Source organism: Ictidomys tridecemlineatus, chromosome 8 (assembly GCF_052094955.1).
Source record: "Ictidomys tridecemlineatus isolate mIctTri1 chromosome 8, mIctTri1.hap1, whole genome shotgun sequence".
NCBI classification, from domain to species: domain Eukaryota; kingdom Metazoa; phylum Chordata; class Mammalia; order Rodentia; family Sciuridae; genus Ictidomys; species Ictidomys tridecemlineatus.
In genome coordinates this window covers 36,003,120-36,147,298 of record NC_135484.1, presented here as the reverse complement: position 1 = coordinate 36,147,298, position 144,179 = coordinate 36,003,120, and the positions used below count along the sequence as shown (strand labels likewise).

The 144,179-nt window shown below is 35.4% G+C and overlaps 1 protein-coding gene and 1 long non-coding RNA gene across 2 annotated transcripts; one reads left to right on the top strand and one right to left on the bottom strand.

Moving 5' to 3' along the window:
• The first annotated feature begins 45,922 nt into the window (after nt 1-45,922).
• Rspo3 (R-spondin 3) lies at nt 45,923-123,103 on the top strand. Its single transcript, XM_005335372.3, has 5 exons — nt 45,923-46,538; nt 76,353-76,544; nt 78,276-78,422; nt 83,003-83,200; nt 121,862-123,103. The coding sequence occupies exons 1-5, from the start codon at nt 46,442-46,444 to the stop codon at nt 122,053-122,055; spliced, it is 828 nt and encodes a 275-aa protein (XP_005335429.1). The 5' UTR covers nt 45,923-46,441; the 3' UTR covers nt 122,056-123,103.
• Nucleotides 79,955-127,564, bottom strand: LOC144366048 (uncharacterized). Its single transcript, XR_013424897.1, has 2 exons — nt 127,470-127,564; nt 79,955-80,598 (listed from the first exon to the last, which is right to left on the bottom strand). It is a non-coding gene; the product is annotated as an uncharacterized LOC144366048 (long non-coding RNA).
• Nucleotides 127,565-144,179: the final 16,615 nt, after the last annotated feature.

Below are 144,179 nucleotides of genomic sequence, written 5' to 3'. Positions count from 1 at the left end.
CCTGGATCTTTCTTTTTGTCCCTGAACTCCTTAACACACTTGTCATTGAATATTTACCAATGTAAGTATTTATTTAATGAGCATTTACCCACATACTGAGATGCATGGGAACCATGATGCTCTACCTTGTACACACTTGTGAATCTCTAGTTTCTAGGTCCATTTAATAGAAGCTCAATAAATAACTGAATGAAAGAACAAATTCATTAGCAGATGAATTAAAATGGCTTTTAACTACTTATTGATTTTTCTTGTTATTTAAATATATGTATGTGTGTGTGTGTATATATATATATAATTATTTAAAATTATAGGATACATTTTAAATTATGTAGGCTGGACCAACTACAAAATTTGTGGACAATGAAAATGAAGTTCCTTGTTCATTGAGCAGGAAAAAACTGCCATTAAAATTGCTAAAGTGGAAAGCTTTTTCCTTTATCTGTAGTTTCCTTCTAAAATGTTCTTGGAGTTTTATTTACTATTTATGTGACCCTGAATAAATAAAAACTAAAATTTTGAATTATCAGCATAAATATTACTTTTCATTTTTATTTTGTACCATGCTAGTTTTAGATGCAAATATAAAAGCGTCTAACTTGTTTGCAGAAACATTGAAATAACACCACTTTTATTTTGCAACTCACACATATATGTAGGTGTTTTTTTCTTCTTAGAACCATGTAAACTGCCCAAACTAATTAACAAATTGTTATTATTATATTTCTTAATACACACATTGTAGCAACACACTCTACCTTCAGCTTACCAGATCAGGAAGGAAAAGGAAAAGAAACTATGGGTTGCCCTCTCCCTCCCTTTCCTTGCACAATCTCTGTCTTGTTGAACCCCTCACATGTCATGAGTCCAGTGCAATTCTGTATTAATAGGGTATCAAAAAAGCAATGTCCAAGTGGAATGACAAGGACTATGGACACTCATTCTGCTCGTACCTTCTCTGTTCAAGTGCACATACATGTTTGTGTTTCACCTACAAGACACAAATCTAAGATAAAATTATTGGGAATTTCAAGACATTCACATCAGAGCATAAAGCCAAGCATCGTGACTGAGAACATCTGTGACCTGCACAGGTCATATGCCCATGAAACCAGCCCTGTAAAGGCTCCCAGTTGCCTGTCACACAACAACTCTATCAATGTAAATAAACCAAGAGATCAAACACAATTGTCTTATAAATGTCACAAGCATCAGAGGGCAAGTGAGTTTTGCCTCAAGTTGGAACTTGATGACTTTGTTTTTATTTTTTATAAGACTTAATTAGTTTGTGTCCAAAAATAATGCTCTCTGGAAGACTGTGGATTCTTCAGCATTTTCCAAAAAATCTTGTAAATATGAAGCTTATATATTATTTTTGTCTTAACAATCATAAAATAGGTTCTGTTACATATACATTAAAACCTGAAGTAGAGAAAGTTTTTTCTAGATTTAAGATGGCTTCTTTAGTGGATTTATTCATTCATTAGTAGATCTGAATATCCAATTATAAGGTTTTACCCAGTATTTTTAAAAATAAACAGACTAAACAATAGTAGAAAAGATCAGAATATTTTGCATATAGAAAATATGTATGATTTTGTAAAATTTCTGTTACATGTATACATATGCATATAATACATACATGTGTACACACATATATGTACACATGCATGAATGAACATACTTGGTTGCAAATTAAAATGTTTTTTATATTGTGTCATCATTAAAAAACATACTGTCATAAAAATCTATATTCTCGACTAATGTCTATGGTTTTTAAACTGAGCAAACATCTTTCCACAAGATACACGAATTAATTTCAGAAAAGGAAGAACATATTTACATAAGTCATCCTAACATTTTTAACTAAATATTGCCTTTACAAACTTAGCTTTCTGCAGATGGTTCTATACTCCATGATTTTTTGATAATCTACCCAGCATTTCTTAACAATTTCAACATCCACCAAAGACTGAACATTTATAAGCAAAAAAAAGGAAATCATTTATTTATTCATTTCTATTATGTGATTCAATTGTCAAAAGAGGTTCTTAAATTATCATAATCAGCCCTCTTCTATAGGTGAGGAAGCTGAAACTCAAAGAATTGAAGCAATTTTCAGAAAGTCACAGATCATATTAGTGGCAAAATAGGGATTGGAACCTATGTTGTTGCTATCAAAGCCCAGCATGTAAATCTCCTGAGGTGTTATAATCTTATAAAAAATGCTGAAAAGATTAAAATTAAAAAGGGAAATAACATAACTGGTGCACAAAAATCAAGGTTTGATTGTGTTACAGTCTAGTGAAATATAATTTAATTTTAGACTCTATTTTCCCACTGAACCATACCGTAACTAATAGGCAATATTCTTTTGTGAATCAGAGCCTCAGCATTTGCGTTTTCTTGTGGTTACATTATAAGAAATAATGTGCAATGTTTTGATTTCTCTGTACCCACAATCTAAGCCATTCAAAAACAACAAAATTCCACAAAAGAGGAGGCAAAAATAAATCTTGGAGAATTTTGGAAAGAACAGTATCAACTTTTTATAGCAATCATAAGAAAATCATCTACATTCGTATCAAATATCAGGTTTCCAGCACAGGAAAAGAAAACTGCAGTACCTGCCATTTTAAATTACTCCCTGTCATGTTTTTATTCCTCCTCCTCCCCTGGGATGTTAACGTCTTGAAGAAATATGTGTGCACTCTGAAAATATTTCCTGAAGTCAGTGGATTCCATATGTTCCTAGGGAAACAAATTATTCACTCCGTGGGTCATTCCTGGCGACATTTAGTTCTAATCAGTACATTTAGGCCCTATGCACTTTGGATTTTCAGAGCTCTCTTATGTAGTCCTAGACAGAACTCAGACATTTCATTGATTCAAACCCTCCTTTAACCTAAAAGAACACAAAGGAACCTACACTTGCATACACTCCCCATCATACACATATGCACATACAAAACATAGACACGCAATATACATCTTTTGTATTTTATATTTTAAGTACATTGGACATTGGTATAAGAAAGATAAAACAACTATTTCAAATTATGTAAATGACTGTTTTAAATTCAAAGGAAACATTTTAAATGTAAAAGAAAATTCACTGCATAGCCTTAATTATAGTCAGAGATGATGAAAAAGGGGAGGGATTGTTTTTGTGTTTGTTTGTTTGTCCTACAAAAATAAAAATGAAGAATTGGAGAATTTTGCTTTCCTTGAACAACAACAACCAAAAAATACAATAAGAAAAAACAAAAGTGGTTCTTATTCTACTCCCTTTCTTAGATTGCACTATTCTCTTTCTGTTATCTGAAATATCTTTTAACAATTCTATTTTCTTACTTGATGTTAGAATGTTCTCAGATTGTTTCATTGATATTCTTCTGTGTTATATTTAGAAATTTCACTGTTATCCTCAACTTTAATTGCTAACACTATGCTGTAAACTCCTAAATATAGATCTCATTCACTTATACAAATTTGTTGATCAGTAACTATGTGCCAGGAACTTATGTTATTTAGGACAAAATAGTCATGGTCATCACTATTTAACTCACACAGGCTTCCCAGAGCTATGTACTAAATATGCAAATACAACAAACAAGTTAAATAACCAAATGAATAAGAATTAAATATCAATAGAAATGGAAAGAAACAAGATAGGATAAAAAGTAAGAGAATAAGGTAGAAAAGTCCCTGAGGAAGTGACAAATATTTAAGTTGTGATCAAAAGTAAAAGAAAGACCCAGTGTAGCAAGCATTTAGGAGAACACTGTTCCAGTGTTTCTGGCATGGACCCCCTCACACCTTAATCTCTCCATGAGCTCTGAACACACTCCAACAGTTGACCACTACACAATCCTTTTGCGTAGGCTCTAAATTTCTATAATCTTAAGAGGTATACAACAGAACTCTAATTTCTCACAAAAACACAATTGCTCTGCTTCTCCTCACTGTTGTTTGTCTTGGTCAAAGAACACCACCATTCACCAAAGCTAAATATGTCAAAAGTCCTTGCAAGAATCTTCCTTCTTCTTCACATCTTACATTATCCCTTACCAAAACTTGCACATCTCACTCTACACTGCAAGTGCTTACTAAATATTTTTAATTTGAGAATCAACAAACCAATGAGTGGAAATATTTTTGGGTTTCTGACAATTGAGAAAAATTTCTGGGTGTCACCAGCAAACCTCCCTTAATAATACACATTTTCCTCTTTGAGAATGTTAACTTTGACTTTTAAAGGAAATTGACTACTTTTGTTGAATTCATCACAATATTGAAGAACTGTGAATAGAAACAAATTCGTACTTTGTCACCCAATCTTACTCAGTCTGAAATCGGGTCTTGCTAAAGGGAATTTGGTTCATTTTTAGTGTAAGAAATAGTGTTTCTGGGAAAGAACATTTGAGAGGGAGAGAGAAAGCAAAAATGTTCTTGCCTTATCTTTTACTATCTAAACATAGACAACTCACAGTTTTATATTCCTGCTCATCACTCTTCCCTGAAATACCTAATTATAGACATATATGTTCAACTACCTGCTCAACATTTCCACATAGATGTCTAACTTCTTAAAAAAAATATCCAGAATGAATTCCAAGCCCATCTCCTCTGAAAGTCTACATCTACACTGACAACTATTTTTACCATTATGGTTTCTCAGGACAAAAAATTTGGAGTCTCCTTTCTGGAGGCATCCACCCCTCCCCTCCCTCCTCTCCCCTCCCCTCCCTTCCACCATTCCACCCTTCTCTCCACCATCCCCTCCCCTCTTCTCCCCTCCCCTGGACCATTCCCACTCTTCCCTCCCCCATTCCCTCCCCTCCTCTTCCCTCCCCTCCCTCCCCCCCCTCCCCCCTTCCCCTCCCCCCCCCTCCCCCCTTCCCCTCCCCCTTCCTCTCCCTTCCTCCTTTCCCCTTCCTTCCCCTTCCCTTCCATTCTATCTCTTCCCCTCTCCTCCCTCCCCTCCCCTCTCCCCCTCTCCTTCTCTCTCTCTCTCTCTCTCTCTCTCTCTCTCTCTCTCTCTCTCTCTCTCATCCTTTAAATATAACTTTTGGCTACTGAAAAAAAAATTAAAACACATTGGAGTCACACTTAACTGTTCTCTTTTCCTTATATCCTACATCCAATCCTGTGGAAAATATTTCTAGAATCTGACCAATTATAACAATTCCATCCACCATCCCTTGATCTATCAATATTGTCTCACTTTATAATTATTGCAAAATCTTCCTAAATGTTCTCATTTCCACTTTTTCATCCTTATATTTCCTTGTCCATGCAGAGAAATATTTTTTTCTACCACTTTCCAATAGTTCCACCTCAACTGAAGTAATATCTTAAATCCATACAATGGCCTAATGATCCCTCTCTGACCTACCCAGTTACTGCCTGGTTACTGACTATGCATCAACTGGATTTGTACCCCACTTTGAATCTGTACCTCTCCTGATCTAACTCAAGCCTCCATGCTTTGTCGACACTCTCAACTTTTTCACTACACTATCTGGAACTCACAACTTATTATCTCAATAAATACAATATTCACCACCTCTTCTCTACTGGTTCCTTCACCATCAAATCCAGTATACTTTGTTTACCCTTCGGTTGATGGCCTTTTCTTCCACTAACAGAGAGGAGGTAGATATTCTCTCTGCCCTTTATTGCCTCTTCTAAATTCCTCCTTCACACCCATATCACATAGCTACTTTTAAGTACATGTAAACAGACTCTGCTATGTGATAACCTCACCTCCTCACAGATGTTGTTATCATTATGATTATAGTAAGGTCTTAAATGGCAAAGTTGCTTCTTACTCATGGCCACATGACTTGATGAATCTAAAATAGTTTTTTTTTCCCTTAAGTAGATGCTCAATAATTCTTGTTGGATTGAAGAATTGTAACTTCTTAGTATTTATAATTTTTGTTGAATAAATGAATTCTGTTTTTGTAAGTCAAGAGTTTTCTATATCTAACACATTCAAAGCAAGACATGCCTAAGCAAGAGACAAACAATGCACAAAAATCTTTCAATTTTGAAATAAATGTATTTATACACACATACATGCATACACACACACACTTGACAGAGAGACATACCTATGCCCCACCCAAGAAACACTACTTAGAATTTCTGGAAGACAATTTTGAAAACCGTTCTTGTAGGAGTTGTGGCTGAGAATTCTCTCCACTTCTTACCAGTAGACACAATTTTTATACTCCATTCATAGAGAGATATATGTAGATTATATTTGTAATCTTCTCCTTGAATTAATATTTAGGAAATATAATTCAAGAAGTAGAATTGGAAAAGCCTGCAGATCAGTGACAATTATAGAAAAAAATGTTTAGTAAAATGTTTTAAAATAAAATAATTTAATATGGATCTACTTTATTTAAAATTGGTTTATATCCTACATTTAATGTGATTTGGATATATGAAAAAGAATTTCCAATCTAGTATTTTTCCTAAGATTGCTGAATACAAAAAGACCAGGAAATATTAGTATGCATTTGATATTGTTAGTTCTTGGCCCATCACGTGTATTGTGTCATATGAGTAAGTGCTAGCCAAATAAAGATAACTTAACAATGTAAAAGTAATATGACAGCTCTAGAAAGATTATTTAAGGTCACAAAAGAGGTTCAAAATGAATTTTTGTTTGTCAATCTTGGTGTTAATCACAGCAGAATAGCACTAGTTTTTACTTAGCTAATCCATGTCTCTTCCATTTTCAGAGAAAACTAAGAAACCACACCTTGTTCTCAGAAAAGATTTAATAACCAAGAACTGAAAAGAGATTGAAATGTCAAGTAATATTTTTCATATTAAAATGAAAAGCACTGGACAAGAGGCAAAAATACTGAGCACTGCTGAATCAACTTATTTAAGTTCTTGTATTAATTTTACCACTAAATTGCTACAGGGAAAATAAAAACTGTCTTTGTAAAATAAGCCTGTTCTGAATTTTGACAGAATTGTCCAGCCAAATAATAATTAATAATAATAATTAAAGATGAGTGAATCCTTGCTTTGAATGTGTTATACATAAGAACTCTGGCCTACAAAGAAAAAAAATAATTCACTCATTCAGCAAAAATAATTTTAATATCAAAACACTGTAATAGGTATTCAAGACTACTACCTAACCCCCCACACCAAAAAAATTATGTAACTCTAGTCCATTGGATTTATGGTCTAATAGAGAAGACATGAACATTCAGAAATCAAAGTGAATATATTTATTAAACATCTTTTGAGTAAATCTCCAAAATCTCTTTTGGAGATTTCTCTGTGGTTTTTTTTTTTTTTTTGTAACTATAAGAAACTTTAAGGAAGAGAGAGAATCTAGCTGGGCTTGAACAATAAATAGAAAAATAATGAAGCACAAGAATCATTCTTAGAAGTGTTCTGAAGTGGACAAGATAGTTTTTTTTTATCTTAACCACAAGATTTCATATTCATTGCATGTCATGTGATCCATGCAATTTTTAATATATGTTTACCTCAAGCTTTCTGAGTGAGAAATGGGGAAAGTATGATCTTATCTATCTGTTATAATTATAGATATGATCATATAAAATAATAAAAAGTAATGCCTACAGAAGTACTCTGAAAACTTCAAAGAACCATGAATATTCTCCAGGCACTTTTAGTGTGGAAAAATGATGTAAGTTAAGGTCCAGAGGCACCCATGAGGAAGGGGTAGTGCTGACAGTAAAAACTTGAATTTAATTGTTATTAGAGTAACGTGAATTCAAGTTAGATAGATCTAACTGGAGTCAAATGATTTTGTTTTCCATCTTAGAAAAACAGTTGGAGTTATTTTAATAAGTAATATAAAAGTATGCTAAGCAGTTGCCGTTGAGAAAAAAGAGACAAGTCAAAGAACAATGTTTTTTCTGCTAAGAAATATGCAGCTTAATGAAGGCAAGAAGAGGTTGAATAGTAAATACTGTAAGATTTCAAAAATGATTTGCTAAAGATCTGTGCTGAAACACGGTCTACAGTAATGGGAAGGAAGTAAGTTTGAGAGGTTTGTGATAACAAGATTAACTTGGCTGAATGGCTGCACTAATAAGGTCATATATTCCAAGAGGATATCCAAAACATCATACTGTTTTCATGCATGTGAGAACAAAAAAATTACTTGAAACTTTTAAGGGAGTTTTATTAGTACATCTTCCACTGCTCTAATAAAATACCTGAAACTGGGTGTTTCAGTATTTGGAAAACGAGAGTCCAAAATTAGGCAACCCCATTGATTTGTCCTCTGGTGAGGGGCCTGCTTGCCCCATCACAACATGGTATCCTGGCAAGGGTACCTGCAAAAGGGAGCAACCCCATGCTGAAGCAGAAAGAAACAGGAGACCAGAAGGAGCAGGTTTGTTATTTTTCTGAAAGTACACTTTCACAGGAACTAACTCACTCCTCAAGACCAGCCTCAATTCTTTCCTAGGGCAGCCTCCCCAGTGACATAATAGCCTGCCTTCCACTCGGCCTCACTTCTTAAAGGTTTCACCACTTCCTTGCATTTCTGAACTAAGGAAAAAGTTTCCAACACCTGAGTCCTCAAGGGAAAAAATACATCCAAAGGACATTAAGAGTAGAAAGCCTAAGGAGATAGAAAATGAGAAGAGGTCTCAAAATGACAAAATCTGTTTCGTCGCATTGATATGCTTAGAAAAATGAAGATAAAGTTTGAGTAAAATAAGAATATTGAAGGAATGAACATAGGATTACAATGGAAATGTTAAGACACTGTGAATTATTTGTGTGAGAAACAGAGGGAAAGGTTATTCCTACATATTAGAGAGTTATTCAGAATAACAATGTTTAAGAAATAAGTGAAGAATGAGAAAAGGGACAGTAAGCAAAGCTACTGCTTCTCCTTTTTCAGTTATTTTAGTAATTTTAAACTTAAAAAGACTGTTGAAATAGCAATGATTAATATAAGGAAACTTTTGAATGAATCTTCAAAAGTATTCAGATAACAAATGATAGTACCAATGTCCAGTGAAATGGTAAGCAAAAGAAAAAGAATCAAGGAAGAATTTTTTAAAGAAAGAGGGACTAATTGAGATCAAGGCATTTTTTTTGTATTTTTTGGAATACAAAACTTCCTCTTTCTCTCTTTTGTACTATATGATACACATTTTTTGTTTTTCAATGTGGCACATTGAGGCTCAAGGAGGTATTTGAGCACAAATGAATAAATAAATAAATAAATACAGGAATTGCAATTCTTCTTAGAGAATAGACCAAACCTCCAACAGGCACAGGCACCATTGCTGACTGGGGATGTCAGAGGACCTCAGGGAACTTGGTGAGATGGAATTGGACACTTTCAGGAAGGATCGGATATGTAAGTGGGAGGAGAATTAATATTTATTAAATGCTCATTAGACTCCCTCTAGTTACTTTGTGTCTATCTTACTGAGATAGATAGTGTAAAAAGCGAATCCAAAAATCTGACTTCGAAAATGTTCCAAAATATAAAATCTTTTCAGGGTCTACATGATGCCACCAGTGGAAAATTCCACACCTGACCTCATGTGCTGGATCACAATCAAAATGCACAAAAATATTAAAAATATTTTCATTAGAATTTCGTTAAGGCTATGTGTATAAGGAATAAGTGAATCTTTTCTTTAGACTATATCCCATCTCCCAAGATATCTCATTATGTGTATGTAAATATTCTAAAATCTAAAAATTCTGAAATCTGAAACAGTTCTGGTCCCAAGCATTTCAGATAAGAAATATTCAACTTATACAACTCTCACTTTTTTAAAGAGTCCCAAACAAATAATTTTCTAAAAAAAAATGCTAATGGAGCAATGTAGGTATTTATATTTGGATATGAGAAACTCCAAAGCCTATGATCTTTCCAATTACATTTTTAAAAATCCTTTTCTCTAAAATAGAGCTATGGGAATAGATGTTCTCTAAATTTTCTTCTAACTCTAACATTCTTCATTGAGTGAGTACTGTATTGGTGAACTAACTTACTCTTTCATTGCTGGTGAAGTAGTGTTTTTAAATAAGCCTTTAGACCAGTACTAGCAATACCTGCTATTCTCCAAGTTTCTCTGCTTTCTCAACTCCCAAATACCCTATCCTTGTATCACTGTAAAGGAGTATTCTTAATTTCATATATTTGTCATATTTCATTTTGGAAATAAACATCTTCCTTGTCTGAATATTTATTCATTCTCTGAACAGTAGTAGCAGAATTTAGGCCTTCAATAAGTAATGATCCAGAAAACAATAAATATGCATTGGAAAATTCAGGCAATATGATTCCACTACAGAGGTAAAGAACACCCAAACTGCAGCTTCATGGGTTCTATATTATACAAAAATTTTAAAAAGAAAGAAAGAAAGAAAGAGAAAGAATCAAACTACAAAATGATAGGGTTTGAAAAGCCCTTTTTAAAATATTATTTATATATTCTAAATTGTTATATATGACAGCAGCATGCAATTCAATACATATACAATTCAATACACATATAGAGCACAATTTTTCAAGTCTCTGGTTGTACACAAAGTAGAGTCACGCCATTTGTGTTTTCATACAGGTACCTAGGGTAATGATGTCCATCTCATTCCACCATTTTTCCTGCCCCCACACCCTCTCCCTTTGCCTCCCTCCCCTTTGCCCTATCTAAAATTCCTCCATTCCTCCCATGTTCCCCTCATTCCCATTTTGCATCAGCATCTGCATATCAAAGAAAATATTTGGCCTTTGGTTTTTTGGGGATTGGCTAACTTCATTTAGCATAATATTCTCCATCTACATCCATTTGCCTGCAAATGCCATGTTTTATTCTCTTTTAATGCTGAGGAATATTCCATTGTGTAAATATACCACAGTTTCCCTAATCATTCATCTATAGAAGGGCATCTGAGTTGGTTTTACAATTTAGCTATTGTGAATTGTTCTGCTATAAACATTGATGTGGCTGTGTCCCTGTAGTATGTTGGTTTTAAGTCCTTTGGGTATAAACCAAGGAGAGGGATAGCTGGGTCAAATGGTGGTTTCATTCCAAGTTTTCCAAGGATTCTCTATAGTGCTTTCCAGATTGATTGCACCAATTTGCAGTCCCACCAAAAATGTATGAGTGTGCCTTTCTCCCCACATCCTTGCCAACACTTATTGTTGTTTGTATTCTTAATAAATAGCTGTGTCATTCTGACTAAAATGAGGTGAAATCTTAGAGTATTTTGATTTACATTTCTCTAATTACTAGAGATGTTGAACATTTTTATATCCTCTTCTCAGAAGTATCTGTTCAGTTCCTTGGCCCATTTATTGATTGGGTTATTTGGATTGTTTTTGTTTGTTTGTTTGATGTTAAGATTTTTTGATTGTTGAAAATCCCTTTTTGAGAATACTCACCAACCCTTGGACTGAAGTAGCCAAGGTAGAGGAACATTAGTCAGAGGATTGAGTAAATGCATGAGTTTGGAAATGAGACTATCAGGACAAAACCTTGGCTCTTAATATCAATAATTTCAGGTCTTATTCTGAGTCATCTCATCTGTAAAATGGGGATAATTATAGCACAGTTATTGAAAGGACTTAATAATTTAATGCATATAAAGCACTTACCATACTGTCTGGCCCAGAGTAATTACTCAATAACATCTTGTTGCTACTGCTGTTATCTTCACCATTGTCAGCATTTTCCACACCATCATTATTATCCTTCTTGTTATTCAGGGTTAGTCAGCAGGAACACTGGAACCTGGGACTCATGAGTCCCAATTCAATATTCTTTCACTTTCATATCAGGCACTCTACAGAACTTCAAGTTACTGTCAGTGAACCGGAATGCAACTCAAAAAGTGTCATTTCATGGGGATATCCTTCAACAATGGAAATTCTCTTTCAGTAAAAACCATCATGTATGCACTTACACATCATATATGTACATATATGTACTGACATATATGTACCATCATATATGTACTTACACAGCCCTTAGGACAGTATTAGGATGAATGCTCTACAGATAGCAGTGTCACAGTGTTGAGATAGTCAGATACACAATCTCTTGGAAGCAAATTGAAATTGATATCTTTTAATCAGTCCAGTTGCTTGTGGCACCAACTCTTCTTCAATTCTCCCACATTCTTCAGATGGTAATAATGAAAGCCTCCATTTCTATAGACTATATGGTTTACAGAAAAATCTTCATGTACATTCTTCCATTTGACTCTCACAGATTACTATTCAGCAGGCAGAGTATTATTGCACTTACTTTACAAGTGGGGGATGTTGAACCTAAGAAGTGTCTTAAGAGCAGCTGAACCTATATTCAGACTCCAAATTCTGATTACAAAATTCTGGTTCTAAGTACATATGTGCTCTTCCTACTGTAGAAAGCTCCCCTGAGCTTGATTTCTTACATACATAGACAATCCATTATGAAAAAGTCAAAATGATTTTTATTTTCAGATTGGGTCCAAGTGTGAAAGATTTGCTAAGTGAAGTCTTAGAGTGACTGACACATATTTCACATCCTGTGAAATAAGTTAATAGACCTACAGAGATAATCAGTCTGGTCTTCCCGAGGTCATTAGTTGCATTCCTGCCAGACAGAACTAAACACCTGGGAAGATAGAGCTAGGACTCTTTCCTCAAGTCCTGGCAGTATAGATAGTAAACTTTCTAGTAAAAAAGAAACCTGACAGAGCAAGCAAGCAGTGATCATCTTTCTAACTTGTTATCGGGACTTCTGTGCAACATCTGATTCTGCAATCTGTCATTACCCAAAGCCAAGAAAGGAAGAGACAGTGGGAGTCAAATCCCTTGTAGAAAGCAGTGGAGTTGTTGGGGGCTTTGTTCCCTTCTTTGTGCCAAATGGGATGGGACTCTGGCAGCAACACTTTGAATAAATCGTGAAAACAGTTCTAAGGGCCAAGAAATTACTTCATACGGGAGAGGGAGGAAGAGAAGGAGGCGCTGGATCCCTGGGGCAATCAATTTATGTGCTGTGGTATGAGATTTGATTATCTTTATCTGATTTGTATAACTTCAAATGCTATTGGTCACAAAACACCCTGAATTTTTAAGATCTGTGACTCACTTTTTAACCTGGTGACCTGTCTCTACATACTGGTTATGAGTTCAATTTCCTCAAGCAATTCAGCATGAATTAGCTCCATATTCCCTGAGAACATTATCTTGTCTTTTCCTAAGTATCATTGGTTTTCATTCCTGAGTTTTGCAACATTAACTCATTTTCAAACAAGCCAAAATAATAACAGCAGGTTATAGTATAAAAAAATGTTGAATTTGATATAGTGGGATGTAAGTTGAGGTCCTGGTTTTGTCATTAACCAATTGTATGGCATTGATCATGTTATTTTCATCTCCCTGGTGCTCAGTGTTTTTTTTTCTTTGTTCAAAAATGTTTAATTTCTGTCTTTAATACATTTTGAGATTCTACAAATTTCTGACTGCCAAACAATCCACAGGATTTCTCCTAGTGTCAAACTCTGAGGTACTATTTCTAAGTACAGCACGTCTCTTTGCATTCTGATAAAAGAGTGAAAGAATCCAGAATCTCTGAGAAATATAGTTAAGGCCATATTCTCTTCCAATGTGTTTCATCTCTGGTGAATTGAATAATTAGAAAATCAGTGAAGATTTTATGTTTTTGTACCAAACTTACTTTAATTCATAACTTACAAGAATAAACAAAATCACATGGTAAAATTGAAATATCAAAAAATCAAAATAAGAAAAGTATTAATAAAATAGAATATTAAGACCATACATGGAAATAGAACAAAGACATGTATAGATTGAAAATTCTTATGCAATCACTCACATTGGACTTATGTCAGTCCTCAGACTATGCTTTCTCCAGGCTTAAATATCACAAATTGTTATAAGAGAGTATTTTTATGGGTTTTGTTGTTGTTGTTGTTGTTGTTGTTGTTATTTTTATGGTTTTCAAGGTCATGTATTTTCAAATATTGGTGGTCTTTTATTATCAAATATCTATATAACTCAAGAAAAGCTTTTCAAAAACTTTCCTATTTCTAAGAACCCAAGTAATAGTTGAAGCACTTACGATTGGGCAATTTGCATGTCTTATGAAAATAATAAATGTTTCATACCTTTTAATGCATCTCGTCCATTAGAAAAGTTTCAAATCCATGGCCTGGGTCTTGGTCAAAATCATTTTCAAAATACACTTCCCAAGTGCATATTACAATTCAATATTTGTCACTATACTGTCAAACCAGAAGATACAACTCAAGTAAAAGCTCAATGGCCATCTGTTGGGAATCTTTATAGAGGATGTTCATGCTTTGGGAAAAGTTTTACTTCTTTTCATAAAAGCTAGTGAAAACAGTGTGAACTTCAACCCTGTGGAGCAGTTTTCAGGCCTGAGATAGAATCCAGGAGCCTGGCTCATTCAGATTTGTTTTGCAGAGCACTGAACAACAGATACAAGCCAAGCAGCAAAAACACATATAATCCTGGGATTATCAGTCACTATCTGAGGAATATTATTGGGCAGAAGATGCAAGAAACAAAAGTGAAGACATAGACAGGAAATGATACGAGAGGTCAGAAGCTGAAGAGATCACGAAGAGGTCAGAAACTGGAGTAATGAGTAGTGTGTCATGAAATGTTTATGATAGTGCTATATTGTCTGTGAATGGATGAAGCAAGGCTGCTAGAACCATTTGGGGGGTTTTGAAGGGTAGGTAGATTGGTCATGTTAGAAGAATATTAGGCTGGATATTATTACCACAGCTATTCAATAGGGACAGGTAGAATCACTTACCAAGAGAAAAAATATCAAACCCTCTTATGTCCTACGGCCTTAAGAGGCCACCATAGTACCACTGTCCTGTCAGACTATGTAATAAGCTTCTCAGACCACTCGATGACTTAAGTGTAGGGTATCTAGAGGAGAGGCATTTTTAAGTGTATGGTATCTACAGGAGAAGCTTTTTTTTTAGACTATTGTTTTAATTTTTATTTCTTGTATTATATTCATGTACTCTGAGATATGCTGGAGAAAGGTCACACTGACTCATAAAAATCCATGATGTACATCCCTTCCCAACTTTGTGTCCAATGACATCACATTGGTAGCTGGATATCCACTTTGTTAGGCAGGGGATTTATATTATTACAAAAAATTGGCAAATGCCAAAAATCAGGGCTTCTCATTTTTTAAATCAGAGTTTTTTTATGTTTTACTTTTTGGAGAAACAGTTATTAAACTTCTGTCAGCATACCACTCACTAATGAAGAGTTAAATAATTTTTTATGCTCTTTAACCCACAAATAACAGTCTAAAAGTGAAAACCATGTAGCTTCCAGTTATGTATGATGGATAGAAGATATGTGTTTATCTTTTCTCCTGTATAAAATCATACTCACACATACACACACACACACACACACACACACACACACACACACACACACACACACACCATGGTAAAGGAATAAAAAGGACAAAAGAAAGGGAATAATTAAAGCCAGAAGGAAGATCTCAAAAAACTTCCAAAAATACAAAACAGATGGACGGTAGTAACCTTCCTAGCTGAGTGGAGATGGCAAACTCAACCACACTCAATCTTCCAGGTTGGCATCATTCTGCTGCCTGGAGTCCTACTGATAGTACACTTAATTTAATTCCTTATGAGACAAATTGAACAGATTTGTCTCAGCTTCTGTTGATCAGATTGATTACAGGGGCCATTCAAGTCGCCTACTCATGGGAAAATTAAACAGAAGCCAAACTGGTGTCAAAAACAGGGTTTATATTATTGGAAGATAATTCACAACTGAGTTTCTTCCATTTTTTCACATCTGTGAGCAGAGTAATTTTTACAGACTATGATTTAAAAGATATTTGTAAAACAGGGAGCATGGGTATAGACAAACAATGTTTCTTTCTGACCACAGGAGAGGGCAGTTTGGTTATTGTCCTGTATGGCTACCTTCACAGTAGCCGTTGTAGTTCAGGGGAATGATTACTGCATACGATAAAAGACTCAGGTTCCCTAGTCTCAGGACCTTTACTTTTAATATGTCACTGTATGTACAGGTATTACCTAACTCCTATTTGCACTGTCTTCTCAGAACTGGAGCCTGGGAAACCAGCATGAAAAAATAAATGTTGATAATCTGTCCATTGCTTTTGCTAATAATCTAGTCCTTTGTCTCTGAAACAGGAATCCTACATCTTCTGCCTGCATCCATGAAACTGGCAAACTAATTTGTTAGCTTCCAAGTAGGGCAAAATCTCCACAAAGATTTTAAAAATTATCAAAAATAGGTTGCTTATAAAAGCTATCATAACAGACTCACCTCTGTTCTTCGAAGTACCTTCAGGAGCTAAGTGATACTTAGACTTACAATAGATGTGAGAGAACTTAAAAGGGCAAACTAATCTATACAAGTACTACAGGTAATGATTTTCTATTATATTTTAGATACCAAAACATTGGCCTTCTATAACTACTTTCAAAAACTTCTGCATATCTACTAAAAATAAACTCAGTCATACCTAAAGATACATTGAATACATAACTCTATCCTAAACCAGATTTCCCTAGTTGATAGAACTTGGGTTTAGAATTCCTATGCTTTGTCCCCTTTGACTCAGTTTCACATCAGTTATACTGGATCTCTATTCCAATTTGCACTTGGTTTTTATTAATGTCCTTCGGATGTTCAGCAGAGTTGCAAATTTCAAAAGGTAATAATGTAAATTGGGTTATATGGACATGTTGCTTTTCACTTATCACATGAGCAATACTCAATTCATTTATCCCAGTTTGTACTGTAAGTCTTTTAAAATAAATGTAGAGGGGCTGGGGTTCTGGCTCAGCAGTAGAGCACTTGCCTCGCACGTGAGAGGCGCTGGGTTCGATCCTCAGCACCACATAAATAAATAAAAAATAGAGATATTGTGTTCAATTACAACTAAAATATAAATATTTTTTTAAAAATAAAATAATAAAATAAATTAAATGTAGAGACCATGAACCATGCTTATATGGCATTCCTCAAAGGGGTTCTCTGAAATATTTTCAAATCCCTTTTTAAAAGGTTATCAGCATTAAAATTAGCTTGGGGCTGCCATGCCAGAATATGGATGAAGAAAGATGCAGGGAGAGATGATGAAGTATCCTAACACAAAAATATTAGAAAAGAAACTAAATGTAGGGACTCTAGTTAAATATCAGGCAAAGAGGAAAGGAAGCCAATAAATTCAGAGAGTCTGTAAGAGAGGAGGAGACTGAGAGGCAAAGAGGAAGTAACAGTGCATGTGGTAGACTGAGACAAGAACCCTAATATTCACCAAGTTTAAAGTATTATGTTTTATCACTTTTTGTGTTCAATCAACCTGATCAATACAAATGCACCACTCTATTCGCTTCAGCAAATCTCCACCAATACTCAGCAAGCTTCAGCTTAAACACATCATGGAGATGTTTACATTCAGTAGGGAAACTTGAGAATTTTCATCAGGATATACAAAACTTGAGCCTGGAAGTCTGTGGTCTAACAAGTCCTCCCACTCAAAAGCAAAAGCATTATTGAGAAGAGGCAGCTTAACCGGGGACAAAAAGAACTGAGTCATTTCAGAGACAAAGGGAAATGGCACACCCGTCCAAACCAATCTATGTAATGCATCAAACCATTCTCCCGGCAACACCAAATTAGCCAAGACCAGATTTATATACTCACTTGACTCAGTGTCACAGAAAAAAGGAAATTGTTTATTTCAACAACTGCATACTAGAATTCGTGGTCATGGTATTATTCCGGGCTTCAAAATAGTATGATTATTACTATCAATAGAATTTTTTTCCTAGAATTTATGATATTTTAAATTGTAATTTTCTTTTTAGTTTATAGTATTTCCTTCTGTATTGTTTATGCTAGGAAAGTCATTGATCATCTTCTATATTTAAATCAGTGTTCTCCGCACGGCATACAAAGAGAATGAGTAACATAAAATTTCTGCCCTAAAGGAGCTCAGAGTGGGCAGTTATCTTTGGAAACAGACCATCACAGAAGCAAATAGATATTACCACTCCAGAAAAAATATTTAGGTTGTTAGTTGGTTTAGTTTGCCATATTTATTAAGTGATTTGACCAACCTATCAGCATAAATGACATTTTATAAATATGTATGTTCATGTATAATAAGTATACAATTGCTACATGTATAGTAAGTACATAATTACTACTATTCTTTTACAAGGTTGAAAGTAAAGCAAAATTACAAGTGGCTAAATTCATTCCTGTCATTCACTGTTATTAAATTGTAAACTTACAGACATATAAGAACTAGACTGGATTAAAAATTAATAGTAATAATAACTTGTGGTTTTTCTATAACTACTATAATCCTCTTCTCCAGTCATGCATCTACTTGGTCACTCACTTCCGCCTATGCAAAGAAGCTGCTAAGTCAATCTCATTGTGAATCCATTGTCATTATGAGATTAGCATTTTTTTAAAAAGTCTATCCAAGTAAAATTTCAACAGTATGGCCAGTGTAGAAGGATAATAATAGATGTTGAAGACCTGTCCTTGCAGTCACCACAAAACATCTGACAGTCATGTGATTTCTTTATTGTTGGGGTGTATCCTTAAGATAGCCATCTCTGTTGCTCACAAGATGGTTATTACACTGAGATATCAGGCCATAGACAAACTGTGACTAAGAAATATACATCAGAGCTATATAGGTAGTCTTAGCAACATGAATACAAATGGAAAGATCCTATCTAGAAGACAGTAGACTTTTTTTCAGACAGTAAAGCCACTTTATGTTCATTCATATATGATCTGTACTTAATATTGGGAACATTCTGAGATGGGAAAACAATGGGTAAGTGAAATTTAAATGCAAGGAACAAATTTTCATAAATATTGCAAATTTTATTTCTCCCAAACTTATTTCACAAAAGCTAAGACACCCAGTCTTCAGTCAAATTAAGGTCACTGATCCCTTTTTAAGATCACTGATCCCTTTACTCATCTTTTCTTCCCTTGAATGTTAACGATCCCACCCCACATGCATTGTTTCAGTTGCTGCCCTGCATAGCCTACACCTCTGTAGTCCAACACTTAGGTTGTTTTTGACAATTCCAAGTACCTGGTTTTTTGCAATATCTAGAAAACCTCCAAATTTGTTGAGAGAGAGAGAGAGAGAGAGAGAGAGAGAGAGAGAGAGAGAGAGACTGACTCTCAAGCATCTGCTATTAATACTGAGGAATAAGGAGAAAATCCTTTATTTTGAAAGTTGTTACCCTACAAATTTACGGATTCTGGCTTCTGGTCTCAACTGTGCCTGGTTTTTGTCCCCCACCCTCACCCTCCTTTGCTCATGTTAGCCATTCCAAATCTTTGCAACTTGCCTTGAGCCCTGTGTTCAGTCCCACCTGTCACTTTCCAGCAGATGAGTCTTCCTAACCACCTTCCGACCTTGTTTTTGTCTGTGCATACACAGCAAGCTTTCTGAAATGTGAATCTTCCCTCCATCTGGTTTGTTACTAGTACTCTGGAGTAGTCAGTTATCATTTCTTCTGGATTATTTTAATTTTCTACTGATCCACCTACCTATATTCTTCTCCTGGCATCTGTTCCTTCGTATGCAACATATCCATTCATTATTGCTGGTAACTCCCAAATCCATATCTCTTACCCTGACTGATCTTCTAAATTACAGGTCCGTCATTGTAGTTACCTCCTGAATATCTCCAAATGGACATGCTGCAGACTCCACATGTCCAATATATCAAAATCTGAAAATTTTAATTTCCTGCACTATAACCTACTCCACCTCTGCACTAAGTTATTGAATCAATAATGCAAGTTGAAATCTGTTAGTCATTGTAGGCTTTTTCCTCTTATTCATCAATCTCTCCTAGACATCATGCATAATTACTAAGTACACCTATTTTATTTTCCAAATATCTATTGAATATTCTATTCTCCTCCAAAATCTCCTCTTTCCAATGTCCAAATCTTCATCACTTTGGGTTAAGTTTGTTAATAAAACCTACTACACATTATTGCTTTCTCAAGCTCAGTGCCTATTGGTGTATCTTTCCTGGCAACACCAGAGCAATACTTCTGAAACGTATATACATGACTCAGTTAAAAGAAAAAAAATAGGCTGGAAGTCTCTGATAAACTTCTTGCTGATCATCATCAATTTAAAACTGAAAAAATGGGACTGGCCATTAAAATGGCAGGAAACTAACACCACAATTTAGAAAACATTTAGAAATAATTCTCAATAATGCACTCAACAGTACTACCAGAGTCCAAATAATCCTTCCCACCAGAAAGAAAAGGCCAGGACTTGCATTTGTTGAGTACTTAACACATGTCAAGGAATGTACATATTAGGTAGAAAATGAATTCATCACAAATTATTGGATCAAAAATGAATGATTAAGAGGGTAATACACTATATCCCTGGTGTCAGATACTGGGTTTGAGATCAGACTGAAGCTTTCTCTCACATTCACTTCTCCACCCCTTCCTATCCATCTCTTGTCTAAGTCTGCAAACTGTTGCAAACAAGGTATAAATAGAGTATGAATGATGAGGTCACATTTATTTCTAAAAGCTATACTTCTTCAAGTGAGTCATTAGAGTTATAGGTAGATACAAGGTTTGTGGAAGAAGGGAATATTGAAGATTGTAGTATTTAATGTACTCATGTGCTCAAAATTACTTACAGCAGGCAATGTCATGTAAGAGTAGATTACATCTTAAATAGTGACACTAAACAGCTGCAGACAGTAAATATTGGGGACAACTCTGCACCAACCAATGATTATAGTTATGAGTCTGGGAATTGGAATTAATCATCACTAAATGAAATAAATTCTGAAGGCAAAGGGAAACACATACAGACAGTGCATTGCCAAACATCAAAAATAGATACAAGGAAAAAGAAAAAAAATCTTGAGCTCTGAAAAAATAAGTAATGTCAATGTGAGGAATGTTACATCGAATTAAATGTCCAATGAAAGAGATAGAACTTTGAAAAAAAATGTTTCAAATGTAAACATTTGGTATCTTAATTAGGACACAAGAAGTTACAACATTTATAAAACAGAAGAGAAAGCCATAAAATGAGATGAAAATCCAGCAGAATCACCAAAAAGGAGATATAGACGAAATGAAGGAGGATTTCTTTCTTAAGTTAAACTGCTTTAAAAGACTTAAAATACACATCAGAGAGCATAAATGACACCTGTAACCCTGGAGGAATTCAAACTAATGATGCAGTGGACATGCTTGAAATATTCTCACAAAATACTGTGGAAAAGAAAAGAAGTAAATGCTAGATATGTAGGAGAGGTAATGAAGATCTAATAAGCAATGACAGTTGACAAAGACATCTTTCAAAGAACATTACAAACATTCGCATGTTTGACTTCCTAGATAATGCATGCTTTTATTTACAGATATGGCAGCTGAGTAGAAAAAGGTACAATGAGTAGTAACCCAAGGTCACAAAGCTGGTAGAGAAAGAGAAGATTGCAAACTAGGTCAGTGAACTTCACAGTCTGCTCCACCACTATGCTGTAATGTCCCTCACAAAGAACTTCTAGAGGAAAAAAAGGAAAAAAGGAGAGAGAGGGTGGGGGGATTTAACTGAAAGGATTTGAAAAGTAAAATCAAATCAAATATCAGAATAAATCCATAAAAATAAACAAAAAATAGATAAAAATTTTTACATGATGAAAATAAAGGAAAACAATAGCTTACATAAGCTTTCTTTCTGCAATAATAATTGGCAAAAGCAATTGAGAGAAACTTTTTGACCCAATAATTTAATATTCAGCCAAGTTATTATTCATCCATGAAGACAACTAAAAAACATTCTTAAATATTCAAGGGCTCAGAAATATATCACACTGAAACATTTATGAAAAAAGAAATATACTCAAAAATGTTTGAATTATACAGTTACGTGGGAAAGTAGGTTGTAAATTAATAAGTATTAAAATATTACATTTTACCCCATGAATATGTCAAATTATCATTTGTCTCTTAAGAACTTAAAAAATAAAACAACAGGTAGTAAGATATTTAAAAAGTACATTTGTATAATATAAAAATATGCAGAGAAAATATTTACAAAGCTATATGCCAAAACATCATTAAGTATGAAAATTTCTGGTTTTGCTTTTCTAATTTGGCTTGTTTTGTTCTTATGTTTTTCTAGGAACTAAGAATTAGTCAAGCCCAGAAATTTAAAAATTATGATAAGGGTTGAACTCTATTAAGCATAGAACTAAATTTAAATACTCATTTGATAATAAAACTGAGTGAGAAAAACATAAAAATTATTGCTGTTATGTGCTACAAATGACCTCATATAACAATAAATTTCCAAAAATCAGTACATCAAATAATACAAAAGGCTAAAGAGAGTAAAATATTCTCATGTATTTTATCATTCATTCATGTGAGCCCAAAGATACCATAAGGAAAGAATAAAAATGGGTACTTTTAGATGTTTTAGTACTCAGTAAACTTAGAAAGCTGTTTGTTCTTCTCAGTTAAGGAAATACAAATTAAAACAATAAATGAAATGTCATTTTCACAGATGAACTTAGCACTATGTAAAGATTTATAATATTCAGTGCTCCTAGAAGTGTAGATGAAATTGAACATAGAAAAAAACTGCGAATTTAAAAGATATAGAACTTGGGAGCTTCCGGTAAAACAAATGTTAACATTATTCTCAGCAATATTATTTATAGTATTTCTGTCCCAGAAGATATTTAAACATAGGTACATGAAGCATTAAAAAATATTTATTGCAGCCTTATTTGTATTGGAAATTACTGAAAACATATACTTTAAAGGAAATGGATTAAATCAGTCTGGTACATCCTCATGGTACTATTTTGGTAATCCGTAGTGTGGAATGCTGTGTTTAGAAGCAGGAAAGCACTCTGTTGTTATAGGGCAGTCTCCAAAATCCATAGCCTCCTGAAGAAATCAAATTGCATGAAAAGGCATACATGATTATTCCATTTATAGAAAAACTCCTCAAAGCAAAATGATATGTATTATTATCTCTTCTAAATATATGAGAACATATATTAAACATCTTGAGTAAGGGAATGAAGAAAAGAGAAAAGGAGAGCTATTTTTTAATTTCTACATTTTTATAATTCTAAATGGGATTCATTTAAAAATAAATCAATATTTGTCAAATTTTAACTTTCCTAGAAGGCAGAAACTAAGCTTGTATCTTCATCCTTTATACAGGGTGGTGGCAGGTTGGAAAGAAGATGTGCAGTACTAGTGCAATAAGTAAGAAAAATAACAAACAAAAGCCAAGGAGAACAAAAACAACATGGAGTGGTATAGAATTGGCAAAGTGTAGGTGGAAACATAGTGAGGGACATATCATAGCAGGTCAGAAGGAACATCTGTGATTTGGAACAGTTGGTCAGGTTCAGATGGAGAGCGGGCTAGAAAATCAGCTCTCTCTCATCTCAAATTCCTCATTGGTCAACTATTTCTCACAAGTTAACTCCCTTGAACTTCTGGGTTGTGTTAATCATCCCCTCTGAATAGTATTTGGGAAAAGCATATCTCATGCCTGATGTTCGGTGCTCATCTGAATGTACAATGAGTGGAAAGAGAATTTTCAGATTTTCAGATAAGTAGAGCCCAATTTAGATTATGCCACAAATCTCTCTTCACCAGCCCACCTTCTTGCCAGGCAGCCTGAGACAGAAAGTAATATTTGGGATAACTGCACAGTAATACAGGCAAAGATCTCCACTGAGCAAACGGCCAAGACCCTAGAAAGCAAGTGGGGCCAAATGAATTGAGGAAAATACATAAATGTTTAATTCTATAATGTGTTTATTAAATTATGTAAATGTAGTAATTGTAGAAATAAAAATGAAAAACTAAATGAGCAAAAGTTACTAATTTATATTCTCTGTTCAATAATAAGGGAAAAAAGAAACGAAATCTATTTTGAGGGGAGGGGTTGACAGGGGCAGTTGACCACTGAGCCACATCCCCAGCCCAATTTTGTATTTTATTTATAAACAGGGTCTCACTGAGTTGCTTAGTGCCTTGCTTTTGCTGAGGCAGGCTTTGAACTCTTGATCTTCCTGACTCAATCTCACAAGACCCTGGGATTACAGGCCAGGCCCAGCATTAAATCATTGTGTGTGTGTGTGTGTGTGTGTGTGTGTGTGTGTGTGTGTGTGTATGTGTGTGTGTGTGTTTGTGTGTGTGTGGTTCTAGAGATTGAACCCAGGGCCTTGTGCATGCAAGTCAAGCACTCTACCAACTGAGCTATATCCCCAGCCACTAAATCATTTTTTTATCACTAGTAGAATTCAAAAAAGATACTTAATTATCATATTCCTAGACAAGTTTAAGCTAAAATATAATTCCTAACAGAAATAAAGAGATGAAAAAGAAACATAAAAATTAAGTATGAAACAAAGAACCAGAAAGAAAGATCACACATTTCCAATATGTCCAGTGGTTAATATCCCACAAGGAGACAAGAAGACATAGATAGTATTAAAACAAGATAAGACCCAAATAAGAAGTCCTCATCAATTCTTACTCATCTCAGTACACAAAGATGTTACCCTTCATCTAAGGCAAGGTATCTCTAGTCTTGAATAGAGAATCCCCAAATGCAAAGGTGAATATGAATGAATATTCTTAGAGTCTATGTATAAAATCTGATGACAAGAGTTGAACAATTTGGAAGCCTGAATTCAAAGGCCTCATGAAATAATTTGTAATGACACCCAAGTTATCCACAGTACTAGAATGGTTTATCTACTACTTTGATATCCAGCATAAAGAAATAAAAAGTATAATTTTCAAAATCACAGAAAGCACATATTTTTTGGTGCGGTAGAGAGAGGAAAAGTAGAGAAAGAATGCAAACACTTATTTTTGTGAAAAAGATCCTTCTGAAACTTCGACTCTTTATGTTTTTGCTTGTTTGTTGTTTGTTTTGTTTTGTTTTATTCTGTTTTACCTATCTTGGCACAGGAATGAACACAAATATAAAGGCAACAAAAGAAAACTACCAATAATCACACAAGTAAAACTTAAGAGCATTTGCTATGATAAATCCAAGTTCCTTATTTTCTGCACTTCAGTCCCCAATGTAGTTTTTTTCTTTTTCTCCAAATTTTTCCCCTCTAGTTTGACATTACTATAAATGAAATAGGTTTTCCTCTCTATAATGAGTTTTCTACAATTAATATTTAAACGTTTGAGGGCTGGGGATGTGGCTCAAGCAGTAGCACACTCGCTTGACATGGGCACAGCACTGGGTTTGATCCTCAGCACCACATACAAATAAATATGTAGTGTCTGCCAAAAACTAAAAAAATAAATACTAAAAAATTCTCTCTCTTTCTCTCTCTCTTTAAAAAAATATTTAAACATTTGAGATAATTATTGCAATATAGAAATATACATCTGCTCTCCACGTCCATACCATTTAACCTTAAGAAATTTTTCAGTTAAAATAAGATATTTAATTCTTTGGTTTTTCTACTTCTATTCTTAGTAAGAATCATACCTGAGAACATACACCATATGAGGAACACAAACCATACTCTTGCCATAAAGATAGAAAATGCTATCGGAAACATGTTTGAAGCTGTATGTAGCCCACAGTTTATTATGAAGACTGATTTTATGGCACTAATTTTTCCTGCAGAAATGATATTAGTGCTACACTTATGTGTGTTTGTAAAAACATAGAGTAGCCATGGTATGTTCAGTTCTAGATTCTAAAAATAATTTTGTGACATAACCACCTCTCTTTGAAGATATTCAAGCATTAGCATTATCGGTTTTAATATTAGGAGCTCCGAAAAAGATTAGAGATCATCACAAACACACACATTAACTGGTCAGTTTTTCCATACTTTCCAGGCATTAAAAAGAAAAGATTGACAGAAGAGGGGCAGGAAGAAAGTAGGAAAGAATGGAAGAAGGGGAAAAGGGAAGGAAAGGAGGAGGGAAGAAAGAAAAAAAACGAGGGAGACATCATGTTAAAATCCTGAAATCTAAGCTACCACGGTCTGAATGCCTGTGCTCCTCTAACATTCCTCTCTCGAACCTGCCCCTTAGGTCTTGTATCAGGAGGTGACTGAGTCACAAAGCCTTCACTCTCATGAGTGGGGTTAGGTCTCTTCTGAAACCCAACTAAAGGAGCTTCTCTTTCCTTTAGCATGTGAGAACACAGCAAGAAGTCCCCAGCTATGAAGAGCCATCTTGATCTTAGACTTGTAGACACTGGGGGAAAAAATTGTTTTTTGTAAATTAACCTATCCAAGGTATTTTGCTTCAGCAGCCCAAACAGACTCTACATTGAACATAGGTCAATTCTATGATAACGTCATAGGATCTGGCATTTCACTAATTTTGGCCATAGAGATGTTACATTTTACCATCACTTACATCATTTTTCAATAGCAAAAACAACCAGCATGTAATTAAAGTTAACTCTAAAACCAAAAGAAAGGACTGATACCAACCATTTTCTAAGGGCTGACAATACTCAAAATGTTTCTCCATAATTTAAAGGCACAACTCAAGCTATGAAAAGAAGACAAAAACACTAAGGCCACAAAATCAGAGATGTTGCTAATTATTTTTATTTTGAAATTCTGTTCGCTCTTATTATAGAGGTAAAAATAGGTTTTGTTTTCTGTCACATCTTTAATCTGATTTTATTTGGAAGCATCCTCATTCTACAACAGAGAACTAAAAATTAACCTGGCCAATTACTGATTATAAAGTTTCTCCTATTTCTAGATACTGCACATCCCACACTGCTCAGTGTAATGCAACCCCCCGAATAGTATCTGAATATGCATCCAAGGGGCACAGCAAAAATGCAGGCTACCCTGACCCCCAATCCTAGGTCACTCTTGAACATGACATTCATCCCTCTCTAATCCAGTATTTCTCTCTGGCCTTTGACACCAATCTCCTCAATGTTTCAGACTCTGTGATTGGTCAGTAACCCTAGTTCTCTGTATTACCAGTAGGGTTTATTTTCAGATATATCTGTAGATGACAATTAAATGTGGCCACCCCAAGTTTTCCTACCCAGCATCCCAGAAAAGGTACAAAGGCCTCAACATAAGAAAAGTAAGCAACACGAATGTAATTCAATTGTCAGCCTGGAGCTGAACTGAGAGGTAAGGAAGCCATACCTAAGTTGAAGAAATTCAGCATGAAGTAGGAGGGAAGAACTTGCCCACACCCATTGATGAAGCCATACACATTCATAACATGATACTATGTAGGGAATGACCTGTATAAAAGATTCAGCCATTCCACTTGACATTTATCATTAGGGATTTAAGTTTTTACAGCCACTAGGAAAGTGGTTCCCAGAGTGTGGGATACCTTAGAGAAGAGAAATGGCAGCCAACTGGAAAAAAAAAAAAGGCAGAAGAGCGAAAATAAAGGATGAAGGGTTCGGGATGGAAGAGGCCTCTGAGAGAATATGTAACTGGAAGTTTAAAACAACAATGAACTCCACATATGTCCACACATGTCACTTTTTTCCCTAGGTAAAATTTTATATGGTGGTTAAGGGAAAAAGAATAGTAAGAAAAAAATCAAATAAAATATGTATTGTGAACCTACTATATAAATCTGGGTAACTATGGGTTGTGAGGAAGGAACAAAAAAGCATAAATGAAAGTAAGGAAGACAGAAAGAAGGAAAAATAACAAAACATACAACAATAACTAGGAAACTGTTGAACAAAGTCCTAATACACATCTTATACCAATGTGGGCATGTCTGATTCCACATGCATTCTTTATTTGGAGATTTCATTCTTTTTATGATACAAAAATAAATTAGTAGCTTATGGGGGAAAATGCTGACAACTCCTCACCTCCAAGGGTTACAGAAGATTAACTGTGTGAACATTTTCTGAAATTCTTTTTTTTAAAGTATGCACTCACAGTCTGCTTCTGATACAAATCAACTTCCAGTCACCAAAGAACACTGAAGCTATATGAGTTCTTAGAAATAAGCATGTAAACTACAATTTTAAAAAAAAAAAAAAAAAACATATACCAAGTATTTTTTCCTCCTTCAATTCCTACGGAGAAAATTTCCTAAAACCAACTCCTCAGAAACTTAGGCACTATGGAGCCTGAGGAGTTGAAATTAGTGATCTCACTAAAACGAACTCTATGCCTACTTTAACAATTTTTCAAAATTTAAGTTTCTTTTTTTTTTTAAAAAAAAAGTATTCTTTCATTCATTTTGTCAGCTTTTATGGCACATATTCTTGAGCACATCATATTACTTAAAATTGAGAATATAAAGATTAGATCACTTGATCCCTGGATCTAAGGAACTTGAACATTTGTTAAAAGAGTAAGACATGTCCAAAAAAAAAAAAAACCTGTAACACAAGGCAGGATTTGATAGTGTCAAAAAGAGAAAAATTTTACTTGAGACTCTGGGTCCATTCCTGAGTATTAAAAAGAGAAAGATAAAAGGGAAAAAATACAAATTGAAGTGAAATTTAGAAGAAGCAGAAATCATGCCCATCATGTTGAGAAGAAACAATGATTTTTTTTTTTTCACAGAGCAAATACACCTCAGTTGAGGAGCACGTTTGCGTATATAGTACGCACAAAGATATTAAGAATGAAATGACAGACAACCAAACTTTTTCTAAGAGATTCTGGTTCATACCCAGATTTTCAAGACATGTTTTTATACAAGTAAACAACTATCTGCTGTAAAAATAATATAAAATTTAGACCTGTGACCGTCTAACTCAACTTTTCATTTAAGCAGAATTGAAAAACTGAATTTCCAAGGGGTTAAGTGGTTTGTCTAAGTTCAAACAGCTACTTATTGACACCCCTAATTGACAATTCTATAATTGGAGTTTGTTATTCCTGTTGGGGAGGAAGGAATTTTCCTGGCCCTGAGTGTGCAACCTTTCCCCCTCTCCTCATTCATGCCAAATTGTGCACTGGTACATGTGCTGACCCTAGTGGGCTGTGACCAGAGAAGAGAGATTTTCTCTGTAAGATATTCACCCAGGAGCTCAGTGTCTTCCTTGGTCTCATTAGCTTCACGTTCTAACCAAGGACTGGGGGTTTATTAACTAAGAGGGTCAAAACGATTGCTACCAAGAAAAAGAACTCATAAAAAGAACCAACAGTACTTGAAATGCATCAAACATAACTTTCTTAGATTTGACTCCCTCTAGAGTATGTTGAAGGAAAAGACTTGATCCAATAAATTCTTTTTCAATACACATTTTAAAACATGGAAAGTTCAATTTTCAAAGCAACCAGCTTCCCAAGAAATAACTATAAGAGAAAAAAAGTCAAAACAACTCAGAGTATTTCCATGGATAGATCTCAAATGTTTCTGTTGCATAGACTACTGATTTATGTCTCTAACTTATTCAGTTACCGATGCCAGAACCAAAGATCTCTAAGGTCAAGTCATTAAATACTGCCTCTATGATTTAAAGTGTTAAAATTCCAAATTCACAGTAATCGCTTTAGTACAAGGCAGATAGTTTCTTTTAATGAGCTTACATTTAATAAATGCTATCAAATCAAATCAACCAAACACTAAGCCTTTATTTCTATAATTTAATGTTCACTAAACCAATTCAATGAGATTCAGTCTTTCATACTTAAAATGAATAGATATTCATTTGCAAATGTTTAATGTTCCTTTAGGGCAAGAGATATATATATATTTATTCCATATTGCAAAAAACAAAAAGAATGAAAATAATAATATTAGGGTTTTATTTACTTCTAAAATTTTAACATTTGAACATATTTAAGAGTTATTTAATTTGCTTTGCATTTTTAATCTCAGGTAGACTTATTCAATATAAACATTTCCTCAATTTGTACCAATTATACAGAAGTAGTATGAAATCCTTCATTGAAATAACACTCACTCTAAGGTAATCAAGTTTCATCAGATCATTTTTAACTTCCCATTCTAGTAGGAACACTATAGGTAGAAAAGAAAGTCAAAATGACTCATTATTTTTAATGGACATATTTTTATGAATAACAATATTTTATGTATATACTTATGGATATAGATATTTTAGTGAGTTCTGTTTGATGGGAATTGCCATCATATGTTGATAAATTCAAATATCCTGCTATTTTAGTACTGACAACCCCCAACTTTAAATACTTACATAAAGAAACTTGGAGATAATATAAGAAACCATCAAATTTTAATGTGAACAATATCTTAACATGTATCCGAATTTAGTCAGGAATTCTTCTACTATGTAGAAAACCACATTTCATTTTTGGCAAAATGACCACTTACGTCATTTTTTTCTCAGTAATGTTCCTCCCAGTAAAGAAAATTCTTGTTAGGCCTTGAGTCCCCAGCTATTAGTTGATTAGCAAAATAATTTGACTTGTCCACAAATATTAATAATTAACTTGATTGATTCATATTCATTAAAGGAGTAAAGAAAAGTCATGCTGTGGGAAACTGTAACGGATTGGTTATTTATTTGAACACCATTGTGTGTGAGGAGTTCATTTTGACTTCCTTGAATACTGAGAAGCAGATAATTGCTCACCTTCTGTAGAACTGAGGGAAAATCTCCAGTTTTTCACAAGTTGCAAAATAGAATGACTAATCCTCATAATATTGTATTACACAGTCATGCAATGACTCCTGATATCAATAGACAGTTTCCCATTCCACAGACTGGACTCACTTGACTTACTGTTTATTTAAGTGACACTTGTTTAAAATGCTTGGTGCTTCTTATCCCTTTGAGTCACACACTAGTCTGGGAGCCTCTGCTCTGACACTTTTAGCACTTCATTAATTACTGACTGTAGCAAAGTCCTGCTGTTTTGCAACTCCCCTCCCTTTGTTGGGAAATCACGACCCTTTGCTAGAAGGAGAAGGCAGACCAATGTTATCAGTCAAATGTCCAGTTTGGGTCTTCATTACAAAGGTGCTCATTATCTTAGGGTCTTGTAATTCCTCTAGATATTCACACAAGATAAGATAACTCATTGTGTTCCTGAAGTTCTCTTAAGTTCAGCAAGGGAAATTCAAGAAGAATTTTCTTTCTTTCTTTCTTTCTTTCTTTCTTTCTTTCTTTCTTTCTTTCTTTCTTTCTTTCTTTCTTTCTTTCTTTCTTTTTTTCCTATTGTATTTTCCTTCAACTAACTAATATTGAGAGAAAGTAAATAATCGTTAAAGTCATATAGCACAAATTTGTGATGAAACAGAAAGTAGCCCCCAGTTACATGGCACTTTCCATGTAACATAGCATCCATAGGCAGCACAGCACTCTCAACTTCTTTAGTATGTCCTATCTGAATCTCTTATTTGGTTCTCAATCCATGCTTTGCTCCATTATTGTTCTTTTTTGTGCATGACCTCCAACCAACCACTCCCTAAATTTTTAAACCCTTTAGAAACAGGCACTGTATTCTCTAGTATCTTCTCTTTGTAGCCCCTAACAGAGTGTTCCACATATTTCTGATATGTAAATACTTAAGATACAGAGTATTTATCCTACTACAAATACAAAAAATATGTATATACAAATAATTCTATACAGCAAAGTACAATTTTAAAAAGAAGACATTTTTAAACAAAATCTAACATAATCATTTGAAGAATCACTCTGTCAAATCAACCTGGTATTCTATGTTGAGATGGCCATTATACAGATGTAATAAATATAATCCTTGTAAGTCTTAGAATTGTATTATTGGCCTTTGTGTTATATATACCAATAAAAAATACACATTTTTGAAATAAGTATTCCTCAATCTGAGGATCACATAAAAATGTAAGGAATCCAAAACGTAGCTTTGCACCAGTCTGAAGAACATGTTCTTATTCCCTTCGCACTGAATCATAAGACTATTAACTATTAATCATAAGACATTAACTATTCTGATGACTTTTCCCTCTTCCCCACAAACTCTGGTTATCTTCTCTGAAATGTACCCTTTCAGCACCAAACCTTTCCCAAACAGAGATTTAGAGTTGTTGAGAATCATTCACTGATCTAGGTACAGCAACAGCTCTTGATAATGATAAAGTGGTGTCAGCTGATTGGAGACCCACCTCCACCTCTGCCCCATTCTATTGGATGTTTTGGGACCTATATCTCATCCCACATTCTCTCTTTTCCATGTTTGTCTCCCTGCTTTGTGAATCTACTTTCTCTTATCACCTGATGAAGGATGTAAGGATACAGAGAAAAATTAGTTTCCCCAAGGTCACCAGATGAAAGGAATGGAATCTGAACCATCTGTTAAATATGCAGAAGGACAACTCTCTCTTTTAAAAATTCTGATTTCTGATTCAGTAGACCCTATACCTAAACTATGGAATATTTTTTTTTAAAAAAACAAGGGCTTTAGGTGATTCTTATCTTTAGGCCCATTTGGAAAAGAATAGAGCAGCTAGTCTCAACCCAAGGGCACCCTAGAATCTCCTGGGCAGTGTTTAAATCATGATGATACCGTAATACCAGCTTTTGATTTAAATGTTTGAAATTCAATCTATTCATTGGTATCTTTAAAGGCTCTCACAGATGATTGTATCAGGAAGCAGCTTTTCCAACCTTAGTGTGCATACAAATCACTTGGAAAAATGTTAAAATGGTGGGGTAGATTGTGATTTAGAAGTTCTGGGGTGAGACATGAAAGTCTGCATTTCTAACAAGTTCCTAGGTGATGCTGGTACTGTTGCTCTGAGGATACCCTAAGCACCAGGCCTATTGAGCTGAATATACTTGGGAATGAAACCAGAGCTACAGCTGGTATGCATTCACCCACCCTTCTCAACACACACACACACACACAATGTATGTGTTTTAGATTCCAGTGATGAGTAAGATGCACAACATGGAAGAGAAGATTAAGAATAACTTCCAACCTACTCAGAAGGAAAAACGATTAGGTACATGGAGGCCAGGACATGCCATAGTGCCTGAGCTCTCAGGAATTGCTGCAGAACACGAGGCTGAACATTCTGAAGGGACAGCTGACACTGGCCATTCAACTGGCCTTAGAGGAGGGAATATGAATTCCTACATAAGTTTTTCCCTTGAACAGGAATATCTTCAACACTTGTGCTGCTCAATTCCTGTAACATCATGAGATTTAGACTTCATTTGCTTCAAAAGCTGGCTTAACACTCAAGTCTTCAAAAACTAGTATCTTATTCAAACTGGCCTTGTTCTTAGTTATCTATAGTCTAAGAGAGTGACTTTTTTTCCAGTAATAAGAAAAGTTATTCTCACTACATTTTATACATCGTGCTTATTGTCCACGAAGTAGGCACTCAGCATGCTCACTGATTGGCAGCGAGGAAGTAGAATTAAAGTGACTTTTATACATTACAGCAATTTGAAAATAAATGAATGGATTTCAGCAGAACAAAAATAGAATAATAACATAAACACATGGCCTTATTTGAGGGGTTTATGTTTTCCTTAAGTATGACTGAAAAATAAAATTGGGATCAGTTTGTACAGAAAATTCATATGGAATTCTTTAGTTATAAAAACAAATATGGGTTTCAGTTACAAAGTAAATGCAGAAATGTTAGGTCTTCTTTTTAGTATATTCAAAACTCACCTGACCATAGACTTTGAAAATAAGAAGTGTAGCTAAGTCAGTGAGAAATTATTAAAAGAACAAGAATTAAAATGTTTAACTAAAAGAAAATGGCTACATTTATAGTTGTTTAAAACTTTTTGAAGATTTCTTAGTTTGAAATAATGATGAAGGTGAAGGACAAGGCCAAACAAAGGTACATACTAAAGGAATGTTAAATAAATGTGAATCAATGAATGGACTGATTAATAAAATAACTGTTTTCATTCAGGGATATGGACTGATGAAAAGGATTTCTAAAACAGATTGAGGGATAAAACTCTGAATGCTTAATGCATAGTATTCAGAATTCTGGTGTGTTTAACAGTGTCCCAGCTGTACCAAGGAAAGAGTTTTAGCCTCAACCTTGCCAGGACAGCCTTGGCCATTTATTCTTTCACTTCTCAGTTTTCCATATTCAAAATAAAAATAATCTACACTGGATGAGCTCTGCTGGTACTTCCAGTTCCAGAATTCTTGACTTCTGCAAATCCAACTAAACTAGAGCCTCCCTTAAACTTGAATGTTTTACCAGTTTCTAGGCAGATATTCCAGCTTGCTTTTGAAATTTCAGTTCAGTGCAGAAACCTTATGCTGTCCTGACTTGCCATTCGAGGACAATGAAATTTGCTTTCTATTTTTAAAAGCTTATGAAAAAGATTTGTAATTCCTTCTCTGCAAAGTCTTTAAGAACAGCATTCACTTTTGTCTCTCAAGGATGCTTAAATGTTTCCTTACCTCAAGGTCAGGTGGAAAATAGGTTTCCTTATTGTGTTCCAGTTCCCATCCACTGGCGGGGACTGCATGAAACACTTGTAGGAATGATTTGAAAGCCTCCTAGGATCTGGTGATGCAGAGTGCCAAGACTGCCTCAATAATGTGCACTGCTGAAGGAGGGAATACAGCACCACACTCAAATATTGGCCAAGTGTGAAAATTTTAATTAAAAGATCCAACAAGGACTCTTCAAGTTCTTTGAAATATATGTATCTCAACCTGGGTTTAAAGATAATTTCTGAGATTTGGATGTGCTCTGTTCCAGAAAACTTGTGTGTTAGAAGCTCAGTCCCTAGTGAGGCTGGATTAGATGGCATAAAGCCTTCAAGAGGTGGGACCTGGTGGGAGATCCTTAGGTCACTGAGAAAGCTGACCTCAGAAGAGATTAAGATACATTTTGTAGGCACCCTGAGCTCCCTGTACTGTGACAGTGAATTATTTTAAAAGCAAGCCTGGTTCATCAATCACTCTGGAAATGTGATCTTTCCCTCTTGCTCATTACTACCATATACCATGAGGTCCTCACCAGAGCTGAGCTAAAAAAAAAAACTCTTTTGTTTTTATAAAGGTGATTACCTAAAGTATTTCATTATAGTAATGAAAAATGGACTAACATAGAAAAATCAATATTGAACAAAGAACAGAAAATGAAAGAGTCCATTTAACTTTCAAATGCCTATTAATTCAGCAACAGCAAATATATCTTATTTCAGTGGACTCAGCTGCTCCATCATTCAGTCATTTTTGCCCATTCTCAATGAGGTCCTTTTGAATTTCTTCTGTAAATTATCCATTACTTGTCTCTTTGTCACTTTGATAGAAATTACCTTATTTTTAATGTCTTGTTTATTCCCTTTCTGAACAAATGTCTTGATTTATACATGCTAGAAACTACTCTGACTGAAGGACTCAGAATCTGATTTAAGGAAGATCTCAGTTGCTCAATAACTACAAAGATGTGTTTCTCATTCACAGATCAGGAGGGGAGTGGGAATGAGAAATCTGTGCACTGTGGTTACTCAGGGACCTCAGGTAAAGGAGGTTTCATTCTGTCGTGTACTTCCTTGGTCACAAAGGCACTAGACAGAGAGTGTGGTGAATTCAAATCTGATTCTTCAAACTTTTATCTGGAAATGACTAGTACCATTTCTGCTCTCATTTCTCTCCATTTATATATACCAGGCCTGACTTTAAAGGGGGTGAGAAGGCACAGGAGATGCAGTCTCCACACGTGTCCAGAAAGCAGCATGAAGAGAGACAGAACTATGTGCTAAACAGCTCTGTGGCTGCCACACAATGTCATGCCAGGGCCAGCATTACAGGGAAACTCCTTTGGTTACTTTTCATTCATACTTAAGTGCTAAACAAAATGTTTCTGGTCTCCAAGGAAATTTACTCTTAAAAAAATTATATTTATTCCCACCAACAAAGGGATGAATTTATCTCATCCTCTGACCTTTGGTTCTTTATACACATTTTACACAATGCCCTAAATGTGTAAATCCCATCTCTTGTGTAATTCCATATGAATGATCAGCCATCAAGAAATTAGAAGCCAGCAGGGTGGCACATGCCTCTAATCCCAGTGGCTCAGGAGGCTAAAACAGGAGAATCACGTGTTCAAATCGAGCCTCAGTAATGGCAAGGTGCTAGGCAACGCAGTGAGACCCTGTCTCTAATAAAATACAAAATAGGTCTGGAGATGTGACTCCATGGTTGAGTGCCCCTGAGTTCAATCCCTACTACTAAAAAATAAATAAATAAATGAGAGAGAGAGAGAGAGAGAGAGAGAGAGAGAGAGAGAGAGAGAGATTAGATTCTGCTTTCTTTGTCCTACATTCTCACTCTCCTCCCTCCAGAAGGGTTCTCCATTTCTTCTTCCCTAGGCAAGGATCTCTTCTAAATTTTGATTCCTAGATAACCGGTTTTCAGTGAAACTGTCTATTTGGACTCATAACTTTGCTAGTATATAAAAAGAAAATCTGACATTAAAAATATCTTACTTTTCTCAACAGATCCATTGCAACAATACTATTAATAGGGATTGAAGGAAGACAGCTTTGAGACTTCAAAGCAACACAATGAAATTGCAGTCTAAGATGCCCTTTCCTCCAAAAATTAATGGCCTTAATTCAACGGGTAATTATACACAATCTTTTTTTCTGGGAATGAAAAACGCATCTGCTTAACATTTTGAAAACTACTATCTTCAAATTAAACAATGTGGAATATTAAACTTTGGGGTATAAGTTAATATATTTTTCACTAGTTGGGGCAATCCTTAAATGAGAATGTAACATGCATACTAGCATCTAATCATATAATTCTCTATTGCCATTGAGGACCCCCCAAGGAAGCTGATCATGGCAGAGAAAATCATTACTACTAACTACCTATAACAGCATCAATTTTGATAATAATTACTTTAAAGCAGAAAATGGATGAAGAGCAAAAATGATATTCTGTGTTTTTCCTCACCTCCTTGTGTTCAAGTGTACTTATTTTCAATCATCACTGAATATTCTGGATAATTTTTCTTCATTCCTATCTCATCAGATATGTCAAAGCTCAGGTGAATCTCTCAGGGATTTTTAAATAATTTTTAGAATAATTCATTGTGTAATATTGTATACAATCTCCATCTATGTTTAAGAGATTGTAAAAAGGTGTTAAATTAAACTTTTCTGTTAATGCTTCCTAAGGCCATCTTTAAAACACTTGTTTCATCCTTGAAATAGTCACACCTTCTCTTGTGTTTCTGCTTTTTCTGGTAGCTTCTGTTTCTGCCCTCATCTTTGCATCTCCCATAATTACTCAGCATCCTTATTAGACACAGCTATTCTACACATTCACATTCAGAATACCCTGCACAGATCATGCCTTCTTCCCTTGCCAAATATCAGAAATAAAGAAGAAAACAATCTATTAAAATAACTCACTAGCTCTTAGGTTTCTTAGTCCTATTTGTTTTAAAATAAACTTTGAGGGTTTTGAGGGTTTTGAGTGGTACACATACTGATATGAAAACATTCATTAACTAGAACAAATAGGAGAAAAATACCAATACACATGCACTTACAGAGATAGAAAAGAAAACCAAGCTGCATATTAATATAATTATTTGGTAGAGAAATCTTCAAGGTATTACTTATTGGAATCTAGGTTGAACCTCAATTTGTCAATATTACACTATGTTTCAATCTATTCCTGCTGCTATAACAAGCTACTTTAGACTGGGTAACTTTGAAACAACAGAACCTTATTGCATATAGTTCTGGAGGATGAGAAGTCTAAGATGAAAACACCAACTGAGTCTGTATCTGGTGAAGATTTGCTCTTTGCTTCAAAGTTGGCACCATCTTGCTATACTCTCCCATAGTAGAAGGGGCATGGGTATTTCTTAAAGCCTCTTTCATAAGGGAACTAATTGAATTTGTGAAGGCCGTATCCTTATGACTTAATCTCCTTCCAAAAGCCCCACTTCTTAGTACTATCACATTGGGGGTTCAGTTTCAATACAAGAATTTGGTGGGGACATGTTCAATCTATAGCATTGTGTGTCTTACTCCACAAAATGTCCAAGACTGGATAACTTATAAAGAAGAGAGATTTATTATGATTTATTGTCCTAGAGTTATAAGAGCATGGCCTTTACATCTTTCAGGCTTCTGCTGATGGCTCTATACTGCATCATATCAATCTTAACAGACAAAAAGAAGAATTCCTGGCAAAGAGATATTTACACGAAGTTCCTTTCAATGAGAAGAATTCTTAATTGTAGCTACAAACCTTGAGGAATGCTGCCTGAGTTCTTACCATAAGAGAAAGAAAGGAAATAACAAGTTAAAGTTACCTTTCTATGAGGGAAACCCTTGTGCTTTCCTCAAGATGAAAATGACACGAAGATCTTTCTCTATAAGTTCCAGATCAAAATTGTTTTTACTTATGAACCTAAAGCCAAACTGTGTCCCAGAAGTGGCCTGGAGCATTATACTTTGATATTCTGAGGTTTTAAGTCTAGTATTGAAAACCCAGTTCAGAGGAAGAACTAACTAATCTAGAACCAAACACTCTATAGGTGGTCCAATAGGGCATGTAATACCTCAATTTTGCTTTCTTGTTTTAATTCAGTGTCAATTTACAATTGGTTGAAGGGCAATTCAAAATCTTGACTTCATACAGAAATCAGTAATCTACTCATTAGTTCTGTGGTAGATTAAAAGTAGCCAACAATTCTTTGCAGCCTTTCCTATCAAAAGATGAGGTTTATTGGGTAAATCATGGAATCTGAACCAGCCCCGTCACTTGTTTTGACCTACAAAATGCAGTATAAGTGACACTGGAGGACTTCCCAAATACTTCTCACTGAAGCAATCCTGCCTGTAAATAAAGAACATTGAGCCAAATATCAGGACCACCAGCCAATCAGAGCTTTTACTCTTCCTCATGATTACTTGAAGTTCCCCACATGTGAGACATAACCTACAGTACAATATGAGATCAAAATGTGTTTTCAGAAAGAACAGACCCTATTGTGGAAGAGAAGGAAAGGAATTTGAACCAGCCCTTTATCACTGATATGTGAGCAAGGGTTAAGTTTCAGAGTAGGGAACTTTTAGGGTGGGGAGGGCCAGTGTGCCAAATGGATGAGACTCAGCAGGAGACTTCTGATAAGCTTTGATGCACAAAACCCCTCTGGGGAGAACATGTCCCCATGTCCTGAAGGAACACAAGAAAGTATGGAGAGAGCTTTAGCAGGTGAGTGGGAATAGCCAGACCCCTAGGAAGGCCAGTTCTCATTTCTTTGTTACTTACTCCAAATCTCTTCAAACACTTTCAAGAAATAGGAGAAACAAAATAGCAATTTTTTTCTCATATGAGAGGAATCTGCCCACAGAGTAGCTACAGTAAAGTGGTCCAATCATTAACCTACAGAGACCTCCACATGGGTGTCAGCCATTAACAACACTCCCACATGGTCAACACAGCCACAATGAACTGTTGGGAGGACAAGGAGGCTGATAATACTTCTGGGGTAGGGCTGCCTCTTAAGCAAGCAGGCAGCCAGCTGCAACCAGCCACCTCCACCAAACACCACAAAAGAGGAATTTCCCCCTCCACCTCTGAACCAGGGCCCACCTCAAGCACAGGAAGGAATCTGAACCCTCCTTTATCTTCATGAGTATTCACCATTAGTACCTCAAACACTGCACATCTTAGACAAAAAGTTCCCCTTTCCTCACCACCCTCCCATATTGTCCCTCTTTCCTCTTCCTTTATCATCAGCATATCCCTTATCACATGGAAGCTTTAATGGTTTATGTGGAGAGAAGTTTTGTTGTCTTGGTTTTAAATATGACTCTTGGAGAGAGAGTTCTTAAAACCTGTTGTTGAGCATGTCCTTATGTGCTTTTATATGTTATTTTATTTCCATCATAAGCAAAGGGTCTTTTGTTTGTTTGTTTTTGGTACCAGGGATTGAACCAGAAAAGCAATATCCCAGCCCTTTTTTTAATATTTCATTTAGAGACAGAGTCTCACTGAATTGCTTAGGACCTTGTTAAACTGCTGAGGCTGGTTTTGAACTCATGATCCTCCCACCTCAGCCTCCTGAGCCACTTGGATTATAGGTGTGCACTACCACACCTGGCAAAGGCATGGCTTTTAATCCAAGCACCAATTCAATCCATAAAGTCATCCCCTCAGTATTCTTGCCTTATAAGCTTTACATAAAACACTGCCTTTGTGACTGTACTGGAGTCACCCATAGAAGACACTGTCAACAAATATTCATGGGAATAAATGGATGGCTGATTGACCTCAGATACCACTTTGTTCCCTTTCCAATGAGGTACCCTTACTAGCTTGTGGATTATGCAAGAATCATTTAGACATAGCTAGAAAAAAAATAGTGACCTAGTCAAAACATGCCTTAAAATCAACGTCCGCTTTCACTTTTGCTACTGCTGTTTCCTGACTACCTTGCTCTTTATTTTCCTGTTTGTCTCCTTGTTTCTGATTGCCTGGCTGTAACTTTGAACTTTGCTTCATTTCTTGTCATTCTCATTCTAGTTCTTCACTCTGGTTTAACCAATGACCTGGCTCTGATGTCTGTTTCCTTATTTTATAAGCCTTCTTGCCTGCCCAACCTGACCCCCAACTCACTTTTAATCAGCCAACTCACTTTTAATAAGCATGCATTCTGCTGAAAAGGCAGGATGACATGGTAGTAAAAGCACTAGCTTTAAATCAGACCACCTCATTTCAAGTTGCAGCTGATGCTTCTGTGTACTCAGAGATGCTGCAAATATTTTTGGAAGATACTTCTATAAAATGACTATTTTTAATGGTGCAGAGAGGGTTAAAAAAAATCAATAGGAGGCATTGAGGCATCTCTGGACTAGTTATAGTATGAAACTATTTTTATTGCTAGGCCCAAAGATTCGGGGAAGATAAATGATGGTATTGAAATCTATTTGAGAGCTAGAGCTATGGAAAGGGCATTGCTTCACACAGCCATAGTATCCCAGGGATACAGACACTTCCAGAATGATGCCAAAGCAGGAAGGGAGCAGCATCATTCTTCTCTCCCACGCTCTGATTTTCTGCATATACCCCCTCTGGCTGAACTTAACAGGAAACCAGAGGAAGGGAGCTCCGGTGACTTAGTCCATTGCAATCAACATCCTGAAGGACAAGGAAGGCAGAGAAAATACATCTTGGGGAATATAAACTATCCAGAATACTTACTACATAAGCTTAAGCAAGTGACTTTACCTTTCTGGCTTCAGTTATCCTATTGAAGGCACAATGTGTTTTGAAACTATTTTGAGGTAACACATGCAAATGAAAATGCAAAAATGGTTCATTAGTATTCTCTCAGTTGAATATTCTACATCATAAAATACTTCATTCCTTTGATAGTCATTCCTCAATCTGAAGATGTGACAGACAGTCATTCTAGCTTTATTGCTGACCTTCGAAGGGTATTCTGGGACAAAAGAGACTGGATATAAATCCTTATAAATATGATATGAATAGAAAAAACAAAAAGTACTTTTATTTCTGAACTTTTATTCTGAAAAAGTAAGGAATACCATGAAATGAAAATAAAGGCCTTTACTCAATAAAGTTCATGTTCCTCCCTCACCTATGATTCCTGAAAACAAACTGAAATGAGTGCTATTTCCATGAGACATAGAAGTCCTTTACCCTACTTTCTCTAGGAGTCTGCCCAGAATCCAGGGCTTAACATTTGTTCTTCCTTGTTATCCCAAAGTCTACAGACATCTAGATGGATTAAACTAGTCCTGGATTTATCTTTACTGGGCTAGAGTCATCTAGGATTCTTGTAATGGGTTAGGCATTTCCAGAAAATCAACGCATTTAAAAGGAAATTTCTAAATCTGGACCTATTCAATTAAACACAACTCCGTAAGTGAAAGCTGTGATGTCACACAACTAGAAATAGCTTTGACATTTACAATTACAAGTCTCTCTTTCTTTTTTGCAGATATTGCCATTATTTTCAGAGCTAACAGGGGCTTGGAAAATCACTTAGTTGAATTTGCCCATTTTTCAGATGGAGAAACCTGGTACACAAAAATAATATAGAATGAGGACTCACCATGATCCCCAGATTCTTAATCCAGTGCCCTCTTACTGCAACACATATCCTCTAAACATTAAAGCTCTTTAATAATGCAAAACTTTCTGAGTTTAGATTTTTTTATAGTGAGTACTATTGAATATTCACTTTTTAAGTGATCCCAGCAGTTAACTGATTTGTGAAAGAAAGAAATTTTAAAACAGGCATGCAATTCTGTAAATGCCCCATAACTTCATAAATGGGAGGAAGAACATTTTTTCTTGTTTGAGAGAAAGTGATCTACCTTGGGTCTTGATCTTCTCATTTTCTTAATGCTATGTAGATATTGAATCACTTTTAAATGGCTATAATCATTGTAACACCTTTCTTTCTCTAAAAATATTAGTTGTCCTTTGTCTACCAATTTCAATAGCTTTGAAACACTGCTGTCTGCTCTGGGTTTCAGAGATGACTTCTAGCTACAAAAGTAACACAGAGCCAGCCAGCACCCTATTTGACTTACACATCCAAATGACTCCAGATCTGAGCAACTGGAGAGTTGAGCATTTTCAGAATGTGCATATTAGCTCTGTGGTATAATGACTGATGTCAGCCCCAACTTTGCCAAACATCTCTCATCACTATTAGTTATATCCCATTCCAAACTATTGGGCTTGCTCTCTGTTTCTGGAGCTCAACCTCTTCTACATATTTGCTGTATGGATTCAACAATATGAGAATCATTTTTCTTTCCTTAAAGTGCCACTGCTGCAATGGATAAAAATAACTTGTTACTGTTGTCACTGCCTTTTGAGGGGAGGAGGTAGAAGAGATATGAGAAATTGTATTAATTAGTTTGTATATGTTTAACCCTCTATTTTTATCCAAAACTGTTTGATTCTCCTGGCCTGAGTCTCTTAGATTCTTGGGAATCAAAAATTTCTGGGACTTATTTTTTTAGAGAAAACTAAGAAGCAATTGTCTACCTCCATGCTTAGCCTATCACTTTTAATTTGCTTTAGGTTTGAACTCTAAAATCCACTACCAGCCACAGGGTTTCCTGAGTATTGTTTATTGAAGAAAAAAAATAGGTACTATGCTGGACAAAATAAACCATGTCATGCCTTATGTAAGATCTTAGAGCAGTTAAGGGAATGCAAGACAGCCAGACGAGTAAACACACTTTTAACAGTAAGGTAACATAGATCAGGCAAAAAAGTTATTCTAAGGCATAGCATCAAGAAAGAAAGAATACTGAAACATTTATTTAATGTTTTCCTTATGTTCCCTCTGAAGAGTGCTTACTCTTTGACAAGTTATTCCTGCCCATTGCATCTAGCACTTCTTTTCTGGGATGGCTCAAGAACTGGAGCTTCTCTCTGGGTTTGTTTATTTATTTGCACTGCCATTCCTGTTCTCATCCAAGCTAACATATGTCTGCACAACACACAGTGAGAAGCGGCTTCATGGTTTTTTCCCTGAAGTTTTTCACTAAATTGCATTTTTACATCCCTTTTGCAATCTCATCCCTTCCGGCTCAAGTATCCAGGATTAGAAAGACTGTCTCTGGAGTCTTTTTCAAAGGGAGCCTCCCATAGCCTTTAAATCCCCCACATTTTATGGTGCAGATATTCAAGATCTGAGGTATTAAGCAAGAAGGAAAGCAAAGCTGATGGGGACAGGCACAGAAAAATAGAGTGGCTTCTTTTCTAGATAATCATTATTGGGATTGTCTGGTTATCTGTAACTTTTCTGGTTCAAAGTGATAAACTCAGTCATTTACAACTAGACATTATGCAATGGATGGGGATGGCTATGTGCATGTGTTCATGCTCACTGTGCATTCACAGGCTGTCCAGAAGACAGTCCCATCACAGAAAGTGGAAGTTTTTCAAAACAAGGCAAAAATCATACCAATAGGGTTACTGCCCTCATAATACCAACCCTAAAGAAAATTATACCTACTTTTAGAATTCCAATACAAGTCTGCAAAAGAATAAATGACATTCAAGTAAGGAATTAGCATCAAAAGGCCAGTCTAAGCTTCTAATTTTCATAACCTTAAAAAGAATGAATTATTTCCAGTTCCCTTCCATTTGCATCCAGGCCATTACCCTCCTCAATCTTCCTTTTGGGGTATTTAACAAATAACCACTAAAGCATTCCAGAGGCATAGAAAAACCCGGGAGCATTGCAAGTTTGCAAAATGGGACAGATATGGCTAATAACCTTTGTTTCTCCTCTGAAAATTGAAAGCAATCTTGCAAGTCTTGTTTGTTTTCCAGGAAGATTTGGGCGATTTTCAAAACCTAAATTATTCGAGCATAAGAATCTGTAAGGTATCTATGAATCTAGTGGATTTTTTTTTTCCAGAGTGGCCTCCCAGAAGTTTGGTCCCCTCTAAAGCTGCAGCGCTAAAGACTGCAGTCCTTCAGGTATTCTATTACATACATATAGATCAGTTTTATATTAAAAAAACGCTTTGGGGGGTTGCGATCTTCAACTAAATACTTCTTCAGTAACTACTGAAAGCTCCTGGGCTTATGCTACTGGAGAAAAGAGATGGGAAGCTCAACGTTGACTAACAGCTAGGGTTCACACCGCCTAGAAGCGCCAGCTCTTGGTTCTCCCACCTTTCTGGGGGCCAGGCAACCTCGTTCTTTCCTGCCAGGAGCCCCCACTTGTGCTCCAATAGAAAGTCATGGAACTTCTCCTTCTCCCCTAAGACAGGGGAAATCTTTCCATATATTATTCCCAGTAACCCAGTTGAGAAACCGAAATGCCAACAGATCTCACAGAACCTTGGGAGACAGAGGAAGGGAGGGAGAGAGGGAGAGGGAGCAAGACCCAGCGCGCGCCAGAGTCTAACGAAGGCGAGCTGACTACTGAGGGAATTGCCTGAGGGGAGGAGGAATCTTCCAGAGCCACAGTAAAGGGTCGGTTTGGAAGAAAGCCGCAGCACAATAGCATTCCCAAACGGACGGTCCTGAGCGCTTACACCTCTGGGTTCTCCCCCTTCCGAGCAGGTAAACCACAGCCAAGCAGACCCGCAGAGCCCTTTGAGTTCCCTCCGGATCACTCGACAGACGTCCAACCGCAGCTACTTTTATTGAAAGAAAGGAAGGAAGGAAAGCAACTGAGGAGGAGAGGCTAAGGAGAACTGGGAAGGAGTCCGCAGCCAGAAACCCTCCAGCTATCTACCAAAGGGGCGAGGGGCGGGCCTCCAGGAAGCAGTCGAGGGTGAGGTGGGGGTTCCGTGGCGCTGGGGAGAATGGCCACCGAGAGCAGGGTTAGCCCAGCCTGAGACCCTGAGACCTGCTGGACTGGGGAGGTGGGGGTGGGGGACTCCCGCCCGCTGGACCCTCGGCACCAATACCCCCAGTGCCAGGGCGCCCACCTCTGGAGCTGCCTTTCTGAAGGACTCCTGTCCGCAAGCAGGGCCTCCCCCAAGTCCCTCCCCTATCCCATCCAGCCCGGGTTCTCCAGCCGTCTTTGCAGTGTCCAGAGATGCTCCTCCGCAGACCCAGGACCCCTTAGGCGCCTCTTCCCTTCCCTCTGCCAAATCGCAACGCCTGTACTTTTCCAGCTCCCTCTTTCCCTCTTGAAATTGAAAGTTATTGAGGTCGCTCAGGGTTGTTGCTCCAGCAGTTTCCTTCCCCGCCCCCGAGCTCCCCCCGCCCCCCGCAGCCATCCCCCTGTCTCCCCCTCCTACCCCTCCTTCCCCTGCTGCCCCCTCCCTCCCCCTCTCCCCCCTCCCCCCTCCCTTCCCCTCCTCCCCTATGGGGTGCTCCCCGGAGTCCAGCCCAACACTGGAGCGGCTCCTGCTCGCGAACGCCAGAAGCAGCTCGGGGTCTCTCCGCCGCCCCTTGGCCATGGCCGCAGTGCCGACGGCATCCGCTCCCCTGCGTTCCCGGGGCCCCAGCCGCTGCCGCAGCCGCCGCAGCCTCTGAGCCCTAGGGGCCGCCTTCGCCGCCGCTGCTCGCCCGGATCCCGCCCGCGGCCGCAGCCGCCGCGCACCATGCTACCTGCGGCCGCCGGGGCGGCTCCTGGAACCTTCGCTTGCGGCGATGACAGCCACCCCAGCAGAGCCGTCAGTGTTGGGTGTTCGGACAATTTGAAAGTACAATAGTTGGTTTCCCCGTCCACCCGCCCCGCTTCGCTTGCCATCACAGCACGCCTTTTGGAACTGAGTGGAGAAGTCCCGCTGCTTGGGTTCTCGCTCGCTCGCTCTCCATATAGATACGCCTAACACCTACATGTACTTTTAAAACATTAAATATAATTAACAATCAAAAGAAAAAGGAGGACAAAGAAGGGAAACATTACTGGGTTACTATGCACTTGCGACTGATTTCTTGGTTTTTTATCATTTTGAACTTTATGGAATACATCGGCAGCCAAAACGCCTCCCGGGGAAGGCGCCAGCGAAGAAGTAAGTGCAGGGGTTTTTACGCATTTGCTCCCTTCTGCCGCGTTCACCTGTCGGGTCGCTTTGCCTGTCCTGAGTTCTGCTCGCAGAGTTAACAATTCTCCCACCATACACCCCACGCCTCCCAAAGGAGACGATATAGTTTGGGCTCTGGGGACATTGACGAAGCTCCTCTCTTAGCATCCTGGAAGATGCTGGAGTTGGGTAGACCGAGCGCTAGTGTGGCTCCCGCCCACTAACAACTTAAGGTTCTGGGAAAGTTTCATCCTTCTTTAGACTGGCTCAAAGGATTTGTGTCTTATCTTATGAAGCTCCCATGGAGGCTTCGCGCCCCAAGCCTTTGGGAGCCCGGCCTGCAGAATACCCTTGGCAGCTGAACAAACGCCAGGAAAGGCGCGGCCGCGGCACCGGCTCACCTTGCGTGGTCGCCTGGAGCGGGAAGACCTTGACTGGGTCCCCAGGCTGCGCTCGGGTAGTGAAGCGCCCCCCAGGAAGGCCAGGAACTAGCTAGAGAGCGGCTGAGTTGCCGCTCTAGTGGAGCAGGCGTAGGGAGTTCGCGTGTTTGTTTGCAGAAATGCCCGACGTCCCACGCCTGGGGGTCTGAACACAGGGCAACCCCAGAGATGCGGGTTTCCATTTACTCTCTTGTCACCTGTGAACGCTTTAGCCATCTCAGACTCTTTCATGTGGGTCCCCTGAGACAGAAACATATTGAGGATGGGGTTCCCCCTATAGACTCGAGCTCGCCTTCTCGCTGCCCCTTCTTCAGTTATTTAGGAACTGGTCTGTGATGGCTTCATAAAACAGTGCCCTAGGTGGGAATAAAAGGGTATCCCCCTAGGGCAGTCTCAACCAAAGTTGATCCTTCTGAAAGGTGGCGTCTTCCAGAGGTATGGACAGATGTGAGGATGAGGTTTGCATCTTACTCCTGGGGTAGCCCCGCGTGCGCGCTGTTCTGCTGTCTGTGCCTGCGTGGGGAGTTCCTTCGCAGATCAGTAGAGGCAAGGGCAACTTGGGCTCCATCATTGGGGGCGCTGGTGGGAAAAGGGAAGGAAAAAATTTGTCAGGGGCTTCTCGTGGCTCAGAGAGCGATGCTATTGCCTTGGCAGCTCGGACCTCCGCGGGCTGCGCAGCCTAAGATCCGTGCGGTGCCTGGTTCCCCGGGGCGGATCCCTCCCCAGCGTCCAGCTGGTGAAGCTCCTTGGGGCTGACTTAGGGGCAGCGCGTTGGACACAACACCCGCTTGTGTGAGATGGAAATTTAGTAATCGCTTCTCGGCCGCTGTTTGTCTCTGCCCTGCCCATGGTCATGAGGGTCCCCTGAAAGCTCCCTTTGTACCGCTAGCCTCGGCCAGACAAGGTTTGATTCACCTGAAAATTGCCTTTAAAAAACGTGGCTGGGCCCTAGCGCCAGGGGCTCCGGCCTGGCTTCATCGCCTCTAGGATCGCGAAGCAGGGTGCAGGAGGTTCTAAACTAAACATGTCAGGGCATCCGATTTATTATTCTTGGCCTCTTAATGGTTTGTGTTCTTCGCAACTCTCCCACCCACTCTTTTTGCTCAGGCTGGGCAGCAGCCTCGCGGAAGGAGCCGCCCCTGGACTCAGTGGACCCCTTTTGGTCCTTGAACGGTCTCCCCACAGGGTCGTCTCAGGGAATTGAGTTGTACAGTTAGTGGGGAAACCGAGGATGGACTGAAGCTCAGCCTTTCGCTTTCCATCCTTTCTTACAATAGGAGCCTATTGGGTACTCACAGCCTGTTCCCTCCTTCACCCCACGGGGGACGCCCTCCCCCCAAATCGGGAGCTACACACTTGCTGGGGTAAGGCAAGGTCCTGTCAGTGTCACTGGCGTTTTCGTTTGCGGGTTTGGAGCCCGAGTTTCTGAAAGCTTGTTGTCCATTAGTCCCCATCTTCCCTAACGAGTACCACCATGGGGTAGGAATCTGAGGCGGGGTGAGACAGTGCACCTTTAGGCTTGGACTAAAGGAAGATTGAGGAGTCGGAAAGGCAAGTTGATTTTCGACCCGCCTTAATCTTCTCAAGGCCGAGTCAAAACTCCCTCTGGTTGTGTTGTCGGAATGAAAGAGGGAATGGGTGGGTCTGGATTGAAATCTCAGTGATTTGTGGGAGTGGGTCTGGGAGAGAGCTCTGCAGGCGACGCTCCTTGCGCCTTCGCACTGAAGTCTGCGTTTGCGGCTTGGTTTGCTAGTGCAATGCTGGGAGAGGAGCGACCCCTTGCGTCCTCTGAGAAGACAGACGAGACTTTTGGCAGGTGCAGCAAAACTCGGAGAATGGGGAAGGAGTAGAGAATAGAAAGATCCTTGTTGAATGCCCAGAAACTCAAAGTCAAATTTCACATTCACAAACTCATGTGGATCAATTCTTTGGAAATCTCTCTTGTGGTGGTGAGGATAAAAAATTTAATAAGAACTAGGAAGAGGTGTTTAAAATTAAAAACAAGTTGGTATCAAATCTATTTTCTATTTTTCTTCAACAGGACTAAAATACTAAAGTGGATATTTAAAGTATCCTTTTTTTTTGGCTTGTAGATAAATAGTTTCAGTTTCCTAAACTTCCTACTAATGGCTTAAAACCATTACTAAAAATAGAGATAGAAAATAAAGGTGTAATAATTATTTTCCAAAGTTTTTTTTTTAATGGTTTCTTCATTGTTGGGTTAGCAGAGTTCTTGTAAGTAAAGACATTCCCTTGCAGTGTTAAACGCTGCAGGATCTAAAGAACCATGGGTTATCTCAGAAATAACAGACAGAGCCATCTCAGCATTCTCCTGTTTCACTTAAACAACCCTTACTCAGTTATCTATACTTTGTTACAGACTAGTGATCCTAGTTGTTTCAAATGGTGTTTCCTCTTATAAAATAAACAGGTTTTAAAACAGGAGTCTTGCATCTTGCAAATATCTATGTAACAATGGTTAATAAATGAGCAATAACATTTTATCTATGTTGATTGATATATAGTTCCTAACTGAATTTATTCAAGATAAAAATTAAATGCAATTCCTATTCAAAAATCCCCTTATAGCAATGTTTTTAGAGATAAGCATTAGCTTTAAGTACAGGATGCTCAATCAAGAACCCTGAATTCAGCTTTTGACTCATTTCAAATTTAGCCTTTACAGCTTGGTAGTGCCAACTTTAAAATTCCAGGTTGTGTGCTAAGAAAAATAAAAATAAAAATAAAAATATCTTTTCCATAATAATAATAATTGTAATCCCTTATTGTTACACCACATTTTCATTTGCATGATATGCTTGGGTTTCAGAATAGTCACTTGAAGTAAAGAAGCAGGTTTTGATCTTTCTATTTTACAGATCTCCTCAAAGTCATAGGGTCAGTAAGTAGAATTTCTTTCGGTCATGGGCCTCAGTTATTCATACATTTATACTATATGCTGATCCATGTCATGGAGAAGATATCAGGAATAAGTAAGATATTTGATTCTCTCCAGATTATCACTTTCCCAATATGTTTGAGAAATAAGCTGTTCGGCTTGACTGGGAATTTTTGAATTGATATTAATGTGTATTATACAAGATGACCATTGTCAAAGAATTAACTATCAAAAGTGATAGTGAAATTTGCTAAATATAATATAATATAATTTACTTATCCAGAAGACATTGTGGGATATTACTGGGTCAGAAGACTATTGTTAGAAGCATCAAATACCAGTTAATATCCATTTTATTTATTACCATTTATTCATTGGGTTTTAATTGTTCAGATTCCAGATAAATGCAATTTTTGAAAAACCATTGTGTACATAATACAATACACCATATTGCAGAGTCTATAAAACTCTTAATGTTTTTCATAAAGAAGACTGGAAAAAAAGAAACAAGAAAATAATATTAATAGTTATAAAATTTAAAAATGGACTTACTGGAATATACCAGTCATTGCTAATGACACTTTTTCAGATACGAAATTATTATTTGAGATTCTGATATGTGCTTAGCAATCATATTGCTAATCTTGGAAAATTACAAGTTATCTGATGAAACAAAAAAATCTTTCACTCTACTATACATTTTATAATATTAATATTAAATAAAAGGTTGGTTTGAATATTGACTATGAAAGTTCTTTTTCTACCTATCAACAATTTTCACCAGTCTAACCTGTTTTTGAGAAAAGGATTTACAGATTAAGACATGAACAAAATTTTCTGGAGAGAGTATATTCTGTAACATAACATGTGGTATCCATTTAAATCAAAGACAAATTCAAATTCGCAAACAGTAGTGACAACATCTAAATACAAGCAAAAAACATTTATCTTTGTGAAACTAATTTAATCATCATTACATTTTCAAGCTTGTTTCCTAAAATATCCTGTTGTTATATTATTTTAATTCATTGTTTATTACTTCAGTAAGATTTTTATTAAGTACATTAGAAACAGTAATTTTGAAATGCTGTCATTTTAGCCCCAAGTTGTTGAAATAATTAAGAATTTAGGAATGGGTGTAAAAATGATTTAATGTGATTATTTCAATATTCCTTTAATCAAGAAATATGAACAGTATTTCAACTTATAAGTAGATAAGCTTTGCTAAATCCTTTCTCCTTTAAAGATTTCCCTGGTATTTAGTGTTCTACAAATTAGGTCCCCAGAAAGCAATGAATAGAAATTATAACCTGTAGTAAAATTTGATTTTCAAGTTATTATAAGAAAACTCTTGTTATGCTACTAAAAAATGAGTTTATTAGTCACTTGATCATTTTAGATTATTTGAATCTGGACAGAGTTCTCCAGATTGCTACTAAATATCTAAAATATTTTCTAGTTAAATGCCAGATCTTTTTTAGATGCAGTAGTTTTTTCGAATCCTAGATAATGTAGAGTTTTTAATATGTTGAGTTGAGATGGAAAGATTCCTTTGCAATTATCATAATGAACTACAAAAAAATAAAACTACTATAGATATGATGATTTATTAAATAATCTTTTCCCTTTCATCTCTATCCAGAAGTTTCATTTTAGACATTGTCATGGCCTTTCTCTTCTCAGTTCCTCACTATTTAATCACACATCACATCCCTACCTCCAAAAATATCCTTTTCCAAGTAGTGAATTCTTGAAATGCCAGGACAGTGGATATTGTATTTCATGAAATGTAAGAATCAACTTTGGTTACCATTAGGAAAACATCATTCAGTTTTGAGAGCATGGTAAGGATCAGGCAAGACAGTGTTGAAATTGTATTTTTGACTTGGTTATGACTATTTATTCTACTACTAGTACATTGTACACTGGCATTCCTTCAAAAATGATAATTTGAAGAAATGTTATGTCCTAAATTATATATTTGGGGGTATTGCTTTAGATTTTGAGAGGAAAATATAGATTTTTTTCCTTTGTTGTGAATTTTTCTCAAGGATTAACATGATTGGGTTGTCTTAAAATTTACCATCTGTTGGGGAACCTGGTAAATTTGAAATGTTTTGCTATTATTTTTCAATAAAGGGCTGGGTATGTAGCTCAGTGATAGATCACTTACCTGGTATGCACAAAGCTCTGGGTTCAATCCCCAGTTCCACCAAATAAGTATATATAATACATGAAGTATAAAATATACATTTGTGAAAAGTGCTGCCTATATTTTTCTGTTTATTTAATTTATCCCTTTAGATCTTTCCATTCGGGAATATTACTAACATTCTAATGAAAGTTGTCACTCAAGCAATACTAAAAATAATGGAATGTTCCATTGTCAGGGATTGTGGGGTTACTGAAAATGCTAAATGCATAGGTGTCATTGAATGCTAAGAAATCCCATTCTCTGCTCCCAAAGTTTCAACAATGTATAACTTTAAACAAAATACCTGTAGTATTTTCACATAAGTACAGTTTGATTAGTTTAAAATTTCATTTTTAAAAATATAGTTGCAGGTGTCTTTTATCTGATAAGAGCATTTCTGCCTTTGTAATCTTGGCAAGGGTGCTGGTTACCATCTGTTGTTACTAAAATTCTTTTGGAACTTTTTAAAGGAAAATTCAAAGGTACTAAAGAATATGATTGCTCAATTAAGTAGATTTAATAGTTTGTAACTGTCTTTATATTTCATGCAAAAGTTCATATACTCTCCAAGCATTGCCTTATTAGTGTTCAATCTGAATCAGTAATTTCATGAATGGCAAGTATCCTATGTTCATGATAAAAACTGAGACCTGAGAAGGAGAATCTCCAGTTTAAGCGCGGAAGCAGAAACTGAAAAACTGAAACCTGGGTTCTAGACCCAGCTCTGTTACCAATATTAGATAACACAGGCAAGTCCCATTACTACCCCAGATACATTTCTTCTATGGAAAAAATGAGGAAGTTGGTAAAAAATTTAGATCTACAGCATCCACTAGTCGTCTCAACTTTGAATCTTTTGGTATGAGAACATAAGTCATGACTAGTAAGCTAAATAATCATTCTAAGCTTACTTGTTCTATTCAACTAAATTAAGCTAATAAAACTGTAAATATAAGCTATAATTTACTATTAGTAAATTTATCCCATAAGGTTTATTATGTAAATATTAACTAATGGGCAACTTTTTGAACTGAAGAATGCATTAATTATGATATGCCTCATCCATCAGTTTATAGTGTCCGAAAACCATAGCTGAAGCATCAGTCAGTAGTCTATGGCAGGTTCATAGACTTAGGATCATAGGGAGCTGATTATAAATACCAACTAGAGTAATGCTTCAGAGCTCCTGTACCATGGCAGGCTTTCAAAGGTGACCCATGTTGACAAGGGAGAGCTAATTCTGACAGTCCAGGTTTAAGGCAAAAAGTTCTATGCTAACTGAAGGTGAGAGTATATATAGCAGATAATTTATTTTGATCAAATCAATAGTTCTGGGCAATTAATTGGATGTGACACGGAAAGATGGAAAGTTATATTTGGCTTTCCACATACCTTGGAATATAAAGACAGGTGTTGGTTAATGGAAAAATGATAGACAAACACAAATACAGGCAAGTAGGGGAAGCAGATTTGACAGAAAACTTATTTTTCTTTTGAACTATCTTCATTTTGAGGAACCTATAAGACATTTAGGGAGTCTGAACCAGTCTCAGAGAGCATCAAAAGGGCTGAAGTCAAGAGCTTCAGAGTCATTCACATAAAGGGGATAGTTGGACATGTGAGATAAGATAACATGATGCCTTCTTTATTGTTATAAGAATGTTTGCATTGCTGACATTGAGACTTACTGTTCGTGGTTATGTAAAATGATTACATTAAAGCACACTGTACAATTTAAATGGTTTAATACATTCTCAACTGCAATTCCTCATTTTCATAGTACTGTCTATATTATATAAGATAATGGTCACTGGCATCATGAGCTGCAGTTGTCAGTGACCAGATCTTGAACTTGAAGATTATACTTGGAAGCGCCATTACCTGAGGGACTATGTTACTTTGCCACAGAGCATCAGGAGACTTGGAAAACTTTATGGTAATAAAAGATAAGTTTCTGTAGGATGTAAAAATGATTTTAGAACCATTCCATTTGGACTTAGCGTCTATTTATAACAGTAGCATTCTACTTTCAAGCAGATTTCTCTACCAAGTGTGCTGTTTTAAAAACAGAGAATCTCAGGATGGGATAAAACTTGCAGGAATCTAGTCCCTCTACACAGTGCAACATCCCCCACTGAGGAATCGTCCAGCCTCGGTAATAACCAGGCCTGGGCTTCCTTTTTCCTTCATTTCATTTCCAGGCTTCTGTATAGGAAGAAGTATGTTCCCTTAGTCATCCAAGTACCTGGCATGTCGTGGACTAGGCTTACTTACTTTCCAACAGCTTTCTAAAATCTATACATAATATTGAAATATACTGTATTCACTCCCAAAAATTGTCCCCAGAAAACTAGCTGGTAAGCATATTCATAATTATACCCCAATACAAAGCACATTCCTAAAAGTAAGTGGTAAAACAACCCCCATTTTATAACCACATAACACAAACCACTACCACACATTGTAAAATAACAATTTGTGAACTGCTTATTTTAGAACACTGTTTTCTTAACATATGCTCAATAAGTCAGTAAGAAAAATCAGTAGTTTCTGACTAATTCCGTTCTCTGTCATACAAAGCAACCTTAAAGGTACAAACACTGTCATCTTGACAAAGCTGGCCTATAATCAGACAGAGTGAAAGTCATATTTGACCAATAAACGACAAACTAATATGTCAAAGCGTGTTAAGTGCCTCATGGTAAACTATAGCTTCATAGCTCCCAGAATCACTGTTATATTCCTGTATGTTTTATCTTAATATACATATATACTTTTTAAAAGTATTCTGATAACAATTTTTATTTAAAGAGCTTCCATGTTTTAGTCACCTAAGAGGTGCTAACCCTTTAGGTGATGTTTTTGAAAAAACGATCTTATTTAGTCTTCATACACACCCTGGAGGAATGTTTTTGAATCATACACACCCTGGAAGAATGTTTTTTGAATGGTCTCACCTTAGTCCACTGTGCAATAAAGATGTGAGAATCTGGATTCTAGTCTGGTCTGGCTCCAAAGCCCACATCTGAATTGCCAACTCAACTTTTGGGGCAACCATAGGGCCTTTTCTCAAACCTTACGTTATTTTTCCTTTCTTTTACCCACTTTTATTTGGTCATTGTCTCTTATTTCACACAAGACAAACCACAAATCTTTTTTAAACACTAATTGTGTGGGTGGCTTCTGGTATTCCAGTACTGTTACCTACATCTCTTTATTTTCTCTACCCTTTATCCTCCTTTCCTTAAACTTGCCCTATATTGTTTTTAAGAATTAAAAAGTTGCTGGTCTTTTTCATAAGAAGCAATAGGATTGCACAGTTTATTTGAAATATTCTGAAATCATTCTTCCCAAGTTTGATACACATGTCCAACAGAAGATTACCCTAGGCATGAGGATGTGGGCAAAGTCTATAATTTTATAGTTAAATATCAAAATCTTTACAACCACAATAGATATTTCACTGCCTACATTTTGTTATCCAGAAAAGTTATATTTATGATGTTTCATAAAATGTGTTGTTATTATTCATTTTTACCACAAGCAGCATTAATAGTAACCTCCACTCTTTAATTTTTTTCTTTATGGGTCTTGGTCCAGTAAATTCTCAATGCTGAGTTCACATTAGAATCACCTGGAAATCTTTTAAAAAAAACAAACCAATACCCAGACCCCATCATTGATGAAATAAATCAATCCCTGGAGATGGGACTTAGATATCCTTATTTTTTAAAGTAGTTCTGGTGATACTAAAGCAGAACTGAGACTGGGAAATATCACCAGACCCTTAATTCAAGAATAACTACTGCAGTTGAGCAACTGTTGAAAACAATGCCAGTTTTATGAGGGCTTGACGGACAAAATAAACTTGTGCAGAGTGTGTGATAAGAAATGAGCTATGTATCATTTGAGCAAACGCTAGTTGGAAATATAAAGCAATCTGATAGTGCTCTATTTTTAACCAAGAGTATTGATAAACTTGAGGCACTGACTTGTGCAGATAGAACTACCTGATAGAGACTTATCTCAAAGAGTCTGAGTAAAGTGTGGGCAGTGACATGATAGTGCATTTCATAGGTCTTGGCTTCCTGGAATACCAACACTGGCTCATGGGTGAGTGCTTGCTCCTGGGCTCTGCTATGGTAGGGGAGGGAACAAAGAAGGCTACTGTACAAGACGGGTACCAGCCTTACAGCCATACTCAACCTTTTTTCAAAACTACACAATAAACAGCTGTTTTTTGTTTGTTTGTGTGTTTGTTTATGTCTAACCACTTGATTGGTCATGGGCCCTAGTATCCTCCTTGTTATTAGGAAAATCCTAATGGTTAGATGACTGCCTACCAAGAAATAAACATCCTTTTCTTTTTTATGGTTTCTACACTTCCTAACTAACTTTAGATTGACTACTGGTGATCAGTAAAACTACTATAAATAGCATAGTTTTAAGCTCTAACTTAATGGATAAAGCTTTGTGGTAGTAAAAAAAAAAAAACAAACCTACTGTTTTTTACTTCACTCCTAATGTGCTCTTCTTTGAGTAGTTATCTTCATTAAATCTTGTTGTTTATTCTTTTCTCGTCCATGAAAAATTTTCAAACCTTGCCATAAATCGGGGAAAGCTCCATGAAAAACTGAGGTGGAAGTCTGGGCTTCCTGTCAGATTTAATTCTGCTTGCTAAAGGGGCTCTTTGGGAAAATCTGGGTTCCAGTGAGTCACTAGGCCAAATCCCAATAACCACAATTGCCAAAAGTAATTAGAATGAGCAAAGCCAGGCTTCTTGGGAGGAGGGTCATCATAGCGTGCTTGAGCCATTGCTCCATGGTTAGAACTCCTTACTAGTCCCTAATGATTGGGAGAAATCATGAGTTACAGAGAGCAGGAAATCCACAAGAAAACAATGTTTTTTCACCTAGGTTTTTTTTTTTCTCGATATGTCATTCATCCCAAGCTTGCAAAAGATGTAAACCTGCCATTAGTACATGCATAGTTCATGTCACCATCCTCTTATAAACCACCTGTCTGCCTGCAGTGGTGCAAACCCCACAGTGAGAACTTGTGCCACCCTCACACATCCTCCTGCCTTCATGAGCAGATAGAAAGAACCCCAGGAATGTAGTCAAAGTCTTCCCCAAAGCATTAACTGACCAGGAGAAAAAGGGAAGGGAACAGATCCTTATAAACATTCTCAGGTCAATTTAGATATAATTATGGAAGGAACTTGGCAATAAGAAGATGGCAGTGCATTACACCAAGGCAAGAGCTCTAAAGTCCCCAGAATGAAGGCCAAGAGTGAACTCACAATAAAACATTCTTAAAAATTAAAAAAAAAATTCTAAACTCACTTTCACTTCAAATAATACCTTTTAGAAGCACGGTACTGGAAGAGGCTAAGTAGAAATTATCAAAAAATAAGTGGGGGCTGGGGATGTGGCTCAAGCGGTAGCGCGCTCGCCTGGCATGCGTGCGGCCCAGGTTCGATCCTCAGCACCACATACAAGCAAAGATGTTGTGTCTGCCAAAAACTAAAAAATAAATATTAAAAATTCTCTCTCTCTCTCTCTCTCTCTCTCTCTCTCTCTCTCTCTCTCTCTCTCCTCTCTCTCTCTTAAAAAAAATAAGTGGAGTTACCATTTTAAACTTTCATTATATGACAAAATTGGAAAACAGTTTACTCTTTTCATAGGAACATATTCAAAAAGCACATGTGTCTGTTGTGTAATAACCTCATTTGATAGATCTTCAATTAGCAAAGACACAAAGCTCCTGCTAGTCAATATCCTTAAAATTTCAAATTCCTTTATTATTCAGAATGACTTCCGTATATTGTCATATTACTCAAACTTAGACTACTAGTTCTATTTATAGACATGGATGAGTCATGTTGCTTAATTTAATATACAGAGTGTTATGGTTTAGCTATGAGGTGTCCCCCAAAATCTCATGTGCAAGACAATGTGAGAAAGTTTAGAGGTGAAATGATTGGGGTATAGGAGCCTTAACCTAATTAGTCCATTAATCCGCAGATAAGGATTACCTGAGCAGTAACTGTAGGCAGGTGGGGTGTGACTGGAGGAGATAAGTCACTGGGGACATGCCTTTGGGGTCTATATTTTTGTCCCTGGTGAGCTGAGCTCTCTCTGCTTCCTGTTTTCCATGTCCTGAGCTAATAATTTTCTTTACTATGCCCTTCCGCCATGATGTTTTGCTTCACCTTGGGCCCGGAGCAGTGAGTTGGTCATCTGTGGACTAAGACCTCTGCAATCCCAAATGAGATTTTCCTCCTTTACATTATTCACATCAGGTCTTTTGGTCACAGTGATGAAAAAGCTGACTGAAACAGAGAGGAAGTCAAAATCCTTTCCTGGCCAACTTTTTCTGGCAACTAGCAATATCCATTATCATGTGGTAAATAAACCCTGACCTCATGCATTGTGCACAAACCTAATAGTTATAGTGATTTGCTTATTATTATGATGGAGAGTAAAGAAAAATAACACATTTGATTTCTTTAGTTTTGAGTTTGAAATAATATAAAAATAAAGCAGTGGCACATACCAGTAATCCCAGCAACTTAGGAGGCTGAGGCAGGAGAACTGCAAGTATGGGGCTACCCTCAGCAACTTAGTGACACGCTGTCTCAAAAGACAAAATAAAAAGGACTGGGGCTAGCTGTGCATTGTGGTGCAAACCTGTAATCCCAGTGGCTTGAGAGGCTGAGGCAGGAGGATTGCAAGTTCAAAGCCAGCCTCAGCAATTTAGTGAGGCCTAAGCAACGTAGCAACCTGTCTCTAATTCAAAAGTGAAAGAGCTGGGGATATGGCTCAGTAGTTAAGCAACCCCCTCAGTAAATCTCTGAGCAAAAAGAAACAAAAAGGTACTGGGAATGTAACTCAGTGATAAAGGACTCCTGGTTTCAATCCCTACTACAAATCATCATCATCATCATCATCATGAAATGGAGTAATCAATTTTTTTTTAATTTGGCTGTAACGTTTTGACTTGTTTACTTGCACTCTTATCTTTTGGTGCTATATAGTTTCTGCCATTAAACAAAAGATACAGACAAAAGTTGCTTGGCTACAAACTAGTTGAGCACATATTAGGCAGCTGAATATTTCTTACAGAATATAGCTTTATTTCTCAATTTAAGATAATGTTTTTGATCCAGAATCTAAAAGGACTCTCATTACTTATTTGTTAAGAAGAAATAAGACCCAATATTGTATCCTTAGGCCCTTTGACCTGAATTCACAATTTCATGCCATCCTTAAATTGATAACTCTTATTTATACAAAGCCTGAATACAACTTAAAAGAGCTTTTTCACATAGGAAAAAAAAATGTCTCAATTGTATCCAGAGCTTGATGGAGATCCAAGTTTTACAAGAGATCAGTAGGATTTTCTCGGAGACCTTTAGGTTTACAGGATCATGTAGGTGCACATTTACCCCTAGAACAATTGCTAGCATTTGTCATTATACCCATTATCAAGCCTCAAGGATCCAGCCCCTGATTCATATGTATTTTCAGACCTGTGGGCATCATGTGCCCATATGTCAGTCTAATTTATAAAAAAGAAAGAGAGAATTCCAGTAAGAGGAGCTCCAAACCATTTCAGGCCACCACTACCATCTTCAAACATCCATGTGGACACCCAATGGACAGTCCAGGAATTCATTTAAAAGTGTCTATATCTGAATTTAATATATCACTCATGCTATAAATGGATGTTTGTGATCCCAGAAACCTTCATGTAAAAATTTTTAGCCAAGCTACTTAATTCATAGACTGTTGGGCAGAAGCACTATATTCATGAGATAAGAGCATGTTTCAAATGAAAATTGCCAAGATTTTCCAGTGCAGGATATTTTCTTCATCCTTCCTAGCCCAAACTTACTTCCTCATCCACTCCCTAAATTCTCAACTACTGCTAAGATGAGTTGAACAGTTTTAATTTTAGAATCCAAAGAAAAAATAAACACACAGACAGCTGAGTTAATTTATAAAACACTGCTGCATTTATCTTAGCATTTATCTTGGCAGATTTCAGTTCTCTCCCCAGTGTACAACTCTTGTATGCTGACTGCACTTAGCACTCAAAGAAGGAACAAGTCATTCTATGTATTAAACACTTTGAGAGCCATCGCACAGAATAAGTTTGATGTTTCTTCACACTTTTGGTACAAGTTTCTTTTCTTATTGATAATTTATTCACCGAGTCTCTGAAACTTGCATAATACCCTTTCTTTAAACCTGAAGCAAAGAGAGTCATTTTTACAAGAGCAATAAACTAAAGTGGCTGTTCAAATACTTTACTTGAATTGCACTGCACACTGAAGTACCTTTTTTGTTAATACAAACCTTTCATATTCTAACAGGAAGCTCCCTGAAATTCTAGGGCTGCTTAAAATTATATGACCAGGAACCCCCCCCCCCACCGCCCCTCCCACATACACCAGCCCTCTACTTCTGGGACTAGGCCAGCAAATTTGCAGGATTCATTCTGACAACTGTTCTGGTGTAAATATTTAGAGAAACCCTTTCCATTAGAGATTAAACAAAGTGTAAGTAACTGTTTCTAAATGATAGATCTTATTAATGTTTGCAACAGTAGACCTTATGCTATTTGAGGCATAGACTTTGATACTGTACACTGGAGAAAAGATTAAAGGCAAAATAATTAAGACAGAAATTAGAATGGACTTATATAATTTGAATGGCAAAGTGAACAGAATGTAGAGAAAATGAGTTCATTTATATTTAAAATAGGAAAACAGTAATTACTTGTGTTTAAAAGAGGGTGGGGTCAATTACAAATCTTCTTATCACTCTGCAAGTTCAAATGCAGTCCTTATCTGTTTTTCCATATGATCACCAAAGTAAAATCAATCACATATCTGAGATCTGATCTAAGTCCTGGTTTGTGTATTATTTAAGAACTATTAAAAGACACAATGATTAAGCTCTAATGTTGATATCAAATATCACTTGTTAAAACAATGTGGCGTCCTAGGCCTTGGGAAGTAAAAGCTTACCAATGTTCCCTTTCTATGTTTCCCATTTGCACAGCATTTTCAAGTGTTTATTATATAGAATCATCCCTTAGTATCCACAGGGGATTGGTTCCAGGTCCCATCTCAGATGACACAATCCTCAAATGCTCAGATCCCTTATGTAGTATGGCATCACATTTCCATTTAACCTACTCACAGCCAATTGTATACTTAAATCATCTGTAGGTTACTTATACCTAATACTATGTAAATGTCATGTAAATAGTCATGCTCTGGTTTTAGGGGAAAATGACAAAGGAAAAACAAGTTTAGTACAAACACATATTTAAAAATTTAAAAATGTATCTGTGTTTGTACTAAACTTATTGAAGGCATGGATGTAGAACCCATGGATATAAAGAGCCAACTATACTAGGGGAAAACAGCAAAGCAATTTAAAGTGGCATTTTATATTAATTCTACAATATTAACGATTCCTGGGATACCTGACTGGAAAAGGTATATATCCTTTACACAAGTTATTTTCTCCTTCCCTTGATGATCTAAGGCTACACAAAAATATTAACAGTTATAAATTTATTTATTTATTTATTAGTAGTTGGGATTGAACACAGGGGTGCTTTACCACTAAGCTAAGTCCCAGTCCTTTTTCGGGGGCAGAGGCAAGGGAATCTATCTAAGTTGCTAAGGCTGGCCTCAAATTTGTGATACTCTTGCTTTAGCCTCCCGAGTCACTGGGATTGTAGGCATTTGTCATAGCTCCAGACACAAGCTATGAATTTTAATTCGACTTACTTGTTGACAGATCAAAATCTAAGATCCCTCATTGGTATCTATGGTGTTTTCTTCTTTATAAAGTAAGTTTTCTTTTTTAAACTTTGCATTAAGATTTATTTTTTTCCTTTAAGAAAGCATTTTAGAAAAAAAAAAAAAAAAGATGCTATGTCCATAACATTGAAACATTTCAGAGGGATTTTACTCCCTGTTTTGCCTCAGACATAACAAACATAATTCACTACTGAGTTTCCAATTGATTCCCACTCGAATCCTGTATATATCATGATTCAACAAAGAAAACACTAAAGAGCGACCTTTGGGATAGAATGGAAATTTCATAAACTTCATTGCAGGAGACTCACATATTTTGAACTACCTTCTTGAGTTTAGACTATTGTGAGAGAAATCACACGTTAGAAGCCAGGGAGATTGATTTCTAGTTTATACCCTGCTGTGCACTTGAGGCAAACCATTTAGTCTGTGATTCCATTGCATCCACTATCAAGTGGCAGGCCCACTCTTTAATTTATCTGAGGCAGGAAAGTGACCTTGAGGTCCCTCCACCAGTAAGATCAACAGACTTTCCCTTTTCCTTCTTCGAACATGCTCTACCTTAAGTTGTCTGTCAAAACTTCAAGAATGTGGAGTTAGGGCTTGAGTTCAAACATGTAAGTTTCCTTTGGTAGTTTCTCAGAATATTTAGACCATATTCAAGAAGCTAACAAGTGAAAAAGAAATCTTGTTCAGAATACAACAGACACTAGTATGGCAGTATGTATAAACGTGGCTGTATAACCAATGGGATCCTGCAATTTGTACACGTGGAAAAAATAAGAATTAATACCCCATTTGAATCAAATGTATGATATATGATATGTCAAGATCATTGTAATGTTTTGAGCAACTAATAAAAAAAAAACAGAAATCTTGTTGGGGGAAGAATTTGGGGAAAGAAATGGCAACTGAACTTAGGCCTGACTAAAACACCATAAATTTGTTAATTCATTGAACAGCTATTTTAATGTTATGGGATTACAAAAGTGAGAAAAACAAACCTGGAATCTGCCCATGTGACATTGCACAGTAGTTAAAATAGAAAAAAATGAAACCATAATTAAAAAGCAATATTTGGCTAAAGGTAAATTAGAACACATAGATACCATTTCTAAGCTATTAATACTTCCCTGTTAGATTTGTTCAAATAGAATTAGATATTCATTAAATAATTTACAATGAATCTAATTCATACCCACATTTTTTTTCCCCTCTGGAAAACAAAGATACTAGAGACCATTGTGGGCAGGAAGCTGGAAAGTGAACGGAAGATCAACAGAAAACACTGAAATTTATTAGGCCTCCCAGTATTTTCTTGTCAAAAGATTTATGACCAATGAACAGGAGTCATCACTTAGCATGACGTTTGTGACAATCATAGGAAGTATGCTATGCATACTGTAAACGTAGTTGGCATTGTTAGGTAAAGCTTGTAATGGAGTGGCATAGTTTGGCTGAGTGAATTTCCATTTTTGGCACATTGATTAATTTCTATAGCTGAACTTTCACACTAGTTCATTAACTGGAATTAGTTTTACCAAACAAACACTAAAATATTGTATGTTTAAAAATAGTGCATTTTTGTTCATCTCTCTGCTGCATTTCTCAAACCTTTTATGGTAACCCTTGACCACTACATGGAACGTACAGTCCAATCCACTTAAAGTATCAGTTTGGCAAACATATGTCAACAAGTTATTTGGATTTTTTTTTGTTAGTTGTTGAGGATCTTTTCTAACATTAGTTGAGAACTTAGAAGATGTCAGTGGCCCAAAATCCAGTGTCTTGAAAATAAGTTGATTCATTTTTTTTTTGGTATGTCATCACTAACTTGTGAAGGGAATTTTAGTAAACAGAGCAACTATTAGCAGTTTTTACAAGTGTTACTTCGAGTAACCCTCACAACAATTACTGTGATATATTGTTAGCCATTTATTTTATACTTGAAGAAAATGGCTGAAAAGGGTTAAGGAACACATCAAAATGATATGACATGGATAGAATGGTAGACCTAAAACCTACACCCAGATCTTCTGACTGAACACAGAGCCCTTTCTGTGACACTACTTTTCACTCAGTCTGTGAAAGAAAATGCCTACAGGGTGTTTATATGAAGGAGATTTCTCTCTCTGCAGTAGAGATGGAACTATTACCTCATTGGACAAAAAGTGAGGTTGAGAGAAGGAGTTAACAAACTGTGCTAATTGACAGAGTGGTTAATTGGGAAGAGCAATGAGCTTTTAAACTCTTTTTAAAGCAGAAGCTCAATACGATCCTCACTTGTTCCTAAAAGGTTCATCTGGTTGCTAAATGTTAAAGTACTAGCAGTAGTAGAAGTAGATAGATATGAACTCTATTCAAAAAGGAGATAAAATCCATGGGAAAGGTTGATGGCAGATGGGGATGAAGAGGGATTCTAGATTTTTGGCTTCATCAACTGGATGGTGCCATTTTTCTGAAACAAAATATTACGGAATACACTATAAATAGCAGCACTTATTTAAGATATACAATATGTTTTAATAGCTAGGAAGAGTTTTGGAAATGATATCTGCAGCCTAAGCCCCTTGGGTTACTGAAGCCAAACAAGAGAGGCCAAAGAGGTAAGTAACTTGGTTGATGTCACATTGCATCAGAGACAAGAGTAGAAAAGAGTCTGTGGCCATTGTGTCGCATGTAAGGCCACACAGCAAATGGTTCCAAAAACAGACATTCCTGAGAAGTGTTCTGTGGGTTTTCTGGCAATCTGATTTTATGTTTGTTTAATTAATGAGTTTTTCAAAGAAAATTATCTGTTCATTGGCTAAGGATTTATTTCACAATCTCTTTATTTCCTTACTGCAAGAGTTGTCAAGCCTTAAAAAGTTCCAGTAACCTGTTGTCCTAATAACCTCAGATGACTCATGAAAGGGCACCATTTTAAAAAACAAGCCAATTGTTTTGCTCTCATCAAATACCATTATTAGTTTTCTCTTCTTGCTATTCTTAGGAAAAAGGGAGCTTCAGATCTGGCTTCAAGTAGTTACATAAAGTGTCATCATTTATGTCCATTATTAATAATAATCAATATAGTTTATATCAATGTAGTTTTGTGCAGTATAGAGAGACATTCTCATTGTTCTCTTATTTATTTTTTTCAACACCTCTTTGAAATGAATAGAGTAACTTTTACTGTAATCATTTAATAGTTAAAGCTCTACGATATTATGCCATTTGTGTAGCATCAAAGACTAGTGGGTGGCAGAATACCCCCCTACAAGTCCTGGTAGGATGATATTTGTTTTGTTTTTCTATAAACTCCGTGGTCTTTCCTGCACTGCCACAATCCACATGTATTTCCACTGAAGTGTCTATTGTTAGTAGAATTTCTTTGGATTTGACTGTGAAGGCTTGAAGGTTAGGGAAACTCTTTGTTGTGGATGAGAGTCTTACTAGCTTACAGCTGAGTTGGCAAATTCTTAAGGACCTGTTTCAGTTTCCCTGGAGCTCATCATGGGGAGGAAGTGAGGAGGCAAGAGCACCCAGCACTGTTGGACCAGCTGCTCTAAGGAAGTAGTGTTCCCTATGGAACTAGAACTTCCTAAGAGGTTGAGTATCTATAGAAGGGGAATTTTTTAAAATAAATTATATGGATGTCTCCCAAATATCAGGATATTTGTTATTATAGACACAATCAAGTAGATAATTCTGGGGAATCAGTTTGAAGTAGATCCCTCCAAAGCTTTATAATTTTACCATCTGAGCACTAATTAACTTCAGGTTCAAATCTGAAAGCTGATAGGGTTAAGAAAGAGCAAGTTCCATGATTATATTCCCCATCCTCCCAAATATTATTTATGTATTCTTATCTAAAAAATTTTGTTCATAACACTTCACCTCTTTTCCCCTTTTCCTTTATATAAGTTCCTCTTTTCCCTTAAAGTCCCATAAACTATTCCTAACTGCTCTCTGTAGTTTTCACATAACCATTGGTAATTGCTCCTACTTAAAAAAACAAACAAACAAAAAAAAAAACCAAAAATCTGTTGTATTAAATTTCTTGTCTATATATTTATGGTCTTTGGAATTTCAAAAGATTATTTTACTAACTCCATTGTAGGCTTCTTGGGTCAGAAACAATGTTTTGTTTCTCAGTATAATCAGTCCCTAGAAGATTGCCTCCAGCAATCACTTATTTATGAAGATGGTGATGATATGATGCTGAGAGTGTGGTATTTATGTCACCTGCATCAAATTCAAGTGTAGTGCTCCTTATAAGTATAACTAAGTCTGCCATCCCCATTCCCAAATCAACATTCTTGGAGTGGAACCTATGCATGTGCATTTTGAATAAGCACTACAGGTCCTTCTTCCATGCAGTGAAGTTCTGTAGCCACAAGCACAGACCTTTGGTCCTCTGCACTGTACTAGTAGCATTTCTATGTCATGTCTTTCAGTCTGTTTAAGTACAAGTTTGTTTTCAGTAAGTTGCCAGAGTTCCTAAGACTTCTTACCCAGAATGTTGTGTGAGGTCACCAGGGATTCCCATTACAGTTTATATCTGTGGTCCTTGGAAAGTAGCTTCTTTCTCAGACTGTGAGTTTCTGGCTCTCCAAGTTATCAAATCTCCTATTGTACAAAGAAGCATCAGCACCTGCCCTCTTTCCAGTTTTCTTGCTGAGTGGTTTCTCAGACTTATTATTGGTAAATCTGCCAGCTACCTTGAATATGGATGGAGGTAACACAGGATGTACTTAGTGCCTCTTGAGTAAAACGAAATTTCCTATACCTATTGATTTTGAATGCATGCCTGTGAAGATGCTGGTGCTTTACAGTGTCTTCCTGGATCCACTCATTAATCCTCTATATTACCTAGATGTTCCCATGTTCGAAATGAGAAAGGCTTGCTTCAAAGAGGCTAAGCAACTTTTGTCTAAATAAATAATCAGATTGTGAACACCTTGAAACAAATCATTAGAGGTGTTCATCTTTGTAGGTTTACTAGCTGATGGTGTCTGGATGTTGAACAATTTAATTTTTTTTAAAACTAGTAGCTGGAAGAAGAGATAAACGTTGGCAATTTAACTAGATAAATCTCAAAACTGGGATTCAAAACAGACTGTGCATGAGTCCAGAGCCAGTGCCTCACTACCCTGTCCCTGTGCTCCTTTGAGAAGTGTGCAGGGCTCACTTCTGAACAAGGTGGCAGTGCAGCAAGCTGTGCACATATCATAAAAATTCATCAGACCCACAAAGGTGCATGTGTATTTCTCTTCTGTTAGTAATTTTATGAGAAAAATTCACTATTTTCTCTGCTCAGGACTTTAGATGCAGCACATAAAGCTGGATTTTTTTAAAACGGTATACCAACTATTTGTACATCTTCTTGTGCCTGTTAAAATACCGCAAGGCTTCTCCTGCTGTTTGCTTATGCTAAGGCTCCAGCCATCAGATATGCTACTTTAACATGCTATGTGGCAGGAAGATTCAAGTTTATTCACAATAAAACAAAGCAGAGTTTGTTTTTTAGCACAAACTGAAGTTTGTTTCACTTAAGAATGTGAAGTTAATAGTTATGGACTCACCCACACAGATTCATTACCATTAAACTATCACATTTTCTGTTTGTGTTGATTTCTAATTATTTCTCCCCTTAAAAAAAAAAAAAAAAAAGGAATGGCTCTTTTAGCCAGACCAGAGCACATAATGATTCCCACTGTTGGATGAACACTGTTGGATCTGTCTCATGAAAAACGCTGTTATTACCACCCACTAACTCATCAACAGGTCCTGGCTCTCTACAGACCTGGGTCTCCATTACCCCTCTCCACCCCCTCTTGTCCTCTGTTCACCTCCACTTGGGAACATGGCCACTTGGAGAAGGGGAAGCTTTCCCTGCCTTAGCAACAGCTAGAGATGCTGATTCAGTACCTTACATTTTAACACGTAGCAGAGTGCATTAACTTTATGATAGTTTCTATTTGTGGTTTTGGGGGGGGGGACTTTATTTTTAATCCTGCAAAAGTTTCGTTACAGTCTTTATAGCAGTATCAACTATAGCTGCCTGGTTGGTTACAGGAAAACTAATATGGGTTTTCACTCCTTCTCAAGGGTCCGTTTTGAAATTACTCTGTGGATTATTAATTCATTTAATGAATAAAAGAACATAATGTTGAAATTGTTTTTTAAAAAATTATATTAAAAGTGAAAGCCATAACATTATTGCTCTGTTACTGATATTTCATATGCATTGCTAATGGTAAGAGTTTAGAAAAATGCAAGAAAAAATGATGTGCAAGATTGTAATTTTTAAACTTTTTATTCTTTCTTTGTTCTTATGACTGCTTATATATTTCATAACTTTACCATTTCTCTTCCTCTACCCCACCCCCACATACCCTCCAATAAAAGAGCAGTGAAAATTTAAAGCCCAAAGCAGACTAAAATTACTGCTGGTGGGAGATGGGGAGGGACAAAGGAGAAATGAACTGTTCCCAAGAACAAAGAGCATGTAGATGGATGCACAGTCTCTTCAAAGGTTGGGATCTGAATGTAAATTCTCATGTTTGTTACTAATTAGAACATTCTCCTCTAATATAAAAATTAATAATAGAACATATTTTCATGGAATACAACATGCTGGTTCTGTTCCAAGACTCATGAAATTAACAAAAATTAAAGTGAATCACTGTATCAGGCCACATGGGTTCTTTTCCTTCCTTTTGAGATTTACTTAGAAATGCAGAGTGTAAATAGATTGAGACTATTCACTTCCCTCTGGAAGGGCCTTTAGGATCAGGCTCTGCCCTTCTCTAACTTTATGTCATATCACTCACATCTCTACAGCCTCATGATTTCCTCATGATAGTGGTGATCCTCAGGCCTGGTTCTTTCCCACAGTCTTAAAAATCATTGCACTTGTTGGTTCTGCGTCCATCTCCATCTTTTGTTTCTAGTCTTGATCCTACAGCATGTGATGAGGCAAAATAAAGCCCTTGCCCACCATGTTCACATCTAGCTACCAAGTATTCATCATATCTTAGATTTCAGGAATTCTACAGCTAACATCATTTACTGGGCATTTTTGCAATATTTTGAGCTGACTTGATTCAAGTAAAAAGAAAAGATAGTTGCTATTTAATGTTAGGTTTGTCTTATTGCTGTGGTTTTATCTTAAAGTATTTATAGAATACAAATATTAGACTCCTTTAGAAAATTATTATTTAGTAAGTGAAAAGGGAAGATTTACCAAGTTCTCAAAGAAATCACTTCCATTATAAATAATGTGTTTCCCCACATAATAATGGTGGAGCACCAACTGGACTGTATTTAGCAGCTGTTGTGTATGTTCCTCTCTAAGACTTAGGAATTCTATGTTTCACTGGTGTAAAAACAAAATTTCAGATTAGAGATTGATTCAGTAGGACTAAAACATACAGCACAAACTATTATCCTGTTATAGGTCAATTAAAGTCTATACTATTGACTTTGATAATAGGCCAAATAATATGCATAGGTGTATGTGTGCATGGGTGTGCATGTGCATGTTATGTATATGCTTCCATATCACATATATACAATCACATATGCATATATATGTCATGTAAATAATAGGTGAATTTTAATTCATTTAAAGATTAAGACATTGGTTTATTAAACCATTAAACCATCAAGCAATAAACAGTATTTCAAAAATAGCAAGATGTATATATGTTTAGATGCATAAACATATATCTCTTTCAAAAATTATTAATAGATAATAACTATGGAGGACTATGAGTAAACCTCGATTCATGCAGTTTCATAGCTTGGGAATGCCAAAAGAGGGTTGAATCCCAAAAAGTAATTATATTTATTCAGAAAACTTTTGTACATATCTTGCTTTCTATACCTAACTTCTCCTAATTGTTTAAATGGCTCTGGAGACCTGTTCATTGTCAGTTCTACTTTGAAAGCTTTTAAACTTATAAATAAATTTTTAAAAAATTGACTTTCAATATTTTCTTATTTGACACAACAGAATCTGAAGGGGACTGCCAAGTAATTCAAATTTTTAACATAAGATTTTTCTAAAAGTGGATGTTGCCAAGCATTCCATAAGGACCATGAAACATCTTAACTGTAGCATTACACTAAACTTAAATATGGTTCAGTAACAATCAAGTTCTCAGATATGGTAGAAATGTGTTGTTCTAACTTGGACAAGAAAAAAATTTCCACATTTTCTCTAGGTCAATGTATTATTCAACTAAATGACCTTTAGAAAATTTTTATAAGTTCATTTTGAATGATTTATTTCATAATTAAACATCTTCAAATTGTATGTGACTTGGAACTTGATTCTTTTACCAGAAGTCTATAGGCACAGCCCACATAAAATAAGTTATTATAGATACTTTCTATAATAGTATTTATTGACTTAACATCTTTATTATTTTTAAAAAGTACAGATACCATATTTTACCACATAATCATTACAGATTTTATATCAAATATTTTTGCAAAAAAGTGGAGTGCAACCATTATAGTAAACTTTTAAACTTTTAAAATTTTGCTAGTATTGCTAAAATAATTTATTACTAAACTCTCTTTGGTACAGATTAAGATGCACAGAATACTTGTGAATATATATCAAAACCAAATAGCCCAAATCATTTCTTCATGACAGTTTACTGAACATTTTTCTGCTCTGGGGTGGGGGGAGCTAATACATTAATTGTCATTGATTTGTACATTATAATCAAAATAGTACACTTAAGAAAATTCACTTCTGTGCTGCAAAGTATGGACTTAGAAAATTTAATCTTTTGTATTAGAAGATTCTATACCACTATTGCTATTATTGGTTTCCTTATCTGACAAACTAGCTGTGTCAGCTTTCAGAAATATACTGACAATGCATGAGTGCTGAGAGCTCTAAGCTTAAGCTTCCAAGAAGACAAAGCACTTCCATAGGCCACTGGTGAATTCATTGCTGCTATCTTTGCCTTTTAAGCCATGTGTTGAACAGAAATGTGCCATGGGACAATACCGTGATGCAAAGTTAAAGACCAATTTTTGGACTGCTATAACAACTCTGGTGAAATACAGTAGCTTATTTTTTTCTAATTTTTAAATTTGTTGTTGTTGTTGTTGTAGATGGACACGATACCTTTATTTTATTCAAACCCAGTGTCTCACACTTGAGAGGCAAGCACTCTATCACCGACTTACCACCTCAGCCCTATTTTCTTCTATCTATTGCCTTCATTTATTAAAGATAGAGTGTCTCTGGTTTCAATCTCCAGTAAAATAATAATAATAATTATTATTATTTATCAAGAACCTATTCAATAAATAGCCACGCCGTGTAGAAACTGAGAATCATCAAGAAACTTAACAGGAAATTATCAAAGCAATCATATTCCTGCCCTCAAGAAACTTATGTTCAATGTGAAGATCCTTGTAAAAGGAGAAGACCTGGATAAAAGGAGAAATGTAAAATATAACTGTGGAATTCCATTGCTATCTTTTCCCTACCCTGACTCATAAGGCTCCTGCACACAGGAAAGAAATTAGTAAATGTGAAAACAAGCATTCTTTCAGAAGACTTTGTATAAGTTTTATGCTGTTTTTGGTTTAAAATAACTTTTATCACATTTGTTACTATAAATTTTTCATTATATAAATTATGAAATCAATAAACCACTTCTTTATTTAGAACTCCCTTTGAATTCAATCAAACCTGTCTTATAAGCCTAATTTATCAAATTTGGTATTTTTTAAATCCTCTAGCCACAAATAAAGTACCATCAGAGGTAACTAGCAGCATAAAATAATGGATTATTCCACATAGAAATATACAATAGATAGTGGTACATTTTCAGTTGAGCTTTAGAAAGGCATTAGAGTAAGACAAATCTTAGGAGCTTGCACTTAAATTATTAAAGAAGAAGAAATTAGTTTTCAATATTGTAATTGGCTTGATATATCATAAACACTGAAAATTAGTAACATGGTATATTTACCAAATGCCCTGGTACCCTCTAAAATTCTTTGTTCTGGGGCTGGGGGTGTAGCTCAATGGTGGAATGCTTGCCTAACATGCATGAGGCTCTAGGTTCAATTCTTAGCATCAAACAACAAAACTGAAAACACTTGATGCTCTGAATATCACAGTTGAATTAACTCTCATGCCAATAGTAAGCTCCTTAGGAACTGTTTCATCAGTTATTTATCACAAGTTGAAGGTTATCAAGGAGATAGTAGGAAGGCTTGTTTAAAAGCTAGAGAAACTGAAGTCATTTAACTCAGGAGTGTTGACAATTCAGACACTGCAAATAGTTTTAAATTATGCATTAATATATACCCTTTTCATACACTTAACCCTCATAAATAGGTTGAGAAAAGATATTTACCTCTTTCTTAATTTAAAGAAAGGCATACTAATTTTACTGTGTAAAATCTTAAGATCCCAATTTAAATTTCCTGTGAATTTGTCCATTTCCCACTCATATCTATCCCTGTTGCACATCTGAAGTTTATTTGTATTTAGAGAAATAAGATATGTGTTTTAACCCTTGATCTAAACTCAATATTAATTCAGTAATTTTAGTATTTCTTTGAGTCCTATTTTAGGGTTTAAAAATAAGTAATTATGATAGCTCCAACTTACTTATATACATCATAGGACAGTTGCCACAGTTAACTTAGTTTTTTAGTGAGATGCTTTATTTGAAATTGGTATAGAAATGTAAAGTATTATTAAAATCTGTTTATAATACATCTTTTCTCTTACCAAATGTTCTTTATTTGGAATTGTCTTTTTTTTCCTACCATTTATCAATGTTCTCCACTTTCAGAACATCTTTAATTAAATAGCCAACACCAGACACTCCCATGTTTGTCTCCAGTAACCACCCCAAAGTAAGCTCCATTCCTGAAAATTAGTGACTTTAAATGATATTTATATTTTCTGACCTCTTTATTCTACACACTGTGTCCTAATCCTCCCCATGCTGGCTTTATTCACCTGGTAGCTCCTCCCCTCTCTATTCACTGGTGAGAACTAGAAGCTTCCCAAATCCCCTTTCTTGTTCAGGCCACATTTATTTGGTTGCCATATTTGATTGATTCTATCTCCTAAATATCCTTAGAACATGCATCCCTTTCTCACCATATTATACTGTTTCAGCCATATAAGCTACTGTCTGTCTTTTACCCTCAACCCTACATTATTCATCTCCCAGTTTTCAGGACTCCCATGCTACTAGGAGAATTCCTTTTGAACAGAAAACTGATGTAATACCCATTGGATTGAAACCCCTATGTCTACAGGATAATTTCTTTGGCACAGCCAACAAAGCATTCCATAATTTAGATCTACTCTCTACCAATCTTTCTGATAGTCCTCATTTTTCCATAACCCACTACTTATGCACCACTTGGATTGAACTCATGCCAGTCTCCTCGGTTTGGGTGATTGTGGTGTTTCCTCCCCTGGCCCCACAGGACCATTTATGTACTGTTAAACTCCAACTCACTTTCTAAAATTGAGTTCAAGCATTAGATATTCCATGAAATCTCCCCTTGCTTTCCACCCACCAAGATCTACATTGCTTATATAAAATACAATAGAAAAATATTGCTTGGGAAAAGAAATTTACAAATAAAAATGAAGTTATTATTAGAATAGGAATTATGAAGAGGCACAACAAAGTAAAATTCTATTTTCCATTTTAGGATCACAAGATTTTATGGCTGAAAAAGCTGTTACAGTCAATCCAGACCAAAGTTTTCTGTGGTTTCCATATAAAAAGTAAAAGCTCTTGACTTAAGATGAAGTTTGGGAAATTTGTATCTAGTTGTGTAATACAGACTGTATAATTTGAGTGATCCTTATACAGCATTCAAGAAAGCAGTCACTACAGAATTCAACCATAAAAAAAAATAGGATCATAGAATCTGGACTTCATAATCTCAATTTCTCTTATGTCCACAGCCAGCATTGAAGCTTTTTTGAAGAAATAAAGTTTGTCTTCATTTCATATTCAAAGTTCACTGCCCCCATTGAAAGTTCACTAACAAGAAATAAACAAATTTTCCTGGCAAGTTGGGACAACTGGGTCTTCCTTGATTTTTCAAAAGTATTTTTTCAAAAACCTTTGTCTTCATAGGCAAAATATTAAAAAGACAGGTGAAAAGATTTACTGTAGCACAGTGTCAACTGTGGTACATTTCATCAGTAAAAGGCTCAGGAAAAAAAAGAGAATTGAGTGAGGTATTTTCAACATACCTCATAATTTCAATGGATACTGGTTTCAATCATGACCCATACAGAGATCCTCCTAAGAACTTTCCAAACACTGCAAACCCAATTTTTTTTAAAAGTGAAATTTATTTTAAGGAATCCCAGTATTTGAGGTTTTGATATGTAAACCATGCTGATACTGACAACTGATCTATTTAAATTTATACTATAATTGACAAACGTTTCAAGATATATAAATTTGCAAATGTGTTTTCTTTTAAGCCGCTGCATTTCAGAAATAAGGACATGCTGGCATGGACCAACCTGATCCATCTTCCCTGAACCCAGAGCCACTTAGTACCTGGGAACTTGAGGCAATTCTATTTCAAGTGTGGTCCACTTTTCCATAGGCAATTCTTTTCGAAGAAGGGTTGCAGGTTTTTACTGACACCTCTCATTTCTTGAAATGAATTCTGATATATTCTGAACATAGAGCTCTCTTGACCCTTTCCTTTCTTAGGGTGTTTCCCTGCTTAAAATATGTACACATTTTCTGTAAGTCTCCAATGCTGAGTTACTGGCATGAAAAATGACCCTGTTACTTGGAAAGCAGTTTTCACTTACAAGTCCCCGGGGCCCTATAATGTCTAAACCTCCTGTGCCACTTTATATGATTGCCCCACCCTGCAGAAGAGCATAGACAGGAAAAGCAGACTTCCCTTCCCCCCACACATTTCCTCAGTTTATTTACAAAACGTCTTGGAATGAGAATGAGCTGTTTGTGGTTCCTGTGGCTGATTCCAGGATGGCTTCTTACAGGCAGAGGATGCTGGTCAACCAAATGACCTCTGTGTAGCTCACCCATGCACCCCTATGTAAGGTTCTTTGATCTTATGGGTACCCCTACTAGGTAAGTCTGAAGCTCTTTGTTTTATAAGAAAGAATTTAGTAACTAAATATTACTGAATACAGACTAATAACAGCATGGCCTATCAGAGCCATACCTTCCTTTTCCAACAAAGGAAGTCAGAAATATGTGGAGATACCTTCAATTCCTATTCATCAACCTTTGTTTCTCAAAGGAACATTTCTTTTCCCTTCTAGCATTCTGACACTATTCATCTTATATTTGAATAGAGAATATTTTAGCAGGGAAAATCATCCCAAACCCTGGTCACAAGGAAGACACCCCTTAGGCAGCAGTTTCTACCACATCACACACAGTTAATAGTCATAAGAAGGTTAAAGTGGGGATGACCTGAGGTAAACATCAATCTCCCCAGATGTGTATTCATATTTTCTCTAAATTGATAATGGACACTCTTACATGAGTGATTCTTTGAAACCTGGGAATACGTGTAGCCATACTCTTAGGACAGACTCGTCTATCCTCAGCATATAAGATTTTTTACTTCAGTAAGCAGAAAATGAGGGCACAGAAATTGTAAGACTGTCCCAAATATACAATACTGAGAATAAATTACCATAAGCACTTGCATATGGCCCTCATGGAAATACTAGTAATATTAAATTTACAGCATTGTATCAATTTGTGATGGCAATTATTAAACCCACTTGAGAAGAAGTATTTCAAGAAAGCATTGGAGGGTGGTGAGTAGCTAACATAGTTTCAGGATCAATTTGCACTGAATCAAAGAGTAAAATTGTGTTCTCTAATATACCACAGTTGAAAATAAATATCTTAGAACTTAGTATCCTTTCTCAAACCCTAGTGTGTGTAATTATATTACTGAAGAAATTAAAGACATGTGCTTATCACCTACCACATAAATGAAAAACTAAAGCCATGTGTATTAATTTCAATTCACATGTGAGCATAAAATTCCCAGTCCCTAATTTCCAGAGAAGCTAATTCAGTAAGGATATTTTACATATAGTCCCTAATTTTCCAAGGAACTAACTAGTAAGGGTATTTTGCATATGTATTCTACAGATTGTTCAAGCCAAATGCATTGCTATTTTTCAAATGCACAAATTTTATGAACTTTGAAATTAAAGGCAACATATGTGTTAAAAGGAATATCATATCCCAGGGGGAAAAAAAAAAGGTCGGAAAAAAATTCTGCCTCATTCAACCATTACCACCAAATTGAAAGCTAGTGAAAGAAATGTAAACACTACCAGAAAATGTCATGCAACTTCTATGTTTATAAGTTAACCTTTGTTTTTGTCTTTCTTCATTTGTCTCCCCAGTGCATCCTAATGTCAGTCAAGGCTGCCAAGGAGGCTGTGCAACGTGTTCAGATTACAATGGATGTTTGTCATGTAAGCCCAGACTATTTTTTGTTCTGGAAAGAATTGGCATGAAGCAGATAGGAGTGTGTCTCTCTTCATGTCCAAGTGGATATTATGGAACTCGATATCCAGATATAAATAAATGTACAAGTAAGTGCCTACACAACATTATATTTTTATCTCATCCTTGGGGAATTTTTAAGATTGAAATCGCTTCTAATATGTCTGTGATAGTGTTAAGTAAATAGTGTTTACCTGATGATTAGGCTAAACCATACTTAAATTTAGCAAGATAAAGCAAAAATCATGTGGTTTTCTTTTAATTGAAAAGCTAAGACTGAGAACATGTTTATCACTTATTGAACCTATGGAAAAGTACTGTAAGCATCAATACCATCTTAGTTCCTGTGACCATCAAAAACTCCAAGTATTTAATTACTTGAATCATTGTAGCTTTCTAGGCTACCAAAGGATTTGAGTATAGCAACTCAAACATTTATTTCATCCATTGGATATATTCTCTTCTGGACCCAGGGAGTCTGCACTCCACACTGAACCCAAGTGAACTTTCAAAACTGTAAATTAGGAAATACCATATAGCTCTCTATCTGTCCCTCCACGATCATCTCCTAGGACTCCCTCTCTACTGTGTTGCACCAGCCTCATCTGGTCTCCTAACAAGGCCTTCCCACCTCCGGTCTTTGTAATTACTGTTGTATGCTGGCTCTTCTGGAAATTTGGAAAGATCTTTGCCTGCCTTTGCATGGCTAGCTCTCCCATTTCATCTGGGATTCTTCTCACATGTCAGAGCAGTGTTCCATGACCATCTTCCCAGAGAGGTATTCCATGACCATCTTATTCAAAATAATCAGCCTTTCCCTTTGTCAGTTATTTCCCAGTTCTTTTTCTTCCCTTTTCTTTTGTGGTTGTTTTGTTGTTGTTTTTTTCAGAGTGCTTTTCACTGAAAAGTGAAATCAAACTGCCTGGTTTAGAAAAACAATTCATCTCTCTGGTTCTCAGCTAATTACATAACCTTTTGAGCTTCAAGCACCTTATCTGTAAAATGGGAATCATCATAGGGACTTCCTTGTTGGGTTGTTTTAAAGTTTAACTAACTTAATATTATAAAATTCTTGTGATAATCCTGGCTTATAGGATTACTTCAAGAAGGGTCAATTTGTTGTTTTTATTATATTTCCTCCTAGAATGCAAGCTTTGTGCAGTCTGAATCTTTTTTCTCATGTGAATTGCTATCAACCAATATCTAGAATAATCCCTGGCATATACTGCAAATCAAATATTTGTTGAGTGAATAAGAACAGTACAAGAGAGTATCTCAGTATAGTTTGTAAAAGTTCTAATGAGACATCTTCACTATGGTTTAATACAAATAGATACTTGTCCTGAAACCAGTTTTGGCAATATATATGTACAAGTTGAGTATCCCTTATCTGAGTTGCCTGGAACCAGAAGTGTTTCAGAATTTGAAGTTTTTTCCATTTTAGAATATTTATGTAGTTTTTACTGGTTGAGCATCCCAAATTCAGATATTTGAAATCAGAAACATTTTGAGTGTCACATTGGTGTGGTGCTAAAAAGAAAGTGTCCTATTTCAGAGCATTTGGGGTTTTAGACATTAGGAAAGGGAATACTCATCCTATATAATCAAAACATTTCATTAGGTAATTAGTACATGATATTAAATCAACAACTGATATACGTCAACTAAATGACTATAGAGGAATCTTTAACTCATTTTAGCAAAATAAATTTGAACCCCAAGTGTGTGTTTGATACAAAATTGCCTGTGTATGGAAAAATGGTCCAACAATAGTTATGAAAAGATCATGAAAGCATATTTCTCCTTTTTTTATTTTTCAGAGTGCAAGGCTGACTGCGATACGTGTTTCAACAAAAATTTCTGCACAAAGTGTAAAAGTGGATTTTACTTACACCTTGGAAAGTGCCTTGACAATTGCCCAGAAGGGTTGGAAGCCAACAACCATACCATGGAGTGCATCAGTATTGGTGAGGAGGACTTCTGAAATTTAGAACGGAGGAGAAACACCTCACATGATAGTCATTCTCCATGAAGGTGCTTCTCAAAGTCCAGTCTCACAAGAGCCTCAACAATTGTCTCTTAAGAGGCTCTCTCCATCCTTCTTTACAAAGATCCTATTCTAAAGATGCTCTCATAGCATTATCTAGCCTTTATCACAGTAACATTTTTCATCCAATGAGTGCTCCATTATTTCTTAAGGACTGTTTGTATGTTTCAACTATTCTGAACACTGTAGATTTATTTTACATCATTACCTAATGAAGTTTTACTTAGAATTAGTCTCTGTATCTTGAAGTAATTAAAGCAATGATTTCACAAAACACCTAGGTCTAATCTCAACCAATGACCAAAGTTATTTTCCAAGGAGGGAATATTTTCTTTTGATAAGTCCATTAATGCTTCAATGTTCTGCTTGCACAGGTATTCAGAAAGAAAAAAAGAAATATTTTGGACTTACTCAAACTAACAAAAGGAGAGAGTCCTGGGATCTGATAAACTGCAGGCTGAGTTTCCTAGAGGGGAGGTCCCTGAGACAAGTTGTTTGTCTAAATAACAGATCACTGTCAGGCTATATTTTCCCTCTTTTATGTTCAGCTACTTGAGCTATGAGTTTTATGAACACTTGGGGAGCAGATGCTAAACCAAATGAGAAAACAGCATAGGAAAGCTCAAAATCCCCTGGGCAAGAACTGCAGGAACCTTTGATGCTGCACTGAGGTTGGCATGTGCACACAACAGCCCTCCTGATTCAGTACAAGATAGTCTCCAGGACAGCCCTGGGGCCACAGCACAGACCCTTCAGAATTTAAGTGTTGGAGCAGTAAATATAAGGTGGTGATTTAACCATTTCAGGTCCTCCATAGAATTTTTATTTCTGAACAATGGTTTGGGTAGAATGAAACAAATAGATGATAATTTAATGGTAACCTCAGAAGCATCTGGAAAATAACAGTCCTGAACCAGTTCATTACTCTTTCTGATTACGTTTTTTTCTTCTCAATAAAAACTCAGAAAAACAGCTTAGGAAAGGGTAAAAGATACATGAGAAAGCACTTCAAGTTGATCTCTTTACAGGTCCTGAGGGCTGACGATTAGAGGTAATCAGTTCCAAACTTGGAATAAAAAAAAAAAATGGGAACACGCTTGTGGAATATTCAAGGATAGAAATTCAAGATGAATTACTGAATTTGTGGGATTTATTTACCCAGAAAAAAGGACCCACATTGAAATTTTCTTAGTGATTGAAGGTGTAGCACTCTGTGTTCAGATGTTATTTATATTAAAGGTATTAAAAGCTTTCTTATACGAAAGAGCATTTAACATTTGGTACTGTTGGGTTAGCCTTTAATGTTTCCTAGTTTTATTCTACCAGTAAAACTAGATTATTTTTTAACACAAATTTAGGAGGTTTATATTTTAAAATAGGTACTAGCATTCTAAAGGCCACTTAACTTCATTTATCTCATTTACCAGGTACAAAGGACCTAGGACACAATAGTAGTGCAAACCAGAGACTTTATTTCAGGGTTGGCTCTTGTTTGTCCATAAGGGCTGTCTCCCATCAGGTGCCATCTGGCCTACCGGCGCCACACATATCGGCTTGCCCCAGAATTTCAGGAAAGAAGATGACCTACTTCACCATGCAGAAGAATATGGAAGCCTATTCCCCTAACAATCATGAAAAATAGGACCCAGAGAACTGAAATCTTAACCCCCAGGCCATATTGCATGTTGTCAGGGCTATACTTAGTACATTAACCTTAGCTCCCCACTGGCTACCCAACAAAATATGTCTTTCCCTTTGCTAAAAATATAAAAACTGTATCTCTGGCTTCCTACCTAGATTTCAAATTGATTGGAAAGGTCAAAATCAAAGAAAACACTGCCCTGATGTGGAACTGGAGTCTTTTGCCATCACATACGCATTCCCCGTGGTTTCGGGTCAAAATAAGCATAAACATCCACTGAACTCAATTTTATAAGAGGACGTATTCTTTCCAGTTGGTGCTCAGTTATTAGCTTTCTTTCTTCATTGTCATTCTGTCATCCTCATTGGAGAAGTGATCTTGCTCTAGTCGTCACAGATGGAAGAAGATGTCCTTGTTAGATTTTCTGTGGAACCATGTAGTTGATCAGCAAGAACTGAGCAAAAACAAAATAGTATTGCAAGACCAATAATGGTAGGACATCCAGTTAAATTTTCCTCCCAATTTTTCCTCCCCTTCACTGTTACCCAAGGTTAATGGTCAATTTCAACATAACTATTACCAGGGGAAGGCAGCTCATTATTGTTTTTGAGACACTTGCTTCATTAGTGAATAGCTAGAGATTTCCAATGTTGAGATTGTTCTTATTACAGAAGATAGAAGAAATACAGAAACGGAGTAATTTTCTGCTTTTTTTAAAAAACTATCTCTTAACCAAGTATTGCTCCAGTTCTCCATTGTTCATTTAGTAACCTGACTATAACCTTTTTGTTGTCTTTAGCATTTCCTCCAAAATTTCCATTTTTTCTGGTTGCTAATATAGTTTATTCTACTATTTCTATGGGAAAAAAAGTGATTCTCCTCTCCTGGCATTTTAACTCTCTTGTCTTATTAGAGCTTTTTAATACCTAACCCCATTAGTTTGAATGTACTTCTTCTTCCAATGTAATTGTCAAAGGGTGTCATTACAATTTTACTTTCAGCACCATTCACTTTCTGACTATAGACCAATATTTACCCATGTTGTAATTTTTTAAATCTGGTTTTCTGAAGGCTAAATACACATTTTTCTTTACCATTTTTTCTACTATGAAAGAACACCCAGGTCTGGTCATTTCTGCATTAGACAATGTTTCCTAATGTAGTCCTCTTAATTATGGCATTAAATGAATACTAGACAAAATTAGAGCTCACCATCTTTCCAATTTTTTTACTTTTATTTTGGACATATTTTTATTTTATGTATTAAAGATCCGCTACTTTTTCAATGGTTAAGTTTGAGATGGGATGCTGGAAGATAATGTTCATAACTGGAAAATGATTATGATGTTATTAATGGTTGTTCTATTCTTTAACCATAATTATGGTGGTTAATTGATCATGAAGACTATTTTGAAAGTGGTTCACTAAAGCTCAAGATCACAGAAACTTAAATTTAAGTATCTAGTGCATAATCACTTTTATTTAACTCTGTGTTACATTCAGATATTGAAAGGGACTGAAAAAGCCTGAGAGAAATGTATGATGAATGGATTTAAATTTATAATATACTTAGGTTATGTTTCTTTTTGTATGTGTGTGTCTGTGTGTGTGTGTGTGCACCCATGCGTGTATACAATGCTGGAGCATTCTACTGCTGAACTATACCTCACACCTGCTTTAAATTTTATTTTGAGACAGGGTATTGTTAATTTGCTCAGACTGGCCTTGAACCTGCAACCCTCTTGCCTCAGCTTTCAAAGTAGTGTCACCATGCCCAACAAGGTCATGTGTCTTGAGGTTGTTATCAAAGAGCATTCTGCTCGAAAATAAGGATTCATTAAGACAGAAGAGTTTTCTAGGAAACTTGGCATGGGTTCTATCATGGGAAAGTGTTGCTGTTGGAAGCTGTGTCACTTGTTATTAAGTTAGGAAGTTCAGTGGTTATAATATAAGAAGAGAAGTTTTCAAATGTTTCTTTTTTGTTGGAAGTACAAATATCTGTTCTAAAACTTGGGAAATTCATTATTGAAAAGACATGAATACTGCATACAGAAAAAGGAAACAAATCTCTAAAACCTTAAGAAAAGGTAACTCAATTTCTTTTAGGGATCACTTAGTCAAGTTCATTCTAGAAGCAGGTTATCAATTGAAATAATCCCAGAATTCCCTTATAATAGATGCTGCTATGCTGAACCATACCCAGTAATAAATGGCAATATTTAAGGGCTCTTCTGCACAGAAGTAAGAAAGGCTGTGAATGTAGGCCAAAGACCTGGATTCATTTGCTGCTCAATCATTCTATTGTACAGAAGTTTTCAAAGGCTATTCTTAGTATCTACAAATCAGCATCACCTGTATTGTTAGGAAAGCAAATTCACAGCCCCATGCCAGACAACTGAATCAGAAACTCAAGCTGTGGGGTCCAGCATTCTGTGTTTTAGCAGACCCTCAGGTAATTCTGATGCATATTGAAGTTTGAAAATCAATTCTCTAGCAAATAATCACATCTTCTCTCAAGTTCTGGTCAGAATCAATAGATAATTGTAGGGGTTCTCTGGAAATTATAAAGCATTGATCAGTTGTGATGAACTGTATTATTGCCTGAGTTAATCAAATCTAGAGCAAAATGTAAATCCAATGTAAGAATGAATTTACCTAATAATTATGAAAAAAACCTGAAAGCATTCTATTTCTGCTTCTTCCATTCTCTGATTTATACTTAAGTCATCTTACCCAACTTTGATCTTCAGGTTTTATCCTCAAAATTTGGGCAAGTATTGAGAGAAGCAAATCTTTCTTATTTAACAATCATGACAGTGTTGTAAGCCAACTGAGACTGTTTTGCTGTTCTGTTTCAGTGCACTGTGAGGCCAGTGAATGGAGCCCTTGGAGTCCATGCATGAAGAAAGGAAAAACATGTGGTTTCAAAAGAGGGACTGAAACACGGGTCCGAGAAATAATACAGCATCCTTCAGCCAAGGGTAACCTGTGTCCACCTACGAGTGAGACAAGAAAGTGTACAGTGCAAAGAAAGAAGTGTCAGAAGGGAGAACGAGGTACAGTCATACAAAATGTGCTTGTTTGAATTCTCATAATTTGATGCATATCTTGCTCTATGCATTAAGTATTTCTTAGGAAATATTTGGCCATGTTACTCATGTCTAAAATCCTACAGTGTGTACAAGCAAAGAATATGTTTACCCTACATTATAGAATATAGGTCTGATAATTTTAAAAACTGGAACCTAATCTCAGAACTTTATGCTACTATAAAAGTGTGTTAACTGAATTGTGATGCATGAGTTTATATTATAAGCATCTGGGCAATTATTTTTTTCTATGATCCACCTTCTTAGTGCCTAGAAGACTTTTTAAAAGTCTTATAACACAAGCTCTGATTCCATTTTGTGTAATTCTATGGCAAAGAGACAACACCAACTTAGTCCTTTCCTCCTTGCATACAAATCAAAGTTGTGTAATTAGGTAGCAAATTTTTGTGACAAAACAAATATATATTTAGTTGTGGATAGACCTTTATTTTATTTATTTATATGTGGTGCTGAGACTCGAATACAGAGCCTCACACATGCTAGGCAAGCTCTCTACCACTGAGCTGTAACCCCAGCTCTAAATGTATATATATATATATACACACACACACACACACACACACACACACACACATTACCTCTGAATTAAATGACCCAAGACTGTATTTTATGAGTTTAGCACAAACATTAATGATGCTCTATTCCTTGGGGGGGTGGGGGTTGGTTGTCTGTTTGATTTTTCCATGTTACACTAACTCTAAATACTAGATTATAAAATCTATTAGATATTTATTAACTATGCACGGACTTGTTCTGAAATCTTATGGGTTCCAAGGAAAAATATACTATATATTATGATTCCTGAGAGTGAATAAACTTCCATTTAGAAGAACCACAATTGTTGACCTTTAAAATATCATTTTCCTGACTTTCTCACTCATGAACATAGCACCACTTCCTACAAATATGTTATGTAGCTTTGAGTAACTGTTGTTAGTTTTCTGGTGACCCTGTGATTGAGCCTCTCAAGTAATTGCTTTTTGTAAGGAGTAGTCTGCCTCTGGATTGAACTTCCTAAGTTTTTTCACACATTCTTTCAGCATATTTTGTTAAATTCTCACTTCATGGCCATACATAGTACTAGCTGTGGGGATTCCTATCTAAATAGAATACTGTCGGAGCATTTTGTCTCTGAGAGTATACTCAAAGTCATGTGAAGGGTTGAGATATTTGAACAGATGATCACAAAACCATGCACTACAGGAATTTGCATGTATGTGAACTAAGTTTAATGGAGCACAGTGGAGGGCTCTGTGCACACGTGAGCATTGTTATATAAAAAAGATTTGGAGTCACCTGTGCATTTCAAAGCACCTTTCATTATACCAACACAAAGTGGCCATCGTCAGAAAGTATAATCTATTGCTACCATTACATCAAGTAGTTAATGTGATAATATTCTTGAACACATGGATTATTCTAAAAAGAACTTCAAACTTTTGTAAATTTGTAAGAAGTTTTGATTAAAATTTAGATTCGGGAATAGAAATTGGCTAGTGAGGGGCTGGGATTGTGGCTCAGTTGGCAGAACACTTGCCTAGCATGTGTCAGGCTCTGGGTTTGATCCTCAGCACCATACATAAATAAATAAAATAAGTAAATAAAGATACATCTACAACTAAAAAATATTTTTTAAAAAAGAAGACGAAGAAGAAGAAATTGGCTAGTGAAAAAGGTCTTTCTGGCATTTATTACCAATTAATCTAAAACATCTTAGATTTTAAAAGTTGGATTTGGAAATCAAATATTTCATCACTGTACTATGCGTATGCTCCCATAGCCCTATGTTTACTTATGTTTACTAAATTTTCTTGAAATTTAATGACTTACAGGTGGTCTTTGCTCATATCATTCTTTCCACAAGACTCTACAGTACTAATCAGTATTAGTATACTTTACTTTTAAAATTTAAGGAAAGTTTATCCAATTGAAAAAAAATCAAAGTAAGACACTAGGAACATTTTATTTCCTTTATTTAAGAATGTGGTCTTCTAATATATTTTGCTGGCACTTGATCTGAACATTAACATTGAAAATGTCAGTTCTTAAAATGAGTAACTGATAAGATAAATAATGCCACAAGGCATTTGAAATAGTAACCTGTGACATAAGACTTGGCTTAAAATTTCCCTCTGATTGCCTCAGAGGATACAGTGACATTTTACATTGACAAGAGAATTTATACAATTAGAAAAAATTCAGTCATTTTATTCCTTTTCAAATTTAATAATGCATAGAACATTCAGTAGAAAATATGGATCACTTATAATTAAACTCTAGATCTAGCTTCACTTTTACTTACTCTTCATTCATCTTTCAATGTTTTCTTTAGAACTATTTCAAGTAGTTCAGGAACAAATCTGTTTCTCACTTCATTCACTACTTCCCTAACCTTATACCTTTCTTTCCATGAGGTTTACTTGTCAAATATTCTATGTGAACACAGAAAAACCAAATAGATAAGTAATTATGACCTCTGGACATCCCACAATTTTAACTATATAAAGCATACCATCAAGACAATAACAAAAACAATCATGCAAGTCCTCATTTAGGGTTTGATATAAATTTATGTTACATATACAATATAATAAAACACTTAGTTATCATCTTGAATTTATCATCTTAGTGGTAAGAACCACAAATATGCATAGAAGGAAGAATATTATGAGGCCAAATATAGTAAAAGACTAATTTCTTTTTAATTTTTATACTATCTGATGTTTCTTATTTTAATTAGAATAAGCATTAGAAACCTTTAGGTAATTAAAAAGATAAACATAACAAAATAATAAAGACATGATCTCTCCTACAACTAAAATATCTTATTATTTGAATTCTCCTAAATACCAATAAGAGTCATAAAACAGGAACATTCGTTTAGTAAGTAAACTAAAAGGTAAGGTTTTTATTATAAAATTTAGCCTAAAATTTTAAACTTACCTCTATGATCCCTGCCCAAGAAGTTAACAATAGACAGTGGTAGATAACTCATTTGGACTAGGTATGGAGCATGTGTTCAGGATTTTTTCTGCTGTGTTGTAATTGCCAAAGGCAGAGTCCCTAGAGAAGAGTGATAAGAACCAGAAATGACTTTCCAAAATGTGCACAAAGAAGTTGAATAGAAGAAAATAGTTTCTAGTAACAGAATGGCTTCTCCTAGTCGTGAGATGTTTTTCAACTAATACGTGTTGTTGAAAAGATAAGTTGCAAAATCTTGTTACACAGTTTCCTTTCCTATCTCTCTTCTGTTGTTGAGGATAGATGTAGTAAGTGAATGCAAGGAGATAAATGTAATTTGCATAGTTCCAACTCAAAGTTTTAATAAAAATAAAATAAGTAAATAAGTGTACTGTTTTAAACATATTTAGATATATTTCATCTTTACCTAACATGATATCTTTATCAGGCTTATTCATCAATTACTAGCCCAAATAAAAAAATTAAACTTAACTGAATTATATTTGAAATACCAAAAATATGTGAGATATATTTGAAGAGACTACATAAACCAACATGTAGACAAGTACTATATAGGCATTAAAATAATATATTGAAATGGAAGAAAAGAAGGAGAAAGTATACTTTCAATGGTTATCAATTTATAATTATTGACTTTTCAACATATGGGATATAACCATCTCAGATAGAAGTGAAACCAGGAGGTGAGTGTATGCCTGCATTTGATGCAAAAGTGTGTTTGTCTGTGTGATGGAGGTGGAAGGAGAGTTAGTATTTTTTAACTTATTTTATCATTCCTCTAATTTACTGAAGAGAATTTCCTACAGATGATTTTTAGTGCAGTTCATCAGGAAGAAAGGAAATTCCATTCATGACTAACTCATGAAGAAGATCCTCATTAATTACAGGTAGTGGGTGATCTTGAAATTGAAAGAAGAGAGAGGAGTCATGGGAAAAATGCAGTTGGGATCTACCTTTTTGGTAAAAAATATGACGCAGTTTTATTCTCATCTTAGTTAGAAAAGGAGTACATTAAAATAGAAGTAAATAAAATGTCCAAGGAAATAAGTACAGAAATTATTGTATAGATTTAATATACTATAGGTTGCTTTGTGTACCTCCCTAAAATTAAGTATAATAATTCTATTGGTCGTTACATGAAAGAAAGGTCTTACATGCTAACTTATAATATCAGTATTATAAATATGCATTATTATGATGGTATATTTAAAATTACAACAATATCAGTTTTTAAAAATCTAACAAAAAACAACAGTGAATCTGTTTTGTTTCTAGGTTTGCTTCTTTGTCATTTAGTTTGCTTCCTAAATTTTTATAACTACTCCAATGACTGATAGTTGAATTTACTACAGGAAGGAATTAGATTAACTAGTAATTCAATTCAAAACAAGGTACATGGCCAAGATTTCCAGAACAACTCATCAAAAGCCAAATAGATGGTTTTATTCATTGAAAATTGTAGGATGCCAACTGGTTTGAAGAACTTAGATTTTGCCCTTTACTAGTTCTCATCCTCATGGAAGGCCAACTGGACTAAAGACACTCATTCTGTTTAAGCACTGAAGGATGAAACTTTCTGTTCTTTCCTTACACCTGTTATTAGACTGAAGCCTTGACACAGGTAAAAGAAATGTCAATAAAATATAGAGCTCAGATAAAATGGCACTAGAGACTCTGGTTCTCAACCAGGGATGACTTTGCTCTCAGGAAAAATTATTAACTGCTAAAAGTACCAAGAATAAGAAACTGTGGTATAAACTCAACAATTTCTTTTATATATTCCTCGGGTTGTTTGGATTCTGGAGAAGACCACTTGCCACCAATAAAAACCTGCACTTCATAGGAAGAGATGTTAACTAGGACAAAATGGTGGGACAGAGGCAGAAGTTTTACCTCACATTATGAATATAATAATCAATTTTACTAAAACTTACTAATATTTTAATTTAAAATATTCCTGTATTACATAAAAATATACAGCTATGCTTAAAATCCTCATGAAAGGCTTTACATTGTAGTAAATAACAACCTTCATTCTTAGAGAACCATTCCTTAATGCAAATATATGTGTTACTTCTTAAAAACCAAGCCCAATTTTTCATTTAATGTCCTCAGTGGAGAGGACTCCTAGTTGTTTCAACACTACTTATCTTTCTCTTCACCAAAATTCATTATATAACTATAGCCATCTCTTGTTTCATAATTCTCTTTTTTTGAGTAGAACCATATGCAGCTGCCTCTTCTACTAAGACATAATATTTGTATATCTTCATGAGGTTCATTATAATTTGATACATGTGTACATGGTATGAAGATTGAATCAGGTAATAAGCATGTCCATCTCTTTAAACATGAACCATTTTACTTGTTGGGAATTTCATACTCTTCTGATCATTTTAGCATATCTATCATAAATTGTTTTAACCAATACTAATCCTACTGTGCTATAGAAAGTAAAACTAATTCCTTTGCTCTGTGTTTTGTTGCCTTCTCATTTAACTTCCTTCTTCTCTCCTCCCCACTACCTTTCCCAGTCACTAGTTACCACTGTTCTACTCGATTGTTCTATAAGTTTGACTTTATATGCAACTGACTTTTTGGGTAGGTCTTAAATGGTCTAAATATTAGCAGTTTTAGATAATTCAGCATAATACTTTAAAATTTAATCTCTAAATTTTTCAAATATGAGAACTAGACCTAGAGTATGCAGTTGGGATCTACCTTTTTGGTAAAAAATATGAGGTAGTTTTATTCCCATCTTAGATTGTTACAGATTGAAAGATTACAGTTTATATGTGCTAAACCTATTTTAAATATTAGATCTTTAATAATAACACAAGTGTCCTATTGTCTTTAAAAGAATGTAGATATTATTGATCTTTAAAGAGTCCCATAAAAAAATCACCTTATCCTCGATCCTTTTCAGATATATTCACATCTGGCTCATTCTTTGTCTTACTTGTGTTTTTCTCCTTACCCATATTACACAACTCTTACTCCTTTTTCTTTCCTAACAAACTCCAATTTAATCACTGAAACATTAAATCAGCTTAAAAACTTCCTGGATATGTATCAGAATTTAATATACATGTAGATAAAAGCATCTATAATTTTAGCAATAGGCCCCAGCCTCTCATTGCTTCCTTTGATATTAGCATTTCTAAGGCAGGATCTGTGTAAGGATTCTCTGGTGTCCGGTTGTGTGGGTTTGGTTGGTGAAGACCAAACCAAAATCCTTTATATGTATATTTGTCATAATGAAGCAGAAGGACTGCAGTCATCCCTGGATGGATATTTTTAAAAAAAGTGAATGACATTAACTAGGTTTCTTGCCTCTAACATATTTTATAACCCCATTGTATATTATTAAACTTCTCAGTGTTATAGAAAAAAAAACTCTGTAGAAAATCAGAAGCTTTTTATTTCACTCTTTGTAATCCTGTGTATGACTATCAATTTTTATATCTCAACCAGCAATTATTGCTTGTTTATAAGTAAGACCATGTTTGTATCATCCCATTTTATAGGCTCCCTAAGATTTGGGGGATAGGACTAATGATGATCAGAATTTATGGTGTCTGTTATTAATGGTGGGAAATTCATGAGTGTTATTGTTACTCATATAATCCCTTCCTTCCTATGGTGGTAGAAAAATTATTTGTAGACTTTCCCTACTATAATGGTATGGCCCCCAAACAACAATAATCTTGCCATTGTTTAGATCTTGTGTGGGAAGGTTGTTTCCATTGCCTTTTGCTGTACAACAATTAAACTCAAAACACAGAAACTGGACTGGGGCTGGGTCTCAGCAATAGTACACTTCTCTGGCATGTGTGAGGCACTGGGTTCAATTCTCAGCACCACATACGAATAAATAAAATAAAGATCTATCAACAACTAAAAGAATAAAAACATTTTAAAAAAAATAAGGACTTAACAATCTGTGACTAGGCAAGGTAGGCTGAGATCCACAGAGCAATTCTGATCTCTGCTCCCTCCTGTGGTTGGATGACTGAGGACTGAGGAAGCTGGACCATGTTTCTATCAAGATGCTGAGAGGGTCTTCAGGGTTCCAAGTGAGAGAGCAGAAATGTTTTTCCTTGAGGCTAAACTTAGAACTGGCATGCTTTTACTTCAAAGCCTTCTGTTAGCTTATGCCAGTGGCAAAACCAGTCCTGATTCAGGAGGTGAAGAAATAGGTCGCACCTGTTGGCAGGAGAAGCTGGGACAGTGTTTTCCAAGGTGCTAGGCATGCTCGGGAAACAGATGAGAATTGCAACCTTTCTGCAATCTACCATAAAGGTCTTTCTCTTGTTTGCAGTTTGATTAATATGATTGCTCAGTCTTCCCACTATCTCTTACTTTTGGAGTTAAATGTTTCTTCCTTTGTAAACACACAGTCAGTGATTGATACAGAAGATGTACAGAATACCATTTCTATTGTACTTTCCAATTTGTAAAGGGCAGAATAAGAAGAAAAATAAAAAATAAGAGACCAAGAGACATTCATCCACTCAACACATATTTATTAAAGCACCAGTTGTGGGATAGCCGTTTTAGGTGCTGAAGAAGTCACAGAGAACAAGAAAGACAAAGCTCTCCTTCACCATGGGTCTTATATTCTAGATGTTAGTACCATGGTTTATGTTATTCCACAAATTAATAACCACTGATGATCAGCTTGCTTGCAGCAACTACCTATATTGACAGATTTCATCTTCAGATTCAAGGTAGAAGTAGCTGTCGCCTTCATTAAGAGTTTGCTGACACATTTACAAAGACATTTTTATGCTGGCAAAAGCAAAATATTTTTGCCTATGTTTTGTTTTGGTCTCAAGGAAAATATATGCATTTTTTTCCTGTAACCACCATGTTGCTGTGCTACAATGGGTTTGTAAGAGGCCTATGTGGGGTTAAAGGTACAGCCTGTGGCTCTGGAATAGAGCTGAGTTAACTGGACCTTTGGAGAAATGACCCCAAGACCTTGGCTTCATTTGCAGCCTGTTCTAGCCAACAGTGTTCCCTGCCAATTAGGAGTGTTCCCTAGAGAGAGACTCCAGAGAGCTTCAGCATAAATTTAAATGCTGGACCCCCAAATATGGTTTCCAAAAGGGCCTTCTTGTGCTTTGCTAATTACAAAGTAAACATTTCTCAGCAAAAAGACACTTCCTTCTTTCATGCTCCTATCCTCCTTCCCACATCCCTAAGACAGTCACTCCTTGAAACTGCTGGTGTTGCTGAAACCTCTTTGGCAGAGGAGCCACCCCACATTTGACAACACAAAAGAATTATTTTCCCGTAGATCATTATCTTGTTCTCTTTTCTTCTACTCATGGAAGCCTTTACAGGCTAACTTTGTAGATGTTACTGTCTGAAAGAAAGGATTGGATACCTAGTTCTTGGGCTTCCCAGGAGGTGTGACCAAGCAAAAATGAAGGTTATCATGAAGTTCTGTGACACCATTGAAAGAATCATTCTCCTCATACTTGGTTATGTAAAAATCAATTGTATCTTTTTGGACATTGCAAATGAGAATGTAGCCTTCAAATAGTTTGATTATTTTACATTGGTACCAAACTAGACTCCAAATAGACCAAGTATGTGTTTTACTGGTGGACAGATTCAATTGTAGTTTCTAGCTATTTTTAATGTGACAAAATGTATATAGAAGGGGAATTTTTACTCCTCTATGTTCGCATTCTCTTCCACAAATACTTCTCTGTTTCATTCCCTATTAGTCCCTTTAACCGAAACACCCATTTCTCAAGGTTCTACATGGGAAATACTTTTCTCTATATTTTCTTTGTGATTCTTAGTTAAAAAATTACATGATATCTGAAATAAGTACCATAATAGAAAAATAATATTGTCAGTGTTTATACCGCATTGATAGTTCTTTTCATCAAGCTCAGATTGCTTTAAGTGCACAAAGGATTAGATCCATCTTCTCCTTTCTTTCTCACCATTTCAACACAGCCTGCCTCCTTTCCTCTTTGTTTATGTATCTGTTCTTCCCTGATGTAGGGCTTCTCTCCAATTAGGAGGAAACCTGACTCTGAGCACTTCAAATCTATAACTACACTAATCTCAACTTAAAAGGGTAGTGTCCTCCCCCTCTTTCAGTGTCCATTCATTCAATTGCATGAAGATTCTAATTGACTGGGCTTGTATCACATGTTCACCCCATGAACCTGTTGCTGGTGGGGAATTAGAGTACTGCAGTTAGTCTGCCTACGTTACATTCCTACAGTTGAAACTATGAGCAACTGTGATTGGTGATTCTACTTAGAAATAAGGGTGTAGTGTCAAAGAAGAAGCTCTAAATTTACCCAGTGTAGAAACATGGTTTTCTGTAAGATATTCCTGTCCAGTATTAATTATTAAAAATAATATAAGTAAGGAAGAATATCTAAATGTTTTTCAATTTAATTTAGACTAGAACATGCATGTCCAACATAATGTTAATAATACGTTAAGTAATTTTTTCCAATATCTCTGAATTTTCTAAAAACTTTCTTATAGGAGTAGGAGTAAACTGGCTTTAACTGAAAGTAAAAAGAATTCACTACTCCTGTGGCTTCTGGGACTGATTGACTTGTGCAGGCTTAAGTAAAGTTGTGACCATTTCCATTTGTAGCTGCTGAGTTCTGTGTGAAATGCACCAGTGTGGGTAATGACCTTTGACTTGATTATGCACTAGACCACTGGAACTTTAAGATTAACTCAAACCCAATTACTGAACTCTTGTGTTTATATTATACATGCACCATCAGGTCATAACTCTGGTCTCTGTGAGCCCAGGCTGCCATCATTGAAACATATGCCTTACAAAGAGTTGTTTTGTTTATTTGTTTTTTCTGCTAGAAGAGACTGTTTTTCCTATTTTTGCAAAGAGTCAAATTTAGTGACTGGTTCAAGGGGTGGACATGTGACCCAAGCCCAATTACATTTTATGTGTCAAGATAGCACACACACATATTAAAATGAGATATTTCTTTTACATTTGTATTACATGAAATCTTACATCTGGAAACACAATGACACTTCACTTTTTTGAATAATGTTGCATTTTAGATAAGAAAATAGTATACTAAACTCATTCTTGGGAGATACAAATAATTGCTTATTTCAAAACTAAAGCAGATATAAAAAATGTGCTTACTTAGCATTAGAAGTTATTGTCAAATTAATTTAACTGTGAACAAAAAGTATTGTCTTATTTAATAAATAATAAGCTCGTTTGTCATAATGAAATTAGTAGAATGTTTATTTTTTAAGTAATTATTTTATGAAATATGTGTATATGATAGGGAAATATCCCTCAGATGTTTACATTTGCTGACTGTGTGTTCTCCAGCCCACACCAAAATTATACAGAGGATTTTGTCTTATTTAAAATTTGATTCATTTCAACAGCCAAGATACAATTTACAAAAGTATTACATGGGCAAGCCTGTAATAGACATTTGTGTTAAGTGTTTTACTTTTAAATGTGTAAGAGAAGGGAGTGTTTATATTTAATTTTGCCCTTCAGCCCTATGGCTTCCTACCATGTTATATACCCCTAAGTTCCTCTTCTCTCACCCTGTTATCCTTTCTCCTTCCCTGCATATTTCCTTAATTTTAAATAAGAATTACCTGTATTTATAGAATCATAATTTCTTCTCACATTCACAATCTTCAAAAAATTATGTTTAATATTTTCAATGTCAGGCCTAGTGAACTTGAAGTAATTAAATTCTAACTTCAAATGGGTCTCAAACTTTGAATGAATAAAGCAAAAGGTATCAGTATTTTATTTTATTTTTTGGTACTGGGGATTGAACCCAGAGATGCCAAGACCAGATGTCAACATTTTAAATATTAATGTATTCTGCCATATATTTTTCAAAAATGTTTTAACAGTTAACACTTGACATAAACAGAAACGTCTGGTTCCTTATATCCTTACTAGCACTGAATGTAATCAATCCTTTAAATTCTTGCCAGTCTATCAGGTTAACAAATTACATTCTATTGTTTTATTAATAGACATTTTCTTGATTATTAATGAGGGTAATTATGTGTTTGGTGGCTATTTGGATTTCCATAGATGCCTATGTATAAACAGTGCCCATTGTTTTGCCCTTTGTTCTAATTTTTGTAATGAGCAAACAGTTGTAGGAACTCTTTGTTATAGTAAGAACATTGATGTTGGGTCATGTGTACAGCAAACATTTTTCTTATTTTATTTAGCTACATTTATAATGGGTTTTATATACATTTTAAGTAATTGCATTTCCTAAGCAATGCTGATTTTTTAATTTACTAAATACTATAATATTTTATGTATGGGTACGTGTTCAATCAGCAAACATTTCTTGAGCAGCAACTGTGTGTTAACATAGTGCCAGGCACACTAGTGTAAATGGATTTGTCTATATATATGATGATCCATACACACTTATAAGGGGTGGATGTCTTGCCCTATACCCTTCATAAACTCATTTCCGCCTCTGTTGCTGTAATTAAGAAGTCTTATGATATAGTTAATCTTATTCTAGATTTTGGCTTCTTGTAGTAATAGCAACATTCAAGAAATGAGAGTAAGAGTTCAAAAGGTACCTTTTAAGACCATTGGTCTTTTAAAATTTTATTTCTTTTTATATTAAATGACACTAAAAAGTTTAAGTGATGGGCCAGGGTTGTGGCTCTGTGGTAGAGTGCTTGCCTAGCATGTGTGAGGTATTGGGTTTGATCCCCAGCACCACATAAAAATAAATAAAGGTATTATGTCCATCTACAACTGAGAGAGAGAGAGAGAGAGAGAGAGAGAGAGAGAGAGAGAGAGAGAGAGAGAGAGATACAGAGATCCATTTAAAAAAAGAGATAGTTTAAGTGACTTCTCAAATGACCTTATCACAAGGCTGGTAGCGACAGAAGAAGGGAGAAAAATTATCCTAGTACATTCCACTATAACACGCTGCTTTATAGACACAGTATTTAATGTAGTCTTGTTTAATTTTTTGTTAATTTTTTTGTATGAATTATGTTGATGTTGTTAATTGGATTTGTAGAGCCATTTAATTGGTAGAGATATTTAATAGTGTATCACTAAACCAACTTTTATGACTATATACTCGAAAGAATTGAAAGATATTTGTATACTCATCTTCATAGAAGTAGTATTCCCAATAGCCAAAAGTTGGAATCAACTCAAGTGTTCATTAATGGATGACTTGATAAACATCATTATCTTAAAAATAAGGAAATTCTGACACATCTGAAAACATGAATAAAACTTAGACATTATGTTAAGTATAATAAGCCAATCCCCAAAAGACAAATATTGTATGATTCCACTTATATGAGGTACCAAGAGTAGCAAATTCATTGAAGCAGAATGTAAATTGGTGGCCACCAGGGGTTAGGAAAAGGGAACCGAAAGTTCTTGTTTAATAGATAGTTTCAATTTTACGAGATGAAGAGTTCTGAAAATGGATGGTGGTGATGGTGACATGACAGTGTGGACAGTGTGAATGTTTGGGGTTTTTTGTGTTTTGTTTTTATTTTTTTGTACCAGGGATTAAACCCTTAGGCACTTGACCATTGAGCCACATCCCAACCCTATTTTGTATTTTATTTAGAGACAAGGTCTCACTGAGTTGCTCACCACCTTGCTTATGCTGAGGCTGGCTTTGAACTCCTCCTGCCTTAGCCTCCTGAGTTGCTGGGATTACAGGCGTGTGCCACCATGCCCAGCTAATGTGTATGTTCTTAATGCCACTAAACTGTATACTTAAAAATGCCTAAGACTGTTATATGTATTACTCCATTAAATCAATAAAAGATAAAACAAGTGCTTATATAGAAGTAAGTTCTAACCAACCAACCAATAGCTCTATGCTGAAATAATATATTGAAAAACATTGAACAGTGTGGTTTCTAAATCTCTTTTGTTTTATTATATTTCTAGTAAAATCTGAATTTGACTTTCCTCTGGACCTATTGCTACAGAAAAGCAAAATTTTTTTTTCTTAGGAAAATTGCTTAAATCTTGGAAGGGAAAAATGTGTCACTGTGCTTCCCAGGACGTTGAGCAGAGGTTATTTCAGATGTCTTAGAGTCCATTCTGCTGTAGCTGTAGTATGTTGTACAGTGGCAGGACATGAGCTGCTGTGAAAAGTAGCTCTCTTGGGATAGGCTAATATTCTAGGCTTTGTGTTTATTTGGTTTGGGGTCTTCTCCTAAAGTTTATATTCATTTATGCAAACTTATAGGAAATGACCCTTCCACATTTGTCATCTAAAGCATGAAAACTGTGGAAAACAGATGAAATTTTGTAACACTCCTAACACATATGTCAATCAATCACACGAACTTATCTTATAGTAATGTTTAATGTGTGGTGCTATATCATTTTGAGCATCTCATTATTTGTTCCATGGAATATGCTGGCATTATGGTTTTTACAGTATTTCTGTCATCTGTCCCTCCTGTTTTGATTGCTAAATACATAATCTAAAACATTAGGTTGCAAACTGGCCTTAAATTGCTTAGGGCCCTAGGAGAACTACTCTGAACACTTTTTACATAAATTCTAAGAAGGTCAGATTTAGAAAAATCTCAGCTGCTGGACTTGGATCCCATGAGCTACTGACCATTTTTAATTAATATTAATAAATGGCAGATGACACATGTTTATTGCTTAACTAAAAATATGTGTGCAATACTAAAAACTTTTTTTAAAGTTAGTTTATTACCAAAGATGTGAATATATGTATTGGAATGTTGAAAAGAATAAAGCTGCCAGCATGTGAGACACAATACTTTAACTGCAAACACGTAAATTTATAAAGGAAATATAGCAGTATTTTTATTTTATCATATTCAATAGTAGATTGCCACAAAACTCTATTTCTTTAAACTAACATCCCTGTTTTAAAGTCTACATCTCTCTAGAGAAGAGGTTAATGAATCATTTTATAAATGTGTATGTGTTGTGTATCTGTTTTACACATATAAACACATTTGTAGCTGCTGAGTTCTATGTAAAATGCCCATATATGTTCACATTTATCTATTAATCTCAAAATATGAAACAAAACTGTTTAACATACAGTTTTCAACAGAAACTTTAAAAAATAATGTGCACTTGCTAAATTAGGTTTAAATCCTAAATGTTACCATTGACAAGCTTTTATTCACCTCTGTATACTAAATAGTACACAGTAGTTCTGTTAGCTGGTTATATAATTCTGGAAACCTGATAAGACATTTAAAGTAAAAATGAAATAGCTATTCCAGGGCCTGTAAAATGGTTTCCCAGGGAAAATTCACATGGATTCAAAATCATGCAGTAAAATAAAAGGTGGGAAAATAATTTGCTGGTGTCATCATTGTTCAACCATATCCCTTAACTATAATCATATTCATTAACATAGATTCTTTCCAATTGCTTATTTAAGTCTTGGCAATTTGTGTAGTTTCCTCAGTCCTTTAAATATTCCAGACATTTATGCATGATCATTATCAGTCCCCTTTCAAAGATGAGGAAATCGAAGCTTTGTGTATGAGTTGCTGACTTAAAAACACAAAGTTAGTGGTAGACACTGGACTAAAATCCAGACCTGACTCTGTCCAGTATGATTTCAAATAACTGAGGCTGAAAAGAAGACATAATATCTTATGAATGTCAGTGCATAATTAGGCGAGGCAGACATAACTAGAACCTGGATCTTTTCCCACATGCTCAGGATTACCATTTATTTGCGTCTGTCTGCTCTTTTTGAACTATACCTATCACACATGCCGGTGAACATTAACCTTTATTTCTTATTGTTATTAGTGCTGATAAAATTGAAAACATTACATTTCTACCACAAATTTGCTTAGTCTTTCTGTTTTACAACCGTTCTGTTGTTCAAAAAAACAAACTTGAACTTAATAAACAAATTAGCCAGTAATTTGCCTTTTGCCTTGAATCATGCTAGTGTTCAAAAGCCAGAGAATTTTCATAAATTACCAATATCATAGTCAAGTGCAGTAAATGGGTGCATTGGCAATATCATGTTGTCTAAACAAAGACACTGTCAGTGACCTTCAGGCTGTAAATATTTTGTGCAATTTTTACAGAGCTTTGCTTAAATATAAGTCCTAATAAAAATCCGCATCTGCTGTTTTAAAAGGTTATGAAGGTTAATAATGCATTCATCTACTATTAAGCAACATTGAAGAAATGAAGTAAAATTTACTAAAATGTGTATTCAAAAGTGGGAATTTTCTACTCAAATTAGAAGCATATATGGACTCCTAAATGTTATGTGAATCAGTGGACATGCCAAACATGGAGCAAAGTTCTCACCCCAGGAGGCTTCTCAGCATGAAGTAAACCCTGAGTGGGTAGAGTTCCAAGAAAGAACACAATGTGCATGTGCAAATGGAGCAGATGCAGCATGACTTTTGGGTTGTTCTCTGGGAACACACCACTGTATGGAAAAATCACATGCTGCTCTCAATTGCTGTAGACATCTGCTGAAGGCACGAGAGATTGAGGCTTGGGAAATGATGCAAAATTTCTCCTAGAATATCATAGCTTAATGTTGGAAACAAGGGAAACTGGCATTGAGAGAGTAAGCTATTTATTTGCAAAAAATATATATATATATATTTTCCTTCAGTAGTATTATTTATATTTATAGCCTTTAGGTTGTCAAACACCAGTTCATTTCTAATGCCATATATATTTGTGATATTTTGCTTTAGGAAAGGCTTACAAATTTAAAGAGCCTTTTAAATACTTTTTAGACATGAAATTGAGCTCAGAAAATAGGCTTAATAGCAAATTAGTCAGAAACACATGGATATGTTTCCTTTAAATTATATACAGATTTTCAGAATTAAAATGTGGTAAAAACCTACTAGTGGTCTATTAAGCTTTCTAAACCACTTGAAATATAATTATAGATTTGCACATTCAAGCTTAGCCTAATAGAAATAAGAACAAAGTTGTGGTTGCTATTTCAACATTGCCTATGTATTTTTTCATAAACACTTCATTTAGTATAGTTTTAAAACAGTAGCTATGTTTCCATCAGAAGACAAAGAAGTGTGAAAAAATCATAAAAAAATGGAATGTGAGAAATCAGAGTAATAGATACATTTTTTTAAAAAACTGCTTCTATGCTAGGTTTTATTTTGTTTCCATGGTCTAATAGCAACAAAATAATACCTTTGAGGGTTAACCTCACTTCCACTATATTCTCTAAAGCCATTAGAAAAAAACTAATCTTGCTTCATTTTCCTCAGTTTAAGTATATAAGTCTGCACAGATACTTAATAAAATCAATAGAAGTATTATGCAGGGAGCCATAGAGCTGGAAACATAGTCACCAATGCTCAAAAACACTTGATGCTCACCTCATTCTTTCACATTGAATAATCCAACATATGCACTTCCCCAAAATAAGTTACTGATTTGTCAGGTGGGAGTGGGAGATATTCCTATATCTTCCCGTTAAGCTCCCTTATCTTTGGTTTTCCCACTTGTTTTGCTTTGTTCATTTGTTTAACTTAGACTTCCTTTATTGAAGACAGAGACCCAACGCACATTATTTAGTTATTATTTTGAGAAGAGTATGTATGCATCTTCCTTACTATTACAAAACACAGAAAATGGGTAATTCCATTTTTTTTAGGCTGAATTACATAAAATGTTTAAAAGACACACTTGTGGGGCTGGGGTTGTGGCTCAGTGGTAGAGTACTTGCCTAGCATGTGTGAGACACTGGGTTTGATCCTCAGCACCACATATAAATAAATAAAGGTCCATAAACAACTAATAAAATATTTTTTTTAAAAAAAAAGTCACACTTGTACCACTTTCTAGGAGTGCCTTGGCAAGTCTTTCACTGCCAGGTGAAAGTTGGGTAGGTGACAGCTCCAGTTACCAAATAATACTATCTGGATAACATGATTTTTTTTTCAATAAGTACTAAAAAAAAAAATCATGATTTTTAATCATTTAAGTACTCTTAAAACAATTATTTGTTTAAACTATAATCTGTGTAACAAATTCTTTTTTTTCCTGACAGTCTTGCAAACATCAATTTTAGCACAATTGCCAGAGTCCCTTCTAAATCATCAATTCCAAATTCATGAACTTTAGCTAATTTTGTTATTATCCAGCCTGATTTCTGCATGTCTCAATCTGAAAGCAAGGAAGAATAGATCAAACCTGGATATAATACTGGTTTACCAAATTCCCAGTTTTGTAAGTGGAAGCATGGTAAGCTGTTTACTCATAAGCATTTAATATTCATCATAAAAATAATCTCTCATTATTTTAAAACACAAAGTACTCATCTGAACATGAGATGCTGTTGGATGCTCTGTAATGTTAAACAGATCCAGACATAAAGACAAAAGCAAATTCCAGAGTATTTTTGCAGCCATGAGACAACCATAAAAAGAGGTTTGTGACCCCAGTTTTACCTTAACATTGTTTTCAGCATTTCATATTTAATTACAGTAGATTACTCACCAATAAAATAAATATAGATTTATGAGATACTTTTAATGTTCTTAAAACAAATGACAACCACCCAAGAGGAGCCTCACCAAACCTGAGGTTGTCCAGATTGCATTGGCTAAGATTAAGTGGAAGATCATTCATCTCCAGGGTCACGCAATTAATCGCAGAGTGGGAGTTACAGCAATGACTAAGCAGAAAAGGAAGTCAGAGTACTGGCCTGTAACAGAAGGGGTGGGAGCTCCGACATCAAGGAACTTGCTATTTCCTTTTTTGTGAATAGACCTAAAATACTCACTTCTTCTTATTGGCTCCTTTGGATCCTAAAATCCCATTTATAAACAGGTATGGAGAGTAACCTTTTAAAAGAGCCCCATGGGTTTTGATGTGGAGAAAGGAGAAAAAAAAAAGGCACTTTATCTCAGGTGTCATCAGAAAGTAATTTAAGATCCATTTAGGATAATCAAGCGTTTGTACAATGAAAAAGCTCAAGATAAACTTTAAAGAAGAAATGTTCTACTCTAGGGTTTGTGCATTTACTTAACTTCAAAATAAAAGTCAGAGTGCTCTTCATTTGACTCAGGTGGTACCTGCTCCAAACTACTGAAGAAAGTGTTACCTGTCATTCCTTGTAGATTAAGCTACACTCTTGATAGTCCTTATGATTCTGTGTGCAGAAAATTGATTTTCAATAAACACTGTTTTCCCCCCACTATACTGAGATTCTCAAATCTTACATTTTAAGCCAAGAGTTCTTTTGAACTTGTTTCTTCCCTAGTGTTAGGTCTTTCTCTAACTAGAGAGATTCTGACCCAAGAATGGCCTGCCTTTGGGACTTTTATTGTAATATGCCATGGCTGATGGCTCCTGAAAGTGACTGCTAAATCTAAAGCTCACTTCAGAGTTCCCACTGGGCATTTTGCTCATTCCTTGGGAATTTAAAAGAATAACAACCAACAAATCATCAAAAACTATAACATGTTGCCCAATTCTTGACAAAAAGCCAATGAGACTAAATGTCATAAATGTGAATTCCTAGTCTTTTAAGTTACCAGAGTGTACCAAGCATTTACCAGTTGCAGTTCTATATCTCAGCTGTACAAAAGAGGCACATTTATCTGGTTGCCATCAACTGTGAGGTTCTGACTCCTGGAAACCAACTGGTCATCTACACAGGCATGAGCTACATATTTGACCCTCAGACAGCAGAGGGTGGTGCCCCGGTCGGAAAAAAACATAGATCCAAGTGTAATCTGGAATAGATTTGAGGTTGGCACCAGATGTTCTAGGCCAGTAATAAGTGCTGATCACAAGAACTTCTTTCTGTATTCAGAATTTGTGATAAGATATAAGCACAGTGTGTCACGTACTATAGGGGTCAACAGTAAGAGCAGAGAAACAAAGTTAAAATGGTGAAACAAGAATTGAAGTTTTGAAAATGTCAATTGAAAAGATTTATGTCTACTTTCTCTCTTTTTATAGCATGAGTAAAGAGTTGAAAGACAAAGGAGGAAAGGACTAGCAAGAAGCCAAACTTTTGTTTTACACATGTGTTTGTTTTTCCTCAAAAGTCAATTGTAAATGCTATCCAGAGAAGGGAGTCAGAGAGAGCCAAATAGTGGACTTACAAATTTCTCTCTTTTTTTATTTTTGGAGTTCTATTGTGATTTCAAAAAGAGAATGGCAAAATAACTTTTATCACATTAGTATTGGCTTTATAATCTGTGGGATATAGTCCTGCTTTGATTCATTTCTATTTTAGAAATGAGTGTGGAAATGAGCCTCATGTTCATTAAATACTAATAGGTATCTTTGGCTGCATGTCAGTGGCTGTGCATCCAACTGAAAGGATGATTGATTATAAAAAGTTAAAATATTGAAATGTTCTAATTATATTTCCTTGTGTATATTTTTGAATAATACATTATGTATTGTAGTTGACAGGGGAAAACATCTTATATTTTGGGGGCTAGACAGCACCCAGTAACATCATAGACAACTCAGATTCTCTAAGCTCTACACACAAGCTTCCTAATTACTAAAACAGGATATACGTCTTACAGCAGCTTTAACACCGGTTCTATTTTTTCATAATCATGAAAATAAATGACAACTGAATGACTGAATTTGGGATGAAATAGTTTTAGGTACCTCTTCAGAGTTTTTCCTAAAATAATTGGGAGTCTGGCAAATAAAAATCTTATTCATACTACAAATATGCTTGGTAATAAGTCAGGATACCTAGTGGAATAAATATCAATTTTCAAAGAAAAACATGGTAGGCTAAGATCCATGATATAAATTTATTGCCTTGTAGTGAACTTTTACAAATGAAATCAATAAAAATATATGGATATTTAAAATACACATATATTCTTCTAGGACTGTACTTAGCTTTTTATATTACACTTCAAAAGTATGAAAATATTGCTGAGAAGGGAGCATCTGTGTCTTTTCACGTATAACTTTTCTTGATTATTTCTAGGAAGGCAGACTAAACATGCAGCTCTGACATAGTGCAGCATCCCATGTTGATTCCTGGCTAACTCAGAAGCCTTCATCAGCTGAAAAAAGTCTCTGAAAAGGGCACAACTTTCTAATCTCAGGAGGTTCTGATAGGAAGAACTGAAGCAGTGAACACTGAGAGTAGTGAAAACTCTGGGATAAATTCCCCATAGTTCTGTAACCACACTGGTGTGGGCGATGAGGGAAGGCATAATTTCATTCTTAAGGAATCTCCCTGTTTTCACATTCTTTCATTTGTCTTAAAGCTGATCTTGCAGTTGATATAGTCCAGATGAATTTCTGCTTAATAGGAATTCTTGTTCACAAATTGACATGAAAAGATATCCACCATATATGGAAAAATAAGGCAGAGAGTACCCAAGTGTGCTACACTACCTTGTTCACAATTTAATACTCAATCAGATCATTTTGCTTCTCCTAAAAATTAGATTGAGCATAGACGTATGAACTGGTAATTATAAAAATCAGGATATTGCTTTTTTTCTAATGTTTGGCTGCCTTTGATTTATGATTTTTCATTTGATCATCAGTAAATTCCATTTCTCCAAATTTACTGGAACAAAATTTGCAAAAAGGAAAGTAAGGCTTTTTTGTTCTAATAGTGTGTGTACACAAGTTAGGTGGTGTTCGTCACCAAGATGATCTTATATAGTTTGCCCTCGAGCATGGGAATAATGGGACAGTTGTCTCTAAAACCACTTTTGGCATATGTGAACTGAAATATGAGAAACCCACCACAAAGTTGGGATTGTGTTCATTTTCTACTGTAGTCATAAGTGATCAAAAACATAGTGTTTTAAACATCACAGATTTATTATCTAACAGTTCTGTAGGCCAGGAGTCCCAATCAGATTTTATCAGGCTAAAATCAAGATGGCAGCAGGTTATGTTTCTGCAGGTTCTAGTGAGAAACTTGCTTTTTCCAGATTTTAAGGTCTGCCCATATTTCTTGACTCATGGTCCCCTCTTCCACCTTCAAAGCCAGACATAGTAGATTGACTCCTTTTCACATGGTACCTCTCTGAACCTTCCTTCTGCCTCCTCTCCTTTCGAAAACTTATCTAAATAAATAGATAATTCATTTCTGAAAAATTTCAGATAACCTCTCCATTGCAAGATCAGCCTACTCTCCATTCTTAATTCCCTCTTGTTCTGTATTGTAACATATTCACAAGCTCCTGTGACTAAGGCATGGGTATTTTGGGAGGCTATTATCTTTAGAGGTTGTTATTATTTTATAGGACTGTTTCAGAAAAAAAAAAGGTCATTTCTTAGAAATTTGAAGGGGTCTCAATTTGCATAATATTTTTTAATGGACCCTGGGTAAGAATGATTACCAAGACAAGGATAAACATTAAATGGCATTGCTCATTTTTTTGAAGTGGATGCTTATAGTAAATTTCTTCTGAATCTGCCCAGCTCTTTTTATTACTGTTTATTCTCTATTTTTCACTGACTTTTAAAGGAAAGTTAATTTTTCTTGTAACATAGTGTATAAAAATGTGACTAAATTTTACATTGCTGACTTATGCATAACATTCCGTGCTTAACAGTCAGAAGTCAAACTGAAGCCTAGAAATTTTGGAAGCTAGATGTGATGGTACCATGAGTGAGCCTTGCAACCTCCTGCTCCCAGCTGGAATGATGCATTGGTACCATACCTCATATAAAATCATTTCATTTACTGTATCATAACATAACTGAAAGCAAGTATTCCCCTACCACGAATGACATCAAGAGACAAAGAAATAGAATTATATCAATGAGAAAGTAAAGCCCATTAAATGACTTGTACTACTAGAAAATTTGTTTTTAATGAATAGAATGATTTAATTATATTATTATTTAAGCCTTGTGATACACCACTCATCTTGCTTTGCATGAGTCTGGTGTGGAATATTGTCTATCCATTCTTTTATTTGATTTTTATGTATAGGAAACCACCCCATGCTGGGTGTAGAGTAGCTACTATACGCCAGGAACTGTACTAGATCTAGAAGTGAAAACAAGAAAGATGTACCAATATGTGCAAGACTCATTTGGAAGTTCATAATTTCATGGGAAAGTTGAGTGTAGACAAAGGCAGAATAGATTAATGTGTCCTCAGGAGACAGAGGAGGTAAATTTTATTATTGGATCTTGAAGGCCAAGTAGAATTTTTCCAGCTAAAGAAGGGGAGAGGAACTTTCCATTGAGAATCATCATTCACCAAGGCATAAAAGCAGGAAAGAGCAAGATGAAGTTAAATAATAGTGAGATATATAGTGTGGCTGAAGCAAAAATAAGTTGCTAAAAGAGATAATGCTCTGTAAAATAGGGTGGAAAATACTTGGAATCACACACAAGCACACATACATACACATATACACACAAAACCAGTGATCTAGTTTTTGCAAAAATACATTCTGGATATTAGAGATGCTTTAACTAAATGAGGACAAATGAAATGAACACATTTAAAAGAGATGCAAGAGGTAAAATGTTTTATAATTTCCTAAGGCAGGTAGACTTGAGTGGGCTCTTTTACCAGAAGTCTAAAGGGAATTAAATTCTCCTGCTGAGATTTTACTGGAGGCAGATAAAGGCTGATGTCTTTTCAAAGGTGGCTTGCTTTATTCATTCAGCTGTTTTGTAGTTTCATAGAGACCAATATTAAATTAAATAATAATTTAAATAATTCTTTATATTTCCTAGTACTTATATATCACTGGTTTCTAACACCTACCCCAAATTAAGAGAACAATAAGAATTTATCAATTCTATCTTACAGATGAGGCAACAGAAACACAAAGGGTGCTTTACTTAAGGTCAAATTACTGATAAAAAATATAACTAGTTTAAATGCACAGTTCCTGATATCTCTTTCAGATTTTTAAAAATTTAATGGCATGCTTTTTTAAAAAATATTTATTTTTTAGTTATAGGTGAACACAATATCTTTATTTTATTTTTATGTGGTGCTGAGGATTAAACCCAGAGACTCATGCATGGTAGGCGAGTGCTCTACCTCTGAGCCACAACCTCAGCCCCAATGCCATGCTTTTTTAGGAACACATTTTAAAAGATGAAGTCTTGAGGATTTAAGTAATATCCCCAAGGATAGATGATAACTAAATGGCTTGGAAGAAAATTAGATTCAGATCTTTCTAAATTCACAGTCCAGGGTTATAACAGTTCTATTTTACTTTATCCCTCCTTACCTGCTGGAGAATGATCAGGGAAGATCTGATAAAGAGGCAGCCTTCAAAATGTACCTTAAATGGGCGATTTTCAATAGCTAAAAGTAGTATAGTAAAATATATGAATCCTTTAACCCATGTATAAATAAAGTTAAATACATTAGCCTAGATAGATAAAGGATACAACTTCTTTCCAGCTATTATAAGCAGTGGTGCAAAAATCAGAAGTCATTCAGTGATGTCTGAAATATTTGCTAATATTTTAGAAGCCACTGTATTATGTTCTGTTTATTATGGCAGACGCACACACCCACACCCAAACTGTTCCTACTCAGCAGGTCTGCCCAGGAAACATTTTGTACTTAATTCCTCAAGTCTTCTGCAGCTTAAAACATTCTACAGAGTTTGTTGGGCCCAAAGATGTGTTTGGTTAAGTTTGGACAAGGTATAATGAAGAAGAAAGGATTATTTCTTTTTTCCCCCTAAACCCCAGCATTGCAGAGGAACAAGTCTACAAATCTTACTTCCACTCTCCTTCAATAATTTTATTCCCTAATCTTTTTAATCATATCCTGACTAGTACCTTTTCTCACAAAAATTCTCTGCCATAAGGGATGGGCTTACATACGATCCTCTTTTCTGCAATAACATGGTCTTAAGGCACAGATGGAAGCTGTTCACTTTGCTCAGAAAATAAAAACAAAAACATGGCTTATCAAAACCTATTATACTTTTAAAACTATACTTGTCTATTTTATTCAGCCCTCTTATTCCCAAGATCATTTTATTTGGTTCTTAGATACTTCAGTTAAACAACAAATACTCCATTTTTTTTCTGGAAATTGCATAAGATGGGGTTTATTCCTTCAGATATTGTCACATTTTTTTTTTAGTTCTCAGCTTATTTGCTTCAGTTTTTCCCTGGACTTTCTCTCTCCTCATTGACTGCATTACACATGCCATCTGCTGCCCTTGCTGCATCCTTTACATGGAAGTTTCATCATACTATCCAATAGTCCTTCGTTTTGGGGGCATTCCACTGAAAGCAAAATTCAATGGATTACAGCAAAAGCCACAGTCATTCAAAACTCAAGGGGAAGTCAGGCTTCTGAGACTATGTAGTGCCACTTCAAAGGAGTATACAAAAGCCCCAAGATTGGGGCAAGATGAGCCAGTATCATATTTCAGGACTTTAAAAGAAGACTACATTCCCAACTCCACCAAATAAAGCATCATTTATGCTGCTATAGAAGATAATTCAAGAAAGAAAAAGTTGTTTTGGCATCTTTCAGCTTCTCACAATCGCCTAAAGTCCCTGCCTCTCCTCCTCCCTTTCCCCTTTCTATTGCTCTGACTCTTTTTTTCCAAACCATCTCAGACACTTTTTTCTTAGGCCACTGTTTCCCAGTTCTTGGCTGGGAGATGGACTCTGGCCCATGCCCCCAAGCTCAGGAACACTGAGAGCTTTCAAATCCCTGAGTCTTCCCTTTCTCAGACTAGAAGAGAGTAGAATCCCCTATCACCTTTCTGTTGCAACCTGGACTCTAAGCCTCTTCTTGACACAGCCTCAGGGTACTTTAGAGTACTCTAGTTACTCATCGCTATCACTGACTTGGTCCCAAGATACTATACTAGATTATGACAGGCCAGAATGATTTACCTAAGACTAAATCTCTGGATTGGGCTATAGCCACTTGAAGTCAATCTTGGAAAATAACTGGCTAACTGGCTGAAGACTTCATAATAATAAATGGGGCTTATTAAGACAAGTTGTTTGGGACACTGGGTAATCAAAGAATATTTGCATAGGAAAGAGTAGAACAAAACTTTCTATGCCTGTTTTTAACTCTCCCCCAAATTGAGTAGTAGCCATGACATCAAGAAAGGGGACATTATTTATCTTTTTCTTTAGTGTAGTCAACATATATTTATTGAGTAGCTATTGTATGAAGGTTTTTGCCAAATAGAAAATTGGAGCTACCATAAATTTTTGAGTCACAGTAGTAGTATGTACCAAGGAATCAAGCATATGTGCTTTATAAGCATCCCCTTGTGCATAAAATCATTCAAATAGGCCAGGAACCCACTGCCAGAAGCTGCAATTACTGTCCATCTATCCTACCCCTAAATGACCTGTCCTGTGACTTGTATTTCCTTTTTCAATATTTTAATAGATGACTTGTAATTAACGTTTAATTTCTGTAAGGAGTAAGCCCATTGTATTTACAACTGTTATTTTATTATGCAGTAATTCATAATAATATGAAAATACAGGAAGTAAGTTTAATATCACCTTGACACATGACAAAAAATATAGATTTTAATTTAGCAAACACATATTGCAATTCCCAGAGGTTGTCAAAATAATGGGAAATACCCTAGTTAGTAATAAGAAAGTACTAGGGAAATTAGACTCCTAAGGATAATGTCAATCAAGTTGGGAGGGAAAGGCCTCATATAGGTTAAGTATACAAAGAATGAAAGTAATTTCTTTATTTCTTTTGAATCAATCAGATGCTTATTGGAGGACAATATTTCATTTTCCTGAAATATTTTGAAGGTTTGTAGAGAAAAATAAAGAGGAGGGCTGGGGATATAGTTCATTTGGTAGAGTGCTTGCCTTGTATGCACAAGGCCCTGGGGTTCAATCCCCAGCACCGCAAAAAAAAAAAAAAAAAAAAGAAAGAAAAAAGAAAAGAAAGAGGGTACATGTTAATTTGGTTTATGGAAAAAATGACTGATAAAAAGATAAAAGTCATATAACCTAGAGAAATCTCATCATTCAAATCCTCAAATTTCTGAAGCACTCTTCAAAAAAGGACACATTTCCTTTTAGGGTTATTAAAAATTAAATTGGAAAATAGTCTGTCTTGGAATTCATATTTTAAAATCCACACCAAAAATAAGAACAATTTTCCATCTGTGGTAAGAAAGGACCTATGAATAAATATGTGCAAATACACACACACATTTGTTGCACATCTGTCTATTCTTACAACTCTCCCTCAATCCAACATTCATAAATACAGTGATAGACAAAGTATTGTGAAAACCTGTAAATGTGATATAGTAAAATCTTACTAATCTTCCTTAACTACACGGGGGATAGTTCTAAATTAGTGAACTTCCAACTGCTGAAATATTTTAAAGAAATTGAGGCACTTGTGTTGCACTCAAGTATGTGTACCCCTATTGATGAAGAAATACAAGGAGCCCTCTTGCTGATATGGAAATGAATATGGGAAGTATTTCTAATTTAGAGAAGATATTTGTCTCATCCCATAGAAAGGAAGAAAAAGTAGATGAAACTATCTGCATTATCTGTTATTGGTGAAATATGCCCCTTATGACTTTATTTACATTAGGAATAAAACTAAAGTATTAAGAACTTTAATGAGACTGAGTAAAGTTTTCTTGGTGGTTTGTTTGTCTGTGATGCTTGGGATTGAACTCAGGTCCTCGTGCATGCCACACAGGTTTTCTATCACTGAGGTACATCCCCACTCATGTTTTTCAAGCTAGTTATAGTAATGGTTTGAAATGGTGTGCAGTAAAGGAAAAGAAAAAAATACTGATGCAAAGCAAAAAGCATTTTAAATTGTATTGGGGGTACATTTATAAATTAGCTTCACATAGGTAGTCAATATATAGCTAGAAACATTAAAAACTGCTACAAAAGTGTGGACATCTTTAGCTAAAATATCATAGAACAGCACACTAAATTAGATAATTGACTTAGTAATTGTTTCTCCCCTTGTGATTAGAGTTACATTATTTTTCCCCATAGGAGAATAAAATGTCCCCCAAAAAAGAGTGGGCTGTGGTCAAATGAGAATTTGACAGCAGAATCAACTAGTGCATAAAATGATGAAAGACAGTGGAGTAACATCAAGGTTTCTTGTATGGTCAGTTATTGCAAACATGGCGGCAAGTGTGAGGCCAATCCCTCTTGTCAATACAACTGAGCAGATAATTTGGGTAAGGGAAGAAGTACAGTATAGTCAAACATGGCTATCAACACTTTCTTTTCTGTCTCAGAAGACCAAAATTCTGAAACAAATTCTTGGAGCAAATGGAAATTTATCCAAATGAAAATCAAATGATAAATGCCCAGAGAATATTCTTTCTTTGGAATTGTTTCAGTTCTTCAATTTACCCAGCTGGAATGAATTTTTAAGTAGCATTCTGTTCAGCCTTTTGAAATGAAGGCCTTTCCTGCTAATTGGAAAGCTATATTTCATCAAAGATGAAGACAATGCTCTTGGCTTAGTGATTCTCTTTAAAAAAAAAAAAAAAAAAAAAAAAACAATGAAAGAGCTTTTCTTTTGGTGGACATTAACCATGAGGATATTCCAGAACATCCATTTCAAGCAAAGAAAAATAGGGAAACTCAAATATCATTTTTACTCTAAAACATGAAAACTCAATGTACTTCCTCATGAGAGGAACATGTACAGATAAAAGAAAAAAAATTTAAAACACATTAACCTTTAGAATCAAATATTGATACAATTTCATTTTCTGATTTTCTGAGGTATGTGCATTAGAAAAGTCAACAAATTTAAGCACTTTTGTTTTCTTTTTACAATACTAGAGATCAAACCTAGGGGAATTTTACCACTGAGCTATATTCCCCAGCTCCTTTTATTTTTTTCATTTGAGAAAGGGTGTTGCTAAAGTGCTGAGGTTGACCTTGAACTTGCCATCCTCTTGCTTCAGCCTCAGAAAAACTGGAATTTCAGTGGTGTACCACTGAACCCCAGCAAATTTATGTGATTTTTATTGTTACTTGAGTACAGTTATTGAATGTGCGCATGAGAGTCAACTCAGAAAAATTTAGAGCAAGAAAATTAAAATTCACAGTAGCAAATTCTTTAGAAAATTTATATTTTCAAAGCAATCTATACTGTAAGCAGCACTTTCAACTTAGTTGTTGTGTAGTGATATATTAAATAAAGTGGTTACATTTAAATTTTGAACCAAAACAACATTAAGCAAACTACTTCATCATAAAGTGAAAAGTTTTTTAAAGTAATTAATTGTAGTCCATTAATAAAGAGAAAAATTTTCCAGATTTCTCAAAGGGATCACTGGTATGATTATTATGTATTCTGGTTTATAGGAAAACTCATAGGTGATAATATTTATGTACTTTCAGTCTGGCAATATGTGTATGATAGGAATTTTCAAAGAGTTCCTTTCACTGGTTTTTGTTGTTTAACCTACTGAGAGAATTTTCTAAAGTGTAATATGAAAAAAAAATATTGTCATGTTTCTGTATCCATAGTTCCACATTCAAAAGTTCAACCAACTTTGAGGCTGAAAATAGTTGGGAAAAAATTTATTTCTACTGAACTATACAGACTTGTTTTCTTGTCATTATTCCTTAAATAATGTAGCATACAAACTATTGACACGGCATTTGCATTGTATTATGTATTATAGGTAATCTAGAGATGATGTAAAGTATATGGCAGGATGTGCATAGGTTATATATAAATACTATGCCATTTTATATGAGACACTGGAACTTCCAGGGATTTTGGTGTTCATGGAGGTCCTGTAACCCACCCCCATGGATACCGAGAGACATTTGTATTTGTCATAAACATTCCATAGGTTCACAGGTATTCTCTAGGTTGAGATACTAAGTGTAAGCTAAAGCCAGAATGGGTGGTGTGAAGGAGACTGAGTGGAATGTGTGTGTTACAAAGAAAGATGAGCATGTCTGTTCATTTTTGAGACAGTTACTAATACTGTGAGAAGATACAGTCCAAATGGGAAGTTTTTGTTTTGATTTTTTGCAGTGTGAGGAATTGAATCCAGAGGTGTTTTACCACTAAGCTACATCCCAGCCCTTTTTATTTTTTATTTTGAGACAGGGTCACATTAAGCTGCCCAAGCTAGACTTGAATTTGTGAACCTCCTGCTTCAGCCTCCCTAGTCACTAGGAGGTCTCCAAATGAAAATTTTGAGTAGGACACTTGACAGTGTTCCCAAATACATTTTTAAGACCTTTGAAATATTAGAACTCAGCCATAGCATTCTCTAAGTTTCTGAAGATAAGCAGTAAAATCCCCACATTTTAAGTTTATAAATAGTATGTGAAACAATCTAAATATTCTCTGCAGGGTCACTTTTTAGGGAATAATAATATTCACTTTATAAGGTAGTCAGAATTTCCTGGCAAAAGAACAAAAATTGGATTGTAACACACTCTTTTACATCGAGTGAGAATCAGAATAAATTTACATGTTTATCCAATAGATAGTATTGTTTGAGATCCAATATCTAGTTCGAAATGTGTTAAGCAAAAGTGTTTAGATAAAGAAATTTTCGACATGTAAATTAATGGGATTTCAAAATGTAAATTAATGGGATTTCAACATGTAAATTAATGGGATTTCAACATGTAAATTAATGGGATTTCAACATGCAAATTAATCTGATTCTGTTTCCAAGTTTGTTTGATCTAACCTAATTTGGTGGATAGAATTTAAAAGTTAAGAACTTTTACACCAAAAAAAGAAACATTGAAATTGCTTATTTTTAATCAACTTTTAAATTTAAAGCAGTTATTCAAGAGAAATAATCCCATATTAAAGAATGATAAATTTAAAATGTTTATTTAACATAAATTGCTATAATATTGTTGGGTTTTTAAAATATTACACAATAAGTGCAGGACACCCTATACTTTTAAAATTAAGTACATTTTAAATATTGTAAATAGCTTTAAAAAATCTTTGGGAACTTTCTCCAGTACGTATTTTTAATTGTTTTTAAGACTGATTACTTACTGAAGGAAGACATACTAGTATGCAATATTCATTATCTTTAAAAGTTACTTCTGGACTCCAATGTCCCTTTTTAATGCAAACAATGATCCAGCCTTGGGTTCACAGCAGGGGAAGTCAAGAGGTGGGAGGGAGTTTATTGGGTGAAAGGGTCATAGAAACTTGTCAGTCCATAGAGCCAAAATTAAAAATTTCTGAGCATGGGGGTATAAACTGCAAAAAAATTCCCAAAAAACAAAACAAAGCAAAACTATTGCTTAAAGCAGACAATAAAACAATAGATTCTAAAAAATTGTGATTTTATTAACATTTATGATGTTTGCTGTAAGATGAAATGATTCATAATAGGACTACATTCAAAACTCAATGGGATTTTTAAAGCAAAGATCTGCATAGTTCTTTTCCTCATTTTTGGTATTAAGTATGACAGAATATAAAAACATTTGATAATTTCATTGGGGTTTCAAAAAATGCAATGATAGCTTAATGATAAAATAATGTTTCTAAATTAGATGTAAATGATATTTTATACAGTAGTCTCTCCTCTTATCCAAGGTTTCACTTCCTGTGGTCTGTTATCCACAGTCAATTACAATCCAAATATATTAAATGAAAAAGTCCAGAAGTAAACAAATTCTGGGCCATGCTAAGCAGCATGATGGAGTCTTACTGTGTCCTGCTCCAAACACTCAGGACATGAATCATCCTTTTGCCCAACATATTTATGTTTTTTTAAGTTTCTTTTATCCACACCTGCCTGCCAGTCTGTTAAGCTACCCTCTCAGGGACTCTGATATGCAGTGTTTGTGTTTCCATTCCGGTCTCACGCTGCATCACCTCACTCCATCTCTGGATACATCATTTTACATCACAAGGAGGGTTAGCACAGTACAGTGAAACAACTGGAAGAAGAGACAGAGGCCACATTCATGAAACTTTGTTATTATTATATTGTTATAACTCTTCTATTATTGTTAATCTGTGCTTAATTTACAAGTTAAACTTCCTCCTGGTAAGGTAAACAACAGAAAACCATCCTATTTGTAGGATTTTATATAGGGTTCAGTACATGGTTTCAGACATCCGCTGGGAGTCTCGAAACACATTCCCTGCAGAGAAGTAGTGACTGCTGTATTAATAAATTCAAAATTAAATGTATATCGTACCTCTATGTGTTAGGAGGAATAAAAATACTAAAAAATAATTAGATTTGTAGCATTGAAAAATAAAAGGAAAGAGAGGGAGGTAACTAAATGAGGTAACAAAATATCTATTCCAAAATGCCCTCAGGTTCTGATAACCAACTTGCTGCCCAGGAAATTCAAATTTTAAGAGGTTATATAAGTTGGCTGCAAACCTTGAATTTAAGAAAACTCTCTGTTTAAAAGTTAGTCCACTTGGGGCTGGGACTGTGGCTCAGTGGTAGAGTGCTCACCTAGCACATGTGAGGCCCTGGGTTCCATCCTCAGCACCACATTAAATAAATAAATAAATAAATATTGTGTCCAACTACAACTAAAAAATAAATATTAAAAAAAAAGTTAGTCCAAATCTGGACAATTGCCTTGCCTCACTTTTTCTACTCAGTGTAACTTGAGTGTGAAATAAAACAAGGATGAGTATTATACGCTCTGTTGAGAAATACCACAGAAGCAGAAGGGGACCATGGTTAAGAGCCCCAATTTCCTCATTGGCAAAATGGGGGTAAGATTAGAGCTTATAGACATAGCACTCTTACTTAGAAATGTGTCTGGCATATAGAAGTGTTCCATCAAATTTTATTGATTATTATTCTTACTGTTTTAAGAAACAGACTACCAAAGTCATTTTCACCTTGATTAGTGCAGCAGGATCCTAATTGGGGGCTGAATACTCAGAAAAGAGAAATATAATAACCTAACCTAGAAAGACTTAGACCAAGGAAGGCTTCCTTGAAGAGGTGATGTGGCCAGAGAATTAAACACTGAGTCTGAGTTAGGACAAAGGATTCTAGAGACTATATTCTAATTAAATGCAGCAAATAGATATCATCAGTTGATATAATGGTGGAGGAAGTGCAGGGAGCCTAGGAAGAGAAGTGTGATGGCAGCAGAGTGGTTGAGAAAGCAAGTGGGTGACAGGTTACCCTGGATATGAAAGCCATGCTAAGAATCTTAGGTTTAACTCTCTTCCTTGTACAATGTACATTCAGTGTTTTATAATAAGTGTCCTCTCATTTCTGAATTCCCAGAATAACATGATATAAATAGATGGCATCTCTTAAATTGACTTTTTTTTCCCCAAATGGTGACAAAATACAACTCCAATCTTAACATATTTTAATGATCAGATCTATCTTTGCAAAAAATAAGTTCAAGATAATGTCCTAATTAACAACTTGTAGGAGAGTATATAATAAGTTGAATATTTACTTTTTTTTTTTCTGGTACCAGGGGACTTAACCACTGATTCACTTCCTCAGCACCTCCACTTTTTTAAGTCAGATTCTTGCTAAATTGCTCAGAGCCTCTCTAAGTTGCTGAGATTGGCTTTGAACTTGCAATCCTGATGCCTCAACCTCCCAAGTAGCTGGGATTACAGGTGTGGACTACCACACCAGGAGAATTATTGATCTTCAAATAATTAATCAAAAACATCTTAGAAGTTAAATAGAAAACAATAGAATTTAATCACATACAAAGTAAGAGAAAAATAATTCAGGTAGCCATAAATTCTAATTGGGAGAAATTGGAATTTGCCTATTTAAAAAAGAAAGAAAGAAAGAAAGAAAGAAAGAAAGAAAGAAAGAAAGAAAGAAAGAAAGAAAGAAAGAAAGAAAGAAAGAAAGAAAGAAAGAGAGAGAGAGAGAGAGGAAGGAAGGAAGGAAGGAAGGAAGGGAGGGAGGGAGGGAGGGAGGGAGGGAGGGAGGGAGGGAAAGAAAAGAAAAGAAAAGAAAGAGAGAGGAGGAGAAGGAGACATCTAATCTTTGATATTTTTACTACATTTCTTAGAATTATGGCAAAGGGTGTATCTATGTTATTTTTAAAAAAAAGCAAACAGAAAAAGAGCAAAAAGTTTGGATATGTTTCTCAAGTCAAAATGCTTGGTAATAATATAACTGAGAAGGACATTTGGCCTTGATGACTTTCAGCTGTGTCTTTCACCACTGGGTCAGGCTGTCCTGTGTTTACATAGTGCACAGTTCAAAAACCTTTAAATATGTATCTACATAACAGATCATCATTGCTATTTTTAAAAAATAATACTGTAGTAAATCACTTCTCTTGCAACTTTTCTACAGTGATATATTAATTAAAAAGAACGACTGTTCAAATTTTTATTCTGTCTATATAAAAACCAAGGCCAGCTCCATATTTAAAAATCATCAGATGAATCCCTTTCCCCACCATTTGTGCTTTTTTGGAAGGCTGAAAGCCATGAACTTCCAATTGAATTTCATTTTACAAGTAAAGGACAGAAAGAAAATTTTTCTCTTAAATTGGATATTTATATGAATGGTTGGAGTCATAGAATCATTCAGTCCTCAGTCTAGAATGTGGGATACATTTTTAGCTTTGGGGAAAAAATCATAACCTAGTTTAGCTTGGGAAGTGTAACCGCTTAAAGCTCATCGGCTCCCCTTAGTGACACTTTGTAGGAACTTCACAAAGAAGCCCTTTAAAAAACTATGGACAGATCATTTCTAAACATCACTAACTCACATTCATAATTTAAGTAATTCTTGATAAATGAATTAGATTTCTCATTCTATGGAAGGCATCCCTTTTATTAATAACCATGGAATGTTTAAAAGGATATTGAAAATTTTCTAAGGTTTGTATTTTCACTTGGAATTTAAATATATCTTGGGAAAAATAACTCAGGATCATTTTCTTATCTCTTTGTTATTTTTATATGTTTATTCTTTTGTGCTCATATTTGCATTTTAACAGAAAATTGGTAAAGAAAAATTCTTCAAGGATTTTCATATCATAACTGGGTGCCTATTCAAATGTACCTAATTAGAAAAGTTTCCCTAAAAATTAGTGAGGATAGAAAATCAAAGTTACTATCCATTAGGAAAATATCCACTTGGAAAAGTAATTCAAATGAGTAACCATGTAATTTGAAATAAACTTTAATTGTATCTATTCAAGGAAAATGGGTATTCGGATTGTTCTACAAATATAGTTCTTAATGTGAATACAATCAGAACAAACTGAAACTAACAAATCACAATCTCCAAGGAATCCGTATTTTTAAGTCATATCTGTTTGGAACCTGGTCTTTAAAAGATCTTAGAAAGTGCTTATATAAAAGCTTGTATATGCTTGTATTAATTCAATAATTTCAGGGGCTGGGGTTGTGGCTCAGCGGTAGAGTGCTTGCCTAGCATGTGCTAGGCCCTGGGTTCAATCCTCAGCACCACATAAAATAAACAAATAAAATAAAGGTACTGTGTTCAACTACAACTAAAAAAAATTTAAAAAATAGAATAATTTCAAAGGCTCAAAAATGTCTATTATCCATTCACTTATGTAATGGTAGTGTACAACATAAATAATAATGATGTCATTGTCTGCACAGAGATTTTAGCTACTCTTTCAAAAGTTAAGGCTCAAATATAAATATCAGCCCCTGAAAATATTCCCTCAATGGATTCATATAACTTAGATCAGTTTTCTGTAAAGGAAACAAAGTCACATATTAGCATATTCCATTGGTCTTTTATAAACCATCAAAATTCTGTCCTGCTCTCAGATTCTGATATTTTCCCTTTTCCAGTGACGTTGATTCTCAGGAAAAATTCCCAACTTGGCAATTGAGCCCTGTATATCTTTCCAGGCCTCTCAGTAATATCCTATATATAGACTCTGATCAAATGGAGGAAGTCTACTTCCAGTGCTCCAGAATACACTGTCCTTGCATGCCTTCATGCTGTTATATTGTTCACTGCCTGGATTGCCCTTCTACTTTATTAGTCTGAAAACTCATGACATGTTTTTGAAGCTCAACTGGAATATCATCTCACCCTTTTCAGTCTCTGTTGGAAGAGTTTAATGCTCTCCCTCCACCTTGTGTTCCAAATAGATATTTTGCCTGTCTCTATTTTGGCACTGGTGTGTGACTAATGTGTTGATCTCAATATCTCATTTGTATCTCCAGGTTTTAGTATATTTTTGGCATGAAGTAGGGGCTAAATTCATGTTTGTATAATGAGTTAATAATTTCAGCTTTCATTTGTCTGATTATTAGTAGTTCAGGCACATATTAATCAACTGTTCTACAAACACCTCATTTAATTCTTACAAAGTTTAGCAGGTAATAATGATTATTCATAGTTGAAATATCAATTCATCCTGAGAAATATCAGAAACTTGCCAAAGGTCACCCAACTATTGGTGGCAGACTTAGAATTTGAACACAGTGTTTTTCTGACTCTAAAGACAGCATTCTTAAATCTTACATCATAGTGTTTCCCTACAAGGACTGTCTTAGTCCATTTGCTGATGCTATAACAGAATATCATAGACTGGGTAAGTTATAAAGAATAGAAGATTACTTGATTTATGGTTCCAGAGGAGGAGGAATTCAAGAGCATGGCACCAGCATCTGATGAAGGTCTTCTTGTGGGAACTAAGAAACTACATCACAACATGATGGAAAGACAAAAGAGTATGTGTAAGACGAAATTGATGAAACTCCTCCTTTTTATCAGAAACTCATTCCTAAAAAACCCAGTCCCATAACAGTAGTAATCTATTCATGAGGATAGAGTCCTTGTCACCCTCATGACTAGAACACCAAGGAGAGATGAACATTCTGTTATGCATTGTATAACTGCACAATCCAGTTCAGGCACACATGTGTCTGTGCATTTTACACACATAGTTTCAAAACATGTACATGGTGGATTTTTTATTACTGGAAGGCTTAATTTGCAGAAATGTTTTTTTAAGTCATAGAATAACTATTAACCACATCAATGAAAAGTCATCGAGTCACAAAAATAGAAAAAGAAGTCTCCTTTAATGAAAACCTTACAAAATCACCCTAAATCGCACATGATTTTTAATGGACTACAGTCACTCTTTTGCATTTCTATTTTATTTCTTGGATAGGAGGAAAATATATTATTTATGCAGAGGGGTAGTTAGCATTTCCAACCACTAACACATGGTCTGTAAAAAAAATAATAATAATCCCATTTTTCTATTGCACAATCACCCTCTCTTGGGCAGCAAAAGTGTACAATGTGTGAGTTTCCTGTTACTTCACCAGATCTTCCCCTTTCACTCACTGCCCAGACTAAATAGTTTTTCCTTGGGTAATAAAGCTATAATAGTGAGTTTCAAGATACTTCCAAAAATGTTTCTGCCTGTCTTAAGAAATAATCATATCAGCTTGCTAATAAACAGAAATGCTCTGCAAGTTGAGCATATTGTCAAGAGTGGCTAAAAAAACATATAAATCAATCTGTAACCAAGAAAGAAACAATATATTTCTTAAGTTTCTAAAACACTATGGTTGGGATCACAGCTGTAAGATGTTGGATCATCATCAAGAGAACAATGTCAAACACTGAACTTCTGGATAATTTCCATAAAAATAACATTTTGTTTAGGGTCAGTAATTTTTATGAAACTTTGGAATGATTTTCATTCACATTTTTTTCAGAGCTGAACTTGAACACCTCCAAAATATGCTTCAAAATGGAAATATTATGTAATCCAACCTTTGCCGCATCTCCTTCTGAAAACCAAGTACTTCCTATGAAAACTAGCATTTCTCTTTTTCAGTTTGTGTAGCTTTATAAAATTTAAATTATGCTGCATATTCAGGAAATAATTTTACTTTAAATTTACTCTCCAATTTTCTCTGTTTAGTTCAAGACCATGTTCAAGTCAAATATGTAGTCATTAAATCTAGCATGAAAAAGAGGCTCTGGATTCTGTTGGTAGATAGAAATCTCACCAACATAGCAATATTATTTACAGTGAAAAGAATAATAGAAATGGCAAATTTGTGGATAATTAGTTCCACTTAGAAGTGATAATTGCCTCTAGTATTTTTGTTGATCTCTATATACCTCAAATAATATTTGCTTTACCCCTATCTGAATTCTCATTTTTATTAACTATTCTAGAGTTCAAAATGTAGAGAAGTGTTATGTTGAGCCCAACAAGAAAAGTTTTCATAAAAGTAATTGGAAGGTTTTGTAAATAGAATCTCCTGACAAAGCTAGTTATGGCATAAAATCATTAATCTAAGGAGACTATTGGCCTAGGATATGTATGCAATATTAATAATACTGCTCCCTAGGACTTGGTAACCAGACCTCAGAAAAAGAAGGGCCAAACCACTGAATTCAATATTTGCAGTCTGTTTCAGAACATGAAAATTCTTTGGTTCTCTCATGCAAATAATTTTTCCAAAATAACTAGTCCAGAGTTACTTATTGTAGACAGACTGATTTTAAATTTTACATGTCCCAGTGTACAAGGCTACACATTCAGAATTTGTTGCACATTGAGGGATACTTGGTTCCTAGTTTCCATTTACTATGATACTGAATTGAGTATAAGTAATTTCTCCTTGGTATATATGTGTTAGTGAATGTTACTAAAACCATTCCACTGTTGATTAAACATATAAAATGTTTGCATAATAGAACTTTAGTTAACTCACTTTTTAGAAAGAAATGAAAACAATACATCTAATTTGGTGTCAGGCTCATATAATTTGATTAAATTGCTGTCTTTAAAATTCTCAGAGGTTTTATAATGTCAGTGGAATAAAATTCGTTCTTCACCCTGGTGCCATGTTGGCTACAATATGTCTTCCCACATGAAAAAGTTTTTCCTTTTGTGAAAAATACCTCACAATCTGAAATCTGAATAAATAAATCTATGCTTCAAATCCAGTTCAACGTCCAGAGTCTCCATGGAATCCAGTATATATCCAATAAATAACTACTTATTTGGTCAATAGAAATAAAAAAAATCCCTGCCCTTTTAGCCTATACCACAGGATTATTGAAAAGTTATCTATAGCACCCTAACACATAGAGAAATTGAAATATAAATTGATTTCAAAATACAGATATTTGTGTTAATAAAAAGTACAATTTATCGTGTACTCATCACGAATTATTTCCATATTGTTATGATAATCAATTCTCTTCCTGGAGGGCTTGCATATATCTTGTCAGATTGCAAATATGTAAATGTTACTTGAAAAATTCTGAATACAAAATGATACCTTAAAGAGAAGCTAGATAAAATATTTATATTAGTAAATATTTTAGATGGTAAGAAATATATTTGAAATTTTCTATTTATTAACTATACATAAGTAATATGTTAAATACACCTCAAACCTATAGGAATAGAATTCTACAGCGTTCAAACTAGTTGTGTCATTATATTGTATATGCATTTCATGTTTACATTGTTGGGAATATTGCAAGGACTTAAAAAAGTATTTGAATGAAGGATGTAAAGAGTAAATATTTGCTATCAATGGGTATGATATGCCATGCTCAAGTGAAACATGAGACATTTTTTAAAAACTTAGAAAAACCTAGTGGAACATAATTGAACATAATTTTTAAAGGAGTGTCCTTTTATTTCAGGGAAAAAAGGAAGAGAGAGGAAAAGGAAAAAACTTAATAAAGAAGAAAGTAAGGAAGCTCTCCCTGACAACAAAGGTCTGGAATCCAGTAGAGAAACCCCAGAACAACGAGAAAACAAAGACAAACCACAGCAGAAGAAGCGAAAAGTTCAAGAAAAGACACAGAAATCGGTATCAGTCAGCACAGTACACTAGATGGTCCCATGAGATTATTGTAGACTCATGATGCTGCTATCTCAGCCAGATGCCCAGGACAGGTGTTCTAGCCATTAGAACAACAATGGACTACATATCTGTTATTGCTCTGTCTAAACAACATTGCAAATAGTTGCTATATTCTTCATATGAGCATAGTTAACAACAAAGAGCCAAAAGTTCAAAGAAGGGATACTTATGAATGGTTATCTTACATGCTTCTAAGCATTTTTAAAACACAAGAAAATTTTGTCCATTATTATCAATAAGTTATCATTAATGTAATGATGATATCTGGAGAAGAAGCCTCTTTTCCCTATAAAAATATTTTTGGAGCTATTGTGTTAAGAAGCAGAAGATAATTCTGAAAATTCAAAGATGCCATATCCCTTGAAAACAAAGAAAAGATCAGGGGGAGAAAAACAATGTCCTAAGACAATGTGGGGTTTTTTTGTTCAGGAAATCTAGAGAATGCTCACTCAGTATTAGGGCCTGGCATTTGGAATCATAGGATCTATCATCACAGAAACAACTGTTTTAAGATTACTTCTATTGTCCACATCCTATAACTTCTGCAAGAAACATGAGAGTGCATACCAGAGATAAATATACTGTATGGGATTGGAGGAAGGCAAAATGTGGAAGAAATATAGAACTGGAGATTACTTTTTTGCTCTCCCAAACTGTGAAGGGTTGTGATCTCCTGGAACAGGTCTCCAATCTGTGTCAGCACTGTGTGGTTTAGCCTCTGCTACCCCTTGGATTATATAAGTCTGTAAACATGTGCCTGTAACTTTCTTCCAAAAACAAAATCATACTTATTAGAAGAAAACTCTGATGTCATAGAAAACAAACAAAAAAATAGAGCAAGGAGAATATGACACGTTTGCAAAGTCATGTGTTTTCTTTCTCTCTCAATGAGGGAAAAATGATTTTATTACCTGCTTAATGGTTCACCTGGAACTAAAAGGGATACTACTTTCTAACAAGGTGTATCTAGTAGGGGAGAAAGCCACCACAATAAATATATTTGTTCATAGTTTTTAAAGTTTAGTTCACTTTATTTTATCGTTGGTTTTATTGAGTCATTGTTACTCGTAGAGACCTGAGAATTCTGCCAAATCGGAGAAACTGTGACCTGCGTAATCCAAAGCATATAATGTTTCTCAATGTTTTCTCTTTGCATCCATCTTTATCTGAGCCAGTGGAGACTTACTGACAGGGTATTAGGAGATACTTATTCAGTTTTTCTTTCTTAATAAACCAACACAATTAGTTTTGGCCACATGAGCCTACCAAAATGGTCTCACTGCTCCCTCTTCTTTGCCTAGAAATGAGCATTTTTTCCTACATGTTGTTTTTCTCCTGCATCTTCAGTGTTTAACCTTTTCTTCTCCATATTTTCTCAGTCTGTGGATCTCTTTTGGGACTTGATTTCACCCTAGCTGAAGGCTTCACCAATGTTTCACAGAGGACCAGCCAAGCCAGTCCAGGAGGAGGCCTCTGAGAGTATGCACCACAGAATCTCATGACCCTTAGGCTTCCTGCTGTAATGGAAGGACATACAGCTGCCCTGTCCACCATGCTTCCTAGCTCTCTCAAACATGTCTACTTTCTGAAGAATTTCAATGAATCTGCTTCTGTCTCTCTATCTCTGGGCCCTGTTCTCCATCAACTGCACTGCTCATGTGGACTGCTGGGCTTAATTGGTTTTCCGATTCTAAGATATAAAACTTGAAAATGATGTATTCCTGCTTCTTACTCTGCTCCTTCTTTCTTTGTCCACACAACATAATTATTTCAACTACTTTAAACTACTGTTTCCAATGTAAAAAGTAATTCTAATATTATCTTCAACTAAAGTTTAGGTTGCCAAGGGAAACAAACATTATCCTGCAGAATTATGTTAGGTGGAAGCTTTGTCTCCATGTTTTAAAACTTTTGAATGGTATCAAACACCATCTTTGTGCTTGAGAATAAGTAGCCAGATTGCTTTTGCATCTCTTTCTGTGTTTCTCATTGTCCTTATTCTTTCAACATGCACTTATTGGGAAGGTCTTTATCTGCATATGCAATCCTGAGGAAGGGGCGGATCAGGATATAACAATGGTGGCAAAGAACTAACATGACTTCCCATATGGTCCTCCAGACCATGAGAGATCTAAATTCTTCATACAAAACTTAAGTAAAAATACCAAGGAAAAAGAAACAAAAACTAACATTGATCTACATACACTGGGTGAAGACAAAGACAACGTTAATTTTAGCTATAATTCTCAATCTACCCTAATAGATGCTTAGGCACATGGAATCATATGATATTCAAAATAGAAACCCTCAAAACAGTAAAAACTCATTAGCAGCTTTCCGATAAAGTTCCCATACAAATCACATTTTTTATGAGAACACGTATTGATACAATGAGAAATGAGACAAATCAGCAACAAAAATTTATGAGTGTCTGATCCAGGACCCTGACCTGGTCATCAAATTCTGCTTTGTAACCAGAAGGTGGCCTCTGTTCTACCATCAGAAGATTTATGTTAAAGTCCCAGGTGTGTAACCATTGGTAAGTCACATAACTTTTCTGGGTCCGAATTTCTCATGTGCAATATCAAAGAGTGGGGCAGGAAATGATCATTGTAGTCCCAGGGAAGGGAACATTTGACCTTTGTCAGATTTCAGGTTAATGCCCCTCATAAGTCCTCAATAGTAACAGTGTCCTTTGGAAATTCTCCTAACCCTACTTCTCAAAGTGGAAAGGTACAGGCTGTCAGAGAATAAAGATTGAACACTGCTGCTCTGATGTTATCGAGTTATAAGTGGTTCATGTTAATGGTAATAAAAATATAGGAATAGAAAAACATAGGTAGGGAACAGTACACATAAATACAGCTAATGCCAAGAGTGGGCAGATTCCCACAAATCAAGATGATAAAGAAAATGAGAAGACTTAAGTGAAACAGTCTATGTGAATGCTAGAATAGTGCTACTAACGGGTTGTAATATGTGTGACCTTGGCAAGTTGTGTGTCTCTCAGAGTCTCCTTCTTCATCTGCAAAATTGAAGTGGTGATGCTTCTCACAAGGTTGTAATGAAAACTGAAAGTTTCATCATTCAATAGAATAACAACTATTCCATAGACAAATAAATAAAAAGATGTAATGACTAATTCCACAAGTCATACATATAAATTAATTTTATTTCCTGAATAAGTATATGTGATTATATCCATATAAGTGAACACATGTGATCATTTCCAAGAACATAGATAAGAATCATGGAAATGAAATGAGTAATAGCAACTCACAGATAAATCCCAGTTTACAATTTGTTTTGGATCTTCTTAAAATTAAAATATTACTTATTCTTAAGAATCTGCACTTTTATAAATGGACATAGTAAAGATACTCCATCTTTCCCATGGATATATTTTAATAGCAAATGAAATGACTAGATTCTTTCTCAACACAACTGTAACTGTTACTTCAAAATAGAGGGAAAGTCTTCTATCAAAGGCTAAGTTGTAATTCAAAGGGAGTTTTTATCTGGAGTCTGATAGTCACTAAAATAAGAAGATTAAATTAACCTGGTGGTCAGATCAATTGAGAATTTTCCCATTTTGAGTATTTTATCTCACTAACTTAGTACATCATAAACATTTACTTCCTAGGTATTTTAGTAAAAAGAAGCAAAACAAATGGCTAGATATCCTTTATGCTAGCCAATAGCCCTTTTACCAAGCTTTGTTACATAATTACATCAAGAGCCATCTGAAGAGGTTACTGATATCCTTGTTTTATAAATGAGGAAACTGAGACACAGAGAAGTACCCAAAGTCACAACCACCAAACAGTGAGCCTGGAAGTCCCACTGAGGGCCGGCCAATTCCCAAGCCTGTGTTTCTTTCCAGTCATCATATCCCTTTAAATATGCATTGTTAGTTCAAAGATGACCTATGGCATTACATATTAAAGTGCTTTCCCATGATCTGGAATAATAACCTCATGAAGCAGGCTGAGAAAACAATCTTAGAGGCCTCAACCCAGCATAAGACTTAGCCCTGAACCTGAACCTGAAACATACCCACTAATGTATTTGAGTATAGATCTGTGTAAGTGTATGGGTGACAGCTTCCAGGAGCCTGTGGATGAGTTGGAGCCCAGGATTGGAAGGGATACAAATGCATTGGAAGGTAAGAAGAATAAATAAGAAAAATGAGATTTGTGTGCCATTAGAGAAAATCTAAAGTTCACACCACGGAATCTAAACCCTTGGAAAATCTTGGATTTCTGTAGCCCTTTACAATTTTGGAACAACCCTCAATTCAGTTTTCTTCCAATACGCAAACAAGGTATTCACCAGCACTGTCCCATTCAGAATTACAATGATCTGAAAAGAAGCAGTAACACATCTCTTCACTTTTGGAATTGACTGAAGCTACTTCCTTCATACCATGCCTCACTTTCTCACAGCTACTTTCAGACATTTAATATCAGGAGTTTAGTTGTTAACATCTTTTTTCACCCATCCTGTCTCTCAAATAACTCAGAGGCCAACATACGCATCACATAAATAGTTAACAAAAATGAAAGTGAAACGAAAGGGAGGGAAGGAGAAAGGGAGGGAGGAAGTAAGAAAGGGGAGGAGGGAGAAATGGAGGAAAAAGGAAGGAAAACAGAGAAAAGGAGCAGGAGGGACAAACCCCCCAAAATAGTAATTACTTTTACATTAAAATACAATTGTAGAAGAAACTCCATGAGTAGCAATATTCCACTAACTGCAAAATCAACAAATGAAAATCTCAGAAGTCAAAATTATATGACTATAAAGTAATCTAACATATAAACAGTTTGCAAAATGCTTATACTGCCATTATCTATAGTTGTGTGGAATGAAAATTGTTCAAAACGATGTTGAAACAATCCAAGACTGAATCATCTACTAAAGATTAAGTTTTAAACACAGTGAATTGGAAAATACATATTAGAAAAGTTTTTAAACATATCTGAATACTAATTTTAATTACCAAAATGTTCTGGACAATTGAGGTTTAACTGAGGCATTAGCTTTTGCGCTTATTAATATCAGTTAAAATTTCAGCTAATAACTCATTATTTCTGTCAAAAATAGATTCCAAGTAAGAGTTAGACTTTAAAACCAATGTAACAACTATTTAAGAATTTTAGAAACATCTTCAGAGTAAAATCTAAAATAACTCTGCATTAAAAATGCTTTGAAATTGCAGAGAATAATAATTACATAAGCTATTATTTTCACTATCCAGTTGCTATCTACTATAAGAAATTGTGTTTCTTTTCCCATTCCTCACACTCTGACTTTATTGGAGATTTTAGCCTTAGAGGATATTATCCAAATCCTTCCCCAAAAGAAATCAATGGAAGTAGTAATACCTGTGGCAACCACATGTTTGGGCATGCAACCTTTCTTCTGGTATATTTCTTCTGTAGCTGCTGGCATTGGAGCTACATCAAAGATGCCCCTGAGAAAAAAATTTCACCCTGTAAATATTACATATTTCATCTTGTATATTTACTTGGTAAATATACCCAAACATAATAAAATAAGCTACTACTAAATCTTGAGTCCTAATCTGGAGATATCTTTGTGTCAGTTAACGCTACCATCTATACCTGTTCCCCCTGGACCATGCACACTCCTGGTTGGTCTCAGTTTCCCAAAAGGTATGAAATTCTGCACGAGCTCAGTCAACCATCTGGCCATGATGATCTCAGGTTTATAAAAAGAAAAAGAAATTCTGTTTCCCAAAAAAATGAAATCCTTCCTTTTATCCTTTTACTGTTAAAGTAAAGCTCATTATTTAACAGCCATGTACAGTCTGTCCTAGAGAATGCCATGCCAAAAAAAATAAAATAAAATAAGAAGAAGAAGAAAAGAAGGAAAGAAAGGAAGAAAGGAAGGAAAGAAGGAAGGAAGGAAGGAAGGAGGGAGGGAGGAAGGAGGGAGGGAAGGAAGGAAGAAAGGAAGGGAGAGAGAGACAGACAGACAGACAGACATGCCTTGCGGCTCTGAATTGTTCATGGCAGCTATAGGATCATCCTGGTCTTTAATGCCTCCCTGCTTTGCTCCTAAACTTTGCTGGCTTATGTTTTTTTTTTTTTTTTTTGGTTGACTAGTTAGGGAAAGGAAAAAAAAACTCATGACATAAAAATTATGGGAATAAATTGGAGAAGATATATTTAATAAGTTCCTCTACCCTTAATATAGAACCAAGGAAAGACTATTGTTTGTAATTTTTAAAGAATTAATTTAATAAAACAAAACAAAACTAAAGAAAAAAATAAAACACTTGATATTTAACATCCAAGGGATTGTCCTCATGTGGTAACTGTTTAGAAGGAGGTTCAATTTATCACTAGGTTCATTCCTACTGATTTTTTCCCCATTGCAAAAAATTGATTATGACTCACTTTTGGAATATATCAAATGCTCCAGGAAATAGATTTTAGTTTTATCCAAACCAGCAGTGAGAATAATTTATAATTTAAAAAAAGACAGGCAGAGTCACTCTATGAAAATGACTCAGTTTCATGCCCAAAAGTGCTAGCTTTCTTGATTGCCAGTTTCCTTTTAAAAGTTGGAGTTTTACCATGGCAGGGCAGAAGAATAAATTATTGTAGTAAGTCAACATTTCTACTTGTTGACTATGGAATGTTTAAAACACAGCTTAATATGAACATATGGAAAGGCTAAGAGAACAGAGCTTAAATTGTGGAAATAGATGATCCAAATTCAAAATGGTATTATTTGTAGAAAGGAAGAGGTAATTAAATAAATGTAATAAATAAATGTACTATTTAGTGTCTTTAGATTTTCCAAATTGATTAGGATTATCAAAATAGATTCTTTAATCATGGACTTTATTGCAGATTTAAGCCATTGAATTCAGAGTCTGCATTAGTTTCTTTGCCTCTCGACCATTTTCATCTCCCACAACCTACTCCCCCCCAAAGCTCTATCAATTAGATAACAGATAAATTAAGATGAAGTTAACAAAGTGTAATTAGAGATGAATAAGTAGAGAAATTACTGTAAGAAAATCACATATTTCAAGTTGAATGTAGTCACTTTAGAACACAAATAAAAAACCAGTCAGTAGATGCACTTTTCATCCATTAATGAGTGTTATTTAAATAAACAAATAACTCATCATTTTCTGTCCTTTAACGTATAGCTAGTTAGTACCATATAATTGAGATGTCAGTAGAGCTATAAGACTATATTTGAAAATCATCATATACACAGACTACATAATATTCAAAAATTGTCCATCAGGTTTCTAGGTGAAGGTAAAAAGCCTTTGTTAATCTATAATAAGTGATATATCAAACCCAGCATCCACAGTAAATACTAATGTTTTCCATTCTATAAAAACTATATGAAAATATATTACTGCTTTTATAGTTGCTTTACCTTGTAAGTTTTATGCCATACCCTCCAAATAAACCAGAAAATGTGAAGTACACACAATTAAGTGTCAATTCACATAGATCAAGAGTAGTTTGATCAGCCATTTAAAAGAAAACTTCCTTATCTGTTAGAATAATCAGGACTGAACTATTTGACTGGCCAGCAAAATCAAAATTATGATCTGCTTTCCAGTGATGTTTCAAATGACTAAAAAAATAAAATCAATTATTCCTGTGAGGCACATTTTCCTGGGAATACCAGATAGTTAAAATGGCTAGTGATTGTCAAAGCGTTAACAGGTGTCTCCTTAAGATTATTTCAGATCCTCAAAGAAAAAGTAGCAAGTGGTCCTGATTTCCCTATGTCACTTGAAACACTAAGTTAAATGTTAAGCAATATTAAGTTAAAAGTGAATTGAGAAGAATATCAGAAAACAAATCCTAAATAACTTTATAAAACATGGGAACAACAATAGTGAAGGAAAACAGTTAAATGTGAAGTTCACTATGCACTTGAAATCGCAAGATGACACTTTCACTTAACTGTGAAGTGCTTCTTTAGGGTTATAAGGATGTTGTCACTCCAGTCCTAAGGGAAAATAATACTCAGCACTTCCCCAGACTTCATAGGCTCTCACAGTGACAGCTTCTATTCTATAATTCTCCTGGCCTATCCTGCCACAAACTGGATTTCCTAAGCACATTCTGAGGAACTCAACAGAGCAAGAGTTAAGGAAGAATAGCTTTTTAAAAATGCTACTTTATATTACAAAATAAATTTTGAAATACATGCTGTTTAATATTATCCAAATGGCAATGAAGTTATCATTATAGAAAAAATGTGAAATTTTTGTTGAATTTTTTTCTACAGGTTTTCTACTTTAATATTGCTTTATTTTGCAGTGTTTTAAAGGGATGACAGAATCTTTAGCACTTGGGGCCCCCAACAACCTTGGTTCACAGACACAATCACCTACTGCCTCCTTAGTCTCCAACTAGCCAGGACCAAGCCTCATTTGAGAAACACCAGTGAGTCTATCAAAACACAACCAAGTGTTCTCTCTTTCCTGGATGCCTTGAAAAATTCTCTAGCTATTCTAGTTTCACCTTTGACAGGAGCCAAACTTAGGAGCAAATGTGCCAAGGTCTATCAACTATCCTGTGTTTCTTTCATTTCCTGTGCAGGGTAACAGCTTCAGGAGCTCAGATATTTCTCAGGGTAGGTAAATCATGTAAAGCCCTACAGTATTAAAAAAGGAAAGAAAAGAATACAACAGAGTTCTCATAAAGAATGGAAATGAGTAATAATAGAGAACACACTGGAAGGAACCAGACTCTAGTGCTGTATAGCTTAACCCACACCCAAAGTAAACTGTCTTCACTTGAAGAAGCTGGCTCTCTATAAACTGGCCAATGTGTCTTTAAAATATAAACTTCTTGGATTGTCATAATAAACATTGCAAAATAAATATGAAATAACATCTGGAGGCAAAGCTTTACACAGAGTAGGGTAAGAGAAAGTGATAACTTTTCTTAATACTGGTAATAAAGTATGGAGGTTACATTTTTATTTTGGGAAATGTTTTCCACTATCAACCAAACACAAACCAAAGACTTAAATTTTTTATTTTAAAATTTCAAAGAATGTAATCCGGCCTATACATGATTTTTTCTCAAAAATTGGGATACTCTTAGTAAATGCTTTAATTCTCTTATTTTCAACTATATGAAGCTCACATAATAAGCATTCAGTTAGCAAACCTGATATTTAGATATGGAAATGGTTCATTCTAGGGTCTAATTCATATCAGATAGAAAACTATCCATTCTTTTTGCCTTGGGAAACCAAAATTTCTAATTAATATGCTAGAAAAGCACAAAATTTTCATTATAAAAGCGTATCCTGAACAAGCTAATTATGTCACTCCTAGTAAATTTAAGAAATGGTATGCAGATCCTTGCCCAAGAAATCACTTCACTTGTTTTACAGAATACTCTGATCAGATTTTTGTAGGTGACATAGTTAGTATTATATATCCAATGCCAAAGAAACAAAAGCATTACAAATTTATGTAATGTTGAGTAAATACCTCCTAAAAATCATTGTGCCTTATTTATAACAACTAGTAATAACAAAGAATGAGATAAATGACTCCAAATTTATATATGCCCTCATTTGTTTTTAGTTCCAGCTCATAAATCTTGATTTTTAAAATCAATGTAGCCAGTCAAGGTGCTACATACCTGTAATTCTAGCAACATGGGAGGCCGAGGCAGGAGAATCACAAGTTTGAGACCTGCCTGGACAATTTAAGAGACTGTCTCAAAATAAAAAATAATAAGTGCTAGGGATCTAACTGAGTGATAGAGCACCCTAGGCTGGATCCCCAGTACTGAAAAATAATAAAATAAGAAGAAGAATATGAATAAGAAAGTGGAAGAAAGAAGGAAGGAAGGAAGGAAGGAAGGAAGGAAGGAAGGAAGGAAGGAAGGAAGGAAGGAAGGAAGGAAGGAAGGAAGGAAGGAAGGAAGGAAGCTGTTAACTATAGTGGAATAGAAAATATTTCTCATTTAGTCCAATAAATATGTAAACATAATTACATTCAATTTAGTAATTTTTAAACGTATACTTGTCTCTCTTCCCATAGAGTGTGTGTTTGGCAGAGGAAGATAGTTAAGCTAGTGTGAAATATGGTTTCATCTACTCAGTCTGCGCCTCATGACATAAATCTATTGTGTTTCTCTCTGGCCTAAACTATCTCAGAAAAATTCATTTTCTTCAACAAAATTCCCTTTTAAAGACAACAAAAATTTTATCAAATATTTTTTCTTAACCAAATACCAGTTGTAGGCAGGCTACATAAAGATGCCCTAAATTCCAGACTCCCTTTCTTCAGATATTACCAAGGTTGGAGGTAAGGTCAAATTCACTCAGGCTATTTGTTGTAATAAACTTAAAAGAATCATCCTCAACTTCCATGATTAATCATTTCCTTTCATTCAACAAATGAAAACAAAAGTTGATTCATATTTTAAGTTTTTAAAAGAGCATTTTCCTTTGATTCTCCAAGCTTCTAAATGAAACAAAATAAAACATAATCAGCCAAAAGCAAACATTCCATTCAACAAAAAGGGAGGAAGAAGAGTACCAATACATCTCTTCCACCAGTTCTCTTCCATGCAGCCCCTGCAGTGAGTCCTGCTGTTCTGTTCCTGTTTATCTCCTGATCAGCCTGCCCCATTGTCCTGGGACAACTAATACAGGAGTTGTCTTCTACTCCTGAAGACACAGTCAAGATGAACAGGCTGAGGGAACACTGGGGAATGAGGCTCGAGTTGCCTCTGGAGACAGGAAATCTCTCTACTGTTGACTGTGCAACCTTGGAAAAATAATTTAAGCTCTTCTAGTCTCAGTACCTTCACACATAAAATTAATATATTATCACAGACTGTGCAGAATTTCAGCAAGGATTAAAGGAAATGAAGTTTGTGGCATGCCAAGCACATGATGGCTGCTCATAAATTGTTGCTTGCTAGATTTTGTACATACTTTAAAATAGAATTTTCAAGTCAATCTGAAGCACACACACACACACACACACAAAATTATAAACACATTTCATATATATATATATATATATTCCTTTCAGTAATTAATTTTTCCATAACATTCAGTTTTCTCAATGAGCATTTACAGTGTATCTACTATTTGCCAGGCAACATGCTTCAGCTGCTAATGTAAATCCATAAAACAAAAATCCTTACATTTTTTTCATTCTTATTGTAATTATTCATACATATTAATTGTATAAAATAGTGATTTTCATTGTGACATTTTCAAACATGCAAATAACATGCTTTGATCGTATCTACTTTCCCTGTTACCCTCTCTTACTCTCCCTTTTCTCCTCCCTCCGTCCCTCTTCTCCTTCCCTAATAGTCCCCTTTCCACCTGCATGTCATCTCCCTCTCCCCTGGATTCCACATATGAAAGAAAACACATGATACTTGTCTTTACTTAGCATAACATGATGATCTCCAGTTCCATTAATTTACCTGCAAATGACAAAATTTCATGTTTTCTTTATGGCTACATAATACTACATTGTGTGTATATAACCATATCTTGATCTATTCATCTGCTGATGGGCATCTATGCCGATTCCATAACTTGGCTATTATAAATAGTGTTGTGAATACATTGTATGCAGTTATCTTTATTATTTGCTGATTTTAATTCCTTCAGGTTATACCCAGATGTGGCATAGCTGGATTACAGGGTAGTTTGATTTTTAGTTTTTTGGAAGAAACCCCATACTGCTTTCTATAGTGACTGTAATAATTTACATTCCCAACAACAGTATATTAGTGTTGTTCCTTTTCCCCTGCATTCTTGCCAATATTTTTTATTTTTTGTTTTCTTAGTAATAGCCATTCTAACTAGCATGAGATGGAATTTTGATGCAGCTTTGATTTGAATTTCCCTGAGAGCTAAACATGCTGAGCATTTGTTATATATTTATTGTCTATTTGTACTTCTTCTGAAAAATGTCTGTGCCTCTCATTTTCCCACTTATTGACTGCTTACTTGTTCTATAGGTGTTAAATATTTTCAGTTCTTTATATATTCTGAAAACTATAACCCTTGAAACTGTCTTGTGGAAGAAACATATACTAATATCCAAATACTGTTAAAGTAGTTTTGCCTAAGTATGTGCCTCATGGTGCAGAGTGAGAGGAATGAGGCTGCTCAGTCTTGGATGTCAGGGCAAGAGAGGATGTGTGTTCAGGAACCTGAACTAATTCCTCACGTTGGAGCATTTCTTTGCCAGGGAGTATTTCTTGCCAGGAAAAGAATACTGGGTTGTGTATCACAGGCCACAAGAAGAGCTTGACATAAAAGAGAATATGCAGTTTGTTGAATTACTAGCAGATTTTGTGTTCTCTGGCAAGAGATTTAGGAGGTGTGTGGGCAGGGAACAGATGACAAATGGCTTTATGTGTAATGGGAAAATTCTGGACTTTATCTTGAAAACAGTGATGAGTCTGTTAAAGGTTTATAAAGGGCAATGAAATGATTCAATTTGCCTTACAAAATTACCTTTGGTGGAAATGAAAGAATGGGTTAAGAATAAAGAAATGAAGATGCTGATGAAAAGTGTGTTTAAATATTGGAGTATAAAATTATATTAGTTGGCTGGGCCCGGTGGCTCATGCCTGTAATCCCAGCAGGTCTGAAGGCAGAAGCAGGAGGATCACAAGTTCAAAGCCAGCCTCAGCAATGACGAGGTACTAGGCAACTCAGTGAGGCCCTGTCTCTAATAAAATACAAAATAGGGCTAGGGATATGACTCAGTAATAGAGCTCCCTGAGTTCAATCCCTCGTACCCCCCCAAAAAAATATATTAGTCAACTCCCAAATAAGAGCCCAAATCAATTCAGAGAAGGATGGAGAGGAACTGAGGTCATTTGAAAGTAGTTGCCACAAAAAGTGGTGATCAATAGGAGAATGCAAGTGAGCAAAGGAATCATATGTTTCCTTCTGGTGTATCTGAGGAGAGCAGTGTCATTAGACATCATCCACAGCCAAGATGGGGGTCATTGTTTGCTTTGTTGATTCTCCAGTATAGGAGAGAGGTCAGTGATGATGAGTCTGGAATATAGTTCTGTCTCTGGTTAAAATGTAGGAAAGGTGAAGATAATGATTTAGAACTAATCATCTATCTAATGAATATGTCAGAAGGCATGAGTGACTGGCCCAAGGAGAACAGAGTGAAAGAAAAGAAAAAAAGATGGAATACAATTAACAATATTTAGAAAATGAGCAGAGAAAAAAGAAACTATGAGAAAAACTGAAAAAGACGGAATAAGAGGTAAGCAAAATCTAAAAAAGTGATGTCATAGAAATTTTGGAGGTATAGTTAACATCAAATTTCACAAAAAATGTCAGTTTAAAGACTGGACATGTCCCCTGGATTTGCTAATATGGTGCTCTTTAATGACTTCTTCACCAAAGTCATGATAAGGAATCCAAGTGTAGCTGTGGATGATAAAGGAATGGCAAGAAATGGCCTACAGTGTCAAGGTGTGATTTACTTGATTCTACTTTATGAAGAAAGAAATTAGACTACAGCATGTTAACCTGCTAGGCATAGAAGAAAAAGTAATAAAATTTCATAACTTAACAGACAAAGATTAGAATTATACTAACATGATAAAACTAAATATACAACTAAAAACATTAACCATTATAGCAAATGTCAATGTTAATAGTATTTCCATTTGAACCTGTTCTACAAACACACCTTTACAATTCTTTCAATTCTTCATATCACTCCATAATTCTCAGCAAGATAATTTTTGTTCTCTCCTTTATTTGGTTATCTCCTTTTCTATGTAAATGTGACCAATAGTGCTATTTCATCTTAACTTATTTTCAATCTAAAATCAATCTGTATTGCTGCCTTCCTTGGTCAAGTTTCTTAACTTTTAGGCAATCTTGCTTACAGAGAACTTTGCTAAAAACTCATATGTTCTATATTGATTTATACTTCTTATATATTATTTGATAAATAAATTATACATAAATAAATAAAATGAAATAGATGTAATAATACTTTAAATGTAAAATACTATAAAATATGAAATATAATATTAATATCAATTTAATGATATATTATCTCTCTATATAAAGTTGCAATCCAGTGTTTGAATCATGAATTTAAATCATCACCATGAAGAGAAACTGTTCAAGTTCACATCACTACTTAACAAAAAAATTTTACTAAATTAAACCTGTTAATTATATTTTATATAAAGTATAATTTGTCTCATATTTGCTTTCTTTTTCAAATACATGCATCAGCAACTAAATATATATAACCTTATTTAATGCAACCTGTTATATTTTGGGACAGTTTATAACTCTTGTCTTTCACATATTGGCATGATTTCAGCTATTCAATTAAAAATGAAATGTTTTATTAATGTATTTAGTTTCTGATAGAAAGCATCTTATGTTTGGTATATTCAGCAAAATATAGGATTAAATTTTCTCCATTACCTTGTTATTTAATATCTAAAAATAGAAACCCAAGCCAGGCTCGGGGGGCTGGCTCAGTGGTTGAATGTCCCCAAGTTCAATCCCTGGTAAACCTCTCTGAAAAAAAGAAACCTAATATAATGCTTACAGTATGGATCCAATGACAAATATAGAATTTTAGTTTTCTGCCCAATGGAAATTCAGGTCAATAAAAACACAGATCTTCAAATCTCCTCCTTAGTCAAAAAAGGAGAAGTGCTTGCTTTCAAGTTGTATTCTGTATCACAAAATCAGACCTAAAATCAGAAAAATAAATCAATTTTTCTCATATCTATTATACATTCTTTTGGGGGTGAAAACACAATTATATTTAGTAAGGTCATTTCAAAAAATTATTTTCAGAACATATTTTCTTTTGCCTAAATAATAGGGCCTGACCTGAGGAAAAAATACAGATTGTGAAGACTACACTGAAGTTGTGTGTTGATATGTGGCAAAAATTCCTATAAATAATATGAAACTATTAATAGCTACTGTGAGACCAGACATTACCCTTATATGAATCTGTACAAAGAGAGAGAGAGAGAGAGAGAGAGAGAGACAGGCTCTATGGGACACCTGGGATCACCAAAATTCTCAGACATCAGGCTATGCCTTAGTGATGTCATTTTCCTCTTGTGTTCTATTGTTCTTGTTTAGACTATTTTAAGTAATAAATTAGGAAACCTTCATAAAATATGTATTGAATTTAACAAAGGATTTGATCGTTTCTCTGGATGTATTTATGAATAAGATTTATAGACACAACTATGATTAGATGGCTGTATAGCTTATTGAACAACCCTATGTAAGGAATATTGAATAATTATCACTGACAACCTGCAAGTGCTATAATCAATCACCAGAGTCTACGTACTTCATGCTGCTCTGTTGTTCGTCTCAACAGCTTAGATGAAGCTAATGAAAGTACACTTAGCCAAATTTGAAAAACCAAGGCAGTCTGAGAGAAATAACTGATAGTTTGGATGAAAAAAAATTGATTGTGCAAATAGTCAAATGGGCTGAAATGACAGACTTGGACCAAAATGATGAAATCAATGATAAAAGCATAGTCTATATTAAAGTACAGCAAACACCACAGAAACAAGGAAATGAATAACAATTGACATGGAAAAATACACTAACCCATGGAGGTTTTAGTTAACCACAAGTTTAAGAGAAGCAAGGATGCCTATTGGGTACCTAAAGGAGCTAACAAAACAGTAATAGGGTGAGCAGCCTGTCATCCCTGGGGACCGCTGCTATTTCTACCTCAAGGTCTGATCATCAGAACTAGCAAGTCTATGTCTTCATTGCTGAGCTAGAATTTCTTTATAGGCTCTATAATAAAATCTTTGCCAGTTACTTTGGAACCTTAAAAAGCAACCATTTTCTGGTATCCTTAAACCACTGTCTGCTCAAGTTTACCCCTGAGCTCTCTGAGGCCCATGAATCTCCGCATATCATCTGGGACTGTCACAGGTCACCACTATGTTTGAGAGATTTATTCAAATTTCATCTAAATAAAATAAATGGACGGAATGATTTAGAGGTTATATTTTTGACTCTAGCTATGAGATTGGGAGAGAGGCGGAAGTGAGGAGTAGATAAATCAGACTAGAGCAGCACAGAATAAATGGGCAAAGTATAGACTTTGGGAGTGACAAAAGATGACAGGGATGTGCCTAGAGGAAGAAGAACCAGAAGAATGAGATTTGAAGATACTTTTAAAAAATCTTAACTTCTCTTTGAAGCTGAGGACATCTTATAAAATCATGCTTTACACATACAGGCCATGGGCATTTTCTCATACCCTACTGACCACCCTACCTCACCCTGTGTCCCTCTTGTCAAAGACTCAGTAGATCAATTACACATTCAGCTTTGCAGGGCTTTCTATTCACCTTCATGACTGGCCCTTCTGCAAGGGCAGAATGTCCAACACTCCAACCTCACTGCTTATATATCTCTACATAAGATGTCCTAGACAGAACCATATCCAGAAATTATCTAGCTCTGGATTTATCATTTTTATAAAACTGGATTTATATTTTGTAACACTTTGTCCAAAATCTCCTAAATTTTCTTTCCCCTCAGTTTACTAATAATATTCTTCAACTTTATTAAGATCTCTAGTCCTTGTTCCTTCAAATTTTCCTAATCGCATCCTCATACTGGCTTCGTTGAATTATTTTACCTGTGCTTCATTTTCCTCATTTGTAAATAGCAGTAACATTCACATGACATATTTAATGTGAAAAATAAGAGCTAAACTGTTTAAAACATAGCATTGTTCCTTGCTCAGATTAGGAACTAAATGATCATTTTCAACCTTAATACATATAAATCTCAGGATTTATTCCAATTTTTTGTTTGCTTGTTTGTTTATTTATTTATTTATTTATTTACTTTTGCAGTGATGAGGATTAAAATGGGACCTTGTGAATGATAGGCAAGTGCTCTACCACTAAGATATAGCCCCAGCCCTGATTTATTACTTTAAACCTCTCTTGTCAAGGCCATCTCTCAATTTGTTCTTTGTCCTTCTTCTGTACTGAATTAGCAAAACTCAGACCCTGGATTGACCACTCACTCCCTTTCCAGTCATATATCTGGCTGCCAAAACACTGCTGAAAACAAAAGCCACAACCACATGGATTGATGCCACTACAAATTCACGGGCTCCCACATCAGTTGAGCTATTAGCACTACGCAGTAAAATTTCTAACTACCCTTAGTCTGCTTCCTCTCTCATTTCCCACAATAATATTTTCAAACCTTCACTACTCGGATTTTCTCCATCACTCTCAGAATATGAACTGTACTTCAGAGAGAAAATACAGATCATTTTGCAAGAACAGTCCTCTACTTCTGGTCTCTCCCCACAACACAAATAGATGTAAATATAGTCAGAGCTTCTCTATTTTAGCTAAATGGTTTCCTGTGTTGCAAATGTTAATCTTTCCATCTGTTCTTTGAGTCATATCTTTCCATTTCTTTGGGAACCTTAGTTAAATCCAGTGTATCTCCTTTCTTCCGTATTTCAACTTCTTTTTTTCACCATCTCCCATCTTGACTCTTTAACTCCTTTTAGGGAACACCTTACTTTTCCTTTCCCCTTAAAATCTTGTTTCTCCAAAGACTGACATGAATTTACCTCTATCTCCCCATTTCCTACTTTTGTCTCAACTACTAAATCCGTGATTCTTCACCTCTCCTACAAGTGTGTTGCTAGTCACTAAAAACAACAGACACGTTTCAGTGCTTAACCTTACATAACCTCTCTATTGCTCATCTTTCTCTTTGAAATTCTTATTTCATATGTTTTCTATGGCATCACTTACTCTTCAACTGCCTCCTTTATCTTCCATAAAGAAAAACCTCATTCATTTGTAGAATTTTTTTAAAGAGAGAGAGAGAATTTTAACATTTATTTTTTAGTTTTCGGCGGACACAACATCTTTGTTTGTATATGGTGCTGAGGATCGAACCCAGGACGCACGCATGCCAGGTGACCGCGCCACCGCTCGAGCCACATCCCCAGCCCACTCATTTGTAGAATTTTAACTACATTTAGCATTAATACTCCAACCTTATTCCTTCCTAGGTCCTCATAGCCAATGGATAATAGAAGACAAAAACAAAACTTCTTGACTCCAATATTCTATAGATTTTCAAAACTATGTTGTCCTAAATTGAACTCACCACCTTCCTCCTTCTTTATATTTATGCATCTCCTGTTCTTTCTATCTTGGCCAACAGTGCTCCTCTCACCATTTCACAAGCTGAAAACTATATTCAATCCACTGATTGAATCCTGTCCATTTTTTACATACTTCTGAAACCCATTCTTTTATTATTTTTATTATTTTTCTGCGATCACTGTTGTATGCTTGGCTTTCCCTGTAGGTTTCTACAAAAGGTTCCTCATTGTGTCTGCCAAATCCATTGGTGCTATACTCATTATCACACCACTGCTGGGTAGCCATCCAATTGACATTTTCTCTCAGTGTTCTCCATTACTTCCAACTTAAAAAAAAAATAGCAACAACTCCCATTTATTAAGTACTTACTATGTGACAACAACTTTTTATATGCATTTAAGATAATTCTTCAAATACAAATAAAATAAGAGCATATTACAATATCCAAAATTAAACAAGTAATAGAAAGTTGAAATTCAAACAAAAGACTTTATAACTAGAAAAAATAAAACTCAAAATGTCTCTTATATAAATGAGTCAAAATGGCCTATGTCTTCATCCTTAGTTTGCTTATTCCTTCACTGTAAACTGAGACCCATTAGCTCGAAAGTCTGCCAGCACCAAACTCAAATTTATATATATCCAATTATTTTAAAATAACCCAGCCAAGCAGATTTTTAGTCATTTAGATCCTGCCTGTTTTGGAGGCTCTTTGAAACCTTATCTTACATCCACTGACCATGATAATTTAAAGGCTTGTAGTTACAAGACCCCAAGATTCTATGGCAATTTTAAATCAAGTGGAGTGATAGAGTATATTTGGGATTTTACTCTGGGAAGAATGGAGAGCCACTGAAGATGTTGAGCAGAAGAATTCCATGATACAACTAATATTTAACAGAATCACTCTAGCTTCTAGATTATAAATAGATTTTAGGAGACAAAGAACAAAGGAAGCAGCCAAGAAAAGTTGATGTCTTAGAATATATTAGAAGCAGTAAACTAATAATAGGGAATAAAATTCTGGAACTTTTTTGAAAAATAGAGATACCAGATTTACTCTGCTTAGGTTATAAGTGAGGTGGGAAGGAAGAGTTTGGGATGTCTCTAATGTTCTGCCTTGAACAACTGAAAGGCTGGAGTATCCATTAACTGTAGTTAGGAAGATGTTGGGTGAGGTCTTAGAATTTATTCTTATTGAGCTTGACCTTTCTCCTCAAGGAATAGAAATTTTTATTTTATGTATAGCATATATATATATATATATATATATATATATATATGAGAAAAAAATAATCAGAACCTAGATTTCTCATCTCAAACTGTACAATGAAATCATGACCAGCCAGATAGATCAGTGTGTTCCAAATTCTCTGACATTCCATATGGTTTAAAGAATAGTTCAACCCCACCCAGCTGCATCCACAACACATGAGCTAATTCTTCAAATACAAATAAAATAGGAGCATATTACAATATCCAAAAGGAACTCCTATAGGACTTACAAAAATACAATACAAAGACCAGAGTGCATTTTAAGATTTTTTAAAATCTATTATTCTTTGGTTTTGTTTTATAAACCTCCTTCTTTTCCTCTTCCTTCTTCTTTTGCTTTATTTCTTTGTTGTCTTCTCTTTTCTTGTATTAGTTTTTTCTTGGTTTCTCTGTGGCCCATTACATTTTCAAGGCACTGGTTTCTGGGTTTTTTGTGGTGGTGGTGGTGGTGGTTATTTTTCCTGAGTAAAACACATGACTTCTGGAATATGTGTGGGTTAAAGCTCATCCAAATTCATCATGTTCTGTTTCTATTAGTGTCTTTTCTATTAGCAATGCAAACAAACAAATAAACAAAAAACCTCCAAATTTACTCTGAAGTCTAACTGCTAGCAAGCAACACTAATTCATTGTGATTAGGATTCTTGCCTTATTATTTTTCTGAAAAAAATATGCACACTAATTTAGAAATTGAAAGACCTAGGATCAGGAGGATTAAATGTTTATGTCAGGCTAGGGGAAGGAGGAAGAGGAGAAGGAGAAAGAAGGAAAAGAAGATGCTTAAAGCCAGAAGACATGGGAGACTGCTTTACAACTTGCAAACTTAGTGACTTTGGGCAAGTTACTTAACCTCTCAGAGGCATTGCTTCCTTTGTCATAATTGTGTAATTTCTGCCTTTCTTTTTCTTTCTTTCATCTCTCTTTCTTCCTTCCTTCTTTCCTTCTTCCCTCCTTCCCTCTTCCTTCCGTCTTCCCTTCTTCCCTCCATTCCTTCCTTTCTCTCTGTTCTTTCTCCCTTCTTTCCTATACTTCACGTCACATAGAATTTGAGAGTTCAATAAGATAATCCGAAAAATAATGAAAAAATTAAAAATGAGTAAGGAAGACAAGAACATAAACAAATTACCTAAAAATCACCTACAGAGTTCTCTAAGCAAATAAAAGATAGGCATGTTAGCCTAGATTACCATATTTTGATTGGAGTTAAGGCACCCACTCAACATGGTAGGCTGGATGGAAGCAGTCATCCACTTGTACAGGTGATTGCAGCCTCAGTTCTTAGGCTCCTCTATCCATTGAGCACACAACATAGGTTTTCCCACTCTTGTATGGTCTCCCTTTTCTGTGTGCTTACTAGGTGAAAGAACTTTGGTGGTGTTTAATCTTTCTAAATTCAATTTCATTTTCTGTAAACACAGAGATAAAACATAATTCTGTGTATTATTTATATAAAAATAAGATAACGTATGTGAAAGTGTTTGTATTTATTTTCTACTGCTTCAAAACCAATATTTCCACAAATAAATATTCAAAACCATTCAACTCTCTATCTATGGATCAGGAATCTGGGATGGCTTAGCTGGGTGTTCTGCTCAAGCTTTCTCAAACTTGAGATCAGGATCTTGACCTCCCTCCTCATTTGGAGCTCAGGATTTTTCAAAGATGTTTGGAAGAATTCAGTCCTTTGCAATTGTCTAATTAAAGTCCCCATTTTATTTCTATTGGCTGGTGACCATTCTCAGTTCCTAGAGACCACCTGTAATTCCTTACAATATGGGAATAGGTAGCTCACAGCCTAGATGTTTGCTTTCTCCAGGCCAGCAAGAGTGTCTGCTGATGCTACTTACTTATTTTAAGAGTTTACCTGAAGATGGGCGTGATGGAGTATGCCTATAATCATAGTGGTTTGAGAGGCTGAGACAGGAGGATTGAGAGTTCAAAGCCAGCCTCAGCAATTTTATGAGCAACTCAGCTATCAACACCCTGTCTCTTAAATAAAAAATAAAAAAAGGTCTGGGATGTGCTTCAGTGGTTAAATGCCCCTAGGTTCAAGTCCTGGTACCAAAAGAAAAGAGAAAGAAACTAAAAACATTTACCTGAAAAGATCCAGCTCCTTTGAGGACAGTCTTCATTTTGAGATTAGTCAGTCAACCAATAATAAGCCTAATCATAAGAATGATAGCTCATCATATTAACAGTTTCACCCACACTCAAGGAGTGGGAGTTATACAAGGTCATGGTCACTGCTTGCAATATGTAGCACATCATGATTCCCACCACCCACAAGTAAAACTATTAAAAGAATATTTTGCAAGAAGTAATCTTTGGTATAATCATTTATCATACACTAGAGTCTCGACTAATATAACCAAGTCCTTTTAGGTACCATTTAAAAACCATGCCATTTCAAAGATTTCTCAGATTCATGAATTTTTCCATCCTTTCCTTCATCTCCTTATCTTTAACTTAACAAATACTGATTGACTAGCAACTACCACCAGGCACAGTGCTAGATGTAGGTGTCATAATAAAACAGTTATGGTCTCAGCCTTTGCAGAGTTTATACTTAGGGGAAAGAATAATACAACCAAACACAAACTCCAAACAGATAAG

What these genes read in the sequence shown, in the direction of transcription:
- Rspo3 (XM_005335372.3), top strand. Translation starts at nt 46,442, where the DNA reads ATGCACTTGCGACTGATTTCTTGGTTTTTTATCATTTTGAACTTTATG. An exon ending in GGGAAGGCGCCAGCGAAGAA is followed by an intron (nt 46,539 to 76,352) that starts GTAAGTGCAGGG and finishes TTGTCTCCCCAG; the next exon opens with TGCATCCTAATGTCAGTCAA. An exon ending in CATGGAGTGCATCAGTATTG is followed by an intron (nt 78,423 to 83,002) that starts GTGAGGAGGACT and finishes GTTCTGTTTCAG; the next exon opens with TGCACTGTGAGGCCAGTGAA.